The sequence below is a fragment of the Strongylocentrotus purpuratus genome, unplaced genomic scaffold (assembly GCF_000002235.5).
Source record: "Strongylocentrotus purpuratus isolate Spur 01 unplaced genomic scaffold, Spur_5.0 spur5_scaffold_14, whole genome shotgun sequence".
In the NCBI taxonomy this organism is placed as follows: domain Eukaryota; kingdom Metazoa; phylum Echinodermata; class Echinoidea; order Camarodonta; family Strongylocentrotidae; genus Strongylocentrotus; species Strongylocentrotus purpuratus.
This window is the reverse complement of record NW_022145599.1, coordinates 31,272,188-31,410,076: the sequence shown is the minus strand read 5'-3', so window position 1 is coordinate 31,410,076 and position 137,889 is coordinate 31,272,188. Positions and strand designations below refer to the sequence as shown.

The 137,889-nt window shown below is 37.9% G+C and overlaps 12 protein-coding genes across 13 annotated transcripts; 8 read left to right on the top strand and 4 right to left on the bottom strand.

The window, feature by feature from the left end:
- The first annotated feature begins 7,548 nt into the window (after positions 1-7,548).
- Positions 7,549-15,885, top strand: LOC115918604 (UPF0472 protein C16orf72 homolog). The gene is made up of 4 exons (XM_030984734.1): positions 7,549-7,982; positions 11,957-12,040; positions 12,779-13,081; positions 13,764-15,885. Exons 1-4 carry the CDS (start codon positions 7,775-7,777, stop codon positions 13,964-13,966), a joined length of 798 nt encoding a protein of 265 aa, XP_030840594.1. The 5' UTR covers positions 7,549-7,774; the 3' UTR covers positions 13,967-15,885.
- A 5,385-nt stretch (positions 15,886-21,270) lies between these two features.
- Positions 21,271-28,249, bottom strand: LOC115918605 (annexin A7-like). Its single transcript, XM_030984735.1, has 6 exons — positions 27,997-28,249; positions 27,366-27,461; positions 25,372-25,536; positions 24,378-24,570; positions 23,365-23,484; positions 21,271-22,416 (listed from the first exon to the last, which is right to left on the bottom strand). Exons 1-6 carry the CDS (start codon positions 28,033-28,035, stop codon positions 22,370-22,372), a joined length of 660 nt encoding a protein of 219 aa, XP_030840595.1. The 5' UTR covers positions 28,036-28,249; the 3' UTR covers positions 21,271-22,369.
- Positions 28,250-33,580: 5,331 nt separating this feature from the next.
- Positions 33,581-36,714, top strand: LOC105440546. 2 transcript variants are annotated; one of them, XM_030984729.1, is made up of 3 exons: positions 33,581-33,630; positions 34,232-34,341; positions 35,125-36,714. In XM_030984729.1, the coding sequence occupies exon 3, from the start codon at positions 35,137-35,139 to the stop codon at positions 36,130-36,132; it is 996 nt and encodes a 331-aa protein (XP_030840589.1). In that variant the 5' UTR covers positions 33,581-33,630; positions 34,232-34,341; positions 35,125-35,136; the 3' UTR covers positions 36,133-36,714. The 2 variants fall into 2 exon arrangements, with proteins under 2 accessions (XP_030840589.1, XP_030840588.1); XM_030984728.1 differs by lacking the exon at positions 33,581-33,630 and having other exon boundaries at positions 34,164-34,341.
- On the bottom strand, positions 36,698-48,138 carry LOC100888575 (trichohyalin). Its single transcript, XM_030985222.1, has 13 exons — positions 48,129-48,138; positions 47,431-47,638; positions 46,278-47,007; positions 45,831-45,943; positions 45,207-45,415; positions 44,403-44,659; positions 42,553-42,748; positions 40,826-40,995; positions 40,156-40,230; positions 39,583-39,735; positions 39,064-39,197; positions 38,233-38,317; positions 36,698-37,076 (listed from the first exon to the last, which is right to left on the bottom strand). Exons 1-13 carry the CDS (start codon positions 48,136-48,138, stop codon positions 36,912-36,914), a joined length of 2,505 nt encoding a protein of 834 aa, XP_030841082.1. The 3' UTR covers positions 36,698-36,911.
- A 144-nt stretch (positions 48,139-48,282) lies between these two features.
- On the bottom strand, positions 48,283-55,688 carry LOC115923637 (centrosomal protein of 95 kDa-like). The gene is made up of 8 exons (XM_030984727.1): positions 55,609-55,688; positions 54,656-54,727; positions 53,518-53,643; positions 52,293-52,517; positions 51,410-51,521; positions 50,278-50,414; positions 49,063-49,211; positions 48,283-48,591 (listed from the first exon to the last, which is right to left on the bottom strand). Exons 2-8 carry the CDS (start codon positions 54,690-54,692, stop codon positions 48,370-48,372), a joined length of 1,008 nt encoding a protein of 335 aa, XP_030840587.1. The 5' UTR covers positions 54,693-54,727; positions 55,609-55,688; the 3' UTR covers positions 48,283-48,369.
- A 4,883-nt stretch (positions 55,689-60,571) lies between these two features.
- Positions 60,572-75,896, top strand: LOC100888501 (thioredoxin domain-containing protein 11). Its single transcript, XM_003725729.3, has 10 exons — positions 60,572-60,895; positions 61,541-61,888; positions 62,640-62,859; positions 63,799-64,026; positions 65,362-65,568; positions 67,176-67,244; positions 67,982-68,110; positions 68,914-69,819; positions 70,859-71,086; positions 71,679-75,896. Exons 2-10 carry the CDS (start codon positions 61,752-61,754, stop codon positions 71,955-71,957), a joined length of 2,403 nt encoding a protein of 800 aa, XP_003725777.2. The 5' UTR covers positions 60,572-60,895; positions 61,541-61,751; the 3' UTR covers positions 71,958-75,896.
- A 278-nt stretch (positions 75,897-76,174) lies between these two features.
- Positions 76,175-77,474, bottom strand: LOC584512 (phosphate carrier protein, mitochondrial-like). The gene has a single exon (XM_030984726.1). The coding sequence runs from the start codon at positions 77,396-77,398 to the stop codon at positions 76,310-76,312; it is 1,089 nt and encodes a 362-aa protein (XP_030840586.1). The 5' UTR covers positions 77,399-77,474; the 3' UTR covers positions 76,175-76,309.
- A 2,721-nt stretch (positions 77,475-80,195) lies between these two features.
- Positions 80,196-96,096, top strand: LOC584532 (nuclear protein localization protein 4 homolog). Its single transcript, XM_784392.5, has 16 exons — positions 80,196-80,335; positions 81,451-81,531; positions 81,774-81,886; positions 82,626-82,844; positions 83,322-83,370; positions 83,701-83,795; positions 84,878-85,001; positions 86,059-86,238; positions 88,039-88,125; positions 90,519-90,590; positions 91,039-91,165; positions 91,635-91,795; positions 91,987-92,058; positions 92,630-92,848; positions 94,140-94,251; positions 95,195-96,096. Exons 1-16 carry the CDS (start codon positions 80,321-80,323, stop codon positions 95,350-95,352), a joined length of 1,884 nt encoding a protein of 627 aa, XP_789485.1. The 5' UTR covers positions 80,196-80,320; the 3' UTR covers positions 95,353-96,096.
- A 4,081-nt stretch (positions 96,097-100,177) lies between these two features.
- Positions 100,178-109,530, top strand: LOC105439393 (hydroxyacid oxidase 1-like). Its single transcript, XM_030985221.1, has 7 exons — positions 100,178-100,313; positions 102,338-102,489; positions 103,997-104,249; positions 105,134-105,309; positions 106,275-106,366; positions 106,828-106,989; positions 109,450-109,530. The coding sequence occupies exons 1-7, from the start codon at positions 100,183-100,185 to the stop codon at positions 109,528-109,530; spliced, it is 1,047 nt and encodes a 348-aa protein (XP_030841081.1). The 5' UTR covers positions 100,178-100,182.
- A 4,090-nt stretch (positions 109,531-113,620) lies between these two features.
- LOC115923844 (peroxisomal (S)-2-hydroxy-acid oxidase GLO5-like) lies at positions 113,621-116,648 on the top strand. The gene is made up of 4 exons (XM_030985220.1): positions 113,621-113,751; positions 114,471-114,622; positions 115,168-115,346; positions 116,610-116,648. Exons 1-4 carry the CDS (start codon positions 113,621-113,623, stop codon positions 116,646-116,648), a joined length of 501 nt encoding a protein of 166 aa, XP_030841080.1.
- Positions 116,649-117,138: 490 nt separating this feature from the next.
- Positions 117,139-122,331, top strand: LOC584548 (hydroxyacid oxidase 1-like). Its single transcript, XM_030984725.1, has 6 exons — positions 117,139-117,200; positions 117,329-117,504; positions 118,746-118,837; positions 119,377-119,538; positions 120,741-120,810; positions 122,108-122,331. Exons 2-6 carry the CDS (start codon positions 117,330-117,332, stop codon positions 122,188-122,190), a joined length of 582 nt encoding a protein of 193 aa, XP_030840585.1. The 5' UTR covers positions 117,139-117,200; position 117,329; the 3' UTR covers positions 122,191-122,331.
- Positions 122,332-126,401: 4,070 nt separating this feature from the next.
- On the top strand, positions 126,402-131,838 carry LOC115923843 (hydroxyacid oxidase 1-like). The gene is made up of 6 exons (XM_030985219.1): positions 126,402-126,648; positions 126,772-126,947; positions 128,190-128,281; positions 128,810-128,971; positions 130,260-130,329; positions 131,624-131,838. The coding sequence occupies exons 1-6, from the start codon at positions 126,404-126,406 to the stop codon at positions 131,704-131,706; spliced, it is 828 nt and encodes a 275-aa protein (XP_030841079.1). The 5' UTR covers positions 126,402-126,403; the 3' UTR covers positions 131,707-131,838.
- Positions 131,839-137,889: the final 6,051 nt, after the last annotated feature.

Here is a 137,889-nt window from a genome sequence, read left to right as displayed (position 1 = left end):
CGACTTTACCCACCGGAGATAGAGGGGTGCTCTCAAAGAGAGGGAACATACAAAATTGTGCGTACCCTATAACACTGAGTGGGTGGGGGGGGGGGGGGGTGGGGAAAAGAAAAGTCGGGTGAGAAAGGGGGAAAGACAAGGCAATGGCGCTAAGTGACAGTAACGACGAATAAGGGAAAACTGTAATCGGGAGATTTGGGGTCATTCCAGAAGGCTTGGCAAACGTTATTGAATAGAGGGGGCCGGGCCGACCGCATAAAGTCTCGAGCCGCGGATTCAAATTTAAACGTTAAAAACAGCCCCTGCGGTCATTACTCTTTAGTGAGAAATTTGAAAAGGGCACAATATTTTGGATGTCTTTTAAATAGAAGTTATATACTCAACAGTCACATTTTAATTAACGGTAGGGCCGCTTCGCAACTCTTATTTTGCCATTCATTTGGATTCAGCTCATACCAACTCGCTTGTGGACAGGGGCGGCAATCCTGGGCCCGATAGGGGGACACGTCCCCCAGGAAATTTAGAAATATAGCTAGAAAGAAATATAGCGGAAAGAACGTACAAATTGGGCTTAGGGATTTTCTAGAATGCATAATTTCAGCATTCAACATTGCAAAATCTCGCTTGGTCGCTACGCCCCGGCCCTCGCCCGATAACACAAAACTATGACGCTCCCGGCCGTGATTTATCCATGGTTGGTGTAAAAGATCTTTTTTCCCTTTCATGTCTACTAACCTAATTGTGTGCTATCACAATCATGATTGTTTTTTATTTTCCCTTTAAAGCAGGCGCGTAGCCAGGGGCGGTAAGGGCAGTAAGAGGACATAGGACGAAAAAGGAGCAGACAAAGAAATATTCTGACAAGTCGAGAACGGTACAACGAATCGCCTTCTTTCTCTAATAATTTAATAAAATGTCAAAGCTTCCGTGCATCGCTCGGGAGGGGGGCAACTGAATTCAGACAAGGATTGGGAGTCGAGAATGGTAAAACGAATCATCTTCTTTCTCTAATAATTTAATGAAACGTCAACGTTTCCGCGCTTCGCTCGGGAGGGGGCAACTGAATTCAGACAAGGATTGGGAGTCGAGAATGGTAAAACGAATCATCTTCTTTCTCTAATAATTTAATGAACCGTCAAAGCTTACGCGCTATGCGCGGGCAGGGGAAAACTGAATTAAGACAAGGATTAAGAGTCGAGAACGGTACAACGAATCGTCTTCTTTCTCTAATAATTTAATGAAACGCCAAAGCTTCCGCGCTTCGCGCGGGGGGGGGGGTGGCGGGAACTCAATTCAGACAAAGATTAAGAGTCGAGAACGGTACAACGAATCGTCTTCTTTCTCTAATACTTTAATGAACCGTCAAAGCTTACGCGCTATGCGCGGGCAGGGGAAAACTGAATTCAGACAAGGATTAAGAGTCGAGAACGGTACAACGAATTGTCTTCTTTCTCTAATAATTTAATGAAACTTCAAAAGCTTCCGCGCAAAGCGCAGGAGGGGGGAACTGAATTCAGACAAGGATTAAGAGTCGAGAACGGTACAACGAATCGTCTTCTTTCTCTAATAATTTAAGAAACGTCAAAGCTTCTGCGCTTCGCGCGGGAGGGGGGCGGGGGACTCATTCAGACAAGGATAAAGAGTTGATGACGGTACAGCGAATCATCTTCTTTCTCTAATAATTTAATGAAACGTTAAGCTTCCGCGCAAAGCGCAGGAGGGGGGGGGGGGGACTGAATTCAGACAAGGATTAAGAGTCGGGAATGGAACAACGAATCATCTTCTTTCTCTAATAATTTCATTAACTATAAAAGGCCAAAGCTTCCATGCTTCGCGCGGGAGGGGGGGGGCTGAATTCAGTCAAGTAAAAGTCGAGAGTGGTACAACAAATCTTCTTTCTCTAATAATTAATGAAAAGGCAAAGCTTCCGCGCTTCGCGCGGGAGGGGGAAAACTGAATTCAGAGAAGAATTAAGAGTCGAGAATGGAACAACGAATCATCTTCTTTCTCTGATAATTTCATTAAACTGTAAAAGGTCAAAGCTTCCGCGCTTTGCGCGGGAGGGGGAAAACTGAATTCAGACAAGGAATACGAGTCGAGAATGGTACAACAAATCGTCTTCTTTCTCTAATAATTAATGAAAGGTCAAAGCTTCCGCGGGCAAGAGGCTATAGCCCCCCCCCCCCCCCCCGATGAAAATGTCGAAAATTGTACCGGTATGGTGCTTCTAATATGACCTTGAAAAAACGGTCTGCGCAATTTTCAAATTTCCGGCCCCCCTTATTGGAAAATCCAGGATCCGCGCCTGTAGGCCTATCCTGTTATTCAACATTTTAAATTTTTGTTCTTGTTGTGCAGGTGCATGTCATTGTGTAAGCAGGGATATTCCCTGGTGTAAGTAAAAACATTCCCGGTCTTGTATACATCTGCATCCCGCTCAAGAAGACCTTGAAGGCATCAAGAGAGGGGTATTGGGCTGGGTCATGTGGGAGGTTGTTCCAGTCCTTGCAGGTTCTTGGGAAGAAGGAAGAGGCATAGGGAAGATTAAGAAGAAGCATGGGAGAAGGAAGAAGCAATTGCCTGATCTTTTGACAGCAGCAAATCTCTTAATCATGATTAACATTTTATAATGATAATGTAAAAACAAACAAATATATAAAAAATAGTAGATCACAGTAACAAGTCACAAACCTCGCTTTCATTGTGTTCACCATTTTCCAATTATTTATGTTTTTATGTCTGTCAATATTGAATTATGTAATATACGGCAGGCGCGGATCCAGGGTTTCTTAGGGGGCCCAAATCCAAATGTGAAATTATGCGAGCCAAATATTGGTACATAATGGTGACAAGCAGTGGCGTAATGAGCGAAAACTTTTCGGGGCCGGGGGGGGGGGGGGGGGGGGGGGGGACAAAAAAAAATCCCCATCACTCCCACTTTTACATGCAGGCCACACTGCTCTTTTCTTTTTAAGTGGGTTATGAGCATTTAATTATGGTCAGATGAGCATATTTGAATACCTTATTTGTGACACTGGCACTTTCTTTCCCTTTCTCTCCTCTTTCCCTTTTCCTTCCCGTCCTTCTCTTTCATTTCGGTACCCCCCCCCCCCGATCTACACGTTGTTAGCGGGATTAATCGCAACTGATCTCCCCTTCTTTTTACCCTTTTCTTTTCTTCTTTCTCGTTTTGGTTCCCTTTTAGCTCTCCACTTTCCCTTTCCCTTCCTTCTCCTTTTATTTTGGCGGGGCCGGGGGCGGGGGCGAGAGGTAGCGGCCCTTTGCTCACCCCTCCCCGAACCACAACTTGTTGGCGGGAATACGGCAATATTGATATCCCCCTTCTTTTCTTTTCTTCTTCCTCTTTTTCTCCTCTTTTATCTCCTCTTCTTCTTCTTTTCCCCCTTTTTTCTTCTCGCTCTCTCTCTTTCTTTTGCGGGGGGGGGGGGGGGGGAGGAAGACACATTCGCCCCCCCCCCCTCTGGATCGGCGCCTGTGTACGGTCTACTTTTCCTCTTTCTTCACCTTGTTTCTCATTATATGCTATACTTGTTTTGTTTTTATCTTCTTAATCGTCATAGTTTTATAATGTTTTAATTGACAATTTACTGTTTTTTGTTTACAAATTGTTATTATTATTGATGTGATTTGATTTGATTTGATGTTGTCCCACCGTTCCGTGCTTTCTTAGCGGGCACTGCTGCAAAACTCTTTTTATGTACATTCTTAATTTTTTTTTTTTTTTGCGGCTCAATCATTCTTCCTTTAAAATGTAATCCGATAATGCGTACTTAAATTTGGATTTGGTGGGGGAAAGATTTTTTTGGGGGGTGGGGGGGGGGGGGGGGGGGCTCCGGTTTGCGCTATCGTGAGCAAGAGCGGAAATTTATTGTCCGAACGGGGGATGCGACATTCGGAAAAGTACCGGCTGCCGCGGCTGGGAAAATTTCAAGTCCCCCCCCCCCCCCCCCCCGAATGCACTTTGATAAAATTGCCGAGTGAGCGCATGCAGAGAACAAGAAAAATACTCCCCTCACCCCTTCACTTTCTTTGTTATTGTTGGCGGTATAGATGTGTTTCATACAGGGGTTATTATAATTATGGTGAATGTATGATTGAAATTTTCCTGAAATTATTTAAACATATTTGTGGCTTATTAATTGTTGAAGTTTTTGAGTAGGGCAGGCTACAGGGCAAAACAATGATAATTATGCAGTCTATTTTTTAAAGCATTTTCCCAACATTTAAATTTTCACCAGATTAAAGGATTTTTTTCCACTTTTTGTTTGAATTAGATTCTGTAATGTGAGATATGAAAGTTTAAAAAAAAAAGCGTAGGGATAACTCTGTCGCGATAAAGAAAAAGGATGCAACCCGCGGGGAAACGACGGGAGTTTCCGAGTGTCGCATTCAAAACTGCTGTGGCTCGGGGGGGGGGGGGGTACTCAGATTCGGTTTTGACGGGGGTGCGCCACTCAAGCCTCTTGCGTGTGTGTATTGTTTTTTTTTACAGACGTGTATTAAAGAGATGGGGACCGACCTTTAACGTCACCATCCGAAAGACGTGACTCAGTTTCGAACCTGCGTCCTCAGCTGAATCAGTTTGTAACTTGTGTTAGCTGGATTACAGGCGCACGCACGTCACAACGCCCTCAAAATCTCTACACATTTTTAAGAAGCATTTTGGCAGAAAAGGGTACCCATTTTAGGGGTTTTCTCGAAATATATGCCTTTTTGTCATAATCTTCAGGTGTTCGTCATGCAAACACCCGAAAATTTTAGAAAATTAGGAAAAATGGACCCATGTTATCAGTGATATCTTTGGAAAAAATGGGACCCATGTCATGTTATGCATTTCTTTTTGTGAAAAGCGACCCATTAGAGCGGCACATCCCCGTATGTCTTTATTATGAGAGTAATCCCTCCCCGGGGAAATATCTGAGCCAACCGCTAATCACCTTTTCTTGCGGGGGAGAGAGAGAAGGAGACAGAGGAAGGGAGATGGGGAGGGGTATAGGGCAACGCAAACCAACCTTTACACCATCTCTTCCTTATTTTGTATAAGTTCTGATAAGATTCAAGGGTGGTTATAATTTCCAGAAAATGGACATATACCGGGACCGGGAGGGATCCCTCAGAAAATCAGCGGGGCTACAGCAAACGCTGTATAGAGAAATGGTCTTTTGAGGACACTCCCCCCCCCCCCTCCTCCCCCTCCACACACCCTTTACTGATAGAAAGAACAAAAATCTGCCCGCGCTTATTTTGACGCCTATAGCCCTGAACACAGTGTTGAGAAACAGTGCGACTGTTTTTGTTCATAAAGGGGCTCTTGGGGGAATTGATTTTACCCCCGCTACTCAACTTTTTGGGGCCTTTGTCCCCTCTGCCCCCCATCCCCGATTTCTGTTCGTTTTCCCAGCCCCGGGCCTGCCCTGCTCCCGTCGCAAAAACAAACAAAAATGCATAACAATAAGTCTCAGGCCTCTGAAAGTTCATTGACTCAAGCTCGTCTCCCCAACTTTACTAAATTTAATCTCAACAATAATTATTCTGAGCAAAGTTTCCTCATCTTTATATTGGTCTCCTCTAGTGTTGTATTTAGGGATTAACACTGCAACTGCCCTCCCGTCCAGGCTAAAATTTTCTACGTAATTTTACAAGCGAGTGAGCACAGCGACCGAGAGGTAGATTATTTTATTTTATTTTTGACCCTCAAAAACGGCTATGAATTTCACCCGGGTAAATTTTAAAAGGGAGCACTGCAATCGAGCGGCAGGATTTCGAATTCATTGATAAACGGTTTCACCTCTTTAAGCTCAACGAGTGGGGTGCACTGAAGACAGGAGAAAATTTAATATTGATAATAGGGCAACGGTAGTGATTTCTTTCAGATATTGAACCTCTTATTTTCTTCGCTGTATTCTATTCAAGGGGAGGGGGGGGGGGCATTATCTACAAGAGGCCGGTGATTCTTAGATAACAGACAAGCGCGTAGCCAGGATTTCATTTTAGGGGGGGGGGGGGGGCGGGCGGTAGTGAGCACTCGAAGCGTGCGAATCACTTACAGAGCGCGCTCCCTATTACATAGGGTTTGGTGCAGGGAGGGGGGGGGGGGGGTTCCCTTGACGTTTCATTAAATTATTAGGGAAAGAAGACGATTCGTTGTACCGTTCTCGACTCTTAATCCTTGTCTAACTTCAGTTTCTTTTGACGTTTTATTAAATTATTAGAGAAAGAAGACGATTCGTTGTACCGTCCTCAGCTCTCAATCCTTGTTTGAATCAAGTTCCTCTTCCTCCGCGCGTAGCGCGGAAGCTCCGACGTTTCATTAGATTATTAAAGAAAGAAGACGATTCGTTGTACCATTCTCGACTCTAAATCCTTGTCTGAATTCAGTTTCCCCGCTCCCGCGCGAAGCGCGAAAGCTTTGGCGTTTTATTAAATTATGAGGGAACGAACACGAAGTTGTACCGTTCTCGACTCTTAATCCTTTTTCTTCCTCGTCCCTTCCTTTCTCTTTCTCTTTTTTTGGGGGGGGGGGGGGGGGGGCTACACGCCTGATAACAGGCAGCAAAGCAACTCGGTTTATAACCCACATTCGGAGAGAAAGTACAAGATCCTGAAGCACATCATGCGAGGGGAGCGAATTAGCGACGACTTTTGGGAGATTTTCGCATACTGAAAATACTGAAAATAATTAAAAAATGAAAGTAGGTTGCCCGGCGGATTCAATGCCCATATAATTTTGAATATACTCACAGTTTGCCTTCCCTTTTGTTTTCGTTTTAAAACTTTTAATTGTTTCAATCTCATCTAGTTTCGGTTACACCCAATGGCAGTTCAGCACCGGGGGCACCCTTTGCCCCCCCCCCCCCCCCATTTCATGCCCACTGGAGTCTATACACCAAAGCATAATTTAATATGGCTCTAACGCGCATTTTAAATAATAATTCCTTGTGGAGAAGTTGTTACCCAATTCTTATAAGTAGATATATATAATTAGGGCTATAGTTAGCTACGTTCACACAAAAAATGTTATTTGTGTGTAAATACAAGTAGAAGAATTGCTCCTGTCTTGACAAAACATTTATATCCTAATCTTGATGAATCATTTATTCCATATTTACGATATGCGTTAGTAAAAATGTTATTGTCATAAATGTTACAATAGTGACTTGGACACATCGCTGGATCTGGAGAGAGTGACACCCCTTTTTCTTCGCTCTGACAATCCTCCTAGACATGCAAATTATCTGAAGTTACCCAAAAATTTGCGGTTGTATACAATATTGAATTTGGTAATAAATATACTGATTTCTTCTTTTAAAATGTTTTATTCCCTAAATTTTTACATTATTGAATATTAAAAAAATATTTTTAGCATTTATATATTTTTTAAATTTTTAATGTATATAATTATAACTATTGATAATACTTTTTAGAAATAAATCAGTACCATCAACTTATTTTTTTAAATTGAATTTAGATCGAGATATTGACGTCTTTGCTCAATTCTTTGTAGATTGTAAATACGGTCGGTGCGGTATACGTACTGTGTACTGCTGCTGCTATATTACGCCATTGGGTAACATACGTTGTACGTATACGTACGTATACACACACATCTCTGTATGGAATGAATACGCATTGTTGAGAATTTGGATGAGAGACGGTGAAAACAGCCCATGATATTTGCGGTTAAACAGAACGATTTGGCTCTGAAATTCAGAGTTTGGACTATCTTTGTGATCTGATATACAGGGTCTACAACATGAATGAAAGGCCCGAACGAGGAGACGAATCTGGAAGCGAAATATGGACTTCTTCCTCAAGTTGGGAGGCGCAATGTCTGGAGGAATTGGACCGGGAATTAGAACCAAATTTGGACGAACGTCTCCCGCAAGAGAAACAGTTTGCTTCAGAAAAACTTTGGTATTCCTTTCAGAATTGTGCTAGTGCTGTAACCACATTATATAAAGGTGTGTTAAATCATCAGATTCATATTTATTATATTGTAGGTTTAGTTGTGAAAGAAACAAAAATAGAACTTCTGACTAGGCCTATTCATGTTGCATCTAAATTTCCAAATATTCCAGACATGTTGAGAGTTGAGACATTTTTTTCCAGTTCATCTCACACTGTCTTAATGTTATTTCAATTTTCATTGATTAATTTCATTTTACTCATCGTTACTTCTAGATCTTGTACATGTAACAACGTATAAAGATTTGAGTTAGTAAATTCATGCAATTTCAGAGCAAGTGTCACGCATTATGCGTGAGTGCGTGACGTTGCGCATTTAGAGGGTCTGAAAACAGTCTCACACACGATGCGCGCGCGATTTAAAAAAACGCTATACGTCCGTTATACCCGAATAGCTGATCTTTGAACTTGGCGTCTCTGCAATTTTTATGGTTTTTGTGGTTGAGTAGTGGTCATTTCACGAACATGGCCAGATTACGAAACCACCTCTGCACTGTTACTGCACTGTGACTGTGCCTATCTGGATCTGGACTGGATGTATACGACGATGCATGAGCGATGTGTATGCCTATGGACGTATGCCCAAAGTTCGGGCATGACTTAAGTTCACTTGATCTATCTCAAAAGATCAGTAAGATTTCGAAAAATCTGTATCACCAATCGAAAGAGGAAAATAAGATTCCATAAGACACAAAATTTTCTTTGGAATTGGGTACGAACTACGAAATTTTGAAAATATTAACAAAAGATCAGCAAATTTTGCAGTCATTTGCGAAAAAATTATCAACTTAACGATAAGGGTCTGAAAATCTTCATTTGAGAGCAGATTTTCTCAAAATTTTGAGTAAAAAGTGGTACCAACTGATTGTATGATATCTTGCCTTGCAATTGCAAATTATGATATTTGATGGATCACATTTTTTGATAAACAGCTGTAAACCCTTGTGCGTGAATAAGTCTCATTGTTTTTATGACTTTTTAAGTTGTAACCCATTACACAAAACCATGATAAGCGAGAAGTTCATGATTTTGATTCTATCCGCTAAAATTTATAGTTTTTTTGATGTTCTATCAGATTTTCTCCTAAATTACCAAAGAAGATTATAAGGCTTTATTTCACTCGAGCTGGTTTAAAAAGTAAAAATCTAAGAGAGTGGTCGCACAAATGATACAAACATCATATTTGCATGAAAAAGTGTGTTACATACTTAAATATTAAAATATCTAAATTTAAAAAAATTGATGAAACTCGAGGTTGCTTTGGCGACGAGCGAATCAAAATTTACAAGTAAGAGGAGCTGAGGAGACCATAAGCTCATATCCTATTAAAAGAAGACCCTGATCTATTTCTAGTTTGATAAGAAAGTAGCAAAAATGATATTTTATGAATCACATTTTTAACAATAATTTATTAAATAATTATATGATAAATGTCAATATAATGCTTGGAAATGGAAAATATTTAGAGAAAGACCTAAATGATAATTTTCGTCATTCTCATGGGTCTGTAATTATAGACTGTTTGATCTTCGGCTACTTTTCTATGGTAGACGGTAGACCTGTCACCGATGTACATGTACAGTGTGTGTATAAATAATATTTATCTCATTTACCTGTTAAGGCGTTAAAACCTTATAAGGTTTGTATGCTTTGTGTAATGTTTTTGTTTTAAAAACGATAAGAACTGATCAGTGAAATTAGAGCTTGCAGATCAATAAATGGTTTTGAAATACATTTTCAGTTTTATTTTTTGCTGAGCCTCGTAAACTAACTAAAAGTTACCTTGAGATGGGGTTCTTAAAAGATATGACAAGATTGGAGTCATAAAGGAATTGTCGCGGAAGTTGTTGCTCATCTTGGCAAAGACAGTTTTGTGAAACACCTAGCAGACAAGTTGAGCGACCGCGTTGAGATTTTGTTGATCTTGTTGTAGTAATGACGGTATCAAGAAATGGCCCCCAGTTATATTTGTCATTCAAGTTCCATCTTCCTTCTCCAATAATTTGATCTGATGACGTGTGTCAATGTCAGTGTGTAATCTTGTGATTCATGAGTTTAATACTTCCTTATGAATTGTATCAAGGAAGGTTATGTTTGACAAAGGAAAAAATTACAGAGTTACAGATAATACAGAAATATTTACATGTATACAAAGATTATTGTCATTTTCATGGGTCTGTAATTACGGACCATTCCATCTTCGGTGCCCATTTTCATGGTAGACTCTGACTGATATGTGGACAAATAATATTGATCTCATTTACTTGTAATGTTAAAGATAAACTCCAGTACTGGTAAAAAAAAAAAAAAAAATTCACAGAATCAAACGAAACTTACACTGAGTGTTCAAGATTACAAATAAATGACATGTGCCAAACAATTTTGGAAGAAAATGTATACTGGCTGAGTAATGAGCATAGAAAGACAAGGAAATCAAGGTAGTACTAGCCCCGACACCATGTGTGTTGTCCCATATATAGCTTTCTATGGGAGTGCTTGTTACTTTACCAAGACTCGGTCAAATTTATCATGATTTTGATGACTCCAGAACCTTGCAGTGCACACCAATACTTACATGCTACATGATCAACTGTTTCTGATCCTTTCCACACCTTTTCTTTCACAATGCAATCGCATTACCAGTACTAAAGTTTATCTTTAATGCTTCAAAATGTTATAAGAAAAGCTTGTATGTTTCTATGCTCGTATTACATGTACAAGTACTAGTTAATTTACAGAACTGTTCATGAAAGTAAGAGCTTGGTGATCAGTACCAGTAAATAAATTGTTCTATCAATTTTCTGTTCTTCTGTTTTTCCTTGCCCATCTAGACTAACTTAAAGAGAAAGTCGAGTTCTGGGTAGAGATGAAAAACTATTTGTGAGCGTTATCATTGTTATTATGCAAGTCTGGAATAACATCAGAGAAAAAACTGTTCCCTGAAAAGCATGGCTCTTCAAATGCCTCCATATTCTAAATATGACAAGTTATAGTAATGAGGCCCAATTTTTATGCCACATGTTTGTGTAGTCCCAATTCTTTCTGTGTACAGTGCTTGATACTTTACCAAGACTTGGCCAACTTTCTTATCATTTTGATGACTCCAGAACCTTGCAGTTCACACCAATACTTACATGTACTTGTACATGTGTTACATGATCAACTTTTTCTGATCGAGTCCACACCATTTCTTTCACAATACACTCAACTTTATCTTTAATGATAGCTTGTGATGGTGTTCTACAAGGACATGACAGGTTTGGAGCCCCAATAAGACTCTTGTCTGGAATATTGTTGCTCATCTTGCCAAAGATGGTTCAAGATGTCAGCGATCTTGTCCATATGATGGTTTTATGAAACGACCCTCTGAACACTATTTTGTCTCAAAATCATGTCTTTGGTCTATAGATAGCCTGTAGGTCAAGCGTAGGATATGATTTATTTCTTTTGTACTGATTTAATCTTAGTGTCATTCCAGGTCAAATGATTAAAATCACCTGAATCTTTTCATACAAATGTAGTTTAAACCCCATTTGCCCAGATATACAGTCTACAATGTATAGAGTAAGTTAACTGATCTTCAAAATCTGAAAACCTTAGCTCCGTTGTTTCATCATAAATTAATATGCTGTAGTTTGTCACGTCTTATCTGAACAAGTCTTAATTGGACAAAGTAAACAATATGTAAAAAATTACATTTACTGTACATGTATCAGTAAGGTATATTACCAATATTTTTTACCCACTTTATAATTATAGTGAACTGGAAAAATTGATTGCAGGTGTCTTTTGTTTCAGCATCGGTGTGGATTTACTTGACCACATTGAAGGAAAAAAAATAGAACAGCTACCGTATTCATTGTTCAATTTTAATTGCCTTTTGGTGAGTAAGGGTAGTTAATTCATTTGCTATCTCTTCAATCTCTTTGTTGTCTTTCTAACTCTCTTATTATCTCATTTTATTTTGCAGAACGTCTTAACCAAAGCAATATCCATATACCTCTTTGGCTAGTTTTCCAAAATGCTGCTGGATCAGTCACACAGTTATATAAAGGTGAGTTTGTCTTTCCCTAAGGGTATGTTCACACATGCTGCAATAAATCGCCACAAAATATTGTGTTTTTTTTGGGGGGGGGGGGGGGAGGGGGTCCAGACTGTTGGTGCCCATGTGTTTCCGGATGCCTGTTGTTTAGCCCTGCCTATTGCATTCATTGCCCAAGAATTTGTCCAAGGAAATGCAAGGTGATGACAGTTACAAATTTGTTTTTTCTAGAGATTTAACTTTATCAGTGTTTACTAGGAGCAGTATGTGTCATGCACAATCATCCCTTTATCAAGAGATAAATATGTAGGACAACTCTAATGTACTTACATCACATGGGCCTACATACAGCTCTTAGTCTCATGACTGTTTTCTGTAGAGGGTCATTTGTGTATTGTTGTGCATTTTATGCATGGGTTACAACCAGCAAAATTGATAGCTTGATACTGGTTGGACCAAAGGCGTAAAAGGGCTAAGGGCTTGAGATATGGTGGGCAAATGGGGGAATTCAGCAATGAAGCCCAAATTATTTTTTAAGGGCTAGCTGAGCAGCTATAGATCCCCATCAGTGTTGTATTTGATTTTCACAAAAGTGGGCTTTCTTGTTCAAATGTAATTATTTAGGAATGTACAATCTGATGTTTTATTTGATATTCAAGAATAAAATGATTTTGAATTGAATTCAACAATTGTTTTATTAAAAGCTCTTCTCATTCTCTTCGTCCTGTCTGCCTCCTCTTTCTCCTGCAGAAAGCACAGATGCACAAAAAGGTAGCTTAGATCTAGGTATTAGCATTGGGCACCAGCGCCGCACCCGAGACATCGTGGCCTGGGTCAAGAAGCGCAGAAGACACATACGGCGCGAGGATCTCCTGGCGTTCCTCTGCGGGAAGGCACCACCTGGCAGGATCAGGCCGTCCCACGGAGTACCACGCAGCCCCTCAGACAGGTCGTCCCCCCGCACCCACTCACCGCCTCGTGAGGCCCAGAGGACAGGGTTAGGGGAGCCTGTGGATGACCTTCAGCCTTTTAGAGATGCCCTTGCTCTGCATGGTAGGTTTGGGGAATAACATAAGGCCTGTTTTCATCAGCTCGAGATTGCCAAATATCCCACTATTTGAACTTTCCTGATTGCAAATTATCCAGCTAATTTGCGTCTTCATCAGCCCGAAGTTGCAATTAGCGTGATATTTGGTCGAGGTAATCATCCCAAGATATCTTGGGCTAGTATGCAAAATATCCCGCTATCCCGAAGACTTGCACTATGCGCGAATGCTGAGCAAAATATCTTGAGCTAATTTCTCGAGCTTCAAGCTTCGAGGTCAAGTCTCGAGCTGATGAAGACGCGATTTGTAACTTCAGAATTGCTTCCCAAATCTGAAATAGCGGGCTATTTGGCAATCTAGAGCTGATGAAGACAGGCCTATAGATTTGTGATATGATAAGAACTTGAGTACTGAAATGTGATTTCAATATTCCAAGAATATTGTGTATAGAGAAAAAGTGGTTGAAGAAAGCAATACTTTTTCTACATTTAATGTATCAAAATGTATCAATCAAGACATATTTTCAATTACAAGTGCCCCTAAAAAATGGTTTTATTTGTAATCTTAGAAAACAATAATTTTAGGATATTATTAAGACACTATTAAGAAATATCATTTTCACTTTTTTTTTAAAGATAATACAATTGTAATTCTGATTTTGTTTATTTGTATCCTTGATTACATTTTAGGACTGAATGGGGCAATGGCCAACATTGGGGTTTCCCAGTCGCCCTCTTCACATCACTCATCGTCACGGCGACGCCACTTGTCGAACCACGATCTCTTCCCAGAGGACCTGGTAAGCCATCCCGACTCTCGGAAACGCTCCAGCACCAACATCGCCCCCACGGTGGAAGGATCACCTTCGCACAAACGTTCACGTCTACTATAAAAAAAAATATTTAAAAAATCACCTATACATCGTGTGCCACTATTCTTGAATTTGTAACATATAGCGAAAAACAAATGTGTGTGTACTACCTATGACAGCGTTCACAGACAGACATGGACTATTACTGTTGCCTTCCTAAAAAGATTTGAAAAATAATGAAAAATAGTGTGCATGCACATGAGCATTTGGGCATTTTTATTTTGTTTGTTTATTAATCATTTAAAAAACGATGCTGCACATGTTTTTGTCATTAACCCCTTCTTTGTGTTTTTTTTGTTGTTGCTACAGTAGTTCCACTTCTGTATGTTCTACCATAAAGTCATTAAAAAAAAGCACAATAAGAAAAACTGCATCTCTTTAGATAAATATTCCCTGTTTATGAAATTATATTTGGTCACCATATGGTAAAAGCATGCTGTACACATGTAGAGTCATATACATGTATGGTATACCAAATTTTATTTTGCTTGTTCTGTTGTCAACCCAATAATCCTCATTCGAACATTTCTTGAATTGATTTTATAATTATTTCATTTATCTTTTATATTGTTTTTTATTGTGTTATTTAAAACTTTCATTTTCACATAGCTTCATTTTTTTTTTGGCATTATGATCTATGTTGGTGTATTTATAATGACAATGTGTTTTATTAATTACCTGCCCATATGAAACGTATTAAGAAAATAGATAGTGTGTATATATATATATATGTCCACTCAAGCCAATTTGTAAAAAAAATACTTTATATGCCTGACTTGTAAATAGATTTGTTCGTATATGAAATTTGTTCTACTTGTGAAGTTATATTTCATGTGAATTGACTTTTGACCATTCAAGAGGTACGGTTCCTTTGCTTTGTAATGCGCTAAGTACTGCATATAGGAATGCAAACATGTATGTTTAGACGAGTGTATACCATGTTGGTATGATGGTACGACATATGCTCCAGGGACTCTTGCTACGACATCAACACTAGTCCAATGCCTAATGTCCATCATGGGTCTACTGCTATATGTAAACCTCACTGCGTTCAGACTGTGGAATTCATTGTATAGCTACATGTACATGTACACTATAACTGTACCTAGTGTGAATGATATATGAGGGAACTTCATATAACAAAACGTTGTATTGGGAGACGCATGTTAAAGCATCGTTTCAAACAAGAGTCCAGCTGTAGTCAGAACGCTTATCACTAATGATTGGCCAGCTGTCACAGTGTCATATCATTTGACCTAAACCACAGAGGTGTCGTGGTCTAGTGGATATGTCACCAGACTGTGGATCACATGGTTTGCAATTCGAGTCCCACCATGGCACTAATGTCCTTCGGCAAGTCATTAATCTGCATTTGCCACTCTCCACCCAGGTGAAGTAAATGGGTACCTGGTAGGAAGAAATTCCTAGAATGCTTTAGCACCTTATTATCGCAGCTCAGCTATAATAATAATATGATACTTTGTATTAAGCGCAGTAGAGTATATTCATATAGAAGCTGCGCTATATAACGGACCTATTATTATTATTACCTCTTCAAAACTAGTTTTATTTATATGACGTTTCTTTATACGATGTTCAAGTCTGTACGCTTCTTAAGTCTAACCTAAAAGCCAGTATTTACTCTAACCTCTACCTTATATCTAAGATGAAAGAAAGCCTGGACTAAGCAAATGTCGCTGTCCAGAGCAAATGTTAGAGAGTCTAGTTGCATTTTTGTCAAATATCACAGGTATGAAGGTTTTGTACAAACTTAGTTTTTTATATCAAGGACTAAGCAAATACAATTACATGTTATGAACATCATTTTAGTTCCATCAGTTTTCATGCTATATTGCAAAAGCACTTACCGGTAAATACCTCTCTGACTGTCAAGTTGGTACTTAGCAAAATATTCTGTTTAGCAGAGTAACTATATAGGATGAACAAAGGAAAAACATTGGGGGGGGGGGTGCAGAAAGAAAGGTGCGAATATTTCAGTGAGAACATAATTTTGCTTGTCTTTTGTTTCTTCATCTCTCTCTCTCTCTCTCTCTCTCCTGTTTTTTTATAATCTTTTATCTCTGTATTTCCCCCTCCCTGTCCATTCAAAACAAATTGCGTTAAAGTTTTAAATCGATTTTGTTTTACAATTCCAAAGCAAACTGTGATTCCATTTAGAGTTTAATGTTTTATTTACAGAAAAATATTGTTGAAATTAGTAATCAATCATATTTGTATTCAATTAAAAGCTCTAGATTCTCTTTGAATTGACAGGAGATAACAAGGTCCAGTCAAGCTTTTATTATTTTCCTCTAAAATTTAAGAAATGTGTTCTTGAAGATTTTGAGAGAGGACCGATGCTGAATTTAATGCAGTGTACAAATATTGCAAATGCAAATATTTAGCTCTGTGTAATGCAAGCTTTGTACAGTTTTGAGAATGGTTTCTCTTTCCCTTGTTTGTACAAGTCAGCATTTTAATATATTTGCATAGTAATTACATGTATATATACACTTTCAAAGTATTATGTTCCTATCCTTTTAGTTTCTTGTTTATTCACTTGAAAAATAGTATCTTTAGTTTTCAAATTCTTTCTATTTTTTTTTGCTATGTTTCGCATGTGGTTTTCGAGTACATTGTTTCTATTTTATAAATTGTGTACTGGAAATAGTTTTGAGCCAATACTTTCTTTGTGTTTTCTGAATGTTTTCTTTTCTTTTTCTGGACATTATTTTGATAGAATGTAAAGCAATAGAATATCACATTGCAGTTAAATTGGTGGAGCACACTTACGAGTTGAACAATATTTCAAAATTCAAACTGAATGCGTGTCAATGTCTTATGTTAATTCTGTTTTCAAATGAGATTTGAATGGTAGTATACTTCCTTTTTTTTTTGTAAGTGTCAGCTGTAAGTTTTCAGTGGAATGCACATTGTGAGCAGTAGGTGGGGTTCATGTATATTGCACATCCGGACCCCATTCATCCAACTTGCTATCTGGGCTTCATAATACAAAGCTTAGCAAATTGATCAACAATAGATTTCTGCGATTGATTGCATTGATGACTGTTACGTTACAGTAACTGTTATAAGCTACTGAAATCATTGCATTTGATTGGATGTGGGCAAATTTGTTGAAGAAATATGACAATTGTCATTGTTATTAAAAATATGATTAGATAACATCTATTATAGCCCTTCAAATTACAAACCGGGTATCATATCATATAGTGTATATGTAGGTAGGCGTTGTATATGCTCATAAATCTCATGACTACTACATTGCAGATATTTGTGACAGTCTAAATCTGCTAAACAACTATAACCTAAGGACAACAGTTCATGCAAGAGTGATTGTACGAGATGGATTTTAGTTAATGCATCCAAAAGGAATTCAAAAGAGAATATTGTTTTTAATTACCTCTGATAATAGCAGACAAAGACACAAGCCACACTTGGCAGTGTTAAGTCTTAAAGCAGGGAATATATGTGTGTATCTATGTACATAATTAGATAGTTAAAGGGGAAGTCCATCCTTATATTAAGTTGATGTTGATAGAAACAGAAAATGAGAGAAACAAATCAGTGAAATTTGAGCAAAAAAATAATAAAAAATAATAATGAATGAATTTGAAAAGGTTCGATCAAGCAAATACAAATTGGCAACTCTGATTGTGATGTATATTACTAGGTCCCCTCCCAATTCCCAAGACTCCATATTTTCCCTTCAGAAAAATTTCAATCATACATTTACCCTAAATATAATTATTACAAATAATTATCTAATTCACTAATTTGTTTCTCTCATTTTGTTTGCTTTTATTAAAACCAACTTATTATAAAGCTGAACTTTCCCTTTAAAAAATGTAGTTAGTTCAGTACTGTGTTATTTCTGTACAGTTGACACTATAAATGTGTTTGATAGGAGCAAAGGCAACCTAAATAGTGCATAATATATTTTATTTGATCATTACAGGTAAATGTATTGGGGGCTCGCAAGCCTGTTGGGTTTGTGTAGGAGGGCAATGTATTATGAAATTAAAATGAAGAGATTTGTTATCAAAGGGTAAGTGACAATATTTGCTTCGAGATGGACACTGAAATACTATCAGTCTGTTTTATTTCTTTTAAACATGTGTTTAGTTTTATTTTGATTGAAGGTCAGGTGATGCCAGTTATGAAGGATTCAGAAATACTAGAGATAACTCTGCATAAGTTGAAACTATTAAGACCCCCCAAAATAGTTTGAAGAGTGCAAAATTTGACTTGGGAATTTTAAGTAATACATATTTTGTATACCATAGTTTGGTAACCAAAATAGATTCTACTTTGGAAAAGTTCAACTTGTGCGACTTTGATTTATGCAGAGTTATAAACTATGTAAACTAAACTGTAATTAAATTTCATCAAAAAAGGCATACCGTATCTTTAAAATGTCTTGAAAACAAAGATATAAAGGCGTAGGAAAATTGTGCATTTAGTGTGGAACAAAATACCCATTGAGAGGATCATGAAATATGGTGGACTGCCTCAAAGGAAACTGTGCCTGTACAAGATTTATAGCAAGAGTCACTATTTTTCAGGGGTGAGCTGTGCACAATGATGGTCCCTTTATGGACTCGCAGAACCGTGTTTTACAGGGCAGAACTCTGGATTGCACTTGATGTTTGTTTAATTTTGCCACTGCATTTTTGTTGTTGGTATTTTTAACGGACTATACTGCCTCATACTGTATGAATGGGCACTGGCAGTGAGAAATCCAATTTGGGGAAAGTTGTTGAACCAAAGTGTTTGTCATGACAAAATCATGCAGCTTATTAATTAAGCTGCTACTGTGAAAAAAAGTAACACTTGATATTCCCTGCTTTCAGTTTATGTACCCTAGATGTTGAACCAAACAGCATCAGGATCAGTTAAATTTTGAAACACTCTGCAACTCCCATAAAATTAGCTAATTGAATGCGTATCCATATATACACTTGATAAAATTGTGAATATATAGCCATTTTGCATAAATATATGTTTTATTTGTGAATTCATTTTCTGAATGTGTGATCATATACTGAAGAGAATTTGAACAATTTCAAGTGAAAGCGCTCAGTTGTAATTTTTGAGTGATGCCAAAATTTACTCCTCATTGCAGCATTGTGGTGAAAAAAACAAACAAAAGCAAATGTTCACTTAGCAATGTACTGGTTATATGCTGTGAGATTTGTCAATTTAACATGTACCTGCTAATGAATTAAACAACACTGGTATTGGAAAGAAAAACAAATCTACCTAAAGTTTCATGTATTTGGATATCTTACGGTTTACACAAGTATGTTTTTGTTTCGCATATGAACACATGATTGATGAACAGGGAATTTCGTTAGCACAAAGTTGTAGGGAACATGACAAATTTTGTCATACAACTCTGGTAATTTTGTTGTGTATGTGACTTGTACTCAAATTCGTTTTTACATGTTTTGGAAGATACAAAGATCAGGATGAAGGTGATAGGGTAGATGAGGGTCAGGGATGAGAAGAAAGCAAAGAAGAATGAAAAAGTATGAAAAGAGACGATTGAGAAGAAAATGAAAGACGAGAATGAAAAAGAATGAAGATAATAAGAAAGCTGATGTGAAGTAATAAAGAAGGTAGAGTGGGGGAAAAGAGGATGAGGAGGGACATGGAGCAGTTAGAATGGAAAGAAAGATTGACGAGAAAGAAAGATTGAGGGGAAGAGGAATAAGAGAAGAACAGCATATGGGGATGGAAAACGATGCAACAGGATTTGGAGAAGGAAAACAAAACCCAAAACCTGAAGACAAAGCTAAGAACTTAAAAGAAAAGATCAGAGAAAATAAATAGAATGTGAGAGAAGAACGGGGCCACGCAACTCAAAGGTTTGTGATAAATTGTAAATTAAAAATGATGATTTGGATTGGTTAGTGGTCAGCCATTTGAACAAGCTGTGCATATGACGATCTTAATTGGCCATTCTCATTTTGCAATTGATTGAAAGCTTTCGTGTTACGTGCCCCAGAAGTGACGAAGGATAAGACAAAATTAATTTAAAACAGAAGAGAGTGTTAAAAGCCTGTTCAAGATTAGGGCTAGGTCTGAACCACCTTTTAAATAAACCTGTCATAACAAAATGAATATGTGCAAGAGGCAGCAGGGTAAAGGAAACCATGGCACAACACAACATGGCCCTTTGCCGAAGGAGTCCTGATTTTCAGGCACTAACCTCATTAGCTGCTTTGTGTAATGGTCTGCGCACTGCGAGACTTCATTTTGAAGGGTTTGTTGTAATATATGTCTGAATGAGTTTTTGTTCTGGGGTTGCCATTTATCATCTACTGCAGCACACTCATTTTTCATAATAAAATAAAAGACATTACAAATTCTGTGACTTTTAGAACTTTATTTCCTAACACACCGTGCTGCCCATTTATTACAAAGAAAAAGTTTTGTAGAAAAATACATGATAATCAAATACATATACCGGTACTGAATATCATATACAAAATCATACATCTACAGACAAATTATCAATATGAAAAAATATAGAATATAGTTATAGTACTTTTTAGTTTCATTGATAGATAAGAATTGTACAAATATCAAAAACAAGATGACAAAATATCTAGACGAACTTGGCTAATTTACAATATCTTTAAAAAAGTTTAGAGAGAATGATATCCATGATTGTATATTTCATAAAATCAATATAAAGTATATACCGGTACTACCATTTCATTAATATTCAAATACTAAAAGCAGTGTATTAAAATAATCAAGCAATTTCACCAATGATTCACAATATATAAATTTGTTTTAACTTAATAGCAAAATCCCTTTCACTAATGTTTTAGAGTCATTGTGAATGTAGACAGCAATTCAAACACCTTAAAATGCACACACTCTGTTGCAGGATACCATAATAAAAGTAACAAGAATCTACAGCGAAATATCTTTGAATCTGTCAAAAATGTGACAATTCCTGATCATATCACAACTATACTTATGCAGGCAATCGCATTGACTATAAAGTACTCAGGCCTGATAAAAACCCGATTTAAATCGGTTTTCCAATTTTTTGTTGTTGATTTTTCCTGATTTTTTCCTGATTTTTTTTTCCTCCCTATTTTGTCCTGATTTTCCTGATTTCCCTCTTTTTTTCTCTATTCTTCCCTATTTTGCCCTATTTTTTCCCCAATTTTGTCCCGATTTTCTTACTCGAAAGGGGGGGGAATGTTGTTAGATACCATTTTTTCCCGCGAATCCTCTTTTTTTTTAAAATCAAGGGGGGCGTGGTTGAGGGAAAAACAAAAAACCTATTTTTTTTTAGTGCTCACTATCACCCCTGAGTACTACAATCTTGGATAATTTGGCTACCAAAATTGTGTTATGTCGCAGTAGACCTGGCCAGTGGCCACAGTAAGCTGCAAACTATCCACAATAACTGTATCCATGCAAAAGTATGCTGCAACTGTACATTGTAAAGAATTGAGCAGATTATCACAAACAATCCACATACACGTACAAACATTATTTATAGTAAAACTTTCAATTTCTGTGTTTTTGTTTTTACCAACAATGAGTCTCTATCTTTTTTCGGTTTCAGCCAGTATGATGAAGATTAGTTTTACCATCAAAGACAGACGCAGCGAATTCAATGTACGTACGAGAACGGGTTAAAAACAAGGTATAGGCTATATAAGTACAATTCATTCACTCTTTTTTTTGTTTAAAGAATAATGTTTCAAGAATATAAAGAAAAATAAACAATGTTGTTAAAGCCATAGGAATATAATTCATTATTTGTATACAACTCTTTTTGTGACCATTTCTTATTCCTTTCATGTATCCCCAGTTACATTTCCTATTATTTCTGTTACACCCTTGTGTTACCTTTCTTTTGTCACCACTTACACTTCTATGTTTCACTAATAATGATGATGCAGAAAATACAACGTCATTGTAACAGCTACCACTGCTTTATCAACTAAACTGCAATATAGAGTACTCCATTTTCCTTTCTTTAACATGCCATTCAGTACATGAGGGTTGAGAGGGGGGTATGAACCTTTGTCTTCTCTTATTTCTTAATCCCCTTTCCACTCCTGTAATCTATCCTTATGACTACTCTTTTGTGCATATTTTCGACATTCTACAAAAAAATACCGCAGCCTATTTGACTAAAGTATTTGGAATGCAGCGTCTAGAAAGATTTTAAAAAATTCAGCATCACACAACGATACCAGTTAGTCTCTTTTGTTGTAAAAGTTCATATTAGCCTCTTTTGTTGTAAAAGATTATATTAGCCCCTTCGCTTTACCCTTTCTTTCCGAATTTGTGTGTAGGACCATTGATCTACAATGGAATACCAGGTAGCGCAAAATGAGAATTGTCCCGCTCCAGTTGGATGTTTCAAACTTACTTGGCGTAGGGATTAGGGTATGCACTGCCACCAGTAGGATAAGCTGTTGAAAGAAAATTGTATTTAAACAAAAAAAAGGGGAAAAGAAAGAAAACATAGGGTTTATTGTAGAAATCTGATTGAGAATTATCAATACAGACTTGAAATTACAAATATCACAGTGCATGAAATCTCCAGCAATTTTGGCAACTTCACAGCTTTAAGACGTAGTCATGTTTAGGAACTACAGGTGTAGGAAATCTACATTTTAGAGACATGTTCTCATTTATTTCATGTATGTGCTACTTTTTGCATACACCTGATTTGGTAAAATTACCATGGAATTTACTAATTATTGTGTCTCCAAATTTCACACACAGCAGCAGCAAAACTTGAGTCCCACCTATTTCCTGTACGACATTTTGAAAGTTTTCTGTCTCTTTCGGATTCAGAATATTAGACGATTTACGGGTCATTCGTGAAATTAAAGTCCACTCTCACTCACTCTGGGTGATTGATAACATCTGGCCCCATTTCACAAAACTTGTCATCAGTGACAAACAATTTATCTGTTACAAGATAGTGAAATCCTTGTTTCTGATTGGTTATCAACAGATTTGTCACTGAATTTTGTGATCTGTCATTGAAAAAATGCTTTGTGAAACGGGTCCCTAGTATTGGGTAAATAGCCGAATGCTTTCAAATTTTCCATTAGAAACCATAATTACATGTCTTTAAAGGGCATGTCCACTCCAAAAATAACTCACTTTAAATAGAAGCAGAAAAATCAATTTGTCTAGTGATTTCCAAAGTTTTTCATGTCATCAAAAATTCATAACTTTCTTATTAGTTATCCGATTTTGCTCAAACTTGTTTTCATTGGTTTGTCTGATTTTTCTGCTCCAATTGAAAGTAAGTTATTTTTGGAGTGGACTTGTACTCTAATGAAATAATGGAAGAGGTAATGATTTGTCAGAGGCATGGTCATAGAGCTCTCGGACACTAGTCTCACCTGGAGGCGCTGCTCCTGGGTACCCCTGAGTGGGTGGGTAGGCTCCAGGGGCTGGAGTTGGAGGATAACCACCTTGAGCAGGAGCTGGGGGGTATCCATATGCAGGTGCTGCAGGGTAGCCTAGAGTTCAGAGGTATTCAAAGAAAAAAAGCAACATTATTATCATTATATATTAGGCCAATCATAAAAGCACAATACAATTACATTTGACAGATCATGCAATACATAAACAATGCAAGAGGAAAAGGGAGGGAGCAACATGCGGGCCAGGGCTCACAAAAGTGAATTCAATACTATTACCCAGAGACAAGTGAGCCCTCAGGTGAACATCAGCATAACTGATCATTCTAAAGGCCACTACGAATATAACAAGTGCCGTAATGAGGAAGCATGTGTCAAATCCCTTATTCTGACATCAAAGGAGATATCCTGAATTATCCGTAGCTGAAGACAGTGCCCCAAGGCCAAGGTAACCTGAGGCAAGAGTTTCTTGGGACTACGAACTACACATAGCAATCTATGCCTGCTAACACTTGACAGCATAACTAGGAAACTAGGAAGACAAAATCAGGAAGAAATTTTTTTTTGTCAGTAATGAGAGAGGAGCCTATGTTTTATGATATAAGTTTGAAGGCCCAGGTTGGGAGCTCTGCCGATCAAAAAACTCATAAATCTGAAGCCAGAGCTCTACAATAACATGGGGGGGGGGGGGTGTTTCACAAAGACTGAGATTGACTGCAAGTAACATACATGACCTAAGTTTGGCAGGAATCCATCAATCGGTTCTTCAGATAACGCAATCACGAGAACGGGACGTACGTACGTACGGATCGACGGACGGACAACCGGCTACTTCGTAACGGAGGCATAAAAATATTATCTAAAGATCATAGTGGTAGAGAAAACGGTCGATCAGCAAGTCGATCTTAGTCTTTGTGAAACACCCCCCAGGTGTCACAGGTGATAGGTACCCTGAAGCATATTCTGACATTACAGTTCATGTTGCCACTCACCTGGAGCAGGAGCTGGAGCCCCAGGATAACCAGGAGCCTGAGCTGGTGGGTAGCCTGGTGCAGGAGCTGCTGGGTAGCCAGGAGCCGGAGCATACCCTGGGGCAGCGGATGGGTATCCTGGGTTGGTTGCTGGGGGTGGAGCATGGGTCCCTGTGGGGTAATTGACAGGTGGAGCGGCAGGAGGCGCATGTTGCTAGAATGAAAGAAGGTGCACATTATTAGGACATCGTTATTATTATTATTATTATTTATTAGAACAATCATAAAAGCACAATACAATGACATTTTGACAGATCATGCAATACATACATATATAAACAATACAAGAGGAAAAGGGAGGGAGCACTGGGTAGGCCATGGCTCACAAAAGTGAAATTCAACACTATTACCCAGAGGCATGTGAGCCCTCACATGTTGCTCAAGGTAGAAGTGATATGACATTAATTGCGCAAAAGTCCTGTTTTAAAGCTGTAAAAGACATCCATTATTGTCAAGTGCATGATCATCATGATTTCAAAAGAATCCGCAAATTTACCTCTGCGCCCACATCACTGTGCATGTGCATGTTTTAGCTCAGATACAGTATAAGCACTGCTACATGTGCCTTTAGAAGCACAAAGCTGGGGAATTTCATAAGTAACATCCTTTAATAGATAATACAGGAACAATTGCATTTTGTTTCTGACATGTGGACTAAATAAATGAATTAAATGTGATTTCATTTGACCAATCACTTGGTTAGGATTTAAAGCCCATCTGCACTAGTTTGGCTAGGAGGGATTAGACCACCCAGAAAGGTCACTGACAGGTGGCTATCTCATCAACTCAGATCACAATTAACATAAGAAAAAGAGGATCATGGGGGACCAACAGGCACAGATTACGCATTGTTTGATTTATAGAGGGTGCAGGTAGCTATAAGTAGTCAGTGCAGTGGGGCTTTAAGTCACTTGGTTAGGATTTAAGTGTAATGATCAAACGGAAAAACTCTTACATGGATCACTGTCACATGAGGACCTCCGCCGAAGTGGGGGGGATGGTGAGGGTGGTGAGGGTGGCCATGGTGGTGGCCGGGGCCATGATGATGGCCTGCAGCATGATGGGCGTCGGCCCTTGCTCCTGCCGCTACTCCGCGATGATGAGCCTGGTTGGCTTTGTTCTTCAAAGAGAAATTTTTTACAAAATTAGTCCAGAAATGTCATTTCAGTATCAATAAGTGCCGGGTAAAAGGTTAAATAGTTTGAAAGACAACCAAAGTGTTTGACTGTGAGCTAGTTGTCAGGGTGTTACGTGATTTGTTCTCCTATAATTATCTGTATGTTACTCACCAAATGGAAGTTTAATAGCATAGCAGCATCAAAATTCCAAGACAGAGATAAACCAAAATAGATGATGCTCTTCCATTTAAAACCAAAGCCTGAAAATCATAAATGGTTTGGATATGATCTTTGGACAGGACAGCAAAGCTACAGTATACAATCCTACCCCCCCCCCCTCTCAAAGCAGGGGTCACATTGACAAGGAGTCATCTCTTTGGCCTGTATTCCAACACCATTTAAGCTTGATGCTGGGTTTACACTTGGTCTATTGCTGAATTTAACAAGGAAGTTTGACTCAGATCAAAGTTTACCACTCTGTTACTCATGCCTTAGAACTAGCATCAGCTTGATCTGAATTAGAAGAAAAAAGACTTGGGTTATATTTTTCTTACAGCATGGGGCCACAGGGTTGTCTAGAGTTAACTTTCCAACCTGCCTGTATGAATACTTGTACAGGGGCGAATTTTTCGAAGGAGGTTACCGTATTTGCTGGCATAAAGGCCGCAGTATTTTTGGAAGAGAAAATATCAATAAGTCCGGGTGCGGCCTTTACGCCGAAAGAGTGAAAATTGCAAGTCAAAACAGCACGTCCATTATTTGTAGGCAACTTCATACAAAAAAATATATTAACAAAATTGACTTGAAAACCAAAACACATCGGACAAGATCTAGATCTAGTCTGAACCACGTCAGCAGCAAATTTGAAGAAGTTATCTTTTTAATCGTTGTGCATCCAAAGAAATAAGAAGAAAACTGACCAGATACTCGTACTAAAAATCGTATTTGTAAAAATGTCCTTAGACATTCGACAGCTGATAAGTAACGCGCACGGGTATGTTACCAAAATCATACCTCGCTCACACACTCTGTGGTGGGGAGCTAGGGGGGTGGGAGTTGCTAACAAAACCAACGCACCTTCGGAGATTCACAGCGCGCAGTTTTACCGGGACTCGAAACGTTCGTCTTGGGAAGCTGGCGGGCTAGCGATCGAGATCATCGTCAGTGCTCTTAACTTTTCAGTTAGATAATTCTGAATTATAATTGAGACTATATAATTAATTAAAGCGACAAACTAACCTCGGTAGATCTCTAATAACAATACAAAAGTTTGTTTATTTTCTCCATTTGACGGTACGATAGGGGTAAGACCGGATAACATTATAAAAATGATACATCCTTCCACACTGCGATATCCATGGCCACAGCTTGGATGTGGCAGGATTATATTAGTGCCGACTCACTGCATGCAAGCTTAAGATGGCCATTCAGGTTTCTGTATGCATGCGAAGCGCCCTCTGGTGTCCCATGAATGTGCTAATCTGCCTGCAATACAGTACAAGCTTAAAAATCGATGAAGATTGGCTAAATTATGATCATTTTTTTAGAGTTCTACAGGAAAATTACGATTATTTTCTTTGGTCCCGTTTTTTTTTCCCCTTTATTTTTTTTTTTCTCTACGAAATGTCAAAGTTGGGGGTGCGGCCTATGCGGCGGTGCGGCCTTATCGCCAGCAAATACAGTAAGTTTGTTGTGGGTAGTTGCCTAAAATTGGTAGTGGACTGCAAGAAAGTGACCCCACAGGGTATGGGGGCGGGGCACTCCAGCAAAGCATTAGAGAGTCAATGCTGATGGTGATGCGTATTGACCTCTGGCGCTGCACTCTTCTCACCTCAAGACGCATTGCTCTGCCAATGTTGCCTTTGAGTAGCTGATTGGTTGCTCTGTCATGCAGTCTTTCTTCTTTCCTCTCCTGTCTGGCCTCTTGCTATTAAAACAATCAAACACAGAAAGAAAAGTAAATATTGTTGATTTGGAACAAGTGCAGAACACCCCACTGCACTGATGATTGTATTATAGGCACTAGCAGGGAGTGGCAGTTTGTACCGTAATTAACGTTGTATAAACCGCCCTCGTGTATTAACCGCACCCCTCTTTTTCGCCCTTAGATTAAGTTAAACTTAGATCTAGACCTAGATCTACATGCTTTAGTTTAGTGATGATGAAACAACATCAATAATATATTTCATTTTCATATTCATATTCATATTCATAAATCACCAAGCCCACAATAAGCACAAGCTCAGTCCACACGTCCCTACTATACAGAATGTCATAAAAATAAGTCTCAAGTAAAAGCTTCTAGTTCGAAAACTAAAATCAGAGCCGATGAGGCCCGAGCTCAGAAAATTTGACAACACCCCACGGCCACGGACCGGCCAAGCGTCGCGCGCTGGCCTAGCAGAGGAGGCCAAGTGTCGGACAGCTCATGGGGAAGTTTCCCCGTCATTTTCGGTACTCACCCGTAACGCACGGTTCTCTTGTCGGTGATGATGGGCCATTATTTCGCCGTTAATAGTCGACTGATCTAAAAAAAACTGTAAAATGCCTTTAAATTTAAATATGTCTAGTCACTTTGTTCCGCTCTAACACGTAGGCAGATTCAATTGATCGAATATTTATGAATATTGATCGAAACACGAAGCAACATACAGTCAGCTCTGCTCAGCACAGCGCACACACCTTCCTTATTGTTAATGTTGTAGTTCTCTAAGATCGAGTACCACGTACGTACTAGTAGAACGTTAAACGTGTCGTAGTCTGTTACATGATACTGCAATTCGTTCTTTTTCTTACAATTCTTTTCCCAATGAATTATAGATCAAATTGAAAGTTGCAAATTTTATAAGCTTTTCTTTCTATTATACATATGTAAGTAGGAAGCATTTTTCAAAGTGTATGGTTTATTTGTTGTGTCATTGTTCTATAAAAGTTAAATATGAAGACTAAAATGAACAACTACTTGCGGCGTGAAAAGGCTTAAAACAAAAACAACAACAACAACATCAACATATCCCGATACCAATGACGTACTATTTATTCTGGTCTAGAGCCAATTATCAAATGACGCGCTTTGTAAAAATGACGTATTTCTTTGAAAATACTAGTCATGTGACAAAATACGAATTTCGACAAAAACAATTTAATGTCAGGAAATGACAAATGATACAGTTGCATGATGTTGCAATGAACACTTCTCCACTGATATGACAATTAATGTCACGAACAAAATAAGGAGGGGCGGGGTCGAGGGCGTGGCCGCGGCCGTTGGCACACGTACACGACATCCTCATGTCCATTGCATGCAGTTGAATGAAAGTTAATTCTTTCTCTTGCAATTAAGTAAAGTCTCAAAACACGCATTTCATGCATATAATCATTTCAAAAGAAATGATCTTTTTCGTCTTCCTAATTTTTAACACCAACTTGTTGCCTGCATGTGGATGACATCACACAAAATATGATATCCTATTAGATAATGATTATGAGATCGAGCTATCATATATATTTGACATGCTCTAGCAGAACTGCCAGAACAAATATAAATTTCCCAAGAATGTTCTAATGCAATAGAAAGGCCACCTGTCTAGTGGTTGTTAATACTTTTATAGACAGGATATACTCTATGCTGTAATTGAAAAGGGTATATAAAAGTGCAATATTAAAAATAATATATTCCGTTATACAGCGCCTTTTCATTTAATATATCCAAAGGGCATCAACAAGAAAAAGTCACACAAAAAAGAGAGAACACTATCATACAAAGCTTACATTAATTACAGGCAGACAGGAATATTACAACAAATTAGAAAAGATGTGTTTTCAGAGGGGAAAAATGCAATGCTCTCAAATCCTCAACAACTTAGAGGATTTTTATTGAGGCTTGGATATTTCATGTAATATAATGTCATTTTGGATGAAGGAAACATGAACTTTACCTACTGATTGAATTTAACAATTTTTTTTTTACTGGGGTGGGGGAGGGGGGCAATTACTATTACATTTGCAAACCTAGTGAATCTGAGGCAAACTAGCTGAACAACATTACACATTTCAAAAGATGGCCAATGTAAACATAAGATATATTTCTTTCATTTTATTGTACACATCAATTCAAAGATTCAAAGTAAAGAAATATATACAAATTTTAAATATTTATGTGATTCAATCCCAATGAAATATATACAAAAATATACATGTACATTTACAAGTAAAACTGTCTTGGCCATTTAGCATATATGATGCAGTGAATCCAAGACAGTATTACTTGTAAATGTACACAACTTTTACATTGATCAACAGTGTATACTTGATCATCCTTCTCAGATAGAGTATTTAAATTAAAAGATTTTAGGACACTTTTGAATCATACTAAGAAGGATATCATCAATTCTTGACAAGACGTACCGGTAAGCTTCCACCTAATGTATAAATGTATTCAACACATGTGACATCTGTACATTATATGTTCATACATTGAATAGAGACAAGCTCTTCAAAATGACTTTACATCTCTTTCTAAGTTTTTTTTATTTATGCACAGAGTCCAATCTGTGTTAAAAGGACATTCACAAATATGTTTTGGTTACCTCCAAAGTTTCTATTTGACATTTATACATAAATAAATAGGCATGAAAGAAGTGAATTTGTTTTTTTATTATTTTGTTTTACTACATAAGAACATCTGAAGGATTTAATATATTAACAAGGGGGAAAGTAGAAAAGGTAATGTTCAATGAGATAAAGAATAATACATGAAGTATATTTCTACTGGAGTACACATACATTTACTTCTACAACCACAAATATTATTGATATGGAGGTTTAAATGAATTCTATATCATTGTCAACATCCATTCAACCTTTATTGACTACAATTTAAACATGTACATGTATCTTAGAAACTTCTTAAACATATAGGGACAAGAAATGTGTTGTCATAGACAGGAGGTTCCTGATGCATGCAGTCTCCTAAGAGGCTGTTTACTAGTTAGGGTTACACTCATGATACAATATGAGTAAACATGAAGATGTATCTCCTCCAAACAAAGAAACAAATTGTGCTAGGTCATAAACCGAGAAATGGATGCTTCCAAGCTGTACATTATATTGTTGTAGCAGGGAGGTGAGACTGGTTGTAGGAAAGATTACAAGATATGTAAGAATAGATGTAAAACTAAAATCTAAATAAAAATAGGAAACAAATTGAAATCAACAGCCAAATTTTTTAACAAAAAAAAAATGCATACACAGCAAAGCCCTATATGCTTATGCACTTGTCATTAATTTTGTAAGACGCACCTCTTGACCCCCGGGAATGGTGCGTCATTGTACCGATGTGAGTCGTACATTTTGATACCATGACGCACCTTCCGTCACAGAAAGTGACACACCATTACATTCCATCGACGCACATTTGAGTCAAACATATGACACACCATTTCATGAAAATGACTAGCCAATGACGCACATTTGAGAAACACTTCTGACGCACCTGTTCGTGATAATGACTGACGACCATGACCGGGCCGTTTTCCGCTAGCGTTCGCGTTGTATGCAGCCACCGGCGCCGCGCAAAAGACAATCTCTAACTTGTCGAATATTATGTAGGCCTTTCAGTCACGTAACACTTTCTCTTGACGCTCCAAACGCACTGTACGATCTCTATGTAAACCGCGCGATTCGGGATTTTGGTTGATGGCACCGAGTTTCGGAAATTTTCCACAATGACTAGACTCAGTAAACTTCCGAGGGCTGTAGCATCGATATGATTCGTCTATAGTTTTCCGAAAGACCAAGATTTATTACGTAGAACCGCAGAAATCTCCGTGTTTCACAGGTGAGTACTTTATTTGATGTTTCAAGAAACATTTCGTGGAACATATTCAGATATTCTTTAAAAAAATCTGAAATGTGGATGCTAGAGACAATTTTATGCTGTATTGTCCATTCGTTTTTTGATCAAATTTAACAGCAGTCGCATCCGTGACTGCTTGCACGTGAGTATGCGAGGCATGCGATTTGATGCGTGAACGTTCCATTCCCGGCCCGGGGGGGGGGGGGGGGGGGGGGGGGGGGTACTCAGATTATAGTCGGACGGGGGTGTGCGGCTGAGACCTCCGAACCCATACCCACATCCAAGGGTCCTTTTGCTGAAATAGGTACCCATGTCTAAGGATTTTTTGTCAAAAATGGACCCATGTCTAAGGATTTCAAACTTCAAATATTACATTTTTTAAGCTGTAATAATAATAATACACTCCAGCAAAGCATATGGAGAGTCAACGCTAATGCATATTGACCTCTAACAGTAACACTGCACTACGCGTTAATAGGCAGCATTTAAATACATGAATAGTCAATACACTCATAACACAGAGATGCACACAATCATGCCGATGCGGCTGATCGGCAAGTTCGACAGTGGACTCACAATTTGATTTTTTAAATTATTCTTTCTAACATCGGAAAGTTAAAAAATGTACTGCTATTTAGATCTTATTGATTGTCACGAAAGTATCGATTTTTAGTGAAATTGGTTGAGTTTTACACAGTGGTGTTTGAAATGTTGAGAATCAATACTAATAGCACAGCTTTACGCTTAAATAACATTTTCGCAAAAAATAGAATACTGGCAGAGGCAGAATTAAAGTAAACAGAAAAAAAATATTATCTTCGGCCTCGGCACAATCGGCATCATTTTCACAGTACCATGGCAACAAAATGAGACATTTTTAATTGGTAAAAAGAGCGAGGGAAAAAAGGGGGGCGTCAGGCGGCCATCTTGAATACACTGGCTTTGCGAGAAAAAAAAACAAGCACTTCCGCGGCCTATACAGCAACTTTATTACAGGACAAGGCTGCTTGCGTGCGGGATTCATCGGCCATATATAGCCAAGTCATGCAAATCTATAAAGCAGCATTGTCATACAGGACAATTCTGCTTTATACGATTGGAATCGTCCAAATCAGTGAAAATAGTTTCGCTTCTGTAGATCTAGGCACAATTTGTGAATTTTCACTTCGGTTCGGAAACTGCACTAACTCCTGGATGTCATCCTTTTTTAATATGAGGCTGACAATATTTGAAGAGGATGATGATGAACGTGATCTTGGTGGTGATGAAAGAGAATGATACCATGCAATTTTGGAAAATGGAAATACCTGGTCAAGCTGGAAAGAATTTTTATTTTCCTACTGCATGCACCAAGCCAATATGAGTCACGGTGGGTAATCAACGACCAGGGTTGTGATCAATTACTTTTTCAATACGACACTTTCAAAAAGTCAATCAAATCACAATTACTTTAGCATTCCATTACAATTACCAAATACTTTTGTCAAATACAATTACAATTAGGCCTACCAATTACTTTCACCATGATCGTGAAAAAGACAAAAATGAACTAAAACGGCATGAATTTATGCTGAATTCGCACAAAATCATAAAAATATTGCGTTTAAGAGTATTTAGTCCTCATCATTTTACCTCATGAGTCATCTTCATAATTTCTTGATTCTAAACAGTCAATTGGTCAGATTGCAGATAAAATAACAGAGTTATTGAAATGTAATTGAAAGTAATTGGTAATGCCAGGTTTTTTTTTCTCAATTACAATTACAATTACCAATTTACTTGGCTGTGGAAATTTGAATTACCAGTTACATTACAATTACTCAAGAAAATGTAATTAATTACGGTGTAATTGATCACAACCAAAGAAAACATCGAACTTTGATCGTAAATCCTAATATTTTGCAACTTGAGCTTTCATAAGTGAAAGTACAAAGAAAAAAGACTGACTCTCTAAAATCAAATTTGTTGTCACCTTACTATGTTTTGATTGTGATGATCGTATTATTGATGATGATAGTGGGGAATGTTGTTGATGATAGAAGTTTGCTATGATGCTGATGGGTGAATGTGTCAACGGTGGTGATCATTAAGTGTTTTACTTATTTCTGTTATTCCAAATTTAGAGGCAGCGGAGTGTCCGAGTCTCTTGATGCTGGAATCATGCTGGTGAAACCCTTCACCCCTTGAAACTACCCAGTGACATCTCTGGAATAGGGACTTGCAACTTCTCCCCAAAATGGTGAGTTAAGGGTCTAGCCTGTCAAGATGGATGAGGACTCGGGGATCACTTTAGTGCCTGTCCATCTGTTCATCCTCCTGTGATGCTTACAAGAACTTGAATAATTTGTACTCAATGCCTCATTGTTAATTCAATTATAAAACTGTGATATAGATTGATCATTCAGAATGTGCAGTAGGATGGTTCTAAATTTTCAAAGTTTCAAATACCATGCCCCCGCCCCTTCAAATGGTGAAGTTGGATGAAACACTTATTCTTTGAAATTTTCAGAAATATTGAATATGATTTATTGGTAGCTCAAGAACCCTCTAAATTTGTATGCGAAACAAGTTCCCTGTAGAATCTAACACAAAAATCAATTTGTGGGGCTGTATTAAAAATGTGGGTGTTACGCGTTCACTTTGAAAGAAGTTTGCCGAGAAAGTAATGATCAGAAATTCACAATGTGGTATACAGTAGATGAGAGCTTTTAAATTACTATTCACCCATTTTTTTTTGCGAGATCATGTGACTCGCCGCGGTAACAAAATCATTAAAAATTACAAATTTTGTTAGAAATTATTAATAGTGGTGATAACTTTTTTTTTTTTTTTTCATCTAGAGTCCATGGAATGTCGAGTCTCTTGTTCATAGGCTGGGATGATGCTAGAATCGTGTAGGTGAAACCCCCTCAGAACAGATATTTCAACATTCTTGTTGTCAGGGCAAGTGGTGAGTCCTAACTTAGATGATATTAAATGATGATTATTACGGAAACGATGGTGATGTTGATTGTGATGATGATGATGATGACGATTGCGATGATGATGATTATATTATGTATACATGTACTTTTGATGGCCAAATAAATAATAAGAAGAAAGATATACATGTAATAGCAACAAAATCAAATTGAAGTTGAATGTAGGGAGGAAAATTGTTAAAATTGTTACTCCCCCCCCCCCCCCCCCCAAAAAAAAAATAAAGGCCATTATGCTTTAGATTTTATATTTAAAAAAGAATGAATGAATGGAATTATATTTATTTGTATTAATATGATATTGTATTTTTTTTTTTTCATGAATTGAATTAAAAGAAAACAAATTGAGTACTGACCAGTGCTGATGGGCATGTCACCACTTTGTGGAGACCATATGTACATTCTTACAGCAATAGCATGCATGCCCAATACCCTATAGCAAAGAGGTGTAACATACACATTGATATTCAAATAACTCTATCATGTCTATAGTGGTAAAGATATGTTAACAGTTATCAATCCATACTTGAAATGCTGCGATATGTGATTCTGGGTATCAAATGTTTTATGATTCCAATTTTGAGGCATCCAGGGTTTATTATAATAATTTAAAAAAAAGCAAATTGAGTGCTGACCAGTGCTGATGGGCATGTCACCACTTGGTGTGGCTGTTTTCTTTGTGAGGCTGTTTAAAATTCCGCCATATCTTTCTCATTGGTTTCTCTTGTTTTCTTTCTATCTTTCTCTCACTACAGAATACTACCAACATGAGTGAAGCACAGGCACGTGTCCTTGCCATGGCCATTCTGGACAATGAAGAGGTGATCAAGAAACCTGTTATGGCTTCAACCATCGATCAGGTTGAAGCAGAGTTGAGACAGACGTGCACGTATCTTTCCAACTCGTCCGTAAAGAGAATCCTGGTCTACGACAATTTTTTTGAGGAGTTTGTGGATAAACCAAACCATCCTTTAGAGGACAGAGAGAAGATAAAGCTTTATTTCACATCATCTGCGCCTCCAACAGTCACACCCCCTTTAAGGCCATCAACGTCATCTTCATCCCCCTCGAGGCCCTCCACGTCGGCATCGCCTTCAAGGCCTTCTACTTCCTCCAGACCATATGGGACATCTCAAACAACATTGATGTTTGGTAAAGATGGCTTGAAGATCAACAAAGAGCCACCTGTGGTTAAATCGAACGAGGCATTGGAAAAGGAAATAGAAGAAAGGTCGAAAATTTTCGGCAAGGATGGCAAACCCGTGAATCGCTATGGTAAGAAAATAAATGCCACGTCATTTGCCCTAGCTAAGGAGGAACCTTCTCTCCTGCAAAACAGAGGGAATCTACTTCAAGCTGCAAGGAAGGCACTGCATGACTCGGGGTATGAGTATGCCCACGGAAAAAAAACTCGGAGCCAAAAATTTGGCAGACACCAAAAAGAGAAGGAAGTTGAGAAGTACACCTGTGAAGCTGCACGTCATGAACGCTCAACAGAACTGAATGAATCAATCTCCAGCCTGCAAAAACAAGCCGAATACTTAGAAAAGGCCAAAGAGAAAGCCGTGAACTCGAGTCTCTTCTGTGAGGCTGCCACATTGGAGCATCAGGGGTCAGAGTTGAAGATGAAAATTAGAAGAGAAAACATAGAGTTGATGGAGATACAGCAACACAGCAGCAAGTTACTGAAGAGAAGAAATAGCAGGAAACGAAATAAGAGTGGAAAGAATGCACAAACAGACCTTCATTATTTCAATTCCTGAACAAACTAAAGTGCCACTTAAACCCTTTCTAAGTCAAGATTGGCCGAATTGACCCTTCCCCTAGTTGGAGTTGTTGCAGACCATGTTTGTGATATTTACTGCTTTTTATGACTTTGAAATGAATAATATTGGTCTAAGAGAAGAGGCAAAACATGCAAGCCGCCATCTTGGATTATAATGTAGGCACACATTTTTTGTCCAATGAGGACAACCACAAGTCATTGATGTGCCAGAGAACAGATTTTCACCAAAAGGTTTATTAAGAATCAAGATACAGTCAAACCTCTCTATAAAGGCTACCTGCGTATAGTGGCCATGTACTTTGCCTCCATCGAGAAAGAAATATGTGTTTACCTGTCTATAGATTGAGGCCATCTGCCTACAGGGGCAACTTTCACTGTTTCCCTTGGGTTACCTCAATAGACAGTTCTGACTGTACGTTTCAATTACTTCAAATCAAGTCGGGCAAGTACTAGTGTGCACAATTACATTTGCACCTTGTACTATATACAGATCTGGGCCCCGTCTTACAAAGAGTTGATATCAATCGTAACTTATTTGAGATTGATATCAATCGTAACTATGTACATGAGAGATAGGACACTGCAAACTTGCGATTGATTGGAGGACTTGTGATTGATTGGGATCTATCGTAACTCTTTGTAAGACGGGTTTTTCACTAAAACGTTTCATGGAAAAAAGTGGGTGACTATACACCATGAAGAAGTGTTCTGATCATTTAAATGTAGATTGCAAGGTTACTAGTATGCAAGTGACCATCACAGCTGAGCCTTGTATTTAGCCATCTGCAGCTCATGTTTCATCCTATCGGCCTCCAGCTGCCGGAAGTACTCTGCATCCTCGTCTCGGTAGAGCTGCTCCTGGTATTCTCTGATCTCTTTCTCCATCTTCCTCCTCACGTCCGCCTTGATGCGTTGCATGGCCTGCAAGAACAGGAGATGAGGACGGTGATGGATTAATGTTTGCTATTTCATTAGGGATTTACAAGTAGATTAACAAGCTAATAACACAATAAGAGCAAGTGAGAAGCTGAAACATCATATAGATATCATGGAAAGACATAAAATGCAATTTTGTGGCTCGAATGTGACGTCACAAATCTTGACGCTCTACAGAGGACCGCTGAAGGCAGAAAATCTGGATCTCAAAATCAACATTTTTGACAGATGATTACTGTGGACCTGAAACATATTTTGAAGAGGGAAGTTATTATATTTAATCAGTAAGGTTTCCTCTTCGCAATGATATGAATTTTGCATCAATTCAAAACACTTTTGATTCTTTGGGTGACCACTTTAACATAGGTTTCCTGAAGGAGCCTAGAGTAGGGTCAGATATGTGAGGGACCCATAGACATATCATCATTTATAATCTTTACATCTTTCAAGGTGTAGCTGATACCTTTCACTTCATGATACAGTCAAACCTGCTTTAGTGACCACCTGTCTACAAAGACCACATTTTTGTTTCCCTTGAATATGGTTTCTCATTGAAACATGGACTAAAGGAACCTGTCTACAAAGACCACTTTTTGTGTTTCCCTTGGGCAGTCACTGTAGACAGGTTTAACTGTACAAAGAGCATTGTATCAATTGTAATATTTTGCATCGTGACTGTTAACTAGATTAAATGTTTTTTGGCTGCACAGCAGTTTATTGAATACATATAGGGTATATCTGGTACTGTGGATGTAATGTGAAGTTATCATAGTACCGGTACCTCTAGGACAACCCACTCGTAACTAGGTGAGAGGGGTTGTCTTGTATGGTGATTATCCTACGTCAGTACTTCTCTAAGAAGTACAGTTAACAACTGATTTATTCATACCCCTTGTCAATTTGAAGTTTTTTGTGTTTATGATAACTCAAGAATGAAAGGTGAACGGGTTGAATTTGGGCCTTTGTTGAATACTTTTAGATTTAAGCTTTAAAACGTCACATTCTCAAGGAACATAAATCAGGTTATATCAGCTTTTCACTTTAACTTGTAAAAGTACAAAACTTGGTAAGGGTATAAATAATTTAGTAGTCAACTGTACACAAAATTGTCCTAGAATCATCAAGTGTTGAGCATACTCACATTTGCCTGTGCCTTGTCTCTGACGTTGAGGTCATGACGTTCCGTGGCTATCGTCTCGGCAAGCACGTTGAACTGATCTCGGTAGCTAGTAGATGATTTCGTTCAGGAAAGTTTTAATGAATAATGCTGTTTATTTTTCTGACCACCATGAAAAAAAAAAAAACTCACCTTCACCACCACCATACCAGCCAAAAAACAACAACAATGGATTCTTATGTAGCATTCATATACACCATGCAGGAAGTTAAAGGCTCTTCAATATCACCCAAGTTTCAGATAGGGTGCCAATTCCGAGGTTAATGGTTTTCAAGGAATATCTTCCAACCACACAACATGTGTTCTATACAAGCTTGGAGAGGGGAAATGTAGATTAATTATTGTACTAAAGAACACTTATGCCATGCCATGGTTCATGTCCACCACATCTCCAGTCAATAATTTAAATCACTCCACTACGACGCCTCTTATGCATAAGTGATCACTGGTACTCATTAGTCCTTACTTCTTAGCATTTCCCTTCATATTTCATAAAATGTCTTTTGGCAAGACATTAATCTACATTTGCTACACTCCACCCAGGTGAGGTAAATGGGTAAATGGGTACCCAGTAGGAAAAAATTCCTTGAATACTTGAGGGCCTTTTCATGTTAGCTCAGCTAAAGACGGGGTCATAATATGATTACACTGGCCGTCAGGCAGAACAGTATTAATACTGATGAGGGGACCCTGGGTAAACAAGACATATTATTATTATCATTATATCCGAGACACATCCATAAGACAAAAGAAAATGGAATAGGAAATATTATTCAAATATTTTGTAAAGGATACTAGTTCTCTAGAGACTCCACCTCGTTCTGCTGCTGTTTCGTATAATCCTCTCGTTTCTCCTTGGCGTACTCCCGAAGCTCTCTAATTCTCATCTTCTGTATGGCCATCCCTTCCTCAAAGAGGTGCTTGAATATCTGTACAATCACAAAAGAATTCAATGAAGTGCAGACTTTAGATTAGATCTATCACAATTATTTTTCTATTTTTCAATAGTATTTACATGTATCAAATAAGTATCATCCTTTTATCAATTCCATAGAAACATTGAGTTTTGCTATTAATAACATTCAATGAGAACTTCTTCTCAAGGGAAAGAAGCACTGCTATCCATACTTGATGGCCTTAATGGGTAGATGATCCTTTTACAATCATGGTCACTAAGACAAAACTGTGTCAAACATTTACATTTTTTATGCCTGTGCTACTATGTAATATATGAGTTGAGAAATAATAACAAAAATTGCAACAACAACAAAAAATAAAAAAATTAATCAATCATGTTTGAACATTGAATCTAACCTGTTCCTCTTTGGTCTTTCTTTTCAACCCTCTGGATCTCGCCCTCACACGATATTCGTCGTAGTATCGTTTAGCCCTTGCATTGACCTGCCTCTGTTCCTTGGCTTTGGTCTGCAGCGCCCTCTCTTGGTTGCGCCTCTCTTTGATATCTCGCTGCGTAACGTGAAAAGAAATCTCAAACGTATTCATACGTAGGATAATAAAACTACATGTACCAAGGAGTGAATATCTCAAAGAAAATGACCCTAGATTACTTTGTGCATACGGTATACATGTAGTAGGAAGACAAATATGATATGAAGTTCATAAATTCACATTAAAGCAAAATGAGTTAAAAAAAGAAAAAAAAAAAAAAATTACGGAAAAGCTTTTCTGAAAAGTATATGTCATTTAATGGCCAAAATAAAATTACACACATTCTACTCCTCCCCTTAATGCATAAATTGCAAAACTGTATTTATGGCAATCACATTGTATCTGAAATAAAATCTCATAAACACACAATAACATCCATTGAAAAGTAGAACACACATTATATGATTGTATTAACCAGTTTTAGGTAGGATATCTTACCAGTCTTTGGTTATGGGAAAGTTCTTTCTTCATGATATTGACAAGGATTTCCTGTTTCCTCTCTGCCTCTTCAATCTAGTAATTAAACAAAATATGAGTACATAATGATAATAGATGTAAATAAGAAAAGTGGCTGCAAAGATTACACAGGTTATGGTTTAAAACATATTTACAATACTAAGAAACCAAAAATATGGATCATTTTCGGACAACAATGACTACAAATCTGCACACATTTACAATGAAATTAATTTAAGTTTTGATGTTCCTCTCTACAAGGACTGAAGTATTAGTTTCTATCCCAAGCTCATAACATCCTCTCCAATATCATGCACCAATACATGTACCGTAGCTTTTTTAAACATAACTTTTTGCATGCAAGTTGCTCCTTCAAGTTTAATCTTTTCACATCCAGCACACTTACCGGTAATAAGAATATAAAAAAGTAAAATCATTGTTCATGGCCCTGATAATAAAATCATAGTACCGGCTCATCAAAAATACATGCAACATCATGAATAATGAAGCAAGGTCGGCCCAGAGAAAGAGAGAGAGAGTCAGAAATTTATGACCTTCTGCACATGGAAACCAATGACCCACTCCCTTTGAGGGTGCTTTTCAATAAGCATAGGTATCACGAGTCTACATTTGGAGCTGTTCATACATGTACCTTGGATTGTGTCTTTGGTTTCTTGTATTTCTGTGAGATGGCTGCCTTGGTGAGATGCTCCATGTGTTTCATCTGCTGAGCCCACATCCTCTGTGCAGTGTGAGGCGAGACGTGGAGGAACGGGAACTCATGCATCAAGGTCGGTAGTAGGTCATCGTCACCAATCCTCACTGTGGAGAGAGAGAGATAGAGAGAGTGTGTGTGTGAGGAGAGACGTGAAGGAACGGGAACTCATGCATCAAGGTCGGTAGAAGGTCATCGTCACCAATCCTCACTGTGGAGAGAGAGAGAGATAGAGAGAGTGTGTGTGTGAGGTGAGACGTGAAGGAACAGGAACTCATGCATCAAGGTCGGTAGAAGGTCATCGTCACCAATCCTCACTGAAAATCAGAAAGGGAGATTATACATTAATATTTATGAATTCATAGTGTACGGAATCGTATCCGGACACCTACCCCCTGGACATCCACCCCCCGGATAACCACCCCCAGTCAACTACCCCCTAGGACAACTACCCCCTAGGGCAACCACCCTCTGTCCATGGTTTATTTGTCCCAGAGGATGGTTGTCGTAGGGGGTAGTTGTCCGGGGGGTAGTTGTCCGGTGGGTAGATTTCCTAGGGGGGTAGTTGTCCTAGGGGGTAGTTGTCCGAGGGTGTAGTTGTCCTATGGGGTAGTTGAATGGGGGGTAGTTGTCCGGGGGTAGTCGTCTTAGAGGGTGGTTGCTCTAGGGGGTAGTTGTCCTAGGGGGTAGTTGAATGGGGGGTGGTTATCCGGGGGTGGATGTCCAGGGGGTAGGTGTCCTAGAACCGTACGGAATATCATATAAACACAACAGAGAGAGAGAGAGAGAGAGATAGAGAGAGAGAAAGATGTACATGAAGGAATGGGAACTCCTGCATCAGGGTCGGTAGCAGTTCATTGTCACCAATCCTCACTGTAAATCAGATACAGATACATGGACACTCACTCAACAACTAAATTATTCATACCCATACCAAGTTTTGTATTTTTTTTAAATATGTATGAAATTGATTTGTACCAATTGAGAATGAGACATATTAAATCTTACATCAAACAGTACTCAACGAAGGCCCTAACTCAGCCAGTCCACCTTCATTCTTGAGCTATGAAAAACACAAAAACATCTTGGGATTCCGCATTCAAAGAGGTATATTTTACTGACTGATAGAAAAAAAAGGAAGTGTTCCTAGTGTAGTGATGTGCAAAAATGAGAGGAACATTTGTAATATCTTAATGAATCTCTGAATAGCATGGTCCAACAAATCTAATAATGAATGAGCGCTTGTTCACAGAAGATGTGGTATATAGCAGCATTGGTGAAATGATATTCAGTATCTCAAAACACATATTAGATAAGTGAGTGTGGATATAGAACCATATTTGCAGACAGCTACTTTTTTCATCCCCAATTGGTATTATTTTATATTCATTTACATGGGAAAAAACATGCAATTTTTGTGTCATTTTATTATAATTATTATTATTAATTTGGCGTCACCTGTGCTTGGGAGGTGAAAAGCGAACTGAATCACTATAACCCTCAGGTCTCTCCTCCCGGTATAATTGATTGGGGTAGTGCAGGTGGACCGCTACAAATAGAGCAGTGGGTTCTTCATGTGCAAAGGTGGTGACTCTACTCTACACGGGGGCCTTCATTTAATGCCTTATCTGAGGGACGGATAGGACAGATATTTGTGAACTTACATGGACGATCTACCCCAAGCATGGAGCGAGTCGGGCTGACAGATGCTGCTCGCTTGCGCTTGGAAGGTAGAGTGCGCTTTGAGGACCTTGAGGATCGTCTGCTGCCCTCTGCGGCTGAGACTGGTGCAGAGTACTTCTTGGCTGGTTTGTATTGTGTGGTCTTTGGCTTGCCGTGGATGGCTTTGTAGTCTTCATCCTAGGAGAGCAGGAAGAGAACCGAGGGTCAAAATGGTTAAAGGGGGTGTAGCATGACTGTGGGCCAATCGGGTATATAATACTACAGACGACGTGACCGCAGTGTTCACATGCATGCAACATACGCGAAACCGAAGCATGAGGAGAACTTCGATCTGTTTAGCGAAGCTGACCGTTAATCAAGTCCATTCATTTATGTGCAGTTGTCCAAAAGAAGTACTAGATAGCTTTAACCAGTATTTGTCATGCTACAACCCCTTTAACCCTATTTAGCCCGGGCTATTTTGAAACCGCATAGCCCGGGGGGGGGGGGGGGGGCTTCTAAGGCCCCCCCCCCCTATGATCTCGGCCGTGAAACGCCCAATCGCCGCGAAAATTTGCATACACGTCAACTGAAGTGTATAGAATACTATGGTAATTTTAATTTTTTGAAAAATACACTCATTTGCATATTTATGGTAATTTATGCAAAAAACGTCATGAAATTCACATTTTTGCCCATAAATCAGACATTATTCATATTTAAGCATTCTTTCTCACTAAATATATTATTTAGACCATTTGGAATAATAATATAACACAAAAAATTGAAAAAACCAGGGTTATTCCTTATGTTATCTATTGTTTTGATAATTTCTTATGTATTTCTTTGTTTTTTAACTGATGTATTTTATTGTTTTTGTTGTTTTATTTCATTATCAACTATAATTCAACTATTTTGACCCCAAAATAAACACCTAAACTATAAACAAGACCAAATAACCAATGTTTTATCTCTTTATTTGAAAAATGAGATTTCCATATGTTTTGTACACAAATCACAAAAATGAGCGATTTTCGGGCTGACATGCAAAGACAAAAGGGCACGTGACTTTGTAATGGTAGGTCCGATTTTCGAAAAATTTCTTTCAAAAGATGCGAAGACTCGAAAGAAAAAAGTGACAAAATTTCAGTGCAAGATTTTCTTGTGTTAAAAATTTATCGCGAAAAATGACGAGGGGGGGGGCTTCTAAAGCCCCCCCCCCCCCCGGGCTAAATAGGGTTAAGCTTGTTTTCTCCTCCCAGGAACAGGTGTAAACGCTGTCATTTTGACGTGATTAATTTTTCACGCCGAGCTACTCCAAAACATATTCACTGATTCTTAAATTCGCGTTGCACGCAATTCAGCCCGTTCAAAACATGCATAAGAAGTCATGCTTATATTTTTGCGAATTCTAAAATTCGGGCTTGCTGATCTAAGCGCAAAATCCGTGAAAATTAATGTACAACAAATATTTCTACTTTTACAGTATTCTCCTCATATGAACTTCCCACCAAATTTGGTTTCGTTTCTGTTGTATGTCATAAACATTGATGTGAACAATGTGTTAGTATAGGACAGAATAGCAGGATGAAACATGCTTTTATGTCGTACTTTTACATTAATAAAAATATATACCAGTACATGAATACTTTTCAAGGTAATTGAATAGATGAATTTACCATCATATTAGTATTTTTTCGTTCAATTGAAGTCCACACCATGACTAAATCTGACAAAGCAATATGTAGTTTCTATATCTGTTTTTGGTGTTCATTTCAACAACAACATTTGGTGAGTAAATTAGTTATTCAGATGTACACTGGGAACCTGTAGCTTTACTAGTCTCACTCACCAGCTGTTTGGTGACCCTCTTGCGGCGAGTGACCTGCTGTTTGACCCCTCTCTTGACCTCATGCAGGCTGCCCGCGTACGTGTGCTGAAGCACGCTCTTCATCTTGGACTGCTGGCTGGCCTCCTCTGCTAGCTTGCGCCGCACCTTACCCAGGAGACCCTTGGCGTCTCGGTTCATGGCGTCCTCAAAGCGCACCTTGAGTGGTTCCCGTCTCTGGGGAAGGGACCTCGGAAGCAGCACACTACGTTGCATGGGTCCTGCAGATGATACACCATATCAAATTTATTTATTATTTATTTCTAATCTTTTGTCAGGGTAGCCCCTTATAAGTAGTGGTCTTCCAAGGGGCCCTGAATAAACATGGACATATTTGCATCAAAAAGCATAACGTTTATACAGAACAGTTGAAATAAAGTTCCATAGTATATATAGAAAGATATACACAGCAATAGTAGACGTGGCACAAACGAATACTCATTTGCACAAAAATCATTATATCATCAACCTAGTTCAACTGTAATGCAAGACTCATTGTATTTATAGAATGCTCCTTTACTGATCCCCTTGCATAAAAGTTGATATCAAGTTTTACTTCAGATATTATCCAGCATACTAATAAAAGCAAGTAAAGAAAGAAAGAAAAAGAGAAAAGTATCATGCATACAGTAGTCTGAATCTAGACCTCAATCTGAACTTAAAGATCTCAGGCTTGCAAAACTGATGACACTAGTCACTTTCTAACATAACAAGTGGAGGAATGACAGTCCCTTCTACACGACACGCTTTATGTAAACTAGCTTTTACCTTTATCATCCTGTCCCTTCACTTTCTTCACAAGTCCAGTCTTCTGCCTAGCCCTGAGATCGTAAGAATGACCCTCTTCCTCTTCTTCTTCTTCTGAGTCAGTCCTTGACTGATCCACTCTCACTGGTCTGTTATTCCTAGTTAGACGACTGTGATGGCTGTAGGGTAGGTCTGCAATGTCATTTTCCTCATCACTCACTCTGCTGAACCTGAAATGCGAAAGAGAGACAGAAATGGGGAGGAAGAGAGGGAGGAAGAGAGAAATATGGGGTGGGAGAGGAAGGGGAGAGTGCAAAGAGAGAATGAGAAAGAGAGAAATAGAGAGATAGGGGGTGGGCAAGAGCAAAGAATATGAGTTTGACAAACATATCTTTGTATTGGATAATAGCCAGTACAATGAAGAAGCGAGCCTTTTACAAATACTTTTACCAACATGGTCATGCTATTCATACACGCACCCTCTGGAAATCCCTGGAAGTATTCTTGCCATATGGTCAATACAATAAATTTAATCACAATGATTTTCAGCATCCTAACTGGGTGGGTAGGCTTGAACCCATGACCTTCATTCTCCAGTCAAGGTTTCAAACCACCTGACCACAACAATTCTTAGTTTGGACTTACCTAAACCTTTGAGATGAATGTTCATCATCAGTATCTTCTGCAGGAAACCTCTGGCTTCGCTCATCCTCAAAGGCGACTCGCCGTCTCCTGGCAACCTTTCTCCTCATGAAACTCTTTTAATTGGAAGGGGGAAAAAAGGTAGAAACCATTAAGGCCATCCCTCAACAGCACACAAAATTCAAAACAGCTTTAACAAAGTGATTATTTCTTAAAAGAAATCTAAAGAGAAGATTTGTTATAAATTTTAATCTCTTTCAAGTGAGTGAAATAGAGATTTAAATATGTAATATCTGTTGTAGTGTAGATTTGTTTGGAAGAATGTTGTGCAATGACACTCAACCTTTGTAAAAAACTAAACCAAACTACAATTTAGCATAACATTTTACTTTGTTTTAGATGTGTCAGTACCAAATAGCCTGATTTCTAAACAAGAAAACTTATTCCTACCCTGTCATAAGAGTCCTCCACGTCAGCTCCTAAGGAAGACTCCTCTCTACTTCTGTCTCTTTTCTCTGGGTCTAAACTCCTTCTTGAGCTCCTTCTTAATCTTGAAGCAATCTCTGGAGACTGCGTAATATTGCCACCATCTCTGGTTTCAGATGGTCTCGTTGTCCTGGTGTACGGTGGCAACATGGCAGCGTACCTCTCCTGTTCTGTTGCAGAGGCCACTTCTTGGCGGGTTGGTGAATGGCTGTATCGGCTGGTCGCAGAGGAACTGTGGTGGTGTGGAAGCCTTGCAGGGTATCTCTCCCGTTCCGTTGAGGGCGCCACTTCTTGTCCAGTAGGTGCATCTGTGTACCTGCCGGCTGCAGGAGACTTCCGATCCTGTGCTAGTCTTGAAGGGTACGTCGCAGCAACTGCTGCACCAGAAGGTCGTCCAGAAGTCGAAGAACCCCGCACCTCTTTCCTATCTGCTTCATACCTCAGCACCAACTCAACTGGATATCTTGTTCGAACGGATTTTGTAGGAGACCCCCGAACTGGTGGGGAGTGTGCATGATGTCTCCCTCTGCTCTCCAAGTCAGGTTGTGGCAATTTGGCAGGGTACGTTGCCTTCTTGACTTGAGGTGTGAGGGGTTGCCCAGCTGACATTAGTGGTACCCGTTGGCCTTGCCTAGCTGGTGGGGTGAATCTTGGTGATCTGCGCTGGGAAGCTCTTGGCTGCTTAGAAGATGATCTGATAGAAACAAGATAAAGAAGACAATGCAATTTATATTGAATTTGACATGAGTATTTACTTGCCTACAAATTGCAAAGCAAATGCTCATATATCTTTTACAGATTACAATGACTGTCAAGATCCTGCTTTAATATAATACATGTACTAAAGTAACCTGTCTACAAAGACCACCTGTCTACAAAGGCCATGTTTTGTGTTTCCCTTGGGCGGTCGCTATAGACAGGTTTGACTGTATCAGGAAAGTTTCATGCAAGGGAAGGTTTCTGTAGTTAATGTATGATATTACACATTTTTCAAAAACCTTATAAGCAGAAATATTTCATTAATTATTGTGGGACAGTTTGATACAATCATCAAAATGGCCAAGGGGCATGTGAACACATATCACACATTTTAGGCTTAATCATAAAAGATTCTTACCCAGACTTATGTCCAGTTCCAGACTCGAGGTTTGTCCCTTGCGGCGGAGTCCTACGTCTCGAGCCCTGTTGTTGCGCAGCTGATGTTGCTGTGGACTGTGGTGTAAGGCGCAAAGACCTGCGTTGAGGTTGCTCCGTTGCAGTTGCTGTGCTGTATCCTTTGGTGGCTGTGGGTGTTGTAGGAATGGCAGAGGTGGTGGCTGGTGTGGCTGTGACAAAGTTTAAGGATGAAATACTCTTTACTTCTTTTGTACTTTTTAAAGAGGAGGCAATCACTGAAATTATTTAGAAAATGCATCAATCAAGGAAATAAATCTGAATGCAGTTTCCTAATCAAGGAAATAAATCTGAATGCAGTTTCCTTTTAATAAATCTGATTCCTTTTCTTAAACTTCAAGCAAATGGCTCTAACTTAAATATTCATTGTAGTTATAAAATTGTGCATATAATTTTTTTAAAGCAACATATTACTTGTAGAAATCCCTTCATAACCACTGCCATATTGCGTTGATACAAATGATGAAAAAAGTTTTATGTCTGACACATGTTTTGTCATAAAGTGAATAATTATAGTCCCATTTGTCTTGTGCTATGTTTCTTAACGCTTTACATTGCTATTATTTTAACCCGGTCATTGGATTCAATTGCTAATCCACACATGATAGGGCACGCGCTCTGCTCCCTGAGGAGTATTCCTACCGGGCGTCATTTTAAAAGCACACATATGCCAATCCAACCACATCCTACCAGGTACGCATTTAACACCTGGGTGGAGAGTGGAAAATGTAGATCAATGTCTTGCCAAAGGAGATTAGTGCTGTGGTGAGACTCGAAACAGCGAACCATGTGATCCACAGTTCGGTGACATATTCACTAAGACAACTACACCTCTACCACTCATAATCTTGCACACAAAGTTCTTAGGTTACATGTGAGTATTCTAACCTTTCTGATAACCATTGCTTCCAGTCAAACCAGAAAAGTCATCGGTTAGACTCCTTAACAGGCTGTTGTACGGTGACATCTTCTCTGCCATGAAGGCCTTGGTGTGGGCTGGTCGTGAGAGACTGCTCCTAGTGGCTGGTTTGGAGACTGGCGATGGAGATGATACTGTACTGGGTGCCTTGGGCCAGGTGATCGTGGAAAAAGAACCACTCATGGGCTGTAAACAAACAAACAAACAGACAAACAAATATAGAATAAACAAACCAACCAAAACGATGACTGGTTTATCTATTTAACTCTAATCAGACATTGATTTACGAGAGCATGCTTTCTTGCCGATGACACGTACTATAAATATAACATTTTGCAAAGATAATGCATGCACAATTAAAGCACCTCTTTATAATTTTGTGATGACATTTGCTTTTTCCATTAGATTCAAACTATCTGTGGGAGTTTTTATGTCGGTCTCACATATTCATAAATAATCAAATCGAAATGAAAACAAAAAATGAAGGTGAACTTCGTAATTTCAAAAAGACAGTGAAGATCAGAAAGTGAGCTTGCCCCAAAACCACAAACTAAAAATAACTACCAGTAAATCAAATTAATAGGGGTATTTAATCAAGAAATATGAGAATAAAATCAAGATTTTTTTTCAAGACATTTAAGTTTTTAATGATCTTACCTCTTGTCCAGAAATACTGGTATCCTTCAGTGTAGTATCAGTAAGCTGTGAGAGACGTCCCTCTGAGATACCATAGCTGTCAAACATCTTGGACATCCCTGATCTCTGATAGGTGGAATTCAATTCTCCATTCTTGTCATGCGTCACAGCTAGAAATCAAAGAAGAGAGATAAATGTATTCAATGACAATTTGTTCATCTTCTCTGTTTGTAACATCTTGAAAATAGGCAATTCAGGTAGCGAACTAGCGATACGTAATACGTTTATACGAGGTTATTTCACTCTCATCAGGGGTGATAGTAAGCACTAAAAAAAATAGGTTTTTTGTTTTCCCCTCAACCACGCCCTCCTTGAGTAAAAAAAAAAGAAGAGGATTCGCGGGGAACAAATGGCATCTAACAACATTCCCCCCTATCGAGTAAGAAAATTGGGGAAAAAATAGGGAAGAATAGAGAAAATAAGGGGGGAATCAGGAAAATCAGGATAAAATAGGGAAGGGGAAAAAATTCTGGTAAAAAAAAAAACAAAAAAAAAAAAAACAACAACAACAACAACAACAACAATCAGGATTTTTTTTTTTTTTTTTTTTAATCAGGAAGGAAAAAAAAAAAAATCAGGAAAAAATCGGGGAAAATAAAAAAAATCAGGAAACCGATTTAAATCAGGTTTTTATCAGGTCTGTCTCATTGAGATAAATAATAATAGTATTTCGCCCAAATCTATAAAACCTGTTTCCAAGTGGCACAATAATCAGTGTATTTAATATCTTTTGCGCTGTACCCGGATGACAGATCAATATTGTTTTTGTATTGCTCTGTCATCCGGGAACTTCAACAACACTTTCGTTGTACCCAATGTCCAAAACTGGTGTCCCTTCTGACAACTGAGCGTAGTGGTCACATTGAACCACACATAAAATAGCAGCTTTTACCGGTGCAAGATTTGCGTCTGTTAGCGCAGAAGAATTCAATGAAATTCTTCGAAATAAAGACGAAGAAAATATGATTAAATCAACCAAAAAATCTGTGCAAACTAGTCTTTTGCGAAAACTTACGTGAAAAACAATTGTCTGTGGTGTTTGAAGCACTAAATAAGCTTACACTCGTCGATATTCTGTCAAAGTTTTATGTTGTATGGCTTTGTTTTTGTGTGATACAAGAATATATTGCTCTCGCTATGACAATATATGCTTGTATAATACTCAAAGTATCTCACCTGTATGTTTTCTCCTGTAACTGGCAGACTCCTCCCCTAGTTTGATGAGCTCTGCCGTGGAGTTGCTGCCCTCCGATAGCTCCTCCATATCAGGGTGCAGTGAGATGCTACTCGGCAGAGACATACTCCCAAGGGATCTATATCAGAACCAACAAGAAAGTAGGACATTTTTTTGTAATATCTTTACTACTAATAATAATAATATTAGATATTAATATTGCGCACATATCCACCAAGCATGGTGCTCAAGCTGCTCCAACTATTACCCCAGCTCTGCTAGGCAGCCGATTTCGCCGATCACTGCATTTAAGGAATTCCTTCCTACCAGTACCCATTTAACACCTGGGTGGAGAGTGGCAAATGTAGATTTAATATCTTGCCAAAGGACATTAGTGCTGTGGCGAGACTCAAACCGCGGACCATGTGATCCACAGTCCGACGACTTATCCACTAGACTACAACACCTCTACTAGTGTATACATGGCATGGTGTTCTTTTGGGACTCTCTGGGAAAAATAAAACATGTCTACTCAGTTTCAGGCAAATTGAAGAATAAATTAACAGCAACAACCATTTCAATACAGAAAATCAAACTGCGGAACCCCAAGAGAAATATGCCAGATATCATTTTACAATACATGTACCTTAGGCTTATATTATGGTTAAATTATTAGTAAATGTATATTAGCCAAAAGTATGCATTGACTTTGGGGGCAGCTTAGGTGATATAGGGTAATGTTGTGGAATTTTTCCCCATGAGGGGGAGGGGCATAGGCAGTCATTACTTGAAATTCATTACCAGGGGGGTGTTTCATAAAGATCCTAAGTTGAACTTAACAATCATGGAAAGTCATTAGTATCTTTGATAATATGTTGTAAAAGATATTTTAAAAGGCATAAAATGTTGATTTAAATCATTCATATTTTCTATTATCAAGAGACTTCATGTTCTTGATCTGGAATTTATGAAAAGTCTCAAATACTTGAATTTTTGCTTTTGAATTTTTTTTTTTTAAAGGCTACAAATGACTCCTTATAAGTTTTAAGTCCAACTTAGAGTTAAGTTCGACTTAGGATGTTTGTGAAACACCCCCTGGCATCCTAGCTCTTAATCAGAATTGGGGTAATGTACCTTGTACTGACAAAAGGAGCTGATGACATCCCTGGTTGGTCCTTGATCCGTCTCCTGGAGGAGGATCCTTCTGTCTCTGAATGTAAGCTCACTTCTTGGAGGGGCTTGAAGTCTAGACAAGAAAAAAAGTACAAAAACAAAACACATGATTGATCTACTCCATAACAGTATTTTCCCCGATTCGATTCAATTTCGGTTTAATTGTAAAAAGGAGACATGACAAAAAGTCCAAAGACTAAGATTTCCATATTTAGTACTATTCATAATAAAAAACAAACATGAACAAAAAATGTATATTGACATTCATTAACAAATAACAAAGATTGAGACATTACCAATTTAAATAAGAATAAGTTAAATAGCAATTATTATAGTGAATTATATTGGATTCATATGTAAAAATTTTAAAATATGATTGGTGCTGAGAATACCAGTTGTAGATTTTGTTTTCAAATAGATATGTGTTAACTAAATAATGTAAATATATTGCTTATATTGCAAGCAACACCGGTAAAGAAATTAGGGTAGGGCACAGCGAGAGAGAGAGAAAGAGAAAGAGAAACTGAGGAAGAATGAGAAGAGTTATATTACGGCTCCATATTGAATTTTTATGCTTGGGTCTAATTTTCAGGCAAACAGCTAAAACAAGGGGATCTTGCTCCACATATATATTGTGCATCAAAACGTGGTGCTTAAGAATAAACTGTTAGATTCTAAGCATATAAGATTTCAAGTAAAAAAAAATATCAGATATCAGTTACAAATTATTGAGAGACAGATATCCAAGAATCTGTTTACAATTATGCTGCAGATATTGCTGAGATTGAAGAATGAAACTTAAAAAGATAGCTAAGAGAAATTGCACAAAAGAAAACCCTCTTACCATCAACCTCGCTGGACGTCTCACTACCGATCTGCTCCATGACATAATCCACCAGACCCTCCAGAATTTCTAGGAGGTACTGGACAGAGACGCCGTCACGGTCAACGATGGCCTGGCCGGTGATGTGGGAAAGATCGCAGTGCAGGACATCCCTGGACAGGCTCTCTATCACGCACTGGACATTGTGAATTTCATCTTCTCGGGTGACTGGACATTGGATGACACCTGATAGTTCATGGCACATGAAAATTGTTTGTGCAAATTGTTAATTCTTGGACGAGAGATGAAATCTTAATTTCTGTGTCAATCAAACATAGTGTATTTTACAAGAGTGGTCAAAAAAAAATTTAAAAGAAAGCTCGTGCTAGTTTTCCAGCACAAACCCTTGTCAGTGGTAATGCATAACAGAGGGTCTGAGCTAGACTATACAGAGACTACACTCAATTGGCCGTGTACTATACCTCACAGCCAGAGACTGACAGAGTTAGGCTCTGCTAAAGGCTCTATGGAACAGTGATTAAGTGTCAAGTTAGAGATTGTGCATGTAGAGTAAGCTCCAGCCTCCAGGGGACCTACAGTCATAAGCCCTATGTGAGGGACTTTGTGAATATAAGTGAGTCTCTCCATTGAGAGTACGTGTTGCATTGGTTTGGGCAGCGTTGCACGAAAACGTCCCAAGTACAAGTTTGTCAGCAATGTGTGTATAAAATTCAACACATGTTTCAGTGGATGTCTGTGAACTTGTACTTATGACGGTTTTTGTGAAAGATGCCTTGGTCTCGAACATGATTCCCCAAAAGTCTACCCCCAAACCATACCACTTCCTTGCACATGACATAAGTATTAAAAAGCAAGAAGTACAACAGATCTATTAATTTCAATCGATTGAACCGAATTGTACTATAGATTTCTATCGAACAAAATTTAATAAATTAACATAAAATTCCATGCACCTTGCACTGATAGTTAACCTGATTGAGACTTGAAAAGGTACAAATGGAATTTGATTTGGCAATATGACTGGCAATTTTTTAATTCCTTTTTGTAAATTTAATAAACTTTCTTGTGTGCAGAAGTGTATAATATGACTACAACTTTAATAAAAGAAAATCATATACACATGCCAATTGGAGACTGTTCAGAAAAAGTTACTGTCACTGCTATCAAATTAAAAACATCACTCAATAGGATGTTTGTAGATAAACATAAAGGGATAGATGTTTACCTTTGATTCTATCTCCTAGGATGCCCTCATAGAGAGTGACAAACGATGATGGCTCACATTCTGACAGATTCCTCACGGGAGCGATGTGAAACTTCCGGAAAAGTTCATTGGTGATGGCAACAAAATCTGTTTGAATCAAAGAAACCATGGTTTCATGTGGAATAACCTTTATAGAAAATTACATACATGTATGAGAGTGCTTGACACTGAACTCTCCCCATAAAAGCCAAGAGTACATACAAACTTTGATGACGCATTTAAACATTTATCTGTAGGATGGGGGGGGGGGGGGAGTATTTCACAAAGATCCTAAGTTGGACTTAATAATTATGGAAAGCTGTTAGCATCTTTGAAAATATTTGTTAAAAGATATTTTAAAAGGCATAAAATGTTGTTTCCAATTGTTCATATTTTCTATTACCAAGGAGATTTCTTGTTCTTGATGTGAAATTTATGAAAAGTCTAAAATACTTGAAGTTTTGCTTTTTAATATATTTAATTTCAAGGCTAAAATGGCTCTCCATAATTTTTAAGTCCAACTTAGAGTTAGGTTTGACTAAGGATATTTGTGAAACATCCCCGGTAACAAGTTTGTAAAGTTAGCTACCTCTTTTTCTTCCTTCCTGTCTCCCCCAACTTTTCTCAGTTAAATACATGTTTTCAAAATCATATTTTATTGTCACAGGTCCTGAGAATGCCAACCCTATCGCCCTGCCTTGCTCATGAAACAACAGGGCCTCATTATATAAGACCATGCAATTGATGGCACATAGTAATCAATGCAATACAAAAATTGCAAAAATCTATTGAACGATCAAATAAAGGACAGTCTCTTCACTTTTCTTAGAATAATAACAATTTTCCTAATACTACATGAAGTTGATTCACTCTGTTCTAATACGTTGTCTTTAAAGCTTTGAAAATCTTTGTCCTGAATACTCTTCAATAGAAACATTTGAGTCCTGTCAAATAAACTTGAAATCACTTCCCACTTATGTTTTACCATCTCCCACCTTAAAATCAAAGTGAAATCATCTGTTCCACATGTTCATGCACCTTAACGGTACTGCTTATTATTTTTCTACCACTTAACAAAAATAACATACATGTACACTATTAAAGCAACAACAAAACATACCATCTTTACTGGACCCTGAAGCTGAAGACCGAGGCATCGCTTTAGCAGCATGAATGTCTTGTAACTGAAAATCTGCAAAAGCAAACCACAGACAAAATCAATGAGGGTTGTTCACATAAACGAGGATATCCTCATAAACGCGGACAAATAGCATTCTAAAAAATAAGGAGCGTCCTAAAATTAAAAAAATAAGGATCTTTTTTTTTTTTATCGGTGCTCTGCGGGTTTCACGTTCCAGAACCGTGCGCTGGCGATGCGAAAAACGGATTTAGCATAATGAAATTTAATCCCAGTTCATCGTCTTCTTTTATGGGTTGTCCGTCTTCCCGAGGATCTATCGCTCACAACATGAATTTCTCTGTACAAAGTCAATGTAAAATGAATCAAGAAAATCATCGCGGAATCCAACGAGCCGATTGGAAATCAGAAACGTCTGCGAAAATGACGATCTTTATTATTGCGTAAACATCTCTCCGCGTTTATGAAGATGATCCATATTTTCGCCCCTACTGTTCATTTGATTAAAATATTAATAGATCTAACAATTAAAAATTAAAAAGCACCGGCTTCCTTTCAAAAATTTAATCTAGAATCTAGAATTAATTATCCTTTTACAATTAGATCTATCATCAATACCTCATGCATTGTTATAATAGGAGTGCAATAAGCAGTTGATTATTAGTTATTCAATGTCTAACTCTAAGTTAAATTCTTATTCTAAGAGTCTAATTCAAATCTAAAGTAAAGACAGTCAGTTACTTTTGTCTTAATTTGAACTAACGCAAGATGAAGTGTGTGGGACCGTTTTTGTTCAAAACGGTTTGATAGTCAGCCTTCGGTAGATGTTTTCAGTTAGAATAACACATTTTATATGAATGTAACAATACATAATAGTTACAATGTTATTTGATGATATGTAAATAATGATAAAATAAGTCGATTTATCACGTTACCTTATCCGCGAGCCGCAGAGGAAAATTAACGTCTTTCGAAAACACCGCTTTTTCCAAAAATACGCATAATACAATTAGTCTTTGTTCAAGACACATTACACTTTTATATACCGTACGTTGTTATTGTTGATAGTTTATAGGCGTTTGTCATTCAGTGAATATTTACGCCTCTTCTCTTAGGATTTGTTTTCCTTTAAAATTAGATTGACTTGTACCACAATCTTGTAAATAGTCTCGACATTGGGAAGGAATATAATTATTCAAAATATCAGTACATCATTACTTTGTTAACTTGAAAAATGTTCGACTACAACGTATTTTGCGACAAAAAAAAAATGAACTTGAAAAGGGGTCCCCTCCCCCCCCCCCAGGTTTTGGGGGAACGGCAACCCCTTGTGACTTTTATAAACTTCAACAATAGTACTTATTTTTCTTTATTTGGGTCTTCAAACCGGGCGGGACGGGGTGCATATATTTCGGAACTGGCGTAGGCCTACTGATGGGTGGGTCCCCCCCCCCCCAAAAAAAAATCAAACATTGATTATTTCTCCTTCGATGCCAGTGATTTTCAAATGTTGCTGTAATGACATGATTTTCCGGGGGGGGGGGGTTCACTTTTTTGTTAATTATACTTGTGTTTTCTCTCTGCCCCCCCCCCCCCCAAAAAAAATACAATAAGAAGATTGTGCTCATTACGTCTCTGTATTTCGGCTCCATCGTTTGCCAGAGTATATAGGGCCACAATGAGTCAGCGGCAGGGGCGTACGCAGGGGTGGGGGGGGGGGTTGGGGGTTCAACCCCCCCTTTGGTATTTTTATGTGTGTAAAACCCCCTAAAAAAACCTAACCCCCCCCCCTTGAAAAAAATCCTGCGTACGCCCCTGGTCAGCGGGAACAACTAGCTTTTGCATCTCGCTCATCCCGCTCCAATACACTGACATACTGACATTCCCAAAGGGCTACTTCTTTACAAAAGCCTCTGAGGATTTTTTTTTCCTTTCTTAATCCATTCCTAAAGCCAGCGATGAATATACGAAATCGGTATTGAATGCAGGATCGAAAAGGGTATCTAATTATAATTATATAGCTGTTTTATGATCGGACCACCTTCTTTTATGATTTTTTTTCTTCTTCAGATATTGGCTATGAAACACTCGCTCCAACAATGTTGAAATCGGGATGAAGAGGGGAAGAGGATATCGAGGAATAATATCGGAGAAAAGGAGAATGCGAGGAGGATCGAGGCATGAATAGCTATACATTCTAATAACAGGGACTGTCTTGACAGAGCCTTACGGCAGTTATTTGCAGCTAGTTTCCCCAATTCATTTCTATTGATTAACATTGTATAAGCTGGTATATTATTTTGTATAAACACGTTTCCATTTTGTGTGTGTTCCCTGTTTTCTATATTGTATATAATATGTATTTATACTTTCATAAAATGTGTTTTTATGGATTTGAATTGAAATAAAACTTGAACTTGAATCATAATAGCCGATCGAGGGGGCGGGGGTATATATGATTTTTTTGTGTGTGTCCAGTTTTTGAGGGAAAATTTCGCAACGACTCAGCCAGCCGCTGAATAAGCCTGGGGGGAGGGGGTCAGGGGCGGATCCACGTAGCGATTATACCGGCCCGGGCGCGAGCTCATGGAAAAATACTGCCATTTTAGCAATACTTGTAAATCACTGGTATCAAATTAAAAATAACCCATGTTTAAATATTATTGTATTGGGGGGGGGGGGTTACTGCCCCCCCCCCCCCCACCAGTGAAAGAGGCGGAGGTGACGGAAGGGACTACCCCAATAAAGCTGTATGATAAGTCTTATATGTAAACCCCTCACAGGTTTTTGAAGTTTTGTTGTGTTACAAAATTACATTCTTTAGCAAAACTACAGCATAAAAACAAGCAATATACTTTTTTCACGCTTCACTTTTACTTTGCCGATATCTAGTGTGCAGTCCGAAGGGTTGTAAATATTTACTAGGTAAATTTGAGTAAGAACTGAGCAGGAAGGGACTTCTTAAAAGAGCAAGCTGAATATTCATTTTTGGAACACTGATCTATTTCTATAACTTTTAATCTTGTTAACATACAGTGTAAACTGTACATACGTGATACCAACAGAATACATATTATTTTTTTACAATATTTACTTGTATATTTTTATATTTTTATACCGAGCGAGAAGATTTTAGCATTTCTATTAGTCTAAACGCTGTACTCTTGGGCCCACCAGAGCCTATTAAAGCGTGTTGCAGCCTTTAGTTAGTATTTGCTATACATTTTGTTGGTGTGCACTTTTTCAAATTATCCATGGTGGACGATCCCCCTCGGAAAATTGAGGGAAGACGTGTACTCCGTCCTTCCCCCGGGATCGCCGCCTCTGACTCGCACATTTCGCTTTCAATTGCAGAACGCTCTCCAAGAGAATAAATTCTCGGAATGTGAGGCATCTCGCAAAAGACATGGGGGAAAAAATGTTTCGTGTGAAAAGCCAGGGATAGTTTTTTGAGCAAAACACAAAATGGGTGGAGCCAACGTCCACACAGGTCATATCGCACCCATGGAGGTTTTGGCCCGAATTCACAAAGGAGGTTTGCAGACAAACCTATGTTTATGTGCGTCATAACAGACAAAGGTTTGTCTAAACCTTGGTCTGAAACGCATCGGAACGCGTCATGAAGCACAATGAACTAGATTTGTCGACAAACCTCCTTTGTAAATTCGGGCCAAAACCTCCATGGGTGCGATATGACCTGTGTGGACGTTGGCTCCACCCATTTTGTGTTTTGCTCAAAAAACTATCCACAAAAAAAGGACTATGTATACCTATCAATATTAATGTTCACATATCAGTCCCTTTTTGGATTGCCCTCCTCCCTTCCCCCCCCCCCCCCCCCAAGAAAAAATATTATCACATTGTTACATGTGTGCACAATATATATTAATGTGTCAACCTTACGAAAGTGGTGTTTTCATAATGATTATTGAACTCCTTTAAATTTATATTTATATGGAAGACTTAAGACAACTGTTTACAGTCCAGAGCATGCCGTGTAGACTAAAATGTGCAATGTTGCTTAATTTCTGAATTCTTTGTTTAAAAAACTTGCTTGCTGTCAATAGTGTATACATTTTTTTTTATACATTTCAAATGTCTAGTCCGGTTAAAAATAGCACGTAATGATTTCATTTTTTGACACGTACTTCACATTGATTTATCTTATCGATAAGCGAAACGATTTGCTTTAGTATCATATAACAAATGTAACAGTAATGACAAGTATGGTTTTCCTGAAAATTGCATTATACAATGTATATTCATCGTTATGGAAAATGTTGTATAATATACAACAATGGGCATTAACATTTTCCAGACCATTGATTTAATTACGTTTGATATTGAAGCTGTTGCCCTTTGTATATACATGGACTTGAAATAATAAGTAGCCTTGAAAGTGTCGCAATAAATCATGAGCTTGAAGTTTAATGGGGTAGGTTTGTTTAATACTGTATAGCCTTTACTCTGTTTTTAATGAGATATATCTCCAATCAAATCAAATTGAGTGATGTTATCGTACAACTTAACAATATCAATCTTCTGTTCTCCTAAATAAGCCTGGGAAACTTGAAAATTGCATTACAATGTGAATTCATTGTCAGTGAAAATGTAAAACAATACACAACAATGGGCAAATAATATTCCAGACCAATGATTTAAGTAAGAAGGCTTACATTTTATATCGAAACTGTTGCCGTTGTATATACATCAGGCGCGGATCCATGCAGGATTTCTTAAGGGGGGGGGGGGGGGGGCAAAATTTGAAATTATGCGAGCCAAATATTGGTTCGTAATGGTGACCAGCAGTGACGTATAATTGGGGGGTGGGTGGGAACAGGGAGGGGCGAGTTTCCCCCTCCCTCCTCCGCGAAACGCGGAAGCTTTGACATTTCAATGAATTATCAGAGAAAGAAGACGATTTGTTGTACCATTCCCAAAAAATAATCCTCGTCTGAATTTAGTTCCCCCCCTCCCGCGCTATATAAGCGGAAGCTTACGTTTAATTAAATCATTAGAGAGAGAAGACGATTCGTTGTGTCGTTATCGACTCTTAATCTTTGTCTGAATTTCATTTTTTTTCTTTGTCTCCTCCCTTTTTTTCCTACGTTCTCTTCCTTCCTTTTGCCCCCCCCCCCCCAATCCTCAAGTTGTTGGCGGGAAAATTGCAACTGATATCCCCCTTTTTTTCTTTTCTTCTTCCTCTTTTTTTCCTTCCCTGTATCTCCTCTTTTCCTTTTTTCTTTCCCTTTCCTTCCTTCTCTTTTATTTTTTGATTGGGGGGGGGGGCAACAGCCTGGGAGGCAAGTCCTTTTGCCCCCCCCCCCGGCCCCCCGATCTACTTTTCCCCTCTTTTCTTTTCTTCTTCCTCTTCTTTATTTCTCTTTTTCTCCTTTTTCCCTTTCCCTTCTTTCCTTCTCTCTCTCTCTCTCTCTCTCTCTCCTTTTTTTCTTTTTTTTTGCGGGGGGGGGGGGGCAAGGCCCGCTCGCCCCCCCCCCCCTGGATCCGCGCCTGGCTTGACGGAGCCTGAGTAACTGGAGGAAGAAGACTGTATGGAGGAGGATGATATTATACAGAGGAGGAAGAGGGGGAGGGTGCGCGGCAGGAAACGAAGAGCTATAGATTGAGGGGGAGGAATTAAAGTGATGGAGAAAAAAGGAGATGAAAAGCAGGAAGATTGGATAAAAAGAGAAGAGGAAGACAGAGGGAGGAAGAGGTGGGTGGAGAAAGAAGGTGGTCGATTTAAAGGAGCTGGTGGAATAAGGGGAAGAAATGGAGACATATTATTGTAAAGCTATATGCGTGAAGCATTTAAAGAAGAAGAAGAAAAGGGGGTAGAGCGCATAGAATCACCACGTATAGTCTTGCCCCCAGCCTATTGCTAGCTGTCTTTTCACCAACAACAACATCCTAAAAATTCTCCCTGTTCATGTCATTTTATATTCTCCCATCTACTGAAATAATAGTTGGTCTATCATTTAAATTAATAATTTGTCCCTCTACTAAATCTATCCTACAGATTTAAATTTGTATTTTTTGTACATAATTTATTTTGACCTCCAAATAATAACGGTACAAAGTAACTCCTTGAGGTATAGCTAACTATAGCTGCGATATTATCACTAAACGTACGTGGCGAAGTCTGGTTTGTCGTGGTAAAATCCCTTCTGTGTGCCGTGTCGTGATGTTAAAATTAATTTAGAACGACATTCTTATTATTGTGTAAGTACTCCTTTCTTAAAACACACGTTCAGCTTTTGAAAATCATAGAAATAAATTATTTAGACGGTTAAACTAAGTGGTCTTTTTTCACATTTGAAAGGTGTAAACACCACCTCCCATTGTACATAGCGAGCGTTACCCGCAGACCACCGGGGCGGTTCCCGGCGTAGCGCTTGCGCTTGGTCGTGTAGGTCGGTAAATGAGCGGCTAGCTTTAAATACTGAGTGAGAAGGATATTAAAGAAGAGAAAGAACTGAGTAAGAAGAGAGCTTGGGTATCTTTAAGCTTTTATCTTAATATTAGAACGAGGTACTCTTTGTATGTGTTTATGGTTAATCATGGAGAAAACTTGTGTGGCACATAAACTAGAAAAGTAGATTCTTGAACTGAAGTCTTTCACTCTTCCTTTGTCATTTTGTGTTGTGATCTTGAACTAGGTGTAAGTTTGGTTTGAATCTGTGACAATTTATTTCTCTTATTACTAGAGCTCAAGATTATCTTTAGAAGAAAACTTTTAAAAAAAGAAGGTTTTTTTAAAAAAGAATCTAAATCTTTTTAGGAGTACATATTTCATCAACGTTGGTCTGCAAATAATTGAAAGATTGATTAGGAATAGCATTTTTACCTTTACTTTCTTCTCTGCAGGAGTTTTAACCTGAAGATGGCAGCTAGCAAACCACCTGGCTTTTCGAGAAAAGAACCATGAGTGCCTTGACACTCCGGCATTATCAACAGCACCTTTAGCTGTGCTGGAAGACACTTCCTTTGTCAAGACAGTGCTCAAGCCCAAGAGCTGACGACTTCTTGGGGGTGTCCTGAAGAATGTGATTGGCCTAAGGAGTCTATCATACTGAGTATGGTGAAGGGTTTGGACTGGTTCAGGAACAAGTGGATGCTGCTGAAAGAGATCATGGCTCGCAACCCGGAACTCCTGAGTCTCTTCTTCGCCCTTGTTCTCTCTGGTATCGTCTCCCACTTGGACAATCCCAAAGGGTAGGTTGCTCCTTTCTAGAAACACGACTTAGGAATGGTTTAATGGCAGCCATTGATAATGTTCTAAAAACATAAAAGATATAAAAATGTGCCAATCTCTTGCCTCATTCAAACGTAAATACAAGCAACATCTAATGAAGGAATTTCCATCTTATGTTTAATTTCGCCTGTACATACTTGTTTATTTAATACCCACTCTTTCTTTTCTCTTTACTTAGTATAATCATCTGCGGCCATTATAGCCCAGCATGTGAAAGGCCAATGGCCTCTGATGGCTCCTCCATATTCTTTGTATTGTTTATATATTTGCTTATATGTATAATGTATTGTTGAATGTATTGTTTACGAGAATTGGAAATAATTGAAATGAAATAAAATGAAAAAAATGAAATGAATAACCATTCACTGAATGAAATCATCTTCATTAAAGAACCAGTTTACAGAATGTAGTAAGTTCACTTTCTGTTAGTCCCCAATGAAGCCAATTTCAGGTAACTCTATTGTATGCTGTTTATCATTTTATCCATGAGATCATATTGGCCTGCAATGATTTTGTCCTAGACCTTCTTGATAGATTTGGCTATATTTCACCAGAAACTGTGTTTACAATTTTTTTTCCTTAGCTCAAAGGTTAAGTTTTACTTCATACCTTTTCAAAGGTCAATTCTAGTCCTAAAGTTGACTTTCTAATGATCAATATTGCAAGGATCCACAAATTCCATATCCATTTTGTTTTGCCATCGTGAAACAGGAGCAAGGCAACACCCTATGTCATACCCATCCCTCCTAAGATATTTGACCATGAATCCCCCGTCATTGAGTTCACCACTGGAGACATGACGGCAGTCCGGAATGTGATAGCATCAACCGGAGCCGAAGTGTGGATCATCATGTATTATGCACACTGGGACGCCTACTCGCTGGAGACGGCCAAGGAGTTTGAAAGGACCGCCGAGAAGATGTCCGATCAGGTTAGTCTCACAAGGATGTACATGTAGGTCTTTGTATACAGTCAAACCTGTCTACAGCGACCGCCCAAGGGAAACACAAAAAGTGGTCTTTGTAGACAGGTTCCTTTAGTGCATGTTTCAATGAGAAACCATTTTCAAGGGAAACAAAAAATGTGCTTGTTGTAGACAGGTGGTCACTAAAGCAGGTTTGACTGTACATGTAGGTCTTTGTATACACCCTATCCTGTCTTGGCAGCCACATCTATATAAAGGCCACCTGTCTATAGTGGTCAGCTACATTTATACCTTCCTCTAGAAGGAACTTCCGTTGAAGAACCTGTCAAGAAAAGGTCACCTGTCTACAGTGGCCACTTTCTCTGTTTCTTTTGGGTGGCCTCAAGAGACAGGTGTGACTGTACTTTAGTAGAGGGTAGTTCTGGTAATAAAATCATGTTGGAATGACATTTGATGTGCATTTTTTGTTTGATTTATGTGTATTTAAAAGGCCATGTAATAATGATTTTGAAATTTAGAATTTTACAAAAATTTGCTAATTTGAATCTTTCACTCTGTAAAATTGACACAACCAGAAATTATATTGTCTCAAGCAGCTACAGTGATGCACAGGCAAATGCCTATATAAAGTACCATGAAAATACAACATTAATGAATACATTGGTATTTTAAACCCCTCTCACACAGAAGAATTCATAGGTTGCAGGCTACATAAAAAAGGCATTTAGAAGTCCTACAATTCCTCATAAATTTGTTAATTACATATCAGGATACAAAGGGCAACAAACAAATCTTGCAAAATAAGACTGAAAGCATCATTATAATTGGTAAGACATGCCAGATGTAGATCATAAATATAGCATGAAGCACAAATCTGTATTAATTGTAACTGGGCATCACATTGCTATCATGAAGAATTGTTTTCGATTCATCCTCTTATTGCAGGTGCTGTTCATGGCAGTGAACTGCTGGTACCCCTACGGGGCCTGCAGGCACAAGGTGACCGTCCCTTACTTCCCCATCCTCTTCACCCATCGAGACAGCCGGGAGGGCATCCAGTACACCGGACTCCAGAGGGCGCCAGAGATGGTCGACCACCTGAAGAGGGTCTGCTCCCCCTTGAAGGTGGTCCAGGACCTGGAGTCTTTGAGACTGCTCAGAGCACAGCATGATGTGAGTGACATGGGAGGATTTGTCTGGGCCCTGTTTCATAAAACTTGATATCAATAACAAGTTACAGTAACTGTTATAAGCTACTGAAATCATGGCATCTGATTGGCTGAGAGCAAATTTATCATAGAAACTAAGCATTTGTTATAGATAAAAAGTTTTATGAAACGGGCCCCTGGTTCTGGAAAGCATAGTTGTGAGAGGTAGTAGACTACAACAACAAATACTATTACTACTACTTCTACTACTACAAAGACTTCTACTACTACCATACATGCCAACTGTTCAGATTAAAGAGGAACATTCCTCTTTTTGGGAGAAGATAATTATCATTTTAATGCAGGTGTTCCTCTTCCTGTACAAATTTTTTCTGTAGTATTGAATAGGAGAGTTAGGATTGTTCCTCTTTTTTTAAAAAATAGCATAATTTGTACAGATTTCTGATTTTCAAATGTTGGCATGTATGCTACTACAAATGATGATGATGATGACGATAATGATGATAATGCTAATGACATACTATTTACACCTGAGTGGAGAGTGGTGAATGTGAATTAACATGTTGCCAAAGGACGTTAGTGCTGAGTTACTGTTGAGAGTCGATGAGTTAATGAACCCCACATCCAGAGGCATATCACGACGACTTACATCCTGGACTGTTATACCCAGACAACCTCACTTGAAAACTTCTACCTAGGAATCTTAAACTTATGACAATCCCTCACAATGACCTCCTAATAACATACCTGTATTAAAGATAAAGCTGAGTTCTGGTCATGCGATTGCATTGTGAAAAAACCATTGTGGAATTGATCTGAAAAGGTTTTTCATTTAGCACATAAGTACTTGTGTGCACTGCAAGGTTCTGGAATCATAAAAATGATAAGAAATTTGGCGCAGTCTTGGTAAAGTACAAGCACTGTGCACAGAAAGATGTATATTTTGCATGCCATATTTAACAATATTAAGGCAATTGAAGAGCCATGCTTTACAGGCAACATTTTGTATCTGATGTTCTTCTACACTTGCATAATACAATGATAACGCTCATAAATTAATATGTTTCACCTCTTCCCAGAATTCAACCTTCTCTTTAACTTTCTGACTGACTTTTACCATGGGGTCAGTATAGTGCGGGGATCTTATAGTGTAATTATTGCAATTAAATAATAGCACAAGAGATAAAACCTCATATGCACACTAATCACATAAGGCATATAATTTGAAAGTTGAAAAGAATATCACGCCCATCAGTTAAAAATAACACTTTCATTCATGCATGCTGGTAATGTTATTTTTTGGATCCTCACAAACAGTTTTCCTCTCTGATTCTTTCAGGCTGTAGCACTTGCCTATTTCAGCTTCGAGGGCACACTTGCACCCCAGGGCCTAGCCTCGTACCAGTGGGCTGCTATGCAACACCTAGAAAAAGACCCTGTCCAACCCACACCCTTTGCCATCATCACAAACAAACAGCTGGCACGCACTCTAGGCCTCACCAACTCCATGAACATCACTCTGCTCAGAAACTTCAATGTATCTTTGGTAAGTCGGTTGGAATGTCATGATATTGTAACGTACAGTCAAACCTGTCTAAAGCGACCACCCAAGGGAAACACAAAAAGTAGCCTTTGTAGACAGGTTTCTTTAGAACCTGTTCAATGAGAAACCATTTTCAAGGGAAACAAAAAATGTGGTCCTTGTAGACAGGTGGTCACTAAAGCAGGTTTGACTGTATTACAATGAGACCTGCTCTAGAAGTTGCGTGTATAAAAGGGCACATGTCTACAGGTTTGTTCACATATGTCGCATTAACACTCCATTATTTATGATATCTCGTGTACAATTATGGAGAAATGAAAGCTGAGAAATGAAGAAAAAAAAAGCCACATCGACCATGCTCATACTATGCGCTTCTATACTTTTGCCAAGGCGAGTTATAATGCCAGGGAATATTTTTTCGGCAAGTTATTGTAAATTTCTCAGTATTTTGCAGGTCTGAATAACCAAAGTACTGCATGCGTAACACTTCGCTCCTAGAAGCCAATTTCACTCGAAGTTGTATTGTACCAGACCTCAGGAATAACTACAGTCAAACCTGCTTTAGCGACCACCTGTATAGAAAGACCACCTGTCTACAAAGAACTCATTTTTTGTTTCCCTGAAAAGGGTTTCTCATTAAAACATGTACTAAAGGAACCTGTACATAAAGACCAATTTTCTTGCCATCCTAGGGTAGTCTTTAAAGACAGGTCTCGATGTATAATGTAATGTCACTAAAGTAATTCATCTACTTACTCTATGCGTACACATGCACACGATATGGGTACCACCTCAATTCCTTTTTGAGTACCGGTACTTCTGCCATATGGCTGTTATTAGGCCATATGATCAATATGATTATTGGATTTATATTACAGTCACTGATTAACAAGGAGAGTCTTTTAAACAGGTTTAGCAAATATGTTAGCCAATGTATCTAGATTAGGTATTCATCCTCAGTTACCTAGTCCCTCAGATAAGAAAAAAGACTTTGAGTTCCAGAGAGCTTACCATATTCTTGCTTTTAGCTCAGGGAAAGCCAAACAGTGTGTCAATATTATATTTTGGTTTAGCAGTTTAGATTAATCTAGCAGTGTTCAAAGTTTTCAAAAGGTCTAAATGAATCAGCTTTTCCTCCTCAAGTTGTCATCAATTATTTGTATTTTCCACACTTCCATAGTTTAAAAAGACAAAAATTTATATCAAATGAACCAGTGTAAATAAAACTTTTAAAATTCTACAAGGAGTTGCCAATTTGTATGGGAATAGATTGATTATAATTTTCATTCTGAGTTGCCAATTTAGAGACTTTTTAATGATTAACTTCAATTAAAGCGCTCTTATTGATGAAGGACGCAATGTGTTGCAACATAAACGGACTGGAAATGCACTTTCTAATCATGAACAACATAAAGTCAGAGCATTCTGGAAGAAAAGATAAAAATAAATTGGAACTCAAAGTTGACCTTTATAGATCTAATGAGTTCTAGTTCATTGTACTTATCATCACATGAAATCCAAACTTTTATAGCCTTTGAAGTATTGAATAATTCTGCACACTTTCATTTCATTATTGCTTTGATTCTGTGTTGCTCTATCTACTTTTCCAGTATTACCCTTCCTCTAGAGAGTTCAAAGCAAAGCCTATCGTTGAGTTTGTGACTACTCATAGAGAATCGGTGAGTATGAATCAGCCAAGATGATATCTATTGTTATGGTAATCTCTTCATTTTTCAACAGGGATAGTATTCTTAAAGCGCTAATCACCATATCAGATGGTATAGAAAATATGAATTCATTACGGCCCATGAACATATAGGACTGCATAAAAATGGACAGTCGCCCATGTACAGTTTTCATAAGGTGCCAAGACACCTTCCCTCAGATATCTGTGATTTTCATTGTTAAAAGCAGGGATGCCATTTTTGAGGCAATAGCCTGAATTCAGGCCCTGGCCAGTTATTTTCAGACCATAGTTTAGGCTTTTTTGTGTACAAATAGCTCATTCTAGGTGATTTTCAGGCCCTCTGATCAATTCTAACTGGCATCCCTGTAAAACGACACTAGTAATTCTATGCTGCCATGACTTTGTTTATATTCAACTAAACTGTTGAAAAAGGAATGTAAATTCTATAGAATGTAAAACCTATAGAGTGCTGGATGCTCATGATTTAAGAGTTCTGCAGGCGATGAGGAAGACAGTGTTAAGTGATGGCATCAATCTGGCATTCCTTTGACAAATGTATACAAAGCACTTCAGAAATTGTCAACGGAACATCAAAATATCTTGCACATTTATCAGTTGAGAAATTTTGAGACCATATTCGATATATTGCATTTCCATCTCCCGGCAACCAGCAGTACAAATTACCATCTTTATCAAATTTGTCCTCAATGTCTTGATGTCATTTTGCAGATGGTGCAGTGGATCGCCCCTCCTGGTCTGAAGAGTACCATCTTGTCTTCCCACATCTTCACCAGACCCACCATCATCGTATTCACCCCGCACCGGCACGATCAAGTGTTTGCCAATCACTTTATGATGGTAAGAATGAAAGAGGGCAACTCATTAGGTGCCCGCAAGAGGGCTGTAAGAGATATGTGTGTTGTCAATGACGGTAATGGCCTTCTTGCAGGCAGCCAACGAACTGCAGAATACCCCACCTTAGTAACTTTAACCCTAATGTTGACCCTATTTAACCATGTTCCAAAGTCGTAACTTAACATTATCCCTAACCCTCATCACGCAGCCAACAAACTGCAGAATACCCCCATTTTGCAAGTAACTTGAACCCTAATGCTGAGCCTATTTAAAAAAAAGACCTGTTCCTAAGGCATAACTTAACCTTACCCTTATCCCTAACCCTAATACTAATGAATTGTAACCCTAATTATAGCCCTAGTCCTACCCTTACCCCGACTCTCTTTCTATCACTATCCCTACCCCTAATGCCTCAGTCACACCTTTGCGTATTTTGCTTGCGTATTGCTGCGTATTTATGGCAAGCCGTTTTAACATTTATTCCTATTTCATGATATCAAGAAATGAATTCTTGATATCAAAAATTCAAATTCTTGATATCAAGAATTACCATTGCTTTACTACAGAAAATCATTTCTTGATATTAAGAATTCATTTCTTGATATCAAGCAATGGGAATCAATTTTAAAACGACTTGCCATACATACGCAGCTATACACGAGCCAATTACGCAAAGGTGTGACTGAGGCATAAGAGGTAGGGCAGTAGAGTATATTTATGATGCAGCTGTGGTATATAAAACCAATCATATCATTATTATCAGAAGGTGATGAATGATGCATTAATTTGTTCTTGTCCCCATACAGTTACGTGAAGCTACCTTGGAGTACTACAACTGTGCCAACAGCTCCTACATCCTCACACTGCAGAAGGCCATCAGGGAGGAGCGCAAAAAATATGCCTCTCAATCTTCAGACCCTGGTTCTTCTCGTGTAACCACACCCAATGAAGAGTGCATGGATGATGTTTCATCTAGAGAAAGCGACTGTTGTCAAACCCTCGCCTCCAGAGGGCGTATCGAGTCCATCTCGCGAGCCAGGGGTAACGTTTGTGAGATCTGCGAGACGTTCAGCCAGCCTCTTCAGCCGTCCAGCGACCCCTGTACCTATCTGACGTTAAGCTCGGGCTCGTCGTTGCTTATGGACGTCACCAACGGCGTGACTGCTTCGAGCAACGCGTGCCTGTACCTGAGCAACTTCTACAGCCCCTTCAGCCACTATCGCCTCTGCTGCCAGGATGTTGACCTCCTGACCTGTGACCTTTGCCCCACATTCCACTCTTCGGTGCACAAACATTCCCTTTCCAGTGGATCAATGCATTCTCACGGCACCAGAACTTTTGAAAGTCACCTTGCTCCCGAGCATAAAGCGTGCGATTGCTCCAAAAAATATCAACGTCTTTCAGGGGATCCTCTCGATTCCTTCACCGTTGTTGACTCCCAAACTGCATCCTCCTCAGAAGATGATGATAAACAATCCTGTCACACAAAATCTTCCAGGACTACAGTATATAACAATCAGGAAAATGAATTTGATGCTACTTCAGAAAGTCTTCAGAAAAAATTTGAACATCTTGGATGCAGAACAAATAGAACGTTAGTTTTCCGTGCAATGAGGTCTGAATATTTTTGGCAGATGGCAGATCGGCTAGGAATTAAACCGCAATCTCAACATAAAAATTCAAGTGTTGGGGTAGCCATCATAGATATACAGGTATGTTAGACTGTCCTATGAAATTGTTCTGATGAAGGTATATAACATGTGGTCTCCTATGTGCAAATGTGATTTATGATTTTCAGTTGATATCATACTGTATGATTTACAATGAGTTTATGTCAGCTTGATTAACTGGGCAAGCAACCAACCTACTGCATGATATACGATCATAGATTACGTAAGCCATTTTTGTCTCAAAGTGCATTTTATTGAACAGATTTCAAACTTGGCTTTGGTATACTATTCAGAACACATCCTCGGGTAATAATGTTGCTACCCTGCAAGCAGTAGACAGCAATTTGAATCCTGCTGTTTTTATTTTAATGTTCTGTCTTGTCAAGAGATGTTTATTTCGTGCAATCTTTAGCACAGGAAGAACATTGAAGTAACACAAAATAATAAACATGATCATCAGAAGTGGATACAGGACTTTGCAAAAAAGGGGGGGGGGGGGGAAGGGGAGTACATTTCTCAATAAAAATTTGGTATGCACGAAAGAACTAAAAAGGGGTTATTACATTTGTTGGTGCTAATTCACTCAAAAATCTCTCCGACACCCCTCAAAAATATTGAAAAGAAAAGGAGTATCAGATCTTCCATGTCCCTTTTGGGGTCTAAAGTTGGAAATGGGTGAAACAAGAACACAACTAAGGGGGAGGTGGCACATTTTCCTAATATTTACTTGAGGAAGTTGAGGTATACAACTTGACCCAAATTCACAAAGGAGGTTTAACTTAACCCATGGTTTAAACCCTCATTTATATAACCCATGGTTTAAAAATTAGCGCATAATAAGCTTACCTTGCCTTGGGCGCGTCTAATATTGGACCTCTGACTGTGTCACGCTTATTTTGCGCAAATTTTAGACCATAGGTTATGTAAATGAAGATTAAAACCCTGGGTTAAATTTAAACCTCCTTTGTGAATTCCGGCCCTTTGGTTTGAAAAGGTGATGGTACTGACCTGTCCCCCCCCCCCTGACTTGCAGTGAAAATTATGAATGATGTTATATCAACCGTATTACCTTCCTCCGCAGAGTGAAACCCACCATATCCTTCCATTGGACGAATCAGGATTGTCCCTGCAACTCCTGAAGCAGTTCATCGTCAACTACACCGAATCTCTCCTTTCCAGACACAGACATTCTACCTCCCCGTCCAGTACTTCAACATCCAACTCAAGGTGCACTAAGGCATCAGACAGTATATGCATCACAGAGGTTGCAGACGATACGTATGAAGATATGGTACTAAACACTGCCAAGGTAATAATGGATGTATCCCTTGTGTTTTTATTTATATTTCTGTTGTTTTTATGGGTGGGGATTTGCTTATGTGGTTTGTCGGTCAAGGTCAAAATCGCACATGAAAGAAAAATTGCTTGTAATCTGAAAGATCAAATCATGAATAAGAAAATTCTAAATCATACTCCATAATAGATCATCCAAAATATCAAATATTACATGTGCTCTATGAAATACAACTGCATTGTTACTTGTTAGGAAATGTATGAAATAATTATTCTCTATCACTGTCTAAATTTTGAAATTATAGGGGTGTGTAGTGAAATGTTGAAGTCTGATTGAACCGTGAATATCGTTTTCCTGTTAGTGTCAACAGGCTTGAGTGTCATACCCTGGCTATTACGTGTCACCGGACTGTGGATCATAAGGTTTGCGGTTCAAGCCCCCCCCGCGGCACTAATGTCCTTGGCAAGACATTAATCTACATTTGTCAATAAGTTCCAAAGCTCTATGGAAGCGCAAAGGGACGTTGTATAATGTGATATGCGCTATACAAGAACTTAATATTATTATTATTATGAGCTAACAAGTCCAATTGATCTTATTTTCACAGGATGTCTTGCTGCTGTACTATGCCCCATGGTGTGGAGCTTGCCTCAGAATCCAACACCTCTACCTTCAACTTGCCTCCCTCTTCAGGTCACATGACAGCCTTCGGATCGCCAGAATCAACGGTGACCTAAACGACCTTCACTGGCACCTCCTGACCCCAGCGTATCCCACAATCCTCTTCTTTCCCGGCCGCGATAAAGCGAGGAGTGTCAGGTTTCCCGAAGAAAGTGCAATCACGCTTCCAAATCTGGTTGATTTTGTGTTGAAGCATAGTAGGTAGAAGCTATTTTAATATATGGGTGAACTGTTAGTTTTTTAAGCAATATACAGCATTCTTTTGAGGGCATTCTGTTATCTCTTTTCTTGATATCACTTATCCAGTAATTTAGAGTTATTCAAATAGAGATAATCATTGAAGAGACATAAGTCCATCACTGTCATCTCTTTTGTTTAGTTTTTTACATTTTAAAGATGTGAGTAACCCTGAATTACTTGGGAATTCCTCTGTATCATTGATTTGTGATGCTGCATGTACAAAATTATATTAGGAAAAATAGAGATTTTTTTTCCTTTGCTGAGACATATACTGATGAAGATTTATTTTGGCTGGGAAATTATAAGGCTGACAAGCAATAAAGTTAGTCTTTATTATAATGACTTATTAAAAAACGTCCCTTGTAGCTTGTGATCAGTAATAAATTATCTATACTAAGATACACTGATCAAATATTATATATATTTTCTGTAAAGATACATGGCATCTTTCTGAATCCATATACCATGCCTTCTGATAGAGCTAGATAAGAATAATAATATAAACATTTTCATTACAAATCTTAAATGTTGAGATAAAGCTTTGCCAAATGCTGTTTTGTTGACCAGACTGCACCTTTATTAATTGAAGACAAGTTGACAGAGTTAGAGTTTTTCTGTGACAGACTAATTGTCATTTCTTTTCCCCCAAATGTACCCCCTTTCCCCTAAATGTAACAGTTTCATCATATATCTGACAATATTGATATTTTATTGTAGCTGCTCAAATAAATTATTCCTTGCCGGTATGCCAAACTTTGTGACCTAATAAAACTGCTGGATCTAAAGCATACATGTTCTGTTCTTCATGATATATTTATAAACAGGATATATTATTTTGTGACAGATTATCAAGTTAGCCACATTTTAGATACAGACATTGGCTAATTGTTGGGTATACTTTGACATATACACTTCTTTAAATTGAGATCTCACTACATGATAATTGTACTTCCTTTTAGCCTTAACCCTTATTTTAATACAAATCTAGAATGATTTGTTTTTTGTATTCATAGCATCTCTGCAATGGTAATGTGAGAAGTTGAATCTAGTACATCAAACATTTCTTTGCATAGCATTGAATTGTGAAGGAAATGTGAATGTTGTGCAATTAAAGTTGTACAAAACTCCACACTTGCTTAAATAATGTGTGCCTTGCAAAAAGGGTGTTAGTGGAGGCTGTTGAAGGTTGTACACTTTCCATAACAATGTGTACATCCCACATTACCCAACACTGTTCAATCTGTACACCATCTAAATGTTAACAGTAATAACTAATCAGTTCTATGTTTAATTCATCCTTTCACTACAAACTAAGAAATGTAGAAATTTGATAAAATTTGTGCTTGTGCCCTTCTGCCGGGCACACAATGATGTATGATTTAGTACTAAGACCAAACTGTATGTTATATTGTTCGTTTGGAGCCAGAAGGGTGTTAACTCCCATACTTTATCACAGAGTTTATGCCCATTTGGCTCCATACAGGCAAAATTATTTTTGTAATTAACCAGCCTTTTGAAAAAAATCAAGATCTGTATGTATATATTGTATGTCTGATTTTTTGATTATTTTTTTGTTATTGAATTTTCTCAAAGGGATTAAAGATATGATTCTTTTTGAATATATATATTTTTCTTGCCAGCTTAATTCTAAATAAGTCAATGAATTGAGGCTAATGAAATTGTTTATTATCATGACATCATGCTCTTAGACCATACAGATACATCAAGGAAACTACATTTTCTCAAATTTGGTGATAATGGCCAACAGTTAGGCAACAAAAGAATACAGTTTGTTGTAATATTTGAAAGTGATTGCAGACTGGGAGCCTGCGCATAAGCTTTGTGGTTCACCGATAAGACTACCAAATTTACACTTGCTCTTCTTGTTTCTGTGGAGAGTCACCATTCCTCTCCTAACTTAAAAGTGTACATGAAATTGCTATTTCTTTTTTGAATATGGGGTCGGGCTAACTCGGCTAAAAGACAACTCGGCCCAGGTTTAGGGTTAGGGTAAAATGAAAACAACAAAAAATGACAAAAAATGACCGTTCTTGCAGATGGGCCGAGTTGTCTTTGAGCCGAGCTAGTGACAGTTTTTGTTATAAGCTAGGGAAATCCTTGCTTCTGATTGGTTATTAGCAGATTTGTCACTGATTTTTCTCATTTGTCATTGAAAATAGGCTTTGTGAAACGAGTCCCTGATCTGGCAGCAATTGCTCTGCATTCAGTATCATTTAATAACCAAATTCTGAACTTCAGCCCTGGACCAAATACTAGAAATATCACTAACCTCAAAATAAGTGCAACCATAACCCTAATGCTATATATTTTATGAAATAAAGACTGGAGCAATTGTCGCCAGAGCAAATATTGGGGAACCGATTTTAGAGATATTCATACCAAGATGTGCATAGAATTTCTTTAAATTTTGATTGATTATATTCCCCTGCTAGATGTTCATCATTCTTAAAACTTTCAGGCTACATTGTAATTTTGAAAAATAATAGGGACCAATTCATCTCTATGACTGTCAAAATGTAAATTAAAACTGATGGGAAAGATTTGAAATGATTAATTAAGGTTTGTTTGACGTAGTTTAGTTCTTAGGAATGTCCAAGACCTCATTGTCAGATATTTGTGTTGCTAGGGAACATCCTTAGGAAGTATTTGTTCTTGATCACATATATATATATATATATATATATATATATTATATATTGTTGTCATTAAAGTATATTGTCAGAGTAGGTTATACTTCTCTTGGATCATGATATTTTCATGTAAATGTTGTTTCAATCATGCTATTGTAATTGATAGGAGAAATTACAATGTATAACTATTATAAGTATTTGCTTGCCCCTGTACATCCCACCCTCGTCACACACTTCAAAAGCAGAATATAATTTGTCAGGAACCATTACACCCTTTTTTGTGGAAAATGATAAAATTCTGCTCAAGTGCTAAAAAAGCATTATTGCTACAATTGCATTCTTTTATTTTCCAAGTGCATTTCCCAATAGCACTTGGGACAAAATCACCACCATGTAATATTTTACCCATCCCAATGTGTTTCATTGCTTATCTTATGTGTTTGCTTGATATCACAACGATTGTGTTATCTAGAGCATTTAATAGTTCTTGGTAGTTTACATGGATTTCTAGTCCTTAGTTATATTGACTGACATGAATTGATATAACGAATTGCAAATCTTTATGATATGGGGCTTAGAACTGATTGCAATGTATATACATGCATGACTTTGGCTAATAGTCTTTGGGGGTGTTTCACAAAGAGACCTAAGTTGAAATTATCTCTAAGTTGGACTTGACAATTATGGAAAGCCTTTAGCATCTATGAAAATATTTTGTGAAAGTTATATAAAATGTTGATTAAAATCATTCATATCTTCTAATATCAAGGAGATTTCATGTGCTTGATGTGGAATTTATGAAAAAAAATCTATAATACTTGAATTTTTGCTTTTAAATATATTTACAAATGGCTCTCCATCATGTTCAAGTCCAACTTAGAGTTAAGTTCGACTTAGGTTCTTTGTGAAATACCCCCCTTGATAATTATTTTGATGATTATCAAATGGGATACATGTCTAGTAATTTATGACGACCCAGTGGTGTCGGATATCCCACTGCTGCCACCATGATGAGTTTGAGGGTCTTAGTAATGGTAGATAACTCACGATAATATAGAGTGGGCAGTCAGGTTTGTTATGGTAAACATGTTATTTACCGGTATTCAACTACCACAGATACCGAATATTCGAAAATATCACATATCGTAACAGACCATGGTAATTTATTATGCACAAGAGGGTGTTATAATGTATTGACAAATTATGAATTTTATATATAAAAGAGAAGACTGAATAAATATATGAACATTGCATTTTGTGGCAAAGCTATGGTTTTATTTTCTTGTAATCAGTGTGTAGCATCAGATATTCGCTCTTCATTATGCCGGTGTTGATCATTTGATAGCTTACAATACGTTTAAAGATGAAGTTGAGTTCTGGTCATGCGATTACCTTGTGAAAGAAACGGTGTGGAATCGACCAGAAAAGGTTGATCATCTAGCATATAAGAATTTGTGTGTATTGCAAGGTTCTGGAATCATCAAAATGATAAGAAATTTGGCCAAGTCTTGGTAAAGTTACAAAAACTGTACACTGAAAGATGTATATGGGACTACACGAACACGTGGCGTAAACTTTTTCTCAGTATTTTAGTGTGCTTTACATGGATTGGTAGCACTCCACTATCAAAGATATCTTCATATCGAGTGTTGGCAAGAATGCAGAATTATTTCCTTTTTCTTTCGTCGGACTCTAGTTTTGCTTTCATGCTGATAGGCATTTCTGGTGGTGGGGGGCGGGGCATGAGGAAGTAGATCTTGAAGGAATCGTAGATAAACCACTGCAGTGCTGTCAGGGTACCTATCATGGCAACTCTCGGTACAAACCCTTTCCAAAGGCCAGACATACCAAGAGATCTGGCTGCTTGGACCATGGTACTTCCCGCATCCTGGTTCAGCTTAGACACAATGGAATCTGCAGGATGGGACACCAGGACGCAGAAGACTCCAGCTATGTAGCCTCCAACGAAGGTCACCACCAGTTGCTGAGGCTTGCTGCAATCGTCGCGGGGCTTGGACAGGACGTACTTATAAAGGGCTTCCACAGTGCGCTCAAAGCAGGCAAACTTCATCATGGTGTAAGGGATTTGGCGGAACCAGAGCGGTGGCAGACCTTTGTAGAAGCTATGGAAGCCTTCCTGGGCCCACATCTTTGGCAGTGCTTCTCTCAGGGTCCTTGCAAAGCCTGGTTGTGTCTGCATCCTGACCTTGGCAGCTTCCATTGGACTCAGGGCGATGTCTGCAAAGAACTCTGCACTGGCACTTGCAGCTAGGTAGACAGAGGTGCGATACTTGTAAGACCACTCCTCTCCCAGGATGGCACAGTATTTGATCTTGAAGAACTCGTACAGCCCAAACTTGTGCATGCCCTGGAGAGAGTAGCCAATTGCTGTTGGTGCCCAGCCAATCGCGAGACCTCGGATGCCATCATTAGCAATGGTCACCCTGAACCCGTTTAAGGTATTCTTGTACGTTGCAGGATCAACCTGTATCCTGCACTTGACGACATCCAGTGGTACCATCCCAGTGTGGGTGATTCCACAGCTCATTATTCCTGCCAGTCCACACATGGCAAGGTACTTGTTGGATCCAAACTGTATTCCTGACTGAAGAGCATCTGTGGATGCTGCAAGAAGCCGTTTTGGGTACAGGTCTCCATTTTTCCTTGATCTGCAGGTGTACCTCCTTTTCACTTTAGGTTCCTGCAGACTTTTCTCTGCTGTTGTAGGATCAATACTCTTAATATAGTCACCCATGGTGCTCTTAATTTCCTGGATGTAAATGCACAACTAGTTAAGAGGACCAGTTTAAAGAATAAGTGTGTTTCCGTTCGTCAGTATATACCTTCAAAAGTTATATTCAGCAGGATGGTACCACGCATGTCGCTATCTGGAGACTGGCGTACGAACTGCATGCCAGAGCTAATTGTCAAAAAGGCTTGGAACTTTCAACAAATGCTATTCAAAATGTCAAAGATATAGAACACAGCGTTATTGTCGTCCCAAAGTGATCTTGTAATAGTCTATATAGATAAAACATTTGCGGTGTTAATGGGCACTCCTCTTCTGGCTCTAGTTTGATAATAATTACTAGCGCAACGCTGATGCAATCATAATGTCAATGTTTCACGAAGTGTGTATACTAGCTGTATGAGTTATGATATTGGAAGCTCCGAAACCTAAAATGTAAACAATTGCGGTCAACACTTGACCCGATGCTCGATCCGTGCTCGATCCGTCCGTAATCCGGTCCGTAATATATCGGATATACGATAAGTCCGTCTCGTTATATATTACGTGTTTTCCTTGTACAATGGAAATAATATTACAATAATTCAACTACCGGAGAATGTACAGGTCCAAAATATGTTTGAGCCGATGTGTGCAAATATATGCAATATAATTCATGTTGAACACGAGCTAATATAACGCCATTTCATTCCGCAACTCAAAATCCATATTAGACATGACGTGTATATTGTATGATGTATATTTAATCAATCATGCATGGCATGTTATACTTCCGTGCATTGTTGATCTATCTTTTTCTTTTTTTTGATGCGGGAAATATGATTCAGAGTGGCTGCTACATATTTATTAATTAGGTTCACTTTAGCGGCATGCGGCTTGCTAATAATAGGCCTATATATATATATATATATATATATATATATATATATATATATATATATATATATGTATATATATATTATATATACAACATTTAGTCATGCATTTACAACAAAAACAGAAGCAAACGAACAAAGAAAACACACAAAGCCCGGCACAAAAGAATCCAACAAAATATTACTATTTTTAGGTTTTCAACGGAATGTCGCCCTTAAACTAATTGCTGTAAATCCAAGGTGTGAATATATTTCTTTCGATAGAAATACCATATTCATCTTTTTTTAGTAGGCCCGTTTTAGTCGCCAGCCTAAAAGTTCTTTCGAAGAAGACATTATATAGGGACTATAAGACCTAAACATCGTGGCGCTCATTATTTTGTACTCCTCATCATTATCGTAATTCAGATCTCGAGTTCATATATAATAATGGTATATTTTATTAAATCACTCAAAACAGAATCTTAATACTTACAAATAATTGAAGAGTATCATTACGAATCATTCAACGGTAACACAATTAAGACTGATTATGAGAACGTTGAAAAGTAACATATATATATTTCAAACCTCTGATGAATATGACAATGAGTTGCAACATTGTTATTGGTATTCGGAACCACATAGAGACAACAATGTAAGAGCTCAAATCTTAACAATTGGAGGAATTTGTTACGAAATATTTAAGGAGAAGAAACTAATATGTTGGGAATTTATCTTTAATAGTCATAACATTGTTATATTTCTATCATACATATTACATGTAGAGCTGAAATGCATACGGTTCTTTAATAAGCATGAACTTAAAACGTTGAAAAGAAGATAACACCGCTTTCAACAATAATCTTGTGTTGCTCATTGCCTAAAAAATTGTTCCAACTTTGTTTTTATTCGATGGAAAAAAAAATCACCGGGGGGGGGGGGGGGGGGGTGGGTGGGATATACTTACATATTAAGACATACGGGCACGTGCCGCTCCGTAATGAGGCGCTTTTTAACGAAAATTACCTACTGTAATATGAGTACCCTTTTAAACAAAAATATCACTAAACGTGGGTCCGTTTTTCCAAAATTTCAAGATTTTTCGGGTGTATTTGCATGACGAACACCCTAAAATTGTTTAAAAAATGGGCCTTTATTTGAAGACTAACACTTTTTAAAACGGGTACCTTTTTCTGCCCAAATTACCCTTGAAATGGGTAGGGATTTCGAGGTTTGAGCGGCACACCCCCGTCCAAACGAAATATAGGGGGGGGGGGTGAATAGGCGAGATAACGAGTAGGAAGTAGAATTGGAGTTATTTCGGCTGCATTCTGGGGTCGAGATTTATTGGCATTTTCTCGCTTAATGATCCCCGACCCCGTTCTCTTTCTCCCTCTTTCACCTCTCCTTGTCAGTTCTTGTTCAGGTAAGTGGATCCTGCCACCCTTCCAATAAAGATTTAATTATCGATGTGTTGAATATACAAGTCTGGTATACGTGGCATCCGGCGATTCGACATTATTTGAAGAAAGCATATCCTTTGGGTCTTTTTTCTAAAAAGGTAGGCCTAACCACAGGGTTAACCGTATGTTAAACAACGGAGTTTCTTTGTACTTAAATCTTTTTTTAATTCACAATTTAAACACGAGACGTCCCCACCCTCTCCCCACCTTCCGATCCCCAAATAATCTATACTAATGCCCCGGCTTTGACGTTTTATCCTCACCTACATCCTTCTTTTTGTTTTCACTGTAAATTTTTGCTGTATGATATCTTTTACAATGTCTATGTCTTGGCCTTTTTCGTCCTCCTAGACCCCATCCCAGACATCAACGATGATCATTTGTGCCCCCCCCCCCCTCCAGTCGAGTTGAGAGTGGATGCTTTTTCAATTTTCTCCCAGACCTTGGCTATAGCTATATCGAGTACGTACCTCTTGTACGGACGCCCTCTACGTTGCATGTAGCATTAACCTATCTTGCAAGTCATAGAATTCATGACGACAGGGTCTCCATTTAGACTGTTAAATAAACCTTTCCTGATCAGTTCATTCTTCATTATTTGATTCAGTATGTCGGGGACTATTGTAAGTATTGTTAAGGTTTGTACAATTATGGCAAAATTCTATAACATAATTTTAGTAGTTTTATCAATGTTAGAATCGGTCGTTCTATCTTGGTGAATGCGATTTGGCCATTGAGTGCAATACATTGCCAGTGCAGTGGTGCATACACGCATACCACAGGCCAGGACAGGTCAGCCTAGTCAATTCATTGTCACCCAATCGAAATCATTGGCAAATGCACTGCCACTTGCTTTGATTTTGCCCTTTGCCTGTGCCTTTAAATTTTCATGGATTTCGATTGGCATTGTTTATTTGCAGGCACATTTCTTTGCTAGTCACTGTCTTTTTAAAGGTCTTTACCACTAGTATTAGTCTATGATTACAAATCGAAATAGTGAAATACAATCTTCAAAAGTTCAAGAATTGTATCAGCCAGAGGCCAGAGGCAGAGAGACCCACAACCAAATGGAGATGTTGAGTCTTGAGACTCTCTCCCATGTGAGAGAAGTATAATATATTGGAGCCTCTGCATACAAAAATACAAAATAAACAACACCAACAACAAGGTAGTTTTACCCCGCCAAAATGTTGCCACCTCATGAGTGGATGAGCATGATAATAACAAAAATGTTATGAAAACAAGAAATAGACATTGAATATTAAAGTAGACAGACCAGAGAAGGGTATCTTTCATTGAGGCATACATCATTAGACCAAAACGCTTAAAAGGAGAAATTCTTTTCATCACCAGGCCAGGCACGGCACATATCCATTTAGGGTATCAAAAACGGGAAAAGTCTGGAAAAGGGGATATTAAATTCACTGGTGATAAGAAGCTATGACTCCGGTTATGTGCTGGCTTCCTTGTTGCTGAGAGAGGAAAATTGCATTTGTTTATTGTTGCTGGCAGTAGCAGAGCAGTAGAACTAGAAGGCAGCAATTATAAGTTTCACCATGATCATATTGGTTTGACAATACTTACAAGGTTACATTATAACCTCATAATTTGGATGAGTGGTCAAACCCACAGTTGACACTCTGGATCATTCAACCAATGCACGCAATTTGTTGTCTAACTTGTACTCTGGTTATTTTTAATGGCTTATATCTTCTTTTACATCTCTATTTACATCCAGATCATACGGATCCAGTCCCCTGACGGAAACAAACGAGTCACTGTTCCCCCGACAACATCCCTCTACAAGTTCTTCCAAAAGGTAACATATTATCCTTGCTTCTTATTTTTTGGTTGGGGGGGGGGGGGGGTGACTCACTTCAAGAGATGGTTTGACTCACTTCAAGAGATGGTTTGCTTTTATTATATATTTAATTGAAATTATATCATAAGAGCAATCAATATTTACAGATTATTTATGTTACCCCTGTTAAAATGTCACAATTTCTTTGAATTTTATGATGTTCTTGTTCAAATATTGTTTGTTGTTTGTTGTGTGTGTAGGTTTCACAGACAGTGTCGCTCCCTGCCGATGGCTTTCAACTCTACAAATCTCGGGACAAGACAGAGCAACTTAAAGCCTCTAGCAAAGTCACACTTAAATCACAAAATATCAAGTAAGCTTACTTCCTATAATCCATTTTCATAATTTGTTAAACCTAAATTTCAGGTTTCATTGAAATCACTTGGTACAGTGAAATACAGTATGTTTTAAAATCAGTCAAGTGAGAGACTAAAAGTTGTCTTTATATGCAGTACTCTTTTTATATGTGTTACTTTACTTTTGAGTAATAGCAAAATGTTCAAGGAAAACAGAATGAGTTGAGTGTAGAATTGACAGGTTGTCTTTTTAATAAATTTGACTTGTCAAGTAAGCAAGTAAGCATGTTTTGACATCACAGTTGCTCTAGAAAAATGTTACTAATTTCTATTGTTCTCTAATGCCCTTTCTCCCTTGGGGTCCTCTAAAGGGAATAGACCCTCTAGAGCCATACATTTAATTTTGTTGTTGAATTTTAGTAAAATGTGAAGGTTGTTGCCACTACATCAAAGAGACATTGACAAATTCAGCCAGTTTGAAAAGCCCATACCTATAGTAATCACAACACTAAAAAAGTTATAAATTTCTCAGTTTGGGTCCGAATTCATTCAAACTTTCATATCCGTTAACTTCTCTGATGTTTGTGCTTTCCTCTCGAGTAGTTTGCTTTCAAAGTTGGATTTCCCTTTAAAGGCTATACCTCTTTGAGAAATCTGCACATTGGAACAATAAAATGTTCACTGTTGCTATTGTGGCTTTTTATTGGAGAAAATTTATAATTGAAATTTGACATTTTGTTCCTTTGCTTTCTGCAGACATGGTGATATGATACACCTGTACCCAACTAAAGTAGAGGTGGATGGTATCGCAGAGCCTTCATCACAAGAAAAATCATCTCTTCACACCTCCTCTTCATCGTCATCTTTATCATCATCCTCGTCATCACAGCCCGTGCCATTGGTTGTTGAGGACGAAGTCGACCAGTTTCTATCGAAACAGGATGGCAAAATCTACAGGAAAAGAGATGAACAATTGTGAGTAGCATTTTAGGACCAGTTGAGGTGTGTCAATTTGATCTTTGGAAGGAGTTTCATGAAACTAGTAGTTTGTAAACTTGGTTCAAAGGTCATGCAGGTCAGGGTCATGGGTTCAAGCTCTGGCATGGTACCAGTGATCTTTGGAAAGGCATTTATGTACATTACTCACTCCTTACCCAGGAGAGGAATGGTGGCCTGGCAGTATGCTGTCCTTGTAACTACATATTTATAGGCCATCATGGTAACTATATTGCAGGAAGATTAGCAAGGAAGAAGAGATGTTGCAGATATTACATGTATGTGATTACCTGAATTGACTGGGTGGTAATAACTGTCTTGACATAGAGAAATTTGTATGCACTTTAAAAAGCTAGAAGGTAATTGTTATTCATTTGTCCAATGTAGGCAGTGTTGCCATGTAAAAAATAATTACTATTTTGTTTTAATCCCATAATAATTCAATTTCTATTTCAGATGTCATCATGGTGTCAATGCAAAGTGTGTCCATTGTGTACCTCTAGAGGTAAGTGTATACCTGGCATCCCTATATTATGGGGGAGAGAGAGAGAGAGAGAGAGAGAGGGAGCAGGAGGAGGGGGAGGGAGAGGGGGAGAGAGAGAGAGAGAGAGACAGACAGAGAGAGAGGGGGAGAGAGGGGAGGGAGAGAGGGAGATGCTGATGGGGAGTTGTTTTTTTTTGGGGGGGGGGGGGGGGTTGAAGTTCTAATTTTCTCATATTGGGTCCCTCCACAGCTCCTTGAGAAGGTGAAAGTGAATTTAAATGTGTTAAATGATTACTAATGCATCATATTCATAAACATATTGACATTTTTCTGCCCTCTTTTCGTTTACAGCCACATGACGAGAGATATATCAACGACCACGACCCTCCCATCAAGCATCTATCCTTCCATTCTCACATCAGGAAACTCACTGGCGGGTTTGATAAGTAAGCATCATGGATCTAGATATTAGTTATTCAGTGAAACCTGTATATAAAGACCACCCACGGGAGACAAGAAAAGTGGTCTTTATAGGCAGGTGGTCTTTATGTACAGGTTCCTTTCGTACATGTTTCAATAAGAAACCATTTTCAAACTAAGAGCATGGAAAATGTGTTTACCTGTTGCTGTCTGAGGACAGTGCTTTCAACGTAGATAAAATTTTACAAGTGCAACACTGGAAAGACAGCCCTTTATGGACTTGCACACTTATCCTGCAATGCTGATTTCAGTGGGATCATTTATAACCAGCAGCAGCAATATAAGAAACAACATCAGTCTTCATCTAACCGGTTTTTGCCAAAGCAGGTATCATAGTAATAAGCAACAGTAACAAGCAGCACCTGTATCAAATCAATAGCTTGCAAGTAGGGGACTTATTGACCTTACCAAGTCGTAAAGGGACTTGGTAACATTATTCAGATCAGAGAAAATGGTGCTAAGGTAGTAACTTTAATGCTAGATGTACAATGAAAGATAATCTGAAAGTTTGAGTAAAAACAGACCATTATTAACGATACAAATTGGGAAAAACTGATCTGATCGATTCCTTAATTCTCCCAACTATATTTTTACAATTTAATTACATTTTAGGTGAATGCAAATCGTCACAAAGCAATGAATTGGCTCTATATACCATTCCAGACATCCAAGTGTTGAAAGGCTTTTAAAAGTCTGTCTTATGTCTTATTTTTATGGAAAAATGGTTTGGAAAATTAAAAAATGGTCGGGAGAATTTACTGTTAGAATGTGTTGTACAGTGACACCTTTAAAGAAAACCATAAATATCTTTGTGGTTTGAGAATTTTTCAGGATTTTTTGCATGTCAGAGGTATAGTACAGTAGATGGAATATAATAAGTAACATTTCATACAAAAATTACTCAGTTTTTTCATCAACTTTCAACAATGTTACCGAGTCACTTTAATACCTTACTAGTGAACCATGTGTAGCACTGAGTCTCACTGCTTCCTTGTGATTGAGTAATTGTCAGATAATAATGTTTACCTTTTCAATTTTTCTTTTCCAGGGGAAAGTTTGCATTTCTAGAGAACATTAGCTGTAAGATCAAGCCAGGGTGTACAGAGCACTCACCGTGGCCCAATGGCATCTGCACCAAATGTCAACCAAGTGCTATTACGTTAGATAGACAAGTAAGTTGAGATCTCTCTCTCTTATCAGTTAGAGGGTAAGACCTAAAAAAAAAAGATGTTGTATTGCCCTTTAGGTGCCAAAACATGGGTTGATCGGTCAGGAATCTTTTTTTTTTTTTTGTACTCCCTCTTTGGGCTGATATTTCTCAATTTTTAATCTTTTAATACTTTTTTTCTTCTAAAAAACAGTAAAAAATAATTTTTTTTTAGAGAGCCTACCGTAGCCTTAAAAAGATTTTGGGGTCGGTCGCAAAGGGCAATACAACATATTTTTTTTAAAGGCCTACTGTTTTAACCATCATTTAAAGCTTTTTTGGTATTTGATTTTTCACTCACTTGCTTGTAGTATTAAATTGTTGAGTTGGAGGGGCCGCTTGGTATCTCTATACTGTGAAATTGTGGTAGTGATTGCTTTGAAGAGATTGCTTTACATTTACTGACTTTAGGGATTACTTTGTTGGCTTGCCTTAAAGATAGTGGTGCTCAGGCGCGTACACGGGGGGGGGGGGGGGGGGGGGGGGGGGGGGGGGGGGGGGGGGGGGGGTTGGGGGTAAACTTTGGTAATTTTTTGTGTGTAAACCCCCCCTAAATTTCCCTAAAACCCCCCCTTTGGATTTTTTTTTTTTTTTTTGGCCGGCGCGATTTTCAAATTTTCGGGAGCAAAATATTTTTGGTCAAATTTTAAACCCCCCCCTTGAAAAAATCTGCGTACGCCCCTGGTGGTGCTTACTCAAAAAGTTGAAGAAAAGTGTACACAATTTAAGCTGCGTCACAAAGAAATGATGATTTGAGCTTGATTTTGCAATGCAGTGATAATGTGTGTGTGCCATGTATGAATAATTGGTGAAGTGTGCCCAACATGTAAAACAGACTTAGAGGCATTGAAAAAACCCTCATTTGAATACATATTTTGGAACCATGAAATAATTTTGAGGAAGTGAGATCCAAAAACATAGCTAGGAGAACATATTCATTATTGTTCACTCAGCATAAACCGCTTATCCTTTCTCCAAGAAAACTATGTCTAATTTTGTCACGCTTCTCATCCTTCCTGCAGCATTATAGGCACGTAGACAACGTCATGTTTGAGAACCCCATGATGTTTGATCGCCTTCTAGACTTCTGGCGGAAATGTGGGAACCAAAGAATAGGCTTCCTGTACGGGAAGTATGAGCACCATAAAGATGTTCCTCTAGGGATCAAAGCAACAGTCTTGGCAATCTATGAACCTCCACAGGTAAACATGCATATTTACTTGTATTAAATGTGTTTCATATAACATAGTTAAAGATAAACTTGAGTTCTGGTAAAAAAAGAAAATGAATTCTCACAGAATCAAGCAAAACTTACATTGAATGTTCAAGATTACAAATAAATGTCATGTGCCAAACAATTTTGGAAGAAATGTATACTGGCTGAGTAATGAGCATAGAAAGATAAGGAAATCAAGGTAAGCTAGCCCAACACCATTTGTGTAGTCCCATATACATCTTTCTGTGTACAGTGCTTGTTACCTTTACCAAGACTGGGCCAAATTTATTATGATCTTGATGACTCCAGAACCTTGCAGTGCACACCAATACTTACACGATCAACTTTTTTCTTTCACAATGCAATCGCATTACCAGAACTCACCTTTATCTTTAACAAAGGTTATGTGAGGTTCTTACAGCCCCTCTCAAGTGTTGGGAGCCCAAAGTTTGTAGGCAAAAATTAACTTAAATTGTTCAATGATGTAAAAGGTATGTCATTTAACACACACTTCTGCGAGGATTTAAAAAAAAATGCGTTTGAAGACGAATATTGATGACAGAATGCCATATTTGGGTTAACTGTTGTATGCAGAAAACCTCAGTTTTGTATTCTTTTCATCAATATTTATCTTCAAACACATTTTTTTTTTAATCATTGCAGAAGTGCGTGTTAAAGGACATCCTCTATCACATCATTAAGGGAACCTAAACCTTCATACTAAGTTACTTTTATTGTAAATATTAAGATATTTGAAAAATATCAGTGAAAATTTGAACAAAATCAGGCAAGGAATAAGGAAGTTAGAGCTCTTTGAAATGACTAGTCACAAGAGGGCGGTATTCAATTTGATGAAATGATCTGAGGACAACTCTCCATGCCATTTGTACATCAAATTTCATGTTTTTCTTCTTTCTTGCGATTGAGATAATCTACTCCCCTGAAACCAAGATATAGAATGCAAAATGATATTTACTTCACATGTTATGAAGTAGGATCAAGAACACAAATAAATACGAAGAAAACAAAAAAATGGTGAAATTTTATGTACAAAAGGCATGGAGAGTTGTCCACATATAATGTCATCAACTTGAATACTGCCCTCTAGTGACTAGTCATTTCAAAAAGCTCTAACTTCCTTATTCCTTGCCTGATTTTGTTCAAATTTTCACTGATTTTATTCAAGTCTTTTAAACTTTACAATAAAAGTAACTTAGTATGAAGGTTTTGGTTCCCTTTAATCATTATACAATTTAGGTGAAATGTTGCCATCAAATTTTTGAAGCTCCCAAGGAGAGAGGCTTCAACTATGATAATAATGATATTAGATTATACTTTATTTTGTATATAACAGTGTCTCTATGCATTTAACAGGTTATAATTATAGAGAAATTAATTAATCTACCTTGTTGTTTTATTTCTGCTTCTCCATTTTAATTACAATATCAACTTTTATGTAATAATTTTATTGCTCATCTTTGTTACTATCACATTAATATTTTGCAAGATATTGTACCATGATGATGATATTGAAATTAGTTTTTTAAGAATGTGCACAGTAATTTTGTTGTGCAAGAGAAATTATAGAAAAACATGATCAATGTTGTTAATCATTTTTAGATTTGCAAGCAAAATTGGTATCAAGTAGTTCTTGCTTTCAAGTAGATTTCACCAGGCCAAGTAGAATCTACAGGCACGTGACATAAGTCGGATTCTACTTTGATACTTTGATACTTCATCTCATCAATTTCAAATGTTTTCTTTCATTGATTCCTTATCATTTCAGAACAGTACATCAAATAGTTTAGAATTACTAGAAGATCCCTTTGCAGAAGCAGTCGACTATGTAGCATCCAAATTAGGTCTTTGTAAGGTAAGCTTTGCATGGTCTTTCTTGTACATTTAATCCCGGCCCCCCACTCAGTGTTATTTAGGGTACGCATATGCGTGTTCCAAGCGACCCCCCCCCCCCCCCTTTTCAGCAAAAGTCTGGTGTGTAAAGTCAATACGGGTCGACCTTTTTCTTTTGTTATACGAGCCTTTTCAGCACCCCCCCTTTTCAGCAAAAGTCCGGTGTGTAAAGTCAATACGGGTCGACCTTTTTCTTTTGTTACGAAAGGACATTTTGGTAACACGCATGGGGTCCGTCCGTTCTCGGAGTGGGGGGGCCGGGCATTTAATCAAGTGCACGTTGGTTAATTCTTGGGTAATTCTTGGGATAGAGTTAGTTTTATTTACTTTATTATGCCTCCGCTACAAAGTAGTCGGAGGCATTATGTTTTCTGGTTGTCCGTCCGTCCGTTCGTCCGTCCGTAGTACCGTACGTCCATCCATACGTCTGTTCGTCCGTACGTCCCGTTCTCGTGATCGCGTTATCTCAAGAACCGATTGATGGATTACAGCCAAACTTGAATCATGCATGTATCTTGCAGAGCCAATGAACTGATTAGATTTTGGGTCACAAGATCCAAGGTCAAAGGTCACAGGGCTCATTATGTATGCAAGATAGCTTGTTATCGCGTTATCTCTAGAACTGATTGATGGATTCCTGCCAAACTTGAATCATGCATGTATCTTGCAAAGTCGATGAACTGATTAGATTTTGGGGTCACGATGTCAAAGTTCAAAGGTCATAGGGCTCATTATGTATGCAAAATAGCTTGTGATCGCGTTATCTCAAGAACTGAATGATGGATTACCGCCAAACTCAGGTCATGTATGTATCTTGCATAGCCAATGAGGTGCTTAGATTTTGGGGTCACAAGGTCAAAGTTCAAAGGTCACAGGGCTCATTATGTATGCACAGATAGCTTGTGATCACATTATCATGAGAACCAAAAGACAGATTACTATCAAACTCAAGACATGTATATGTATCTTGCAGAGCCAATGAACTGATTAGATTTAAGGGTCATCAGGTCAAAGGTCATGGGGCTCATTAAGGATGCCTATAAATAGCTTGTGAATCCATTATTAAAGATGACAGATGGATTACAATCAAACTTGAATTTTAAAAGTTGCCTCCGTTTTGGCTTGTAAAATTGCTCTATGGTTGAGGCATCATTTTCGATTGCGCGCAGTTGAAGTTCCATCTAGTCTTTGAAATCGTTTAACCCTTACTGTACTGGGCTATTTTGAGCACCCACTGACTGGGGGGGGGGGGGCCTCCCAGGCCCCCCCCCTATCATCTCAGCCGTCGATTGTCCGATGAACACGAAAATTTGCATGTTTGTATATATCTACGTAAGGAACAAGTTGGTATAATTAGTTTTTTCCGAATATGCAAATTTTTGTCGTTAGCCTAATTAATTATGCAAAATGCGCTAATTTTATGCATTTTACAGAAAACGTGTCAAACTCCACTTTTTGAATGTGGAAACTCATTTTTCATATGAAACTTCTTTTTAACACAAAAAAAAGTTATTTTAATGTAATTAATAATGATAATTTATGCAAATTTTTATGCGATTTTTATTTTTTTATTTTTTTTTTGATGACATGCGCATACTAATTGTTATGTAACGCCTTACAGGTATATCCGATTTCGACGAAAATGGTATCAAAATGTGCGTAAGACTTGTGGGAAAAAAGTCATGAAACGACAATTCAAAATTCCAAGCGGTTGCGGCGCAATCTCCGAAAATGTCGAGGGGGGGGCCTCCCAGGCCCCCCCCCCCCCAGTACAGTAAGGGTTAAGTGAATTTAGCATTGAATGTAGCTGTTGAAGTTGAGCCTGTACTGTCAAGGGTTATTTTGATTTTTGGTTTATTGGGGTTAACAAACTGCCTTCACTTCATAAAACAAACTACTCACTATTTAGAGAATGCATTAAATGTACATACAGCATATACTTATAGAAAAGGTTGAGTCCTGGGGAGAGGTGAAAAATAATTTGTGAGCATTTTTATTGTTGGTATGCAAGTGTGGAAGAACATCAGAGAACAAATGTTCCCTGAAAAGCACAGCTCTTCAAATGCCTTCATATTCTAAATATGACATGTAACAGTTTAAAAATTCGGACCACATGTTTGTGTAGTCCCATATTCATCTTTATGTGTACAATGCTTGTTACTTTTACCAAGACTGGGCCAAATTTCCTATCATTTTGATAATTCCAGAACCTTGCAAGACACACCAATACTTATATGCTACATGATTAATTTTTGTTATCAATTCCACATTGTTTCTTTTACAATGCAATCGCACGACCAGAACTCAACTTTATCTTTAACCTAGTTTTATTGTTTCTTCTTTCATCTCGTCTAGGTTGGTTGGATATATACCGACCTAATGGCTGATGATCTTACCAAAGGAACAGTCAAACATGTCAGGAATATGGTAAGCAGAAAGCTGTTCATCTCTTTCTTCCTTATAGAGCCATTCTCTTGACAAGGTGTCATACTTTAAAAATAAAAAGAGGGGCGAGGGCAGTTACCTTAAATGATTTAGCAACATTATTTCTAGAGCTAAAGTCTAAGAATCAAAATGTAAGGTGAAAAATGCTGTTTTTATCAGTTACCTCATTTCATTCCTTTGTCAAGGATATATCCTTAATGGATTAATTTACTATTTTTTATTTTATTGGTCCAACTTGTATGAGTTAATAAACAATTGTAATTATTATAATTAGATTTAGATTTGGAACCCCCCCCCCCCCCCCCCCCCCCCCCCCCTCCCCTCAAAATTGTAGACCTCATATTTACAAGATATTTGTTTTCTAGAATACGTGGTGTCAGTCCCACACATGCTAATTAATGTAACTCATGCTTTTTGTTTGGAAACGCAGGATGCCCACTTCATGTCAGCGGAAGAGTGCATTATGGCCGGTGAGTTCCAGAACCAGCATCCCAGCCCCTGCAAATTGGCAACAGAGGGACACTTTGGCTCCAAATTTGTCACATGTATAGTAACAGGTATGTGAAGTTTGCAGTGGTCAGAAAATCATGCCATATTTGAATGTTGTACTGAATGTATGGAACAAGACAAAATTTACCTCTTCTTCCATCCCCAAACCAGAAATTAGCTCTTGCATTTTGAAGTTTACCCCATCGTTTACATTTGTGTCCGATTTATCAGTAACAAGGTAAAAACAACCAAAATGGACTTGTTAAAAATTAATGTTATGGTAATGGCTTGCTCAGGAGGTAATTGACACACTTGCATATATATGGTTTACTAGTTCGCAAGTTGACTTAAAAAAATTATTTCAGCCTATGCTTGAAATTCTAAAAACGATATCAACAGCAAAGATTGTTTTTGTAATTTTCACTTTCTTACAGTTTTAAAAACTTACTATTCCTAATTTACGATGCTCATATCATCAGAGGCATAAGATTTAAAAATTATCTGTGAATATTGTTCCATGTGTTTGAAATCCTCCAGGTGATTCTACGAATCAGATACACACAGAGGCGTACCAGGTATCCAACCAGTGTATGGCTCTAGTCAGGGATGACTGTCTAGTGCCTACCATCGATGCTCCGGAGCTAGGCTATATCAGGGAATCTACAAATGAGCAATACGTACCTGATGTCTTCTACTCGGTAAGTTGAAGTGTGCCTACCCTAGTTGCACCCGAGCTAGGTTTTATCAGGGAATCAACCAATAAACAACATATCCTTGATCCTGTGTTGCAAAATGTGATGAAAACTTTGTTTATCTTTGTATAAAATATATCCAGAGAAATTCAGTCTCATTCTCTTTCTCTATTTCTCATTCCCATTATCTCATACAGGAAACTGATAGCTATGGCAACTCATCAAAGCAGTTAGCAAGACCCTTGCCAGTAGAGTTCCTTCTAGTCGATGTAAGTACTACCACCTCCACTTCTCCGTACCATTCAACGATTATTCTGTAATCAGGATGGCAGATCTCTTTTGCTAGGTGACAGTTGATCTTTTTTTTTACTCTCTCTGAGTGCAGTACTTATCATGAGTAAACAAAGTACATCTCACAGAATCCTAAAAATGTGAGACTGAAGACTACAGATATGTGATATCGCCACACAAAGTCGGGTATGAAATAGCATCATAATTGGTAAAGAACGATGAGGAAATTGGGTCAACAGAGCAGATTCATAGAAAATTGGCTTATAGGTGTAAACGTGTGTTGTTGCTTTTCATGTCTTTTCAATTAAATATCTTTTACCACTTGAATCATTCAAAGGACCCATTTTTTGTATGATAAATAATCCAGCATAATTTTACAGTTTTTAAAGTACAGTTCTGTACAGTTGTACTTTTTAAAGTACAGTTTTGTTCCCTAAACTCAGGATCAATTAATGCTCTTCTAGATTCCACTCCAATGGGCATTTACAGCTTTGTGCCTTACGTAGTTTGGTATTCTTTATCAAATATTTGATTTTTTTTTCTTCACAGTTACCGGCTGGGTTTCCCAAGGATGCCACCTTTGCCTTCAACTCCCAGCCCGGGCTGAAACCCTTCCCCATCGAGAACCGGGCGGGTGTAGGAGAGGTGCAGGGCATAGAGGCGCTCACCCAGTACCTAGGACAGTTTGAGAGTGGTCAGCTCATGGAAGCTATGCTGGACTTTCATCTGCTAATCTATCTTGCCACAATGGACCTCCTGCCACTCAGGGTAATGTTGGATTGTTGTAGTGAGGCCTTGTCTGGGTGAGAGGTTGTATTGTGAAAGGTGAAAGTGAGAGGTGTGGATAATCTGGAGATTATGTTGTCGTGTGGAAGCTATACTGGACTTTCATCTGCTTGTCTATCTTGCCACAATGGACCTCCTGCCACTCAGGGTAATATAGGGTTGTTGTAGTGAGGCATTGTCTGGGTGAGAGGTTGTATTGTGAAAGGTGAAAGTGAGAGGTGTGGATAATCTGGAGATTATGTTGTCGTGTGGAAGCTATACTGGACTTTCATCTGCTTGTCTATCTTGCCACAATGGACCTCCTGCCACTCAGGGTAATATAGGGTTGTTGTAGTGAGGCATTGTCTGGGTGAGAGGTTGTATTGTGAAAGGTGAAAGTGAGAGGTGTGGATAATCTGGAGATTATGTTGTCGTGTGGAAGCTATACTGGACTTTCATCTGCTTGTCTATCTTGCCACAATGGACCTCCTGCCACTCAGGGTAATATAGGGTTGTTGTAGTGAGGCATTGTCTGGGTGAGAGGTTGTATTGTGAAAGGTGAAAGTGAGAGGTGTGGATAATCTGGAGATTAGGTTGTCATGTTGAACAAGGATGATGATGATTTGACAGTATCTGATCCATGGTGCTTTGAATAAATATGATTTACTCTATATCTTGCTGTAGTCTTCATAGTCACAATGGACCTCCTGCCACTCAGGGTAATATAGGGTTGTTGTAGTGAGGCCTTGTCTGGGTGAGAGGTTGTATTGTGAAAGGTGAAAATGAGAGGTGTGGATAATCTGGAGATTAGGTTGTCATGTGGAACAAGGATGATGATGATTTGACAGTATCTGATCCATGGTGCTTTGAATGAATATGATTTACTCTATTTCTTGCTGTAGTCTTCTTGGCCACCATGGACCTCTCACAACCCAGGGTAATGTATGATTGTTTTAGTGAGCCTTGCCTGGATGAGAGGTTGTTCTTTTGGATATGACCCGTGTGGAGATGAGGTTGTGATGATGATGATGATGTTTGGCAATGGTAATGATAGTGTTCATGACCATGTACTTGATCATGATAACAGTGACGTAATCTTGGTAATGAAGACAACAATGATAGTATTAAAATGGTCCCTAGATCACTCGTTAAGATCATTGAAGTTGTTATAATTCATTGAAATGGTACATTGACCTGCTTGGCATTAGATTGGGATCGCTCATGAATTTTGCTTGATTCTGTTTTTCATTACTCATCTTTTATTTCTTTTTTATGTGTGTTCGTTTGAAACCAGGACCATATGGATCCCCTGTTAGAAGCACTCAGGTCAAGAGACAAAGACTTGGTGGATGCTTGGTCTAAATGTGAGCAGTGGGCCACAATGGAACACTTCATAGCAGCTCAGGGTGAGTGTAGATACCCATTCACAATGGGGTATAGACTAACTAGATAGGGGTTGACGCTTAAAGGTCGTAGGTCATAGGTCACAGAAATCAAGTCGAGAGACAAAGACTTGGTGGATGCTTGGTCTAAATGTGAGCAGTGGGCAACAATGGAACACTTCATAGCAGCTCAGGGTGAGTGTAGGTACCCATTCACAATGGGGTATAGACTAACTAGATAAGGGTTAATGGTTAAAGGTCATAGGTCGCAGAAATCAAGTCGAGAGACAAAAACTTAGTGGATGCTTGGTCTAAATGTGAGCAGTGGCCAACAATGGAACACTTCATAGCAGCTCAGGGTGAGTGTAGGTACCCATTTACAAGGGGATATGGACTAACTAGATAAGGGTTTATGGTAAAATGTTAAAGGTCATAGGTGACAGAAATCAGTTTATTTCAAAATTATGGATTGATTTCAACTAAAGGTATGGTGAAGAAAGAAAGCGGTAAGGTTGGACTATTAAAATGAGGAGGAAGCTTGAGACAAGAAGTGGAGGGAGGTAGTGTCATGATGGCGGGAAAAGTTAGTAACCTGTTGTAAGGGCAAAATTGCTGACTTTAATAAATGATGATGATGATGGTGCATTGTGTAATTTGAGATTGCTTCTTCATTATGATTTGATTCAGTTTTTTTTAAATCTGATTTGAATAGATCATGGATTCAAAACTGCAGCCTACAGACTACTGACCATCTTTAAAGGCATAGTTAGTCAAGTCTGGCCAGTTACATTCAAATTTAGCATGAAGTGCGAATAATGAAACATGCAATACAATGCTTAGTGTTTTACTTGTTTGGAATATGTTAAGTTGCAACTTTTTATTTCAAGAGGTCCCATGTCAAGAAAGCTAACGGCAACACCTTCATTATCAGTTTCAAATGCAAAATTTATTTCCCCACTGTCACCAGGCCCGTCAGCGACTGGAGAGGCTGCGCCCAGCACCAGCGGGGCGACCGGGACCAGCACGTCCACCTTCGTATCAGGGACATGGACATGTGAAAGGTGCACGTACATCAACCAGAATTCTGCTGCAAATTGTGAAATATGTGATGGTCCTAGGGGCTAGATCGCAGACCCCTCCCTGTCTAGTTAAACCACTATGTCCTGTCTTAAATTTATCCAATTCGTATGTTTAAAAAAAGGTGAGAGCACTGACTAAAATAATACAGAAATTAATCATTTATGATGATATGGTAGTGAGGAGTATTACAAATAGAAAGTGGAAAGAGTCGATTGCAAATTTTTCCATAATGGAACATGAATGCCTTTTCAGTTAAAAGTGCTATGAGTTTATATGCACCTTGAAAAGTTTTATTGCTCAAATATAGACCATTTTCAAACAGTTACCAACTTCTAGCTATATGCAATACCCTAAGGTTTATCATTTACTCAGTCATTTATTGCTGATGATATAATTTTATTCACTAAACATTGGTGAAGTCTTGATGTCTTTGTGAAGGATTCAAAGGGCAGACAGAGTCATGTTCCTCGATTCAGTTCTTAGGGTCTAGAATAGCAGATACCCTGGTACTGTACTCCAATCAAATGCTCACGAGGTGAAGCTCTTTACATCTTTATAACAGGATCCTATAGAAAGTATTTAATCAGTTCAGTTGACATTATATGAGGTACAATTGAATGATTGAAATGTTACAATCACCGAAACAAAATATGTTGTGTATACAGTAGGTAATATTTATAAAATCAACCTCAAAAAATTTACCCGACATTCTATAGGTAAGCAGTTATTGGAGTATGATGAAAATTAAAGGGAACTAAAACCTTCATACTAAGTGACTTTTATTGCAAAGTTTAAGATATTTGATAAATATCAGTGAAAATTTGAACAGAATCGGGCAAGGAATAAGGAAGTTAGAGCTTTTTGAAATGACCAGTCACTAGAGGGCAGTATTCAATTTGATGACATCATCTGTGGACAACTCTCCTTGCCTTTTGTACATCAAAGTTCATGTTTTTCCTTCTTTCTTGTGATTGAGATAATCTACTTCCCTGAAAGTAAGATATAGAATGCAAAATGATATTCTACTTCACATGTTATGAAGTCGGATCAAGAACACAAATTAATATGAAGAAAACAAAAAAATTGTGAAATTTTATGTACAAAAGGCATGGAGAGTTGTCCACATATGATGTCATCAAATTGAATACCGCCCTCTAGTGACTAGTCATTTCAAAAAGCTCTAACTTCCTTATTCCTTGGCCGATTTTGTTCAAATTTTCACTGATTTTATTCAAATCTTTTTAACTTTACAATAAAAGTAACTTAGTATGAAGGTTTTGGTTCCCTTTAATAATAGATATTAAATAGCACGAAACCCTAGTCTGATTGCATGCTAATGTACTCAACAAGAAGTATTACTATTTCCTGAGTGTGTGTTTAAACTGCCATATCTTGTTGAAGCTCATAATTTGAATACCCTAAAGCGACATGGAATCCCTTTATACATCAAGAGCAAAAACGTGTTTTGGTGATCGGTACATGCTAAAGATAAACTTGTGTTCCGGAAAATATAGAAAATAAATTCTCACAGAATCCTATGAAACTTACACTGAATGTTCAAGGTTACAAATAAATGAAACTTTGGTAGAAAATGTATAGTGGCTGAGTAATGAGCATATAAAGATGTGGAAATCCAGGTACCGGTAAGTAGGCCCAACACCATGTGCTAACACAGGTCACTTTGTGTTAATTGAAGTTGTGGTTTTTATCGAAGATGATGCCCAGTTAGTTTGGTTTTGTTGCTTTTATTTCACTGGTTCAAACAACCAATCTACTGCAGGATATACAATCCAGAATAAATCACAGCAATTTTCTCTCAAAATATGATTCCCATACCAGAGCTCAAGATTAACTTTAATTACTTTTATGTTATAGGATTATGTAACACCATAGACAAGGCACTTTACCTACAGTTGGCTGTTGTGACCCAGGGTGTAATAATGAAAACCGGGCATGATTTATTCCTATACATGGAGATTGTGACTCCCATGATTTGGAGATAGGATAATCCTTTCCTGCCCACGTTTACATAACATAGGGATGTTGTGTCATAAAATACTAAAACAGAACTATTGAGTGTTATTGCTAGCACCTGTATCATTATTGTCTTGTATTTCCGACTTCCAACTCTGTATCCAACAACAAACAACAAGGAGACAGATTTTATCACTTTTATCGTAATTATTGGACACTGCACACCTTAAATGAGGAGGTACCAATCACCTAATAAAAAAATTGTGTTTACCTAACCAAAATGTACAACAAAAAAAACCCCAATATTATTTACCTTACATTTTATGTTAAGGAGTGTGAAGTAAACAAAAAACAACATAGAACCGCCTGCACGGAACCCGAGTTGGTCATACAGACAGGCCCTATTCCGTGCATGGGGTATGGTTGAGTTGACTAGTCTACTCACAAGTCACTTTTATGTTAATTTTGTAACAACAGATTGCAGGACCTGATGTTGCCATCAAAAAGAGAGAGTCTGTTTAAACTTGCAGTATCTCTTGATAGAAGTGATATTTGCATCTCATATTTTTTTTCAGAATAGTTTGGCAACAAGGAAGCCCTATATCATACAGAATACATATATTTTGTTGTGATTGGTACGCTTTAAAGACAAATCCTAAGTGGCTGTTACAGAGAGGCTATATGGCTGTTTACTGTGTACTCGATTAAGTCTTATGTTACCAATATACTAGATTTGTAAGACGTGAATGAAGTCTTTAATGTGCCACATATGTTTGGTATTAGTTGGGTATCCATACTTGTGGAAAGTAAGAGAAACACAATTGCCACATCATGCCAAAAAAAAAACACTTTGGAGATGCTATCTGTGCATGGGCAGATGAAGGTCAAAACAAAACAAAACAAAAACAAAACGTTGAAACAATGAGTAAAACCCATCTAGATGAGAGCTGGATATGTGCTCGGAAAAGTTACGCTTCATTATTCATTTATGTGATGAATGCAAATTCCATCATACTAAGGTGGAAGTATTCTTTTTTAGACCATTATCACTTTGAATGTGATTATCATAAACAATTGTTAAAAATAGGATTTCTCCATGTTTGAAACATTTTTTTAATCTTTGGGGTCATTTTTGCTAGTGGTATCTTTGAACTGGTCTGTTGAACGGTGGTTGTGAGAACACTCTGTTGTTGCCATTCCCTTTTGGCAATACATCTAGGCAGTAGGCAAATACCATTTTTTAAGAAGGGGGGGGGGGGGGTCAGAAATAATTTCACTACTACCAATTCACTTATTTGTAGATATTGTTATTTATATTTTAAAAGCAGATATTTTCAGTAAAATTTCATGTGGAGATACAACTTTAGATTACATTGTTGGTTCCAAAATGCTTTTAAAAAATGAAGATGTTCCCTGATTTGAAGCCTCATTTTGTATCTGTGTTTGATGATGTGACCTATTTCCAACCATCTCAAATTTGCCATAGTTGACTTTGAAGTTACATTAATTTGATACCACAAACTCCATACTCATCAGCCAATATTCTACTAAAAGTTAAACCTGTCACTGGGCTTGTTCGAAATACAGTTTAAGAAGAATTTTCTTTGTTAAACGTGATCATAGACCCAGCATTCGGTTTAGCTGAATTAGTAAAATATGGATCATTATGTTTAAAAGAAATCTCCCTTTATTCCTTTTTTGTTAATTCCACTATAAATTATTATATTCTAAATCAGCAAATGTTGGAGTGAATGTGAAGATTATATTGTCTTGTTTGAAGAAAAAAAAAATGTAATTTTTGTAAAGCAATGGAAAATGTGTATCTTTATTTTGTCAGTTTTTATGGAGATTTTGATTATTGTAATATTTAAGAAGTTGATTTATTTAAGATCTTTGATATGGACGTTGCTTTGTTGTATTTCATCAGAATATTGATTAAAACTATTGAAAATTGGCATTGAAATATGCGAAGCTCATACAATGTATATATCTTTCAATATTTTGTGTCGTGCTTGGATTCGGGAATGACTGAGACACCAGTATCATGAACTAGTCCTCCATTTAGATAGTAGTATCAGTACATGTTGCAGTAGCAGTAGCAGTAGTAGTATAATAAGTAGTAGTAGTAGTAGTGAGTGAGAGAGAGAGAGAGAGAGAGAGTGAGAGTGTGGTATCATTACATGTTGCAGTAGCAGCAGCAGTAGTAGTAGAATAAGTAGTGGTAGTAGTAGTAGTAGTGTGTGAGAGAGAGAGAGTGAGAGTGTGGTATCAGTACATGTTGCAGTATAGCAGCAGCAGTAGTAGTATAATAAGTAGTAGTAGTAGTAGTAGTGAGAGAGAGTGAGAGTGTGTGGTATCAGTACATGTTGCATTAGTAGTAGAATAAGTAGTAGAAGTAGCAGTAGTAGTAGTAGTACTAGTAGGAGAGAGAGCAAGAGAGAGAGAGATAGTAGAAGTAGTAGTAGTAGTATAGTAGTAGTAGTAGTAGTAGAGTTAGCAATGTGCAATAGGTATGTCTTTAAAAAAATATAACCAGGTAATTTTGATGGTCCCAAAGAGTTATAAACATTTGTTCTAAAACCTAATACTAGAAAATATTTTGAGAATCAAATTTATAAAGTTCAGCTATCTCACTCCCTGTCCCTCTCCCTTCTACCTCCGTCTCTCTTTGTCCTCCATCCTCTCTCTCTCTCTCTCTCCCTCTCTCTCTATCTTTCTCTCTATGTTTCTCTCTATTTAATTGGAGCATAATACCATACACGATGCAACAAATTGAGGTCCCTGGGCAATAACAGGAAACTAAGTGAATAAGCAGATCCAAGTCCAAGGTTCTCAAACATTCCTGTAAAAAAGTATAATCATTCCATGGTGTAACTCAGTCTTCATACTAGTTTGTCTAAAATGGAGCTGTACACAGTGCTCGACTATGAGCGACTCGCCAAAGAGAAACTGGACAAAGATGCATGGGAGTATTTCAACTACGGAAGGGAACGAAAGTGGTGCTTTCAGGATAGCATCGAGGCATTTTCGAGGTATGTCGAAACACGATCGCAAAATCCTTCGAGAAATCAACTGGAGGGTTATGTCAATATAAAGCCTTTTGTAGTTTGTAGATATATATATCTCATCCATGAATGCATGTTTGATTATGTAATATGTCACTGTAATGCTTGCACATTTCAGTAGGTGATAAACAGGGCTGTTGAAATCGCCTGATATTGATTTTTGGAAGACTTTACAATCGTATTTCAAAGCCCTCTCTGCACTAGTTTGGCATGAAGGGATTAGACCTCCCCGCAAGGTCACTGGCAGCTCTCAATTAACATAAGAAAAAGGGCATCATAGGGGATCAACGGGTACCGCTTAGGCATTGTTGGCTGTATAGAGGGCGCAAGTAGATATAGTACGTAGTGCAGTTTAGCTTTAATATGCGACCAATCTTATACCGTAGTTATCGCAGAAACTATAAAAAAAAGGGAGAAAAGAAAAATAATGAAGAATGGGATCAAGACATTTGCAAGTACCTTTGTACCGGAAGCGCGCCGGAAGCAGTTTGGGATTTTTTTTTTTTTTTTTTTTTTTTTTTTTTTTTTTGGGGGGGGGGGGGGGGGCAAACATTCCAGGGGGCTCACCTTCCAGAGGCAGTAGCGTTATGAGAAAACACATTTGGAAGGGGGGGGGGGTAGAAGAAAAATCTGCATCACCACCACTCCTACACGTTTCATGCAGGCCCCGCGGAACATTTTTCAAAGTGGAGTATTATAACGATCAGGTAGAGCGTAAATTGGCGTGGGGTCAAGGGGCTGAGCCCCCGGAAGCTCAGGGTTTTTGGCATTAAATTACAGTCAGACAAGCATATTAAGATACCTTATATGTGACACTGGCAGGTCACTAATTGGCGGGGAGTTCAGGGGGCAGAGCCCCGGAAGCTCAGGGGTTTAGGTATTTATTTACGGCCAGACGAGCATTTAGGGGCCCTCTTTAAGGCCATTGATGTGGTCCAGGGGGCAGAGCCCCCAGAAGCTCAGAGGTTTTAGATATTTAACCACGGTCAGATGAGCATTCAGGGGCCCGCCTTAATTAGGGCCCTTGATGGGGTCCAGCATATGGCTCCGAATAGTCTCATTGGACAACGCCCCCTATCGTCAGAGTTTAGCATCACAACATGTTCGCCTACTGACTTTTACCCCCCCCCCCCAAAAAAAAAAAAATCGTTAAAAAAATCTTCTTTTTTTTGTTTAAACGAAAAGCACATCTACCCCGACGTACGTTGACACTAGCTCTTTCATTGGAACCCTCATGTCCCATTGACTTTTGAAAGTTCACCCACCGTAATTTGGTCAAAATAGGTCGCTAGCTCGCCATTGCCTATATAACACATGTGAAACAAGTCGAACTTTGGACGCAATTTGACACGCGATTGTAATGTTATAGGTCAAGCACACGAAGGATAACAAGCATGAATTATCATAGATCAGTTCTGATCGGTTCATTATGTCCATTTCAGCCAACCCCCACCGTAATTTTTCCATTTAGTATAGGCAATCATTTTGCCGAGGTAAGCAAAAACATAAATATTCATGATCGCCATGGACTATTCGATTATTTACAGAGGGGTGCGATTGTGCACCACATCAAACTCCCCTACTTTAAGTCAAGTATTTCATTGTATTGTGTAGTTCAAGGTAGGTTCATTTTAATAACTGTTTAATTATCAGATATCAATGATAGTTTAAAGATATGAAAATTGTTTTTGTATTTTATATTTAGCAAAGTAATCTCACATACAAATTCACTACCAAGTGTCGTCTAATCCGCCGATTGCCGTCTGCTATATACGTCCAGCGAGCGAAAATGAGACAACCGGAGCAATATGCGGGCAATGATTGTGTATGTCAAACCTCCTCTGCATCTATCCACGAATTATAGACTAGAGTTTCAATAATATGGTTCGGCCTACAAGTGAAATAATGAGTAGGTCTATTAAAGTCAATTATTTGTTCTGCTTGTTATCAAATAAATGATTCTCTGATGATGGTTTTTGTCATGTCAACAGATATCGAATAAGAAGCCGGGTGCTTCAGGATGTTTCCAAGCGTTGCCTAGCAACAACAGTTCTTGGTCAGTCCATCCCATATCCGATCTGTATTTCACCGACAGCCTTTCACTTCTTTGCTCATCCTGATGGCGAAGAGGCAACGGCAAAAGGTATTATGTTCAGACTTACTAAATGGTTTAAAGTTTTAGTGCTTCATACTTGATTTGCAATGCCTAATAGGATCAATCTTTCATTCATAACACAGTTACAAAGACTTTTACAAATCACACGAGGGCAATTTCATGAAACTGTTGTATATTCCATGGAAATGATATTGGGATAATGATTACTGATAGGTAGTTGCATCGTTTGCTCATTTAATAGATGAAGGACAAGGCTATTGAAATTGCCTTAGGTCGATTTTTGGAATTGAGTCTGACCATGAAACTTTCGTGGCATGTGGCATATGTATGGTTATTGTGCCTAACGAAGATTTTGTTGTTATTACTGATGCGTGACGTCATCTAGGCGCCATGGTGTTAATTTCAAATAATGCATGGTCACATGTCATTCATACGTTGTCATTTCTGAATGACATTTGATGTGCATAAATTAGAGGTCATGCGTTAACATAACGTGTCAACAAAATCCACGCGCGCGTAAACAAACATTTAAAAAAAAAAAAAAATCTATTTTGAATCCGCCATAGCTCGTCAAAAAGACTGGAGACTCCCCCCCCCCCCCTCCCCAATTTGTTTTCATTTTCTGAAAGCCTATAAGTTGATGAATAAAAGTCATGAATAAAATGGGGGGGGGGGGGATCAATTGGTCACGCCGTCATGCATATGAACTAAAATAATGATTTTGAAAAAATTACGTCCAAATTGTTATATTTATTTGACAATATCTCACTCATAGATGGTTGATTTACTTCCGAATTTTGAAATGTTGTAGGTGAGACAATTTCCTACAAGATCACTTACACTATTTCTCGCTTTGATGACGCCATCAAAGTTAACATTACGATTACAGGCGACATATCAGAAAGGTGAATTTCGTTCACATCACGAATCTACATGACCATTGTTTTTTGAGCAGTATCTCGGTTGTTTTTTTTCTCTATTTTTTCCCAAATGATGGTATGTTACAGCTGAGACTATGGGCAGATGTCGGGATCATTTTTGATTGAAAGTTGAAATTGCGACTATGCCAAGGTCGTTTTTCAGCGTTGCATGTAAAATCTAAGGGAAATATTTTGGTATATTAATCAAAGCACTTGCCTCCCATTCAAGCGACCTGGGTTCGATCCGCGTGAGTGTCCACATTTTTCCATCTTATTTGCCATGGTTCTTCCTTCATCTTCCTTGACATTTCATTCATATTTTTGCTTCTATAACATACAAATTCCTTACCGTTTGGCATACACACATATACACAGGGTTTTACCGAACATTATTCAGCATAATCATTTCTACTGTTCTACATCCTTGGTCACAAAATGAGCTTGTAGATAGGCGTACGTGTTATATGAGTGGAAGACGTGATTAAAAAAAAGTTGTATCTTGTTATTGATAACAAGTTTTATGAAGCAGGGCCCTGATCCTTTGGAATCTTGGTATGCATGGCTTAATGAAGAGGGTGATTCACATGGCAGCTTTCCTTAATTTGAATCTTTAGGTGCAGAGGCTGCAGGAGCCTTGATGATACTCTCTTGCGGTGCATGCTCTTCTATGGAAGACGTTGCCATGGCAGCACCAGGAGGTCTCCGATGGATGAACATCTATCCCTTTACAGATCGTCAGCTCACAGAATACACCATCCGCAAAGCAGAGAAACTGGGATTCAAGGCACTTGTTGTTACTGTTGATTCTCCCGTGCCAGGTATAGGCGCCGTGTCGGAACATGAGCAGTTGAACCACCCCTCCCATCGGTATGTTAACGTTTGCTGCTATCTATTCTGTAATTGAAGAGCACCTTCAATCTGTGGGCATGCAGGTCTAAGCTGTTTTGTCCCTTATGTTACTGATCATGATCATGTCTAAGAAAGTAAGATTTTAGTAAGCCCCTTAATACAATTATCAGATATAAACTCCTCATCGAAAAGAGTTCTGTTATTAAATCTTTAGCATTGATATCTCTCTTGGTAGTATATCATTGCAAAGCCTGTTTCCCCCCTTTGCAATAATGCCCCATTTGAAATGATTATGTAATCATGGAATGTACAGTACAACTGAACATGGGGCTAAGTCAAAAGTTAAATGTTGCAAAAAACATTGCTATTAATGCTGAATATATTACTCATTGCAACACCGCTGCAACACTTTGCCAGGTGATAAAATATATCATAAGCAAGCGTCTGTACGGGTGGACCGGCGGTCAAATAATTCCGTAGAGTATAAAAGACGCTTGCTTACAATATATTTTTTCACCTGACGAAGTGTTGCAGCGGCGCACGAAACGTCGTGATCTTTTGATCCTTTGTTGACCATACACTGCGAGACAAACGAATGTCACTCGCGATATTATTTTCGATACATTGCTATTGTCAGTAGTGAATTCTTCATTTGTTTTGAGGATAGATTGGGTTTTAAAGGTATAACAAAAAATCAACTCAAGCGCAGTAGAAATCATGTTTAGTTTATATTATTATGCATCATTGTCAATCGAAGATGCAAACGGCTGGAAATGACTTATTAAGTTCATTTTATGAAATTCTTTGAAATGAATTTCTATATATTTTAGTATTGTGTCTCTTGATTCTTGATTCTGTTGTCTTTAAAATAATTTTGCTTGTTTTTCCTTCTGCATACAAAGCATGCCTGTCTATGAGGCGGACATTCCATCGGCTCGTGCTGCCAAACAGGAGAGCATTACAAACCATTTCAAGTACGTGGATGAGATGGAGTCCAACCCAAAAGCTACTTGGGAATACATACGCTGGATTAAGAAAGTCACTTCTTTGCCCGTTGTCTGTAAAGGCATACTAACAGGTAATCATTTTGAGGAAATCGGGTCATGCAAAAGTCACCCAACACGACCACAAAGCCTTTAAAGCGGAAGTCTACCCTGATATTAAGTTGGTTTCAAAAGAAGAAATAAAAAGAAAGGAACAGGTCAGTGAAAGTTTGAGCAAAAACAAATTGAAAACAACATAGTCATGAATTTTTGATAGTGCGATTAGTCATAAAAAATTATCAATAACTAAGAAAATGAAAGTTCATGAAATTTTCTGTACAGACCAAATAGGAGAAGAGCGGTCACAAGGTACCTCAGACTGTTGTCAATAAATGTTTCACTGATGACAACTTCAAAAAATTCAAATCATCCTATTTTTAAATGGATATTGCTCAAACGTACACTTAATTGTTTGATTTTTCTGCTTTTATTTGAAGCAAGTTAATATCCGGTTGGACTTCCTCTTTGAAATAAAAGAATCAGTCCAAAGCATTTTCAACCCATGGCCATCATCCTTTGGAAGATGCAAACATTACAATGACGTGTCATATGATGCATGGTACAGGCAATCCAAGAGGGTATTGAAATTGACCTTGAGTTGAAGTTAATTTTGTGAAAGACTTTGTGATCATGTTACCCAGAAATATATACATATTGAACAATGCATGAAATATATATCCAACAATCATTCAAAGTTTACTGTTTAGGGGGAAAGATGCAAAATACATCATATCTGCTTTTCTTCATTTAACACAATCTCCAAGAATTTCAAGAAATCAATTAAAATGCAACTTTTGAAACTAAATTATTGCCTATTGAAATCATGTGTGGATCATGGCATTGTCATGTTCGCACGTTACAAAAGGTGACGCACAAACATAATTATTGTAATTGCCTTAGGTTGATTCCTTTTGCTATTCTCTGCGGTTGTGTTTCGATAGCTGCATGAACAAAACTAAGAAACGGCATCAAATGTTTTTTTTTCTCCATTGATGTACAGCTGAATCTGCCTCAGATGCTGCGAACGCAGGAGTGGATGGGATTCTTGTTTCAGCACACGGTGGAAGACAGCTGGAAAGTTCACCTGCTCCGGTATGTACATGTAAATCCATGCATATAATAATATTAATAGTCACATTTGTAGCGTGCTTTATACTACGTTTGTCATTACTATCACCCCTCCCCGGTCATTGGATTAAATTTGTTCATCCGCACATGATAGTGTACACGATCCTCTCCCTGGGGAGTATTTCAGCCAGGCGCCATTTTACAAGTGCACGCATGCCAACCTAACCACATCGACGTTCGCATTCTACTGGGCACCAATTTAACATGTAGAGTGGAAAATGTAGATTAATGTCTTGCCAAAATGACGTTAGTGCCACAGCAGGACTTGAACCCTAAACCATGTGATCCGCAGTCTAGTGACGTATCCACTAGACCTCCACACCTCTACATCTCTCTTCAAGTCTCTTGGGAGAGGCACAAGAGCTGTCAATGCTATCTAACACTATGAGTTAACACTATTAGGGCTGTTATATCTTTTTCCACAGATCGATGCATTGGCCGAGGTAGTCGAGGCTGTACATGGTCGAGGAGTTGAGATCTACATGGACGGAGGAGTCAGGACAGGAACTGATGTCTTCAAGGCACTTGGAAGGGGTGCAAGGGCCGTGTTCCTAGGCAGACCTATCCTGTGGGGACTTGCTTGTCAGGTAAAAAACCTTTGTAACCTGGGCAAAATTGCTTAAACCTTAGCACTGATGGTAACTTTGCCATCGATATGGCATCAATAACTACCATGGCAACATTACTCGATAGCCACTATCAAATCAAGGTTTCCATGGAAGTCACAATTAATTGGAAAGTTCCCCAAATGGTAAGTTTCATGTAAAAGGGCCCAGGATTGCAGAGTATACCTTGCAGGGGCGGCGATCCCGGGGGGACGGGGGACACGTCCCCCCTCAATTTTTTTTAGGGGGGATCGTCCCCCTCTAAAATTTGAAAAAGTGCATAAAGAAAATGTAAAGCGAATACATACTAAAGATGGCAACACACTTTTAGGCTTTGGAGGGCCCAAGAGTGCAGCGTTTAGACTAATAAAAATGCAAAAATCTTCTAGCTCGGTCGCTACGCGACCTCGTATAATATCCTTTAGAATGTACAAGTGAATATTGTAGAAAACCTGTATTCCGTTGGTATCACCGTGATACCCACTTACGTACTGATGGGGGGGGGGGGGGGGAATTTGCCTCCCCCAAATAAAACTTAAACTTGTTTTATTTCTTATTCGATACCCGTGATTTACAAATGCTGCTTAAATGACATGATTTCGTGATGTTTCCTCACTTTTGTGTAAATTATACGGGGTTTTTTTGCGTTTGTTGGACAATGAAAAATCCCCAAATTTACAGTCAGGCAAAACATATGCTTATCAAGAAGCCTACATGTCAGGACCCACGATACGGAAGGTTAGGGGCTCAAGCCCCCCTCCCCCACTATTTTGTCAAAGTATGTCAAAGATAAATAGAAAGAAAGAAAGAATAGTACGTGGCCTGCCAGTGTCACAATAAGGTTTCAAAATATGCTCATCTGACCTTAATTAAAGGCCTGAAACTTCTGAGCGTGTGGCCCCGGGACCCCTCCAGGGGCCATATGACGGGACCCTGGATGCTCATCTGACCGTGATTTAATGCTTAAACCCTTGAAATTTTGGGGCCTCCGCCCCCTGGATCCCACGGCAATTATTGTCCTTCAAGTGTCACAAATAAGGTATCAAACTGTAATTAACTGCCCAAAAACCCCAGCTTCCGGGGGCTCTGGACCTCACTAAGGGCCCAGGGTGGGCCCCTGAATGCTCATCTGACGGTAATTTATTGCCTAAAGCCCCTGAGCTTCATGAGGGTCAGCCCCTGAACCCCACAATTAATGACCTGCCAGTTTCGCTAATAAGGTGTCAAAAATATGCTCATCAGAACGTATTGCATGTAACGCGTAAGAGTGGTGGTGACGCGTATTTTTTTTTCTCCCCCCCCTCCAAAAAAAAACGCGGTTTGGTCATTACGCCACTGGTGATACCAACGGAATACAAATTTTTCCTCGCATTTCGTCCCCCCCCCCCCCCGGTAATGAAAAGAAATCGCCGCCCCTAATCCAGTTAACGTGCATCGTATCATATTTCACATACACTGGCTCATGCAGGAGGTTTCCCATTATTTTATCTTAGTACAAAATAATCTAGCATGCAGTGAAAGTCATTGCCAACCTGAAACTCACATCTAAACAGTTTACAGAATATCCCACGATAACCCACGACCATGGATCTGTAACATGCAATGCTGTATTGTAGATTAATTTCCATGAGACAGTATTAAAACTTTGAGCAGTCTTGACATATGCATTCTCATTTCTTAAGCCCTTGTTATAGCTCTCCCTTTAAACCCCCTCTTTATTATTATAATTTTAATGACAGATGAATTAATTGTTGGTACATAATGTGTGAATTTGCAGATTGCTTCTATTAATTAGGCATATATAGCAATGTACAATCTTGTTTTACCACAATTCGGAAAAAGAGTATATGAATTTAGGATTTGATAGACAGCAAGCAATATTGCATAGATATAGGCCAATGAATTTAATGTAGTAAATAAAGTTTAAAGACCCTGTCGGAAGTGAAAAATGAAATAGATGAATTATGTACCAACAAAAAAGCCATAGATTACAATCATATGAATCGCATGCCATTTTAGTGTTTGCTAGAAGAGTAACAGCTCTCTGAAAACTCGAAAATCTAAAGCTTTGAAAATCAGAAGTTATTGACCTAAAAACAAGAATGACTTTGCATTAATTAAGCACGGCTATTTGCCTCAGCTATATAGGCGAGCCGATCAGGTCAACATGTTATGTCGTAACTGTATCTATAAAAATTGACCCCTGTTGCCCCATAAATTGGAGGGTGCGGAATATGAAATTTTAGTTTGCTTTTGTGCAATACTCAAAGGGAAAATATTTCTTATTTCTTTATATTTTGATTCTATGTTCATTGATTCGGTTTTTAAATGTACATTAAAATTGAAAGATCAACTGGAAAAGAGTGAGAGAGTAAGAGAGAGGGAGAGACCCATTGCTTGTTAGTACGATCACTATACAATGAATTTTGTCTGCTCCTTCAGGGTCCTGAGGGGGTTACAAATGTACTTCAGATTCTTCGCGACCAACTTGACGCAATCCTCGCTTTGGCTGGTAAGACATAATTGTCTTAAATTTATAAATCGTGTGGAACTTCCTGAATTTATTTAAAGACACCAGGGGTAGTTGTCAAGGTTATACATGCAAGTTATAATCAGTAATACCTCAGCCACACCACAACACAGACTCCATATCGACTCCAAAACGACAATTTTGTGGCCAATCCGGGTCATGTCCTTTTTTGATCAGTATGTTGCAGTTCTTTCCATATAAACGAGAACCATAGTACCCACGGTATAACCATGTTTATTTAACATGTAACAATGCTAACCATGGTTCTTTTCTGCATTACTACGGTATTACCATGGTACAACTGGTAATTGTGGTACTTTTGCTCTACAGTGTGAGTAAAAAAAAAACAGTTTACATCTAGAAAATTGCTCATTATTTATGAACAGTAAATTATTTTTCATCTTATCGAAGAATGTTTAATCCCAAATTGTTTCGTATCATTTTTTGTGGCATGTGGGCATGCTTGGATGAACAGGAGACATCGTTTAAGAGAGTGCAAAAATCGACAAACTGATACCTATGTGATGTTTGAATAAAACAATTAGGATATGAGTATTAAATCGGTCTTTGCAGATCCAAGTATTAACATCCCTAACACAATTAATCATGCCACACATATCAAAACACACACACAGAGTCACACTCAGTCAGTCACGCACACACACGCACACACGTACACAATCACGCACACAACGCACGCCCACACAGAGACACACTTCCGCGCACTCGCACACTCAGATAAATGAAAAATACTCGCCGCCAAGTCATTATTACGTATTGAACATTTCTGTAAAATCGCAAATTTCCAAATAAATATCATAATGCCATATGAAAGTTGGTACATGAACATCACAATGAATAGTTTCTCTCAAAGGACTCGGTCAGTCTGCATCTAAATGTGCTATGTGAGTGTGTGTGTGTGACTTCGCTTCTGAAAAAAGCATATACAATGCATCTCATTTGATAAATTCAACTCACTCTCTCTCACTTTAATACTTTTGCGCATCTCTCTCATTTTAATACTTTTGCGCAAGTCGATTTTGGCACCGTCGCAAAAAATACCTCCTGTTCATCCAAGCTTGAACACATACCTCACATAAATGATATCAAACGATTCTGGATATAACACTCGTTCAAAACATGTATGATGAAAATCATTTGTTCTTAGCTGACTTTTAAAATAAATGACAATCTTCCGAGTGTAAACTTTTTTTTACTCACACTGTATATGTAATTGTGTTGTTCTAACAGGTGTCATCATGGACTTAATTTATATAACATGACTGTCGGGTATTATACCTTGTCTTTTTTCTTTTCTTCTCCATAGGTTGTATATCCCCAAACGACATCCCACCTGGAACTGTGGTTCATGAATCATACTATCATATGAACAGAGGGATATCGCAATAACGCAGTAAAATTGCAAAACCGTAGACATATAAAGTTTGAGTACTTATGTGATAGCATTGTGTAGAAGGTATTTTATATATATATATATATATATAGTTGTTTAGATAAGATTTGGAATCATCAACAAATAACGTATTGACTCATTCTTGCTGAAAATGACCATTTATTCATAATATATACACCCCCAAAAAACGAAACCGAGAATTATCGATGTTTTATCATAGCTTAATCACAATAATAATTAATAAATGACACATACTATTTGTAAAGCTTAGATCCTCCTCTGTCATTTGATGCAACTTATATGATGCATATTTCACGCATGAGTGATTAAAAGCAATTTGAAGGAAGGAAACCGAAAAGTCATTTGGCGGGCGCTATCTGAATTTCGAAGAAAAATTCCCATTTCTAGAAAGTTCATTTTCGCTCTTTCATATGACATCTAAATCAAGATAAATTTGTTTGTTTAAAGTGATGCTTGCATTTCCATAATTTGATTTAAAAAGTTCGTTTTCACAGAATTGGCAAAAGACTTTACTCCGTTTCATTGACGATCAGACATAGACGAAAGACTTCATGCATGGCTGATTGTCAATGAAACGGAGTTAAAGCTTTTTCCAATTCTGCTTGTTGCTACGGCAGGCAGCCAGTGAAAACGTTTTTTTTCTGGGTCGCACTGTATACTGTGTATAAATATATAAAATCGGATTTCCCGACCAAATTCGTTTGTCATTAAAATGAATTTGTCTTGCATTCAAATTCGACGGTTTTAGTGCTGTCAGGTAGTATCTCGTGTTTATATTCCTTTTTCTAGTTTTCAAATCTGTGAAGTTTTCGTGATAATCTATGTATGTTTCATTCAGGAGCAATGTGCTTCTGTCGCCACTTGGACATCCGATTTGCCGCAACACGATTTTCTGACTTTGCGACGGTGTACTTTTAGCATTCTAATTCATTTGTAACATTCAAATTAGCACTTTGTGCACTTAAATTGATATTCAATATACATTTATCGTTTATTATACACTTTTTATAGGTCATTCTTTTTCTTTCAAGATTGTTTTTTTTTTATGTGTATTTCATCATATTTTATTTTCTAGCATAATATACACTTATATAGTTATTAGATTTATCTGACATTCATCGGCATATAAGTTTGATTGTTAAAAATAAAAAAACGACTTGCATCCCCAATGGCAAATCATGCATTTTAGTTGCATTATTTAAAAACTGTAAAAGTGTGTTGCATTTCTTCCCCCTAACATTTCGAATACGAGTAACAGGTGTTGATTTAAATGATAAAAATGACACCTCGACAAGTGACGATTAATTTGAATGCTAGTTGAGCAGTTTCTAAATCGAATGACAGATCTATCAAACCCTTCGACCAAAATTCCAAATTAAATACAAAAACGATCTGCGCTACTAAACTTATTAAAATGCAAAGTAAATCAATTTGAATGACAAACTCGCAAATTTCGCCGGGATATCTATTATATATAGAGAGAGAAAGCACTGCACACAAAGTATATGACACACTTATGTGGCATCAAAATTTGGTCCACACTTCAAAATGTGTCTTGACATATTTAAAAGATAAGGGCATTTTAAGAGTAATCCTTTTCATGCGACCTGAAAACTATGATATCTTCCCATATAAGAATGAAAATGCTCAGCCTCACAAATTAATTTTCATCTTTACCGGATCTGAACCTTTTACTTAACCAAACCATGAACCTATTACGCTGAATGTTCTTATTAAGTTGCACATAATCAAAAGGCGGCGGGTATCTTTGGAACAAAGAAAGAATCACGTCGAAAGTTCATCCTTATTAGGTCAATGACCAAACTAGCTGCCCTTTCAAAATAATGTAGGATATATGGAACCGATAATTTGTTATTCGTAATTGGAATTTAAAAAAAAATTGTAATCATATTTGTATACGCAATTTTGCTGAGATAGAAAGAGGGAGAGGGAGAGAGAGAGTGATGGCTGGGCGAAGGGGTGTATACCTAAGACAATTCAATTAGCCTCATGTGTCACTTATTGAAATGTGAAACCATTACAAATAAGTAATTCGTAACCCGAACATGATTTCTTTTAAGGATATACAATAGGGTATTGGAATCGCCCTTCAACTGATATTTGAAAGTATAGTTGTAGTCATGTTACAGTGACTATAAACCAGCTTATAATAATTTTAAATTACTTCTTGAAATAATATGTCATTATTGTTTTTTTATGTTTTCATCGTGGTGTAGTTTAAAGAAATCAGACAGTTAAAGTGCACTGTTGTAGCATTGCATGAACAGTATAATTCTGGTTATGACTTTTTTTTTTTTTTTTAATCTTGTAGTGATTTCACAGTCACATTCCATCACGATCACAAAAACTTTCGAAAATCAACCTAAGGTAATTTCAATAAATGCGAATTTATAATGTGCAAAGTGCAGCTTTCTCACTCCTGTCCCTGTCCCTTCTGTCTCTCGCCATCTCTCTCTCTCTCTCTCTCTTTCTTTTGAAAATATTTATTGGAGCATATACCATGAACGATGCGAACAATTGAGGTCACTGGGCAATAACAGGATATTGTAAGTCAATAAACAGATAAGTCCAAGGTTCTCAAATGATCGTGTGGAAAGGTCTCAACTTTTCATACTAGTTTGTCTAAAATGGAGCTGTATACAGTGCTCGACTATGAGCGACTCGCCAAAGAGAAACTGGTTAAAGATGCATGGGAGTATTTCAACTACGGAATGGGACGAAAATGGTGCTTTCAGGATAGCATCGAGGCATTTTCGAGGTATGTCAAACACGATCTCAAAATCCTTCGAGAAATCAACTCGAGGGTTATATCAATATATAGCCTATTGTAGTTTGTAGACTTATATATTCCATCCATGAATGCATGTTTGTTGCACATTTCAGTAGGTGATGAACAAGGCTGTTGAAATTGCCTCATGTTCATTTTTTGGAATTAAGAAATCGTATTTTAATGCGACCAATCTTCTACCGTAGTTATTGAAGACATTTAAAAAAACGGACAAAGGAAAAATAATGTCAGATGGAAATAACACATTTGCAAGTACTTTTGCACCTTCAGCTTTTCCTACATGTTTGTTACATGTTTCAAGTTGAAAGCTTTCCAAGATGTGCTTTCCTCAATAAATACTTTGTAGCATCGGCATGTTGAACAATATGAACAGGTAATGACTGTGGAAAGAAATTGCGAAGTACTGGAAGCCATTAATGATGCAGGAAGTGGGATTAGCCATAGATAGCATGAAATAAACATTCGACCTCCAGGCTCCGCCCCCTCCCAAAGTAAGGCCTTATTTCAGTAAGAGTTGGTCAGTGCACAGATTTGAATAGACAAAATAAAATACGTACAGAACTATATAGCCTAGCTTCCAATGGTTCGGCCTCCAAGGTAAATAATGAGTAGGTCTAATATAGTCATATAGTTTTTCTGCATGTTACCAAATGATTCACTGTTGATGATTGTTCTCGTCATGTCAACAGATATCGAATAAGAAGCCGGGTGCTTCAGGATGTTTCTAAGCGTAGCCTAGCCACAGCAGTTCTTGGTCAGTCCATTCCATATCCAATCTGTATTTCACCTACAGCCTGTCACTTCTTTGCTCATCCTGACGGCGAAGAGGCAACGGCAAAAGGTATCATGTTCAGGCCTACTAAATGGTTTAAAGTTTTAGTACTGAATACTTGACTGCAATGTTCAACGGGTTCTCTTTTATTCATAACACAATTACAAAGACATTACCAAAAATCTCCGCAAGGGCAATTTCATGAAACCATTATATACTTCATGGAAAGGATATTTAGGTTGTGATTATTGATTTGATTGCGCAACATATTTTTATTTATTTAGTGTTGTCTACTTCACGATAATTGTAGTTTTTCCCAATCTTAATGATTACAAATATGTATTGGTTTTATGAGAATGATGAAAACAGTTTCATAAAACTTGTTATCAACAGCATCGATCTGTCACAGATCTATGACATATCTGCTCACAGCCAATCAAATGCAAGGATTTAAGTAGCTTATAATAATTACCGTATCTTGTTATTGATAAAAATAAACTACGACCAGATCCTATGAAATCTTGGTATGCAGGACTTAAACACTTTCTTTTTTAATTCAATGAAGATGGTGAATAATAATTAAGTTGGCAGTTTTCCTTCATTTGAATCTTCAGCTGCAGAAGCTGCAGGAGCCTTGATGGTACTCTCTTGCGATGCAGGCTCTTCCATGGAAGACGTGACCATGGCAGCACCAGGAGGTCTCCGATGGATGGGCATCTATCCCTTTACAGATCGCCAGCTCACAGAATACACCATCCGCAAAGCAGAGAAACTGGGATTCAAGGCACTTGTTGTAACCGTTGATTTCAAATTCAAATTCACATTTATTCGGCAAAAGATAAAAACATCAAAATGAAATCATTACAAATGAAATCATTATAAATAAATACCGGGATTGCTAAAATAAGTTAAAAACTTGTAAACAAGCAACCCCAAACATAAAAACATACAGATACTATACAATACAATAAGATGAAATACGATACAATACAATACAATACAATACAATAATAATAATGTTTCATGCTAACAAAATATATGAATCAATTATGTATTTCAATAAATCAATAAGTGGCAAGTATTGTTCTTTTCAGTTTAAGTTTAAATGCGTTCTGGTTCTTAATACCCTTTAAATAACTTGACATGGAGTTCCATTTGTGAGGACCTTGATATCTAATTGATTTATTTTGCAAAAATGAGTTAGTGAATTTTGGTAGATGGAAGTCATTTTTTTTTCTTGTATTAAAGGAGTGGACATCCGAGTTCAAATGAAAACTGTCATAAAACGTTACTGGTAGCAAATTATTTTGGAGTTTGTACATAAATAATAAAGTCCGTTGAGAAAGAATATCTGGAAGTTTGAGTAAATTTAAGGATTTAAATAATGAAGAGGTGTGCGCCCTGAATGAAGCATTGCAGCACAACCGAACAGCCCGCTTTTGAAGTATGATAAGGGGCTTTAATAAATTATTAGACGTTCTCGCCCAAACTAAATTACAGTACGTTAAGTAAGGATATATGAGAGTGTAGTAAAGAGAAAGCATGGTAGAGGATGGTAGAAAACTTTTGAGCTTATTCATTACACCGACTTGGGACCGAATCTTCCTGGAAATTAATTCAATGTGTTTTGCCCATGTAAGTTTGTTGTCGATGGCAACTCCTAAAAAATTGGCAAATTGTACCTGGTCAATACAGTTACCATCTATTGTCAGATTAACATTTTCAATTAAAGTATCATTTTTTTTACCAAAGTTAAATATCATGAACTTTGTTTTGGTCTGATTAATTTTTAATTTATTTGATGAAAACCAGCTAGCAACCTTTTGAAGTTCAACATTGGCTTCGAAAATTAAGTCTTTCAAATTTTTACCAGAATAGAAGATGTTTGTGTCATCGGCATACAGTACATAATGTAATTTCCTTGAAGACTCAACAATGTCATTTATGAAGAGCAAAAATAATAACGGGCCCAAGATACTACCTTGAGGAACACCTTGCTTCATTAATAGCAATTCAGAGTCAGATTCATTATAATTTACAAATTGTGTTCTATTAGACAGATAACTTTGGAACCATTCCAATGGAATGCCTCTAATTCCATAAAAACTTAATTTTCTTAATAAGATTTTGTGATCCAAACAATCGAATGCCTTGCTAAGGTCTACATACACTCCTAAAGCTATCTCTTTTTTTTCATAAAATTTGTACAAAAGTTCGGATGCAAAAAGTAAAGCTGACTCTGTTGAATAACATTTTCGAAACCCAAACTGTTCCGAAAAAATAATTGAATGCTTATGAAGGAAAGTAGATAATCGATTGTACATTAGTCTTTCTAAAATCTTGGAAAAAGTCGAAAGCAATGATATTGGGCGATAGTTCGATAAATCATGTATATCACCTTTCTTAAATAAAGGTATGACTTTTGAAACTTTCATTGAATCAGGAAATGTTCCCGACATAAATGATAAATTAAACACATGGGTTAAAGGTTCAACAATATAGGAAATTAACTTCTTTATAACGTATGGTGACATATCATCCACCCCACATGAGTGTTTATTTTTCAAGGAAGTGCTGTGCTAGGTATAGTTGGCGCCGTGGCGGAACTATTTGAACAGGACCATGTGTTAAACCATCCCTCCTATCGGTATGTTAACGTTTGCTGCTATCTTATTAACTGCAATTGAAGAACATAAATTATTGTGATCAATTTTTACATACATCATTCTAATATCTGTAGAATAATATTCCTTGTTTTTCCTTTTGCATACAAAGCATGCCTGTCTATGAGGCAGACATTCCATCGGCTCGTGCTGCCAAACAGGAGAGCATCAAAAACCACTTTGAGTACTTGAGGGAGATGCAGTACAACCCGAAAGCCACTTGGGAATACATACGATGGATCAAGAAAGTCACTTCTTTGCCCGTTGTCTGCAAAGGCATACTTACAGGTAATCATTCTGAGGAAATCGGGTCATGCAAAAGTCACCCAACATGATCACAAAGCCTTTAAGGGGGAAGTCTTTGGTTTCGATAGATAGAAGCAGAAAAAAGAGAGGAACAGGTCAGTGAAAGTTTGAGCAAAAATCATTTGAAAACAAAAAATGTATGAATTGTCGAAAGTGCGATCATTCAAATACAAAATATCCAATAATTAAAAAAAAATTAAAGTTCATGAAATTTTCTGTACAGACCAAATTGGAGAGGAGCTCACAAGATACCTCATAGTGTTGCCAATTTGTGTTTCACTGATGACAACTTCAAAAATTCAAATTATCCTTTTTTTTAATTGGATATTGGTCTAACTTTCAATTAGTGGTTTCATCTTTCTGCTTTTATTTGAAGCAAGATAATATCCGGTTGGACTTCCCCTTTAAAAATACCCATAAACATCATCCATTAAGTGTGCAAGCATTACAATGGCGTATCGTATGATTGCTAAGGGCAATGCAAAATGGTATTGAAATAGACCTTGAAGTGTTTCACAAAGATCCTAAGTCGAACTCAACTCTAAGTTGAACTTCAAAGTTATGGAGAGCCATTTGTAGCCTTAAAATAAAATATATTCGAAAGCGAGAAATCAAGTATTTTAGACTTTTTATAAATTCCACGTCAAGAACATGAAATCTCCTTGATACTAGAAAATATGAATGATTTGAGTCAACATTTTATGCCTTTTAAAATAACTTTTACAAAATATTTTCAAATATGCTAACCGCTTTCCATAATTGTTAAGTCTAACTTAGAAACAAGTTCAACTTGGGAGCTTTGTGAAACACCCCTCTTGAGTTGAAGTTGATTCTGTGAAAGTCTTTGTGATCATATTACCAAGAAATACATACGATATGTCATATTGAAAAATGCATGAAAAATATATCCAACAATCATTCAAAGTTTAGGGGGAAAGATGCAAAATACATCATATTTGTTTTTCTTCAAATAGCACATTGTCAAAGAACTTCAAGAAATCAATTGAAAGGCAATTGTTTAAATTTAATTATTGCCTATTGAAATAATGTGTGGATTATGGCACTGTCATGTTCGCACATCTCAATACGTGACGCACAAACATACTGCAATTGCCTTAGAGTGATTCCGTTTGCTATTCTCTGAGGTTGTGTTTTAATATCTGTATAAACAAAACTAAAAAACGGCATCAAATGTTTTTTTTCTTTTTTCCATTAATGTACAGCTGAATCTGCTTCAGATGCTGCAAACGCAGGAGTGGATGGGATTCTTGTTTCAGCACACGGTGGAAGACAGCAGGAAAGCTCACCTGCTCCAGTATGTACATGTAAATCCATGCCTATAATAATATTAATAGTCACATTTGTATCGTGCTTTATACTACGTTTCTAAGTGCTTTGTCTAGTCATTACTATCACCCCTCCCTGGTCATTGAATTATATTTGTTCATACGCACATGATAGTGCACACGATCTTCTCCCTGGGGAGTATTTCAGCCATGCGCCATTTTACAAGTGCACACATGCCAACCTAACCACATTAACGTTCGCATCCTACTGGGTACCCATTTAACATGGAGAGTGGCAAATGTAGAATAATGTCTTGCCAAAGGACGTTATATTGCCTCGGTGGACTCGCAAACCATGTGATCCACAGTCTGGCGACGTATTCACTAGACATCCACACCTCTGCACCTATGTTAGCGGTGATGTACATAGCTCCCAGGGTCTACATGGATGGTGGTGTAAGGACGGGAACTGTTGTCTTTAAGTCTCGTGGGAGAGGCACAAGAGCTGTCGATGCTATCTGTCACAATGAGTTAACACTATTATGGTTGTTACATCTTTTTTGAACAGATCGATGCATTGGCCGAGGTAGTCGAGGCTGTACATGGTCGAGGAGTTGAGGTCTACATGGACGGAGGAGTCAGGACAGGAACTGATGTCTTCAAGGCTCTTGGAAGGGGTGCAAGGGCCGTGTTCCTAGGCAGACCGATCCTGTGGGGACTTGCTTGTCAGGTAAACACCTTGGGGACCTGGGCAAAATTGCATAAAACTTTGCACTGATGGTAACTTTGCCATTGATATGGCATATAACTATATGGCGACATTACTCAACAGGCACTGTCAAATCAAGGTTTCCATGGAAGTTACCATTAGTTGGAAAGTTCCCAACAATGGTAAGTTTCATGTAACAGGGCCCAGGAGTGCAGAGTGTACATTGAGAGGGAATGGACAGAGGCTAGGAGGGGAGCTGGTTCCTCTAAGCTCACTCCATGCACCTTATCTAGTTTCTCCTCTCGGTATTTTTACACGTGCATCGCATCATATTTCACATACACTGGCACATGCAGGAGGTTTCCCGTTTATATCAGTACAAAATAATCTAGCATGCAGTGAGAGTCATGGCCCGCCTGAAACTCACATCTAAACAGTGTTAAATTACATTTTAAACTCATTTTATAAAGGTTAATATCCATGAGACAGTATTAAAAAACTTTGAGCAGTCTTGACAATATTCATTTTGATTTATTATGCCCTTGTTATAGCTCTCCTTTTAATCCTACTCTTTATCATTATGATTTTCATGACAGATGAATGTATCATTGGTACATAATTGATAGGCAGCAAGCAATCATGCATAGATATAGGCCAATGAATGCCACTGGAACACAGTTTTAATGCAGTAAATAAAGTTTAAAGACCCTGTCGGAATTGAAAAATGAAATAGATGAATTATGTACCAACAAAAAAGCCATAGATTACAATCATATGAATCATATGCCATTTTAGTGTTTGCTAGAAGAGTAACAGCTCTCTGAAAACTCGAAATCTAAAGCTTTGAAAATCAGAAGTTATAGACCTAAAAACAAGAATGACTTTGCATTAATTAAGCACGGCTATTTGCCTCAGCTATATAGGCGAGCCGATCAGGTCAACATGTTATGTCGTAACTGTATCTGTAAAAAAATTGACCCCTGTTGCCCCATAATTTGGAGGGTGCGGAATATGAAATTTTAGTTTGCTTTTGTGCAACATCAAAAGGAAAATATTTCTTATTTCTTTATATTTTGATTCTATGTTCATTGATTCGGTTTTTAAATGTACATTAAAATTGAAAGATCAACTCGAAAGAGTGAGAGAGTAAGAGAGAGAGAGAGAGAGAGACCCATTGCTAGTTAGTACGATCACTATACAATGAATTTTGTCTGCTCCTTCAGGGTCCTGAGGGGGTTACAAATGTACTTCAGATTCTTCGCGACCAACTTGACGCAATCCTCGCTTTGGCTGGTAAGACATAATTGTCTTAAATTTATAAATCGTGTGGAACTTCCTGAATTTATTTAAAGACACCAGGGGTAGTTGTCAAGGTTATACATGCAAATTATAATCAGTAATACCTCAGCCACACCACAACCCAGACTCCATATCGACTCCAAAACGACAATTTTGTGGCCAATCCGGGTCATGTCCTCTTTTGATCAGTATGTTGCAGTTCTTTCCATATAAATGAGAACCATAGTATCCATGGTATAACCATGTTTATTTAACAAGTGTAAATTGGTGGTACCAATGCTTACCATGGTTCTTTTCTGCATTATCACGGTATTACCATGGTACAACTGGTAATTGTGGTACTTTTGCTCTACAGTGTGAGTCAAAAAAACAGTTTACACCTAGAAAATTGCTCATTATTTATGAACAGTAAATTATTTTTCATCTTTATATCGAAGAATGTTTCATCCCAAATCGTTTCGTATCATTTTTGTGTGGCATGTGGTCGTGCTTGGAGGAACAGGAGACATTGCTTAAGAGAGTGCAAAAATCGACAAACTGATACCTATATGATGTTTGAATAAGCGATTAGGATATAAGTAACATACCTAACAAAATTAATCATGCCATACATATTAAAACACACACAGAGTCCCACTTAGTCAGTCACAAACACACACGCTCACACGTACACCACCACGCACACACACGCACACTCACACAGAGACACACTTCCGCGCACTCGCACACTCAGATAAATGAAAAATACTCGCCGCCAAGTCATAATTACGTAATGAACATTTCTGTAAAATCGCAAATTTCCAAATAAATATCATAATGCCATGATAAAAGTTTGGTGCATTGAATTGTTTCTCCCAAAGGACTCGGTCAGTCTGCATATAAATGTGTTATGTGAGTGCGTGTATGTGTGTGTGTGTGACTTTGCTTCTGAAAAAAGCATATGCAATGCAATACTTTCAACTCACTCTCTCACTCTCTCACTGTAATACTTTGGCGCAAGTCGATTTTGGCACTGTCGCAAAAAATGCCTCCTGTTCATCCAAGCGTGAACACATACCTCACAAAAATTATACCAAACGATTCGGGATATAACACTCTTTCAAAACATGTATGAAAATAATTTGTTTTTAGCTGACTTTTAAAATAAATGACAATCTTTCGAGTGTAAACTTTTTTTTGACTCACACTGTATATGTAATTGTGTTGTTCTAACAGGTGTCATCATGGACTTAATTTATATAACATGACTGTCGGGTATTATACCTTGTCTTTTTTCTTTTTTTCTCCATAGGTTGTATATCCCCGAACGACATCCCACCTGGAACTGTGGTTCATGAATCATACTATCATATGAACAGAGGGATATCGCAATAACGCAGTAAAATTGCAAAACCGTAGACATATAAAGTTTGAGTACTATGTGATAGCATTTTGTAGAAGGTATTTTATATATATATATTTGTTTAGATAAGATTTGGAATCATCAACAAATAACGTATTGACTCATTCTTGCTGAAAATGACCGTTTATTCATAATATATACACCCCCAAAAAACGAAACCGAGAATTATCGATGTTTTATCATAACTTAATCACAATAATAATTAATAAATGACACATACTATTTGTAAAGCTTAGATCCTCCTCTGTCATTTGATGCAACTTATATGATGCATATTTCACGCATGAGTGATTAAAAGCAATTTGAAGGAAGGAAACCGAAAAGTCATTTGGCGGGCGCTATCTGAATTTCGAAGAAAAATTCCCATTTCTAGAAAGTTCATTTTCGCTCTTTCATATGACATCTAAATCAAGATAAATTTGTTTGTTTAAAGTGATGCTTGCATTTCCATAATTTGATTTAAAAAGTTCGTTTTCACAGAATTGGCAAAAGACTTTACTCCGTTTCATTGACGATCAGACATAGACGAAAGACTTCATGCATGGCTGATTGTCAATGAAACGGAGTTAAAGCTTTTTCCAATTCTGCTTGTTGCTACGGCAGGCAGCCGGTGAAAACGTTTTTTTTCTGGGTCGCACTGTATACTGTGTATAAATATATAAAATCGGATTTCCCGGCCAAATTCGTTTGTCATTAAAATGAATTTGTCTTGCATTCAAATTCGACGGTTTTAGTGCTGTCAGGTTTATCTCGTGTTTATATTCCTTTTTCTAGTTTTCAAATCTGTGAAGTTTTCGTGATAATCTATGTATGTTTCATTCAGGAGCAATGTGCTTCTTTCGCCACTTGGACATCCGATTTGCCGCAACACGATTTTCTGACTTCGCGACGGTGTACTTTTAGCATTCTAATTCATTTGTAACATTCAAATTAGCACTTTGTGCACTTAAATTGATATTCAATATACATTTATCATTTATTATACACTTTTTATAGGTCATTCTTTTTCTTTCAAGATTGTTTTTTTTCATGTGGATTTCATCATATTTTATTTTCTAGCATAATATACACTTATATAGTTATTAGATTTATCTGACATTCATCGGCATATAAGTTTGATTGTTAAAAATTAAAAAACGACTTGCATCCCCAATGGCAAATCATGCATTTTAGTTGCATTATTTAAAAACTGTAAAAGTGTGTTGCATTTCTTCCCCCTAACATTTCGAATACGAGTACAGGTGTTGATTTAAATGATAAAAATGACACCTCGACAAGTGACGATTAATTTGAATGCTAGTTGAGCAGTTTCTAAATCGAATGACAGATCTATCAAACCCTTCGACCAAAATTCCAAATTAAATACAAAAACGATCTGCGCTACTAAACTTATTAAAATGCAAAGTAAATCAATTCGAATGACAAACTCGCGAATTTCGCCGGGATATCCTATATTTATAGAGAGAAAGCACTGCTCACAGATATGTGGCATCAAGATTTGGTCCACACTTCAAAATGTGTCTTGACATATTTAAAAGATAAGGGCATTTTAAGAGTAATCCTTTTCATGCGACCTGAAAACTATGATAACTTCCCATATAAGAATGAAAATGCTCACAAATTAATTTTCATCTTTACCGGATCTGAACCTTTTACTTAACCAAACCATGAACCTATTACGATGAATGTTCTCATTAAGTTGCACATAATCAAAAGGCGGCGGGTATCTTTGGAACAAAGAAAGAATCACGTCGAAAGTCCATCCTTAAGTAATAGGTCCATGACCAAACTAGCTGCCCTTTCAAAATAATGTAGGATATATGGAACCGATAATTTGTTATTCATAATTGGAATTTAAAAAGAATTTGTCATTTGTATACGCAATTTTGCTGAGATAGAAAGAGGGAGAGGGAGAGAGAGAGAGTGATGGCTGGGTGGAGGGGTGTATACCTAAGACAATTCAATTGGCCTCATGTGTCACTTATTGAAATGTGAAACCATTACAAATAAGTAATTCGTAGCCGAACACGATTTCTTTTAAGGATATACAATAGGGTATTGGAATCGCCCTTCAACTGATATTTGAAAGTATAGTTGTAGTCATGTTACAGTGACTATAAACCAGCTTATAATAATTTTAAATTACTTCTTGAAATAATATGTCATTATTGTTTTTTTATGTTTTCATCGTGGTGTAGTTTAAAGAAATCAGACAGTTAAAGTGCACTGTTGTAGCATTGCATGAACAGTATAATTCTGGTTATGACTTTTTTTTATAAATCTTGTAGTGATTTCACAGTCACATTCCATCACGATCACAAAAACTTTCGAAAATCAACCTAAGGTAATTTCAATAAATGCGAATTTATAATGTGCAAAGTGCAGCTTTCTCACTCCTGTCCCTGTCCCTTCTGTCTCTCGCCATCTCTCTCTCTCTCTCTCTCCCTCTCTCTCTTTCTTTTGAAAATATTTATAGGAGCATATACCATGAACGATGCGAACAATTGAGGTCACTGGGCAATAACAGGATATTGTAAGTGAATAAACAGATAAGTCCAAGGTTCTCAAATGATCGTGTGGAAAGGTCTCAACTTTTCATACTAGTTTGTCTAAAATGGAGCTGTATACAGTGCTCGACTATGAGCGACTCGCCAAAGAGAAACTGGTTAAAGATGCATGGGAGTATTTTAACTACGGAATGGGACGAAAGTGGTGCTTTCAGGATAGCATCGAGGCATTTTCGAGGTATGTCAAACACGATCTCAAAATCCTTCGAGAAATCAACTCGAGGGTTATATCAATATATAGCCTATTGTAGTTTGTAGACTTATATATTCCATCCATGAATGCAGGTTGGTTGCACATTTCAGTAGGTGATGAACAAGGCTGTTGAAATTGCCTCATGTTCATTTTTTGGAATTAAGAAATCGTATTTTAATGCGACCAATCTTTTACCGTAGTTATTGAAGACACTTTAAAAAAACGGACAAAGGAAAAATAATGTCAGATGGAAATAACACATTTGCAAGTACTTTTGCACCTTCAGCTTTTCCTACATGTTTGTTACATGTTTCAAGTTGAAAGCTTTCCAAGATGTGCTTTCCTCAATAAATACATTGTAGCATCGGCATGTTGAACAATATGAACAGGTAATGACTGTGGAAAGAAATTGCGAAGTACTGGAAGCCATTAATGATGCTGGAAGTGGGATTAGCCATAGATAGCATGAAATAAACATTCGACCTCCAGGCTCCACCCCCTCCCAAAGTAAGGCCTAATTTCAGTAAGAGTTGGTCAGTGCACAGATTTGAATAGACAAAATAAAATACGTACAGAACTATATAGCCTAGCTTCCAATGGTTCGGCCTCCAAGGTAAATAATGAGTAGGTCTAATATAGTCATATAGTTTTTCTGCATGTTACCAAATGATTCACTGTTGATGATTGTTCTCGTCATGTCAACAGATATCGAATAAGAAGCCGGGTGCTTCAGGATGTTTCTAAGCGTAGCCTAGCCACAGCAGTTCTTGGTCAGTCCATTCCATATCCAATCTGTATTTCACCTACAGCCTGTCACTTCTTTGCTCATCCTGACGGCGAAGAGGCAACGGCAAAAGGTATCATGTTCAGGCCTACTAAATGGTTTAAAGTTTTAGTACTGAATACTTGACTGCAATGTTCAACGGGTTCTCTTTTATTCATAACATAATTACAAAGACATTACCAAAAATCTCCGCAAGGGCAATTTCATGAAACCATTATATACTTCATGGAAAGGATATTTAGGTTGTGATTATTGATTTGATTGCGCAACATATTTTTATTTATTTAGTGTTGTCTACTTCACGATAATTGTAGTTTTTCCAAATCTTAATGATTACAAATATGTATTGGTTTTATGAGAATGATGAAAACAGTTTCATAAAACTTGTTATCAACAGCATCGATCTGTCACAGATCTATGACATATCTGCTCACAGCCAATCAAATGCAAGGATTTAAGTAGCTTATAATAATTATCGTATCTTGTTATTGATAAAAATAAACTACGACCAGATCCTATGAAATCTTGGTATGCAGGACTTAAACACTTTCTTTTTTAATTCAATGAAGATGGTGAATAATAATTAAGTTGGCAGTTTTCCTTCATTTGAATCTTCAGCTGCAGAAGCTGCAGGAGCCTTAATGGTACTCTCTTGCGATGCAGGCTCTTCCATGGAAGACGTGACCATGGCAGCACCAGGAGGTCTCCGATGGATGGGCATCTATCCCTTTACAGATCGCCAGCTCACAGAATACACCATCCGCAAAGCAGAGAAACTGGGATTCAAGGCACTTGTTGTAACCGTTGATTCACCTGTGCTAGGTATAGTTGGCGCCGTGGCGGAACTATTTGAACAGGACCATGTGTTAAACCATCCCTCCTATCGGTATGTTAACGTTTGCTGCTATCTTATTAACTGCAATTGAAGAACATATTGTGATCAATTTTTACATACATCATTCTAATATCTGTAGAATAATATTCCTTGTTTTTCCTTATGCATACAAAGCATGCCTGTCTATGAGGCAGACATTCCATCGGCTCGTGCTGCCAAACAGGAGAGCATCAAAAACCACTTTGAGTACTTGAGGGAGATGCAGTACAACCCGAAAGCCACTTGGGAATACATACGATGGATCAAGAAAGTCACTTCTTTGCCCGTTGTCTGCAAAGGCATACTTACAGGTAATCATTCTGAGGAAATCGGGTCATGCAAAAGTCACCCAACATGATCACAAAGCCTTTAAGGGGGAAGTCTTTGGTTTCGATAGATAGAAGCAGAAAAAAAGAGAGGAACAGGTCAGTGAAAGTTTGAGCAAAAATCATTTGAAAACAAAAAATGTATGAATTGTCTAAAGTGCGATCATTCAAATACAAAATATCCAATAATTAAAAACAAAAATTAAAGTTCATGAAATTTTCTGTACAGACCAAATTGGAGAGGAGCTCACAAGATACCTCATAGTGTTGCCAATTTGTGTTTCACTGATGACAACTTCAAAAATTCAAATTATCCTTTTTTTTAATTGGATATTGGTCTAACTTTCAATTAGTGGTTTCATCTTTCTGCTTTTATTTGAAGCAAGATAATATCCGGTTGGACTTCCCCTTTAAAAATACCCATAACCATCATCCATTGAGTGTGCAAGCATTACAATGGCGTATCGTATGATTGCTACAGGCTATACAAAATGGTATTGAAATAGACCTTGCAGTGTTTCACAAAGATCCTAAGTCGAACTCAACTCTAAGTTGAACTTCAAAGTTATGGAGAGCCATTTGTAGCCTTGAAATAAAATATATTCGAAAGCGAGAAATCAAGTATTTTAGACTTTTTATAAATTCCACGTCAAGAAGATGAAATCTCCTTGATACTAGAAACTATGAATGATTTGAGTCAACATTTTATGCCTTTAAAAATAACTTTTACAAAATATTTTCAAATATGCTAACCGCTTTCCATAATTGTTAAGTCTAACTTAGAAACAAGTTCAACTTGGGAGCTTTGTGAAACACCCCTCTTGAGTTGAAGTTGATTCTGTGAAAGTCTTTGTGATCATATTACCAAGAAATACATACAATATGTCATATTGAAAAGTGCATGAAAAATATATCCAACAATCATTCAAAGTTTAGGGGGAAAGATGCAAAATACATCATATTTGTTTTCTTCAAATAGCACATTGTCAAAGAATTTCAAGAAATCAATTGAAAGGCAATTGTTTAAACTTAATTATTGCCTATTGAAATAATGTGTGGATTATGGCACTGTCATGTTCGCACATTTCAATACGTGACGCACAAACATACTGCAATTGCCTTAGAGTGATTCCGTTTGCTATTCTTTGAGGTTGTGTTTTAATATCTGTATAAACAAAACTAAAAAACGGCATCAAATGTTTTTTTCTTTTTTCCATTAATGTACAGCTGAATCTGCTTCAGATGCTGCAAACGCAGGAGTGGATGGGATTCTTGTTTCAGCACACGGTGGAAGACAGCAGGAAAGCTCACCTGCTCCAGTATGTACATGTAAATCCATGCCTATAATAATATTAATAGTCACATTTGTATCGTGCTTTATACTACGTTTGTCATTACTATCACCCCTCCCTGGTCATTGGATTATATTTGTTCATTCGCACATGATAGTTCACACGATCTTCTCCCTGGAGAGTATTTCAGCCAGGCGTTATTTTACAAGTGCACACATGCCAACCTAACCACATCGACGTTCGCATTCTACTGGGCACCAATTTAACATGTAGAGTGGAAAATGTAGAATAATGTCTTGCCAAAGGACGTTATATTGCCTCGGTGGACTTGAACCGCAAACCATGTGATCCACAGTCTGGCGACGTATTCACTAGACATCCACACCTCTACACCTATGTTAGCGGTGATGTACATAGCTCTCAGGGTCTACATGGATGGTGGTGTAAGGACGGGAACTGTTGTCTTTAAGTCTCGTGGGAGAGGCACAAGAGCTGTCGATGTTATCTGTCACAATGAGTTAACACTATTATGGTTGTTACATCTTTTTTGAACAGATCGATGCATTGGCCGAGGTAGTTGAGGCTGTACATGGTCGAGGAGTTGAGGTCTACATGGACGGAGGAGTCAGGACAGGAACTGATGTCTTCAAGGCTCTTGGAAGGGGTGCAAGGGCCGTGTTCCTAGGCAGACCGATCCTGTGGGGACTTGCTTGTCAGGTAAAAACCTTGGGGACCTGGGCAAAATTGCATAAAACTTTGCACTGATGGTAACTTTGCCATTGATATGGCATATAACTATATGGCGACATTACTCAACAGGCACTGTCAAATCAAGGTTTCCATGGAAGTTACCATTAGTTGGAAAGTTCCCAACAATGGTAAGTTTCATGTAACAGGGCCCAGGAGTGCAGAGTGTACATTGAGAGGGAATGGACAGAGGCTGGGAGGGGAGCTGGTTCCTCTAAGCTCACTCCATGCACCTTATCTAGTTTCTCCTCTCGGTATTTTTACACGTGCATCGCATCATATTTCACATACACTGGCACATGCAGGAGGTTTCCCGTTTATATCAGTACACAATAATCTAGCATGCAGTGAGAGTCATGGCCCGCCTGAAACTCACATCTAAACAGTGTTAAATTACATTTTAAACTCATTTTATAAAGGTTAATATCCATGAGACAGTATTAAAAAACTTTGAGCAGTCTTGACAATATGCATTTTGATATATCATGCCCTTGTTATAGCTCTCCTTTTAATCCTACTCTTTATCATTATGATTTTCATGACAGATGAATGTATCATTGGTACATAATTGTGAATTTGCAGATTGCTTCTATTAATTAGGCATATATAGCAATGTACAATCTTGTTTTACCACAATTCGGAAAAAGAGTATATGAATTTAGGCTCTGATAGGCAGCAAGCAATATTGCATAGATATAGGCCAATGAATGCCACTGGAACACAATTTTAATGCAGTAAATAAAGTTTAAAGACCCTGTCGGAATTGAAAAATGAAATAGATGAATTATGTACCAACAAAAAAGCCATAGATTACAATCATATGAATCGTATGCCATTTTAGTGTTTGCTAGAAGAGTAACAGCTCTCTGAAAACTCGAAAATCTAAAGCTTTGAAAATCAGAAGTTATTGACCTAAAAACAAGAATGACTTTGCATTAATTAAGCACGGCTATTTGCCTCAGCTATATAGGCGAGCCGATCAGGTCAACACGTTATGTCGTATCTGTATCTGTAAAAAAATTGACCCCTGTTGCCTCATAATTTGGAGGGTGCGGAATATGAAATTTTAGTTTGCTTTTGTGCAACATCAAAAGGAAAATATTTCTTATTTCTTTATATTTTGATTCTATGTTCATTGATTCGGTTTTTAAATGTACATTAAAATTGAAAGATCAACTAGAAAGAGTGAGAGAGTAAGAGAGAGACCCATTGCTAGTTAGTACGATCACTATACAATGAATTTTGTCTGCTTCTTCAGGGTCCTGAGGGGGTTACAAATGTACTTCAGATTCTTCGCGACCAACTTGACGCAATCCTCGCTTTGGCTGGTAAGACATAATTGTCTTAAATTTATAAATCGTGTGAAACTTCCTGAATTTATTTAAAGACACCAGGGGTAGTTGTCAAGGTTATACATGCAAGTTATAATCAGTAATACCTCAGCCACTCCACAACCCAGACTCCATATCGACTCCAAAACGACAATTTTGTGGCCAATCCGGGTCATGTCCTTTTTTGATCAGTATGTTGCAGTTCTTTCCATATAAACGAGAACCATAGTACCCATGGTATAACCATGTTTATTTAACAAGGGTAAATTGGTGGTAACAATGCTAACCATGGTTCTTTTCTGCATTATCACGGTATTACCATGGTACAACTGGTAATTGTGGTACTTTTGCTCTACAGTGTGAGTCAAAAAAACAGTTTACACCTAGAAAATTCTTCATTATTTATGAACAGTAAATTATTTTTCATCTTTATATCGAAGAATGTTTCATCCCAAATCGTTTCGTATCATTTTTGTGTGGCATGTGGTAGTGCTTGGATGAACAGGAGACATTGTTTAAGAGAGTGCAAAAATCGACAAACTGATACCTATATGATGTTTGAATAAACGATTAGGATATAAGTAACATACCTAACAAAATTAATCATGCCATACATATTAAAACACACACAGAGTCCCACTCAGTCAGTCACAAACACACACGCTCACACGTACACAAGCACGCACACACACGCACACTCACACAGAGACACACTTCCGCGCACTCGCACACTCAGATAAATGAAACATACTCGCCGCCAAGTCATTATTACGTAATGAACATTTCTGTAAAATCGCAAATTTCCAAATAAATATCATAATGCCATGATAAAAGTTTGGTGCATTGAATTGTTTCTCCCAACGGACTCGGTCAGTCTGCATCTAAATGTGTTATGTGAGTGCGTGTGTGTGTGTGTGTGACTTTGCTTCTGAAAAAAGCATATGCAATGCAATACTTTCAACTCACTCTCTCACTCTCTCACTTTAATACTTTGGCGCAAGTCGATTTTGGCACTGTCGCAAAAAATGCCTCCTGTTCATCCAAGCGTGAACACATACCTCACAAAAATTATACCAAACGATTCGGGATATAACACTCTTGCAAAACATGTATGAAAATCATTTGTTTTTAGCTGACTTTTAAAATAAATGACAATCTTCCGAGTGTAAACTTTTTTTCACTCACACTGTATATGTAATTGTGTTGTTCTAACAGGTGTCATCATGGACTTAATTTATATAACATGACTGTCGGGTATTATACCTTGTCTTTTTTCTTTTCTTCTCCATAGGTTGTATATCCCCGAACGACATCCCACCCGGAACTGTGGTTCATGAATCATACTATCATATGAACAGAGGGATATCGCAATAACGCAGTAAAATTGCAAAACCGTAGACATATAAAGTTTGAGTACTATGTGATAGCATTTTGTAGAAGGTATTTTATATAGTTGTTTAGATAAGATTTGGAATCATCAACAAATAACGTATTGACTCATTCTTGCTGAAAATGACCGTTTATTCATAATATATACACCCCCAAAAAACGAAACCGAGAATTATCGATGTTTTATCATAACTTAATCACAATAATAATTAATAAATGACACATACTATTTGTAAAGCTTAGATCCTCCTCTGTCATTTGATGCAACTTATATGATGCATATTTCACGCATGAGTGATTAAAAGCAATTTGAAGGAAGGAAACCGAAAAGTCATTTGGCGGGCGCTATCTGAATTTCTAGAAAAATTCCCATTTCTAGAAAGTTCATTTTCGCTCTTTCATATGACATCTAAATCAAGATAAATTTGTTTGTTTAAAGTGATGCTTGCATTTCCATAATTTGATTTAAAAAGTTCGTTTTCACAGAATTGGCAAAAGACTTTACTCCGTTTCATTGACGATCAGACATAGACGAAAGACTTCATGCATGGCTGATTGTCAATGAAACGGAGTTAAATCTTTTCCCAATTCTGCTTGTTGCTACGGCAGGCAGCCAGTGAAAACGTTTTTTTTCTGGGTCACACTGTATACTGTGTATAAATATATAAAATCGGATTTCCCGGCCAAATTCGTTTGTCATTAAAATGAATTTGTCTTGCATTCAAATTCGACGGTTTTAGTGCTGTCAGGTTTATCTCGTGTTTATATTCCTTTTTCTAGTTTTCAAATCTGTGAAGTTTTCGTGATAATCTATGTATGTTTCATTCAGGAGCAATGTGCTTCTTTCGCCACTTGGACATCCGATTTGGCGCAACACGATTTTCTGACTTCGCGACGGTGTACTTGTAGCATTCTAATTCATTTGTAACATTCAAATTAGCACTTTGTGCACTTAAATTGATATTCAATATACATTTATCGTTTATTATACACTTTTTATAGGTCATTCTTTTTCTTTCAAGATTGTTTTTTTCATGTGAATTTCATCATATTTTATTTTCTAGCATAATATACACTTATATAGTTATTAGATTTATCTGACATTCATCGGCATATAAGTTTGATTGTTAAAAATAAAAAAATTACTTGCATCCCCAATGGCAAATCATGCATTTTAGTTGCATTATTTAAAAACTGTAAAAGTGTGTTGCATTTCTTCCCCCTAACATTTCGAATACGAGTAACAGGTGTTGATTTAAATGATAAAATGACACCTCGACAAGTGACGATTAATTTGAATGCTAGTTGAGCAGTTTCTAAATCGAATGACAGATCTATCAAACCCTTCGACCAAAATCCCAAATTAAATACAAAAACGATCTGCGCTATTAAACTGATTAAAATGCAAAGTAAATCAATTCGAATGACAAACTCGCGAATTTCGCCGGGATATCTATTATATAGAGAGAGAGAAAGCACTGCACACAGAGTACATGACACACTTATGTGGCATCAAAATTTGGTCCACACTTCAAAATGTGTCTTGACATATTTAAAAGATAAGGGCATTTTAAGAGTAATCCTTTTCATGCGATCTGAAAACTATGATAACTTCCCATATAAGAATGAAAATGCTCAGCCTCACAAATTAATTTTCATCTTTACCGGATCTGAACCTTTTACTTTACCAAACCATGAACCTATTACGCTGAATGTTCTTATTAAGTTGCACATAATCAAAAGGCGGCGGATTTCTTTGGAACAAAGAAAGAATCACGTCGAAAGTCCATCCTTAAAGTTGAACTTCAAAGAAAATCACAAATATGTCAACTAATGTATGACTAGAAACTGGTAAGCTAACAGATGGCCATCGTACAAGTTTTAGGTCAACTACATATCGGGTGATTTATAAAAATACAAATACAACCACCGGCATAGCAGCTGGGATATACGAGAGATTCGCCGAAAAAATAAAGATGTTTTAATGACGTCACTATATGGACCAATACTGCCCAAGCAGACGACATCCCATAGAGAATGAACATAATTGCAAAGCTTTTATTTGTCAAATTATAATGAGTTTAGTGTATATAAATGTGATGGCATGTCAAACCATTCAAAAGGGGATATGACCCGATTCCGATAACTAAAATCTTTTGCTTGTAAATACACAGGATAGGGGTTAATTAACAGTCAAAGAAACCAGACTTTCGAATTGAAAACCCCCGGAACGATGTTGAGGACGGCATTTGTTCCCTCTTGAAACGCCGAACATACCGCGGTGTGTCCAGCTGAATATTCAATGGCGTCTTATTTGTTTACAAGCGACAAATTCCTTTATTTTTGTATCGCTGCATTTGTCATCAAAATAAAACCATGTGCAGGGTTAAGAGTGAGGCAATAGATTATACATTTAGCCTGACGGTAGTGGAGTAAGAGAAAGAACTCAAGAAAAGATGAAAACACAGGCACTGAAAATGTGTGAGATGTCATGGGACATCGTCTGCTTGTGCAAGTCATGTCCATACTGTGATCTCACGCATCTCAGCAGCGTTCGGGGAGCTCTTCAGGTGCTATGACGGGGCTGTATTTAAGCGTTTTATAATTTATAATAATCATTATTTCGAATGTTTCCAAGTATTGAATTTTGATAACCTTGTCGAATCAACGTTTCAACTTTGCAATAATGAAATTAAGTTAGTTTTTAAAATCAATAAACATCAACTTTAAGTAATAGGTCCATGACCAAACTAGCTGCCCTTTCAAAATAATGGATAAATGGAGCCGTTATTTATAATTGGATTTTTTTATTAAATTGTAATCATTTTTGTTTAGGTAATTTTGCTGAGATAGAAAGAGGGAGAGGGAGAGGGAGAGAGAGAGAGAGAGTTATGGCTGGGCGGAGGGGTATATACCTAAAATAATTAAATTGGCCTCGTGCGTCATTTATTGAAATGTGCAACCATTACAAAGATGTAATTCGTAATCTGAACGGTTCCGGAACGTAGTGAGAGCTAGTTTGGTGTGATGGGGGCTTAGCTGCTGCTGCTTATTGTGGCTCGACCACATCACTTTCTAATTAGGATCGAAGAACGGCAATAGGCCATTTTCGTAATGTAACACAATTTAATGCATATAGGTCTTTGTTAAGTGCCTTAATACAAATTATTTCATTCACCTGATAGGAATAATAGTATTTCAATAGTCAGAATGCAACTGCATATATTAAGTGTTGCTAGGTAGGTCAAGCCATAATGTTTGTCCAACCTGGCAACAACTAATGTATGCAGTCAGGATTCTGTCTATTGAAATACTATTATTCTTATCAGGTGAATGAAATAGTTTGTATTGAGGCACTTCACAAAGATCTATGCATTAAATTTGGTTTCCTTATGAAAATGGCCTATTCCGTTCATCATACGGCAATCAGTCTGTTTGTAGTACGCCCTCTTCGTTTTAAGTACGTTGTCACTCCGTCTAATTGCAGGACGGGGACAATTTTGAACAGGCTCAAAGTTCTGGATCGAGCACTCTCCCGTATAGCCAATCTGAGCCCGTCCATGAAGTTCTTAGATAGATCGTTAACAGTTACTACTACGTTCAACTCCGTTCGCACACAGTTTGAGCCCGTTTGTCAACATTTTCCAGAACGTATTGAGAACTAGTTCGGTGTGATGGTGGCTTTAGGCAATAAAATTGGCCTCGTGCGTCACTCATTGAAATGTGCAAGCATTACAAAGATGTTATTCGTAATCTGAACATGATTTTATAGGATATACAATAGCAGGCGCGGATCCAGGGGGGGGGGGGACGAGCGGGCCTTGCCCCCCCCCCCGCCAAAAAAAAAATAAGGAGAGAGAGATAAGGAAAAGAAGGGAAAGGGAAAGAGGAGAGAAAGGGAAAAAAGAAGAGAAAAGAAGAAAAGAAAAGAGGGAAGAAGGAGATCGGGGGGGGGGGGGGAGACTTGCCTCCCAGGCTGTTGCCTCTCCCCCCCCCCCCCCCGAAAAAAAATAAATAAATAAAAAAATAAAAGAGAAGGAAGGAAAGGGAAAGAAAAAAGGAAAAGAGGAGATAAAGGGAAGGAAAAAAGGCTGGATGAGGCATATGGCTATCTGTCATTCTCTCTCTCTCTCTCTCCCTCTCTCTCTCTCTCTCGTTTTTCTCTTTCTCTCTCTCTCCCTCTCTTTAATGCTCTCTCACTCTCTCTCTCTCTCTCTCTCTCTCGGGTTCTCCTTCTCTCTCTCTCTCTCTCTCTTTTTTCCTCTCCCTCTCTTCCTCATTCTCTCTCTCTCTCTCGCCAAACCTTTCTCTGCGTCTCTCTTTCTGACTCTCATGTTCCTTCTCCCTCTCCTACTCGGCTTTCTCTCTCCATATTGATTTGTGTAACCCTGAAAACCATTAGTTTTTGCATGAAAAGAGGAAATGATTTTTTGACACAAAACTACAAATTTGTTTCCCGTGCAAACAAATAACCTCTAGGATCTAGGATTTCTTAGTGGGGGGGGGGGGGGGGGGGGGGGGTGGAGGCCCAAATTTGAAATCAATTTGAAATTTAGTGTGCTGAAATTTGGAAATCGTGCCGGCCGATATTTCGCTCAGTGGGGGGGGGGGGGGGTGAGCACTCTTTGTTTTGCCCCCGGAAATTTGAAAATCGGGCCGGCCGCTATTTCACTCAACATCCCCCCTTGAGCAAAATAAAAAGGGGAACATTTCTAGTCACAATTATTTGTTTTCCTTTTTTTGCCAGGGGAGGGGGGGGGGGGCGGGCAGGGCCGGTTTCCCCCCCCCCCTTCCCCCTGTATTTGCGCCTGGACCTTGTTCACTAACGGATACTGCCTTTAAAATCAGGAATTGAATACTGCATAGCGTAGTACATTAAAATTAGAGGCGCTGTATTTTTGAAAATCGTGATCGTGAACAGACCGGACAGGTAGATAAGAGAACAACAACCTACACCCCCTCCCCCGCCGTCTAGCGTTTAAAAATGCATCGATTCATGGGTATAAATAATTTATCCAGGTAGCTGACATCTTTTACATGAATATGAACTTTCATTGCTTCTGCTTTTTATTTATGGGATGACCTCTATTTTAAGTATAGAGGGCGTTAATCTTATGGGACATTTCACAGATTTTAGCTAAGACGGCACCGATTTTGTGAGCGATGTAGCCAGTTTTAAAGGTACTATGTCCCATTTGCAGGCAACACAAATAAAAGGTTAAATTCCTACGGAATTTGAAAGATAATACTAATTTAGAACTTCCCTAAAAAAGGGGGGGGGGGGCTGGAAAATGTCTTTAAGTGGGAAAATAACGACTATTAGTTAAATTTGAAATCAATTTGAAATTTAGTGTGCTGAAATTTGGAAATCGTGCCGGCCGATATTTCGCTCAGTGGGGGGGGGGGGGGGGGGTGAGCACTCTTTGTTTTGCCCCCGGAAATTTGAAAATCGGGCCGGCCGCTATTTCACTCAACATCCCCCCTTGAGCAAAATAAAAAGGGGAACATTTCTAGTCACAATTATTTGTTTTCCTTTTTTTGCCAGGGGAGGGGGGGGGGGCGGGCAGGGCCGGTTTCCCCCCCCCCTTCCCCCTGTATTTGCGCCTGGACCTTGTTCACTAACGGATACTGCCTTTAAAATCAGGAATTGAATACTGCATAGCGTAGTACATTAAAATTAGAGGCGCTGTATTTTTGAAAATCGTGATCGTGAACAGACCGGACAGGTAGATAAGAGAACAACAACCTACACCCCCTCCCCCGCCGTCTAGCGTTTAAAAATGCATCGATTCATGGGTATCAATAATTTATCCAGGTAGCTGACATCTTTTACATGAATATGAACTTTCATTGCTTCTGCTTTTTATTTATGGGATGACCTCTATTTTAAGTATAGAGGGCGTTAATCTTATGGGACATTTCACAGATTTTAGCTAAGACGGCACCGATTTTGTGAGCGATGTAGCCAGTTTTAAAGGTACTATGTCCCATTTGCAGGTAACACAAATAAAAGGTTAAACTCCTACGGAATTTGAAAGATAATACTAATTTAGAACTTCCCTAAAAAAGGGGGGGGGGGCTGGAAAATGTCTTTAAGTGGGAAAATAACGACTATTAGTTGTCGAATACACTTTAGAGCTATAGAGCCAGTAAGTAATAGTCTGATTT

Coding starts and splice junctions, on each gene's coding strand:
- LOC115918604 (XM_030984734.1), top strand. CDS start 7,775: ATGAATGAAAGGCCCGAACGAGGAGACGAATCTGGAAGCGAAATATGG. Junction 7,983..11,956: donor TGTAACCACATTATATAAAG/GTGTGTTAAATC, acceptor TTTATTTTGCAG/AACGTCTTAACCAAAGCAAT. Junction 13,082..13,763: donor AGATGCCCTTGCTCTGCATG/GTAGGTTTGGGG, acceptor ATTACATTTTAG/GACTGAATGGGGCAATGGCC.
- LOC115918605 (XM_030984735.1), bottom strand. CDS start 28,035: ATGGCCCATCATCACCGACAAGAGAACCGTGCGTTACGG. Junction 27,462..27,996: donor AAGAGAACCGTGCGTTACGG/GTGAGTACCGAA, acceptor TTGTTTTAATAG/CAAGAGGCCAGACAGGAGAG. Junction 25,537..27,365: donor GCAGAGCAATGCGTCTTGAG/GTGAGAAGAGTG, acceptor TTCTCTTTGAAG/AACAAAGCCAACCAGGCTCA.
- LOC105440546 (XM_030984729.1), top strand. CDS start 35,137: ATGAGTGAAGCACAGGCACGTGTCCTTGCCATGGCCATTCTGGACAAT.
- LOC100888575 (XM_030985222.1), bottom strand. Junction 42,749..44,402: donor AGAGGGTCACCAAACAGCTG/GTGAGTGAGACT, acceptor CTGCTCTCCTAG/GATGAAGACTACAAAGCCAT. Junction 39,198..39,582: donor GAAAGACCAAAGAGGAACAG/GTTAGATTCAAT, acceptor GTGATTGTACAG/ATATTCAAGCACCTCTTTGA.
- LOC115923637 (XM_030984727.1), bottom strand. CDS start 54,692: ATGCCTCGGTCTTCAGCTTCAGGGTCCAGTAAAGATG. Junction 51,522..52,292: donor GACGTCCAGCGAGGTTGATG/GTAAGAGGGTTT, acceptor TTTCTTGTCTAG/ACTTCAAGCCCCTCCAAGAA. Junction 48,592..49,062: donor CCAGTATTTCTGGACAAGAG/GTAAGATCATTA, acceptor GTTTGTTTACAG/CCCATGAGTGGTTCTTTTTC.
- LOC100888501 (XM_003725729.3), top strand. CDS start 61,752: ATGGTGAAGGGTTTGGACTGGTTCAGGAACAAGTGGATGCTGCTGAAA. Junction 61,889..62,639: donor CACTTGGACAATCCCAAAGG/GTAGGTTGCTCC, acceptor ATCGTGAAACAG/GAGCAAGGCAACACCCTATG. Junction 71,087..71,678: donor TGGTACTAAACACTGCCAAG/GTAATAATGGAT, acceptor TTATTTTCACAG/GATGTCTTGCTGCTGTACTA.
- LOC584512 (XM_030984726.1), bottom strand. CDS start 77,398: ATGGGTGACTATATTAAGAGTATTGATCCTACAACAGCAGAGAAAAGT.
- LOC584532 (XM_784392.5), top strand. Junction 85,002..86,058: donor CTATTACGTTAGATAGACAA/GTAAGTTGAGAT, acceptor TCCTTCCTGCAG/CATTATAGGCACGTAGACAA. Junction 86,239..88,038: donor CAATCTATGAACCTCCACAG/GTAAACATGCAT, acceptor TTATCATTTCAG/AACAGTACATCAAATAGTTT.
- LOC105439393 (XM_030985221.1), top strand. CDS start 100,183: ATGGAGCTGTACACAGTGCTCGACTATGAGCGACTCGCCAAAGAGAAA. Junction 100,314..102,337: donor AGCATCGAGGCATTTTCGAG/GTATGTCGAAAC, acceptor TCATGTCAACAG/ATATCGAATAAGAAGCCGGG. Junction 106,990..109,449: donor TGTGGGGACTTGCTTGTCAG/GTAAAAAACCTT, acceptor CTGCTCCTTCAG/GGTCCTGAGGGGGTTACAAA.
- LOC115923844 (XM_030985220.1), top strand. CDS start 113,621: ATGGAGCTGTATACAGTGCTCGACTATGAGCGACTCGCCAAAGAGAAA. Junction 113,752..114,470: donor AGCATCGAGGCATTTTCGAG/GTATGTCAAACA, acceptor TCATGTCAACAG/ATATCGAATAAGAAGCCGGG. Junction 115,347..116,609: donor TGGGATTCAAGGCACTTGTT/GTAACCGTTGAT, acceptor GTGTTCTATTAG/ACAGATAACTTTGGAACCAT.
- LOC584548 (XM_030984725.1), top strand. CDS start 117,330: ATGCCTGTCTATGAGGCAGACATTCCATCGGCTCGTGCTGCCAAACAG. Junction 117,505..118,745: donor CTGCAAAGGCATACTTACAG/GTAATCATTCTG, acceptor ATTAATGTACAG/CTGAATCTGCTTCAGATGCT. Junction 118,838..119,376: donor AGGAAAGCTCACCTGCTCCA/GTATGTACATGT, acceptor TTTTTTGAACAG/ATCGATGCATTGGCCGAGGT.
- LOC115923843 (XM_030985219.1), top strand. CDS start 126,404: ATGGTACTCTCTTGCGATGCAGGCTCTTCCATGGAAGACGTGACCATG. Junction 128,282..128,809: donor AGGAAAGCTCACCTGCTCCA/GTATGTACATGT, acceptor TTTTTTGAACAG/ATCGATGCATTGGCCGAGGT. Junction 130,330..131,623: donor CGCAATCCTCGCTTTGGCTG/GTAAGACATAAT, acceptor TCTTCTCCATAG/GTTGTATATCCCCGAACGAC.